This window comes from Colossoma macropomum, unplaced genomic scaffold (assembly GCF_904425465.1).
Source record: "Colossoma macropomum unplaced genomic scaffold, Colossoma_macropomum, whole genome shotgun sequence".
NCBI lineage: Eukaryota > Metazoa > Chordata > Actinopteri > Characiformes > Serrasalmidae > Colossoma > Colossoma macropomum.
Window position 1 is genome coordinate 1,320,398 of NW_023494807.1, and position 134,101 is coordinate 1,454,498.

General features: G+C 39.5%; 6 protein-coding genes and 1 non-coding gene across 7 annotated transcripts; 4 read left to right on the forward strand and 3 right to left on the reverse strand.

The window, feature by feature from the left end:
* Window positions 1-17,356: 17,356 nt before the first annotated feature.
* On the reverse strand, window positions 17,357-24,967 carry tmem70 (transmembrane protein 70). The gene is made up of 3 exons (XM_036556354.1): window positions 24,662-24,967; window positions 20,918-21,017; window positions 17,357-17,951 (listed from the first exon to the last, which is right to left on the reverse strand). The coding sequence occupies exons 1-3, from the start codon at window positions 24,950-24,952 to the stop codon at window positions 17,506-17,508; spliced, it is 837 nt and encodes a 278-aa protein (XP_036412247.1). The 5' UTR covers window positions 24,953-24,967; the 3' UTR covers window positions 17,357-17,505.
* Window positions 24,968-25,184: 217 nt separating this feature from the next.
* Window positions 25,185-29,551, forward strand: elocb (elongin C paralog b). Its single transcript, XM_036556355.1, has 4 exons — window positions 25,185-25,300; window positions 25,669-25,696; window positions 27,049-27,192; window positions 29,056-29,551. Exons 2-4 carry the CDS (start codon window positions 25,693-25,695, stop codon window positions 29,244-29,246), a joined length of 339 nt encoding a protein of 112 aa, XP_036412248.1. The 5' UTR covers window positions 25,185-25,300; window positions 25,669-25,692; the 3' UTR covers window positions 29,247-29,551.
* A 6,110-nt stretch (window positions 29,552-35,661) lies between these two features.
* On the forward strand, window positions 35,662-44,881 carry ube2w (ubiquitin-conjugating enzyme E2W (putative)). Its single transcript, XM_036556314.1, has 6 exons — window positions 35,662-35,744; window positions 36,882-36,973; window positions 38,067-38,169; window positions 38,264-38,419; window positions 40,187-40,262; window positions 43,095-44,881. The coding sequence occupies exons 1-6, from the start codon at window positions 35,730-35,732 to the stop codon at window positions 43,106-43,108; spliced, it is 456 nt and encodes a 151-aa protein (XP_036412207.1). The 5' UTR covers window positions 35,662-35,729; the 3' UTR covers window positions 43,109-44,881.
* A 10,979-nt stretch (window positions 44,882-55,860) lies between these two features.
* Window positions 55,861-59,868, reverse strand: rdh10b (retinol dehydrogenase 10b). The gene is made up of 6 exons (XM_036555840.1): window positions 59,335-59,868; window positions 58,074-58,309; window positions 57,850-57,948; window positions 57,574-57,719; window positions 56,798-56,929; window positions 55,861-56,684 (listed from the first exon to the last, which is right to left on the reverse strand). The coding sequence occupies exons 1-6, from the start codon at window positions 59,606-59,608 to the stop codon at window positions 56,561-56,563; spliced, it is 1,011 nt and encodes a 336-aa protein (XP_036411733.1). The 5' UTR covers window positions 59,609-59,868; the 3' UTR covers window positions 55,861-56,560.
* A 232-nt stretch (window positions 59,869-60,100) lies between these two features.
* On the forward strand, window positions 60,101-66,390 carry rpl7 (ribosomal protein L7). The gene is made up of 7 exons (XM_036555841.1): window positions 60,101-60,209; window positions 61,580-61,682; window positions 61,773-61,939; window positions 62,267-62,404; window positions 62,824-62,933; window positions 63,297-63,516; window positions 66,338-66,390. Exons 1-6 carry the CDS (start codon window positions 60,196-60,198, stop codon window positions 63,503-63,505), a joined length of 741 nt encoding a protein of 246 aa, XP_036411734.1. The 5' UTR covers window positions 60,101-60,195; the 3' UTR covers window positions 63,506-63,516; window positions 66,338-66,390.
* LOC118797565 lies at window positions 62,109-62,197 on the forward strand. Its single transcript, XR_005005952.1, has one exon. It is a non-coding gene; the product is annotated as a small nucleolar SNORD12/SNORD106 (small nucleolar RNA).
* Window positions 66,391-68,933: 2,543 nt separating the features above from the next.
* LOC118796748 (potassium voltage-gated channel, Shab-related subfamily, member 2) lies at window positions 68,934-116,844 on the reverse strand. Its single transcript, XM_036555842.1, has 3 exons — window positions 116,761-116,844; window positions 112,650-113,359; window positions 68,934-72,156 (listed from the first exon to the last, which is right to left on the reverse strand). Exons 2-3 carry the CDS (start codon window positions 113,223-113,225, stop codon window positions 70,249-70,251), a joined length of 2,484 nt encoding a protein of 827 aa, XP_036411735.1. The 5' UTR covers window positions 113,226-113,359; window positions 116,761-116,844; the 3' UTR covers window positions 68,934-70,248.
* Between the last annotated feature and the right edge of the window lie 17,257 nt (window positions 116,845-134,101).

Sequence of the window (134,101 nt, forward strand, 5' to 3'; positions counted from 1 at the left end):
CCTTCACAAATTTGCTTAAATTTTGATAGTGACCTTGGCATAGTGCAGAATTTTGAATATTTTATGCAGAAGAACTTCATTCAAGTTTACTCGTGCTTCAAGTGTCAAATACTGTAAATTGGGCCTCCTGTAAATAAAAGCTACACTATCTAAACTAAAACTCTTCACTTTCACAGAACAAAAACAAAGCAAACTATTGATGCACTTGTAAAACTGAAATACCGAAAGAAAAACAGAGCAAAAAACTCATTGACAATAAAAACGAATACAATTTTGTGGCTATTTTCCATTCCAAGTCTTTCACAAACCGCAGAAAAAACATATCATAGAACAAGTTCTGTATCTATACGCGTCTTATTGTTGTCGTATCATCCAGGTTTGTGCAGAAATCTGAACGGTCTTTTCAGCTTTGAATGAAGACGCAGCTCTAGTGCTCTATCTGCCGTTCACGTATATGTTCATGGTTGCATTGACAGTGAATTCCCTCTCAAAGTCATCGATAATTTTTAATCTCAGGAGAATCACATATTCACCCTGGACACAAGAAACAAAGAATTAAAATCAGATTTCAGCTGTCTGAAAAAACAATAACAGTGCAAACTTCGAATGATCTTAAAAGTATTTTAAGAACTCACTTTCCTTTCCAATCCACGTGTTCCCAAACGCAAAAACAATGACTCCTGAAAGCTTTCTGGAACAGAGAAGCCAACATGTCAGCGTCTTACAGCTGTTTACTGTCATTATCTTGTTTTTTTTTTTTTTTGGCCTACCACCTCCCTTCTTCAGAGGACTATTTAAGCTTTATTACTTTGGCCCAAGGCCCTTTCACCCCTCGCCCCTGTTTTGTGTTCACTTCTAGGGTAAGGCCAATGTAACTGCTGCCTAATTTAAGGTGGAACCGGAATCTGGAGAATATCTGACTTCATCTTCATATCACTGAAGAATTAGGGGTGGTGATAATAAATAATTGCCCCCCTCTTTGAAGATCATATGATGCCCTAAATGTAACTAAAGCCCAGCAGTGAGGAGCTGAACTTTACCCTCCTCTGCTGTCACTGCAGACTGGCAGGGTCGCCTACAGAGCAGCGCTGGTAGCTGTTAATGAAGTGATGCTCTTTTTATTTGAGGGTCCCATTTCAGAGGGAAGATTTCAACCACTACCCTGTAACTCAGTTCCAAGGGGCGACACTTGAAAACAAGGGGTAGGGGTTAAAATAAGAAATGGGACTGGGCCTTAGAGTACATTGCACTAATCAATACTATACTAATCAATACAATACTAATACTAAATCAATAAGGCTGTTTTTATGTAGGGGGGACATATAGATGGTTAGTAAAAGGTGTCCAGTTTCAGTCAAATCAGGAGGTTTTGTTTTTCAGAGATGCAGATATTTTTACATTGACGTGATCAAGCAGCAAGTTTTTTGTTTAACTAATGGATATAAACGGATATTTCTGGTCCTAAAATCTGATTGGCTGAGCTGCGTTCGAAGCTGTTGTAAAATCCACGATATACCCACACCTGTAATCACCTCACAGCAGCTGATTTGTATATCACTGCCCCACTGCACAGTGTATTTGTGTGGTACACAAATGTATTTTTGCACCACTGTGGTGGTAATTTGGTGCCCAAAAAGTACTTATAAAGACCCTTGTGTGGTTAAAGGCATAATCTTTCTATTTCTTAGCTGTATTATGAACTTCTGGGCTGCAGGATCCAGTGTTTAAAATCCTGTGTAGTGCACTACGTAGGGAGCAGGGGGACGTTTGAGATTCAGCTCCAGCGTAAGAAGAGGGACGCTGCTGGGTTGGTGCTAAATAAGACTCGTGGTGGTAATTTGGTGACCAAAAAGTACTTATAAAGACTCTTGTGTGGTTAAGGGCATAATCTTTGGCTCTCATGCTGCTCGCCTGGAACACCGAGCGTACTGATGAAGTCAGAACGCATTTTTTGTTTAAACTGAGGGGCTGACAGCTTATGTTCTTAATGAGAGCTAGGCTGGTCAGCTAGCTAACAGGCTAAAAGATAGACAGCAGGCTAAACAGCTCCATCATTAATATCACAGCAACCTGAATTAAACCACTTATGCTATGATTAGTTGTAAAACGGCAGTATAAAAGTCTAAAAATGACCTTTTCAAATGTTCGTGTTTCAGTCAGAAGTCACGTCAAACCCAGACTGAAACCCAAATGGCTCTGTACTCGCTAAATAGTGTGCTAGTCATGAAAATTTAGACATTCTAGCTTCTACAGCCAAATAGTGCATCATTTATTGAGTGTGGATGTGGCTGAGTCCCAAATGACTGTTTCTTCGCTGTATTTTGCACTTCTGGGCTGCAGGATCCAGTGTTTAAAATCCAGTGTAGGGAGCAGGGAGACATTTGAGATCAGCTCCAGTGCAAGAAGAGGGACGCTGCTGGGTTGGTGCTAAATAAGACTCGTGGTGGTAATTTGGTGACCAAAAAGTACTTATAAAGCAAAAGTGTTTGCATTAAACAGTGCTGTGTTATCATATGTTCATTGCTATACAACAAAAAGTTAAACAGTTCATAAAATGATCGCAATATACAGCGATGGGCGACCAAACGTTTTCCTCATTCAGCAGTCCATGGTTGCTTAGCAATGACATCATACTCTAAAGGAGCTACATTTCTTGGTGGAATACTTTTTTTCTGTCGATTACCATTAATAAACAGATGATTTTCTGGAAAATAGTATTTTAGCATATTTTATGTTGGCAGCGTTTTTTATAAAAGCAGTACGCCCCTTGAGGCGTTCGTGTGATTTTATCACAGGGCAGGGAGTTTTACTCCGCTTCAGGTCGTGCCTAAGAACACCTCTCACTGTGATAATATCGCAGTAATGCACGGCCTCTCGTGGCTTATTGCTTTGTTCTGTCATTATCTTAGGAAAACAGGCTTTGAGCACTGGAGAAGCGCTATAGCAATGATAAATGATGATGATGCACAGTTCATACCTCCTTTAATGATGTGGCACATTTTAAGACCCCCACAGGAACCCACAGGTTCGGAAAACTCCATCCACAGTTTGTTCTGGTATATTACGGATGAGTAAAATCCAGCACGTTTAACGGTAAACACTGAAAGTTAAAATGCAAAGTCAAACAGGGTTTGGATGTACATTTTTCAGCATTTAATGTATCCATACTTTGGCTTTATTCTTTACAAGAGTCTTGCTTTAAGTCTTTCAAAGACATGTGCAGGGATATTTTTCAACACCTCCGAAGGTCTTAGAAGTTCATTTTCTGCTTCTCATGATCCAAATAATCCCAAACACATTCAGTGGTGTTGAGGTCTGGACTCTGGGGTGGTCAGTCCATCGTTTGTTTGGTGTGTCCGTCTCCTTTTCTCAGTGAGGTTCTTCTTGAACAGCTACACATCCTTTCAGACCCACAGCGCTGAGTCGTCTTCTCACAGTGGAAGGATGGACAGAAACACCTGTGGATGTTTTCAGATCTGAAGCAGCTTGATTTTCTCCTCTCTCTCAGAGATGAAAGCTTTCAGTGCTGTTTATCTGATGGGGGCAGTTTTGGGGTCGACCAGGTCTTCCACGTGGTTCAGCTAGCATCCCTATAGGATTCTAGTAGTTTGTTAGCACCAAGCTAATGACGATTTGCTTTAACACCTCTGTGCAAGGCTCAAGATAGCTTTTTATTTGAATATTCTGTTCTACCTTAAATGGTGCAGCAGTTGCATTCTGATGCATTTAGGCACCAGAGTGTAACCACAGCAGTGTTTAAGGTGTTAAATCATGACTGATTAGCCGCTCGTTCGCACGGCCCAACTCTCTGGCTGTATCTCAATGGCTCGCTAGTCCCTATATGGTGCACTGTGTGAGTCATGACACTATGGCTTCCACACACAAATAGTGCACTAAATGTTGAGAAGAGAGTTGTGCACCCTATTGCTGAATCTCGAATGGCTTCTCTTCAGCTCCTGAAGACCTAACCAATAGGAGTGCTTGTTTATCTATATCTACCTAGATTCCTCAGAGTAAAACAAGTCCTGCTTGGTCCATTTTCCACTCAGAATTTGAGGAATTTAACCCTTGTTTGACTGAAAATGAAATAAATGAAGGGTGGTCTTTGACTTTTGCTAGTACTAGAGCACATTTCATACCCAGAATGCAGCTCAGAGGACGTCAAAGATATCAAGCATAAAAATGTTAGGAGAAGGAGTAATCGAGCACTGTATAAGTGGGATCAAAGGTAAAAGAAAAAATATTCAGAATCTTATAACAAAATTAGGCAAAGAAGCAAAGCGAAAATAAAATGAAAATTTCATAAATGAACAACTGAACCAAGAAAAATTACAAATTAAAAACTGATCCATAAAAACAAACATATATGCAGCATTTCACAGCAATGGTGGGATAGAAAATGAAATCTTACTTGTAATCACGGAGTAGTTAAGGATAAATTCATTCATCCCGAGGTAACAGGGAGAGAGGCTCGCTTTGATGTAATATATTGGTCCTGAGAGATAAATACAGACAGTCAGGTCCATAAATATGCGGACACTGACAAGGTTATTGTTTTAGTTGTGTACCACGGCATGTTGGAGTTGAAGTTAATGCATTTTCTCCTGTAATTTGAGGGTTTACACCCAAATATAATTACAAATTACATCACAAATGTAATATAAGTGCTTATAAATATCAATAAATATCAAGTCCATTCATCTCCAAATTATCAATGCTCATCTTAAATCTTGCTCTTCGCCGTTTCGTTAGCTAACAGCTAGGTGTCTGCGCTGATCTTCAGGGTTAAAGGGTGAATTTGCAGTTCTACATTAACTCCAGAGTTTAAGACCATTTACTGTTAAACTGTGTTGAACGATCAGCAGAGCTTTATTTTACTGTAAAGGAGGATTATTTTATTTTTACCTACAAATCTGATTCTGCTGTGGAGCCACAACAGGTAATCTATGGTAATTGAACGCTACCAAAGCAGCACAGAGATTAGATCAATATGCTGGAGTCCTCCTCTAATGTGCAGTGTCTCTGACTCAGCCATCTGTATCGGCCTTACACACAGCCATATACAAAAGTTCGGTCAACTGACATGTTTTGTTGAGGGAAAATAAGGTAACGTGTCCTCTGCAGCAGGAGAGCTCAATAGGCCCTTTTCACAAGAAACAGAAGTGCATAAACGCGGTAAAACAATTTCCGCTGTTGCCTTGCGGACCTACTAACCTCAGAAATACAGGCTATTATCACTTCAGCTCACCACAGAAAGGTGTGTCACTTTATCTTTATCACAGTTTCCAAGCTTGGAATTTGAAGACGTGACCAGAACTGTTGGAGAACCAAACACTCAACAATGTGGGAGTTCAAACTAAACAAAGGACATAAACGATTTGTAAAAAAATTCTTTCACAGTTATCAGATTACAGTGACATCAGCTGACGTCTACAGAGAGAGAAATCGATGGAGGTGAAAATAACCATAACCAAAACGCTCCGTTAGCCATGTTAGCTGGAGATGTTGAAAAAGCTCGCTAACAATAAACTAGTTAGCAAAAAGCTAAACATGCATACATGCTGGCAGGGGGGGCATGCCAGGTCATCAGGGTCTGTAATGTCACTGAAGATGTTTTCCACAACCATCTACTCCCCACTGAGCTCTCGCTCTCTAAGATACCGACAGCTTTTGAGGAAGAAAATGAAAACTGTTCCTCTGAAAGCGGCTGCAGCAGCAACTTTAAAGCACGAACCGCATTCAACGTTATGTAACGTTAGTCAGCAGCGGTGAAACGCAGACACAGAGGTTCTTTTACTCCGCATGACAAAGTTTAGTCCTTTAAAAATTGCACAAACTTGTTTTTCTCTGCTCATCGTCAGCAGACAAACAACTGAAACTGAGATGAGGCTGTTTTTGCTTAAGGCTAGAAGGCTTGAGTGAGCTGTACACGCTCGACTCATCATCTTTATCATCATTGCTTTAGCGGAAGCAGCGTTACCCTGCAACGAGAACGTCCAGCAGAAAAAAATGTGGAAATGTGGAAAAGGGCCTATCCTGGTCCTGGAGGTCTATCACCCTGTAGAGTTCAGATCCAGCACACTTGGCTCTAATAGCCTCGATTACCTGGATCAAGTGTGTTAGATCAGGGCTGGAGTGAAGCTCTGCAGGCTGTTAGATCTCCAGAAGCAGGGCTGGCCACCTCAGCTCTACAGAGAACTTGAATATGGCTTTTTCCAGCAATTTTTCTATTTTTACTTAGAAAATCAACAAATGCCCAAACTTGCATAGGACTGTGTGAAGAAACAAACTGCCTTCAGTATCAGTGCGATGACAGAATCCAATCTAAAGGTAATTCATGCATTTATGTTGTTCTTATTGGACTTACCTTCATAGTCATACCAGACTCTGTAAGCTTCTGAAGAGCACAGCAGTCGTTTTTCTGCAAAACTCCAGCCGGTGCAGCACACCACGACTACTACAGTCACTCTGAGAACAGTTAAACTGTACAGCAGCTCCATGGCCTGATGTTCACTGTAAGCACAAAGTCAAATCCTACTTGCGGCAGTGTACACAGCCACAGTCTAACTGGAAACTCTTAATGGGTTTTTTTTTCTCTGACAAGACCACAGAGAGTCTAACCAAACATGAGAAGTGTCATGATTGTTCATCTACCACAAGGGAAGTGAGGAGAAGATACAATAGCCACTTTATTTACATTAACATTCACAGTTCAGTCCAGTCTACAAAGCGTTGTTCACACTGAAACAGCCAAATTCCAAATTCAGTGTGTTATTTCTGACACACGTTACAAAATCACACACACACTTGCTGATTGTGTATTTTGACCTTGTAATTCAAGTTTCTTGTTGCCATTTGTAAGTGTTAAAATACATACACGACTCTTTAAAACTTAAAAAAAATATATTATAAAAAGTCTACTGTAGTTACAAAATATGTCATGACAATTACCGGTAATGCTAACAGGCCACTGTCATATTACTGGACATAATCATGATGGCATATAACTGGGGTGTCCAGTCCTATCCACAAAGGGCTGGTGTGTATTTCATTCCAACAAAGCAGGAGTACACATGATCAGCTGTTTGAAGACTGAGACCAGTCTTGTTTGGAATAAAAACTAGCACCCACACCGGCCCCTTGTAGATAAGATCGGACACCCCTGGGATATGACATCTGCCATGACATGTCTATGGCATGGCTGTGTCAATGTTATATATAGCAGGGTTCAAGTAGTGTTACAAAACTGCCACATCCAGAATGATGAACACAGAATGATGAGTCACGGATAACAGAGAAAGCTGTGTAACACTGAGAATGGTAAGCTTCACACTTGAAAACAGTGTATAATGTATAACTGTACAACAGTAAATAATAACTCATGCTTGTTATGCTTGATATATCAAATAAAACATTAAAGAAAAATCCTTTTGGCATCAAAAACATTTCAATTTGCACTCTATACATGAGAAAGAAAGCCTCGTATCTCCATTTTTGTTGTTTTTCAGTTTTTGACAGTTTGAAAAAGCCCCTTGCCATTTACATTGTAGGTAAAATTCATGATGACCAGAAGAAACGGCCCAAAATGACTTGGAAAAAGTCTGGTTCCATTAACTTACATTGAAAGTAAAGTTTGTTTTCTCCTTCTCCTGTAAAGTTACCATTTTTGGAGATACAAGCTTTTCTTCCAACAGCAGCGATATCATATATATATATAAATTATATTAAAGAAAAGTTACATTTCTAAAAAAACAACACTGACATGGTGCTGAGGTTTCCACAGGTCATTGTCACTGCTTAGTTGAGAGTACAGCGCCACCCAAAAATAGTCAGCCAAGAGCAGCTCTGTGGACAGAAACTGTTGAAGGGCTGAGGATGACCAACTCAAATAGCACATCAACAAAGAGGGGCATCAACAAACACTAAGTGGAACTTAAAAAGTGGCCAGCATGTATAGATGTATGCATTGATTCCTTGTATAGAAGGACTTGAGGGTGGCTGATAAAGGATGTGCAGCCACAGATGAGTGTATCTTCAATGTATACATATATAAACAAATATTCAATGAATAAACATCAAAGATCATTCATATCTCTGCGGTCGGGACAAAACCTCATATCTCCAAAATGGTAACTTTACAGGAGGAGATAAAAACATACTTTACTTTTAATGTAAGTCAATGAACACCAGACTTTTTTGCCAAGTCATTTTGGGCTGTTTCTTTTGGTCCATTCATCATGATGTTTATAGACAATGTAAAGGGCCGCGGGCATTTTCAAATATGACAAAAACTGAAAAACAACAAAATATATAAGGTTTTGTCCCGACAGCTGTGATATAAAAGTCTGAGACCACTAGTGAAAGTGCTTATTGTCGGCATGACAATAACATGAATTTCACACACACACATCATCTAAACCGCTTATCCTTCTGGGTCGCGGTGGGGCGCTGGAGCCTATCCCAGCTGTCATTGGGCAGAAGGCAGGATACACCCTGGACAGGTCGCCAGTCCATCGCAGGGCAGACAGACAGACATACACATTCATTCACACCTAGGGGCAATTCAGCACGTCCAATCGGCCTGACTGCATGTTTTTGGGACCGTGGGAGGAAACCCACACAGATACAGGGAGAACATGCAAACTCCACACAGAAATGACCCTGGCCACCCGGCCGGGAATCGAACCCAGGCCATTTTTGCTGTGAGGCGACAGCGCTACCCACTGCGCCACTGTGCCACCCCACAACATGAATTTCATTATATATTATTATTTGCCGTGCTTCTTTTGCTTTAACTAAGTTTAACAAGTTTGTGAAAAAGCCTCAGATCAGATCCACCTGAGAGTCTGAACTCGAGCTTCAACTTAAGGAATAAGACTAAAAAAGGAACTGAGCTTTTGTACCAAGACCTTAATAGGGTCACCTTCACAAATTTACTTAAATTTAAACAGTGGCCTTTTTTACATTTTATACAGAAGAACGTCATTAAAGTTTACCCATGCTTCATGTGTCTGAATACTTTTTGGGCTTCCTGTAAATAAAAGCTAAATTAACTTAACTAAAACTCTCAACTTTCACAAAACAAAACAAACTAAGGATGCACTTTTAAACCTGAAATACTGAAAGAAAATGTCTGTGTGCCCTGTGATGGACTGGTGACCTGTCCAGGGTGTCCAGCTCCCCCTGTATGTGGATTTTCCATTCCAAGTTTTTCACAAACCTCAGAAAAACATATGAAGATGTTGTCTATCATGAACATGCCTTCAGGCGACTGTGGTCATATCATCCAGGTTTGTGTAGAAATCTGAACAGTCTTCTCAGCACTGACTGAAGACGGAGCTCTAGTGCTCTATCTGCCGTTCAAATATAAATATACGGTTGCATTGATAGTGAATTCCCTTTCAAAGTCATCAGTGATGTTTATTCTGAAGAGGAGAAGGTATTCACCCTGGACACGGGAAACAGAATTAAAATCAGATTTGAGCTCTCTGAAAAAAACAGTGACAACAGTGCAAACTTTAAACGATCTTAAAAGTTTGTTAAGAACTCACTGTAGATTCCATTCCGGAAGGCATATTCAAATGCACACGCAATGATTCCTGAAAGCTTTCTGTAACAGAAAAGTCAACACATCAGCATCTTACAGCTGTTTACTGTCATTATCATAAGAAAATAGGCCTTGAGCATGGGAGAAGCGCTGTAGCAGGGATCGGCAACATGCGGCTCCAGAGTGGCATGCAGCCCTGTTGTGGCTCCACAGCTGAATTAGATCTGTAGGTAAAAATAAAATAATCCTCCTTTACAGTAAAATAAAGCTCTGCTGATCGTTCAACACAGTTTAACAATAAATGGTCTTAAACTCTGGAGTAGAACTGCTAATTCACCCTTTAACCCTGAAGATCAGCACACAGATTGCTGGTCACCAGAGCAACACAGACAACAATCTCACCTAGCTAGTAGCCAACGAAAATCAATATCGAAACATCGATAATTTGAAGATGAATGGAATTATTTGCGTTTATAATCACTCCAGCTGGTTTCCTGGTACGTTTAATCTGTAACGAGAAACTCAAACACTAAAACACGTGAAGCTGAAGTCAGTTCTCATTCGCCAGCTTCTTGTTCGAATTTTACCATTCCACCTTAAATGGTGCAGCAGTTGCATTCTGGCACCTCAGACACCATTTAAGGTGGAACAGAAAATTTCGAACAAGAAGCTGGCAAATGAGAACTGACTTCAGCCTCGTAAAAAGTCGAACGTTAAGAGACATTTTGCAATAAACTAAAAGTTTCCTGCTGGAGATGCGAGAAAAGCGGCTATAGCTGAGTTAAAGATTAAAGCAGAGCAAAGTGAGTCTGTGTTTTCCTTTATGTTACACTTTACTGTACTTAGTCTATGCTAGGACATTAACACATACTGAGACATATTTACAGCCAAGATGGTGAAACGTTACTTCAGTAAAAAAGACATAAAATGTTGTGGCTTCCAAGGTGGTTTGATTTTTTGTTGAAAGAACAAAACGGCTCTTCTGAACATTTGGGTTGCGGCCCCTGTACTATAGCAATAAAAATGATGATGCACAGTTCTTACCTCCTTTAATGATGTGGCACATTTTAAACCCCGCACAGGAACCCAAAGGTTCGAAAAACTCCAACCACTGTTTGTTCTTGTACAGGATGGATAAGTGGTATCCAGCACGTTTAATGGTAAACACTGAAAAACGAAGATGCAAAAAGGGAAAAGTTCAACGGTATTTGGATGCATGTTTTTCAGCATTAAGCGTGTCCACACTTTGCCTTTATTACAGCTCGCATTCTTTTCAGGAATCTCGCTTTCAGTTCCTCAAAGAATCTGCAGACACACCTCAGTCTTAGAAGCTGGTTGATCATTTTCTGAAATAATCAAACACATTCAGTGGTGTTGAGGTCTGGACTCTGGGGTGGTCAGTCCATTGTTCAGCTTCTTTGTTTGATGTGTCCGTCTCCTTTTCTCAGTGAGGTTCTTCTTGAACAGCTACACATCCTTTCAGACCCACAGCGCTGAGTCGTCTTCTCACAGTGGAAGGATGGACAGAAACACCTGTGGATGTTTTCAGATCTGAAGCAGCTTGATTTTCTCCTCTCTCTCAGAGATGAAAGCTTTAAGTGCTGTTTATCTGGTGGGGCAGTTTTGGGGTCGACCAGGTCTTGCATGGTTGCTAGGAGCCACATTTTCTCTGTATCTTTTAATCATTTTTGGAAACTCCTGTTTTCCCACTTATGATCCATTGACTTTGCCCATCCTTATGTAAGTAGTTATTTTATAAGATATTATTTCCAGTGGCGAGCCACGACTATTAGAGCTAGACCTTCAATTTGGCACATCAAAACATGAAGAAACCTGCCTCAATGATAATGCTAACTTCTGCTAGCATCACTCATCACTGGACTCTGGAGCAGTGGAAACGTATTTTGTTGAGTGCTGAATCAGCTTCTCCATCTGTCAGTCTGATGGCTGAGTCTTGGTTTGGCGAATGCCAGGAGAACGTTACCTGCCTGACTGCACTGTGCCAGCTGTAAAGTTTGGTGGAGGAGGGATGATGATATAGGGTTGTTTTTCAGGGGTTGGTCTAGAACCCTTAGTTTCAGTGGAGGGAAATCTTAATGCTTCAGCACCAAGACATTTTGGACGATTATATGCTTTCAACTTTGTGGGAACATGTGATTTGGTGGAGGACCTCTTCTGTTCCAGCATGACTGAGCCCCAGTGCACAAAGCAAGGTGCATAAAGGCCTGACTGGGTGAGTTTGGTGTGGAAGAACTTGACTGGCCCTCACAGAGCCCTGACCTCAACCCCATCAAACACCTTTAGCATGAACTTGAACAGAGATTGTGATCCAGGCCCTCTCGTCCATCAGTGTCTGACCTCACAAATGCTCTTCTGGATAAATGAGCAGAAATTCCCACAGACTCTCTCCAACATCTTGTAGAAGCTTCCCAGAAGAGTGGAAGCTGTTAGAGCTGCAAAGGGGGACCAGCTCCATATTAATGCCTACGGATTTAGAATGGGAGTCATAAAAGCTCCTGTAGGTGTGATGTGTAGGTGTCCCAATACTATTTGTCCATATAGTGTATATCTATCTACCTAGATTCCACAGAGAAAAAACAATTCCCAATTTGTCCATTTTCCACTCAGCATTTGAAGAATTTAACCCTTTTGTTTCCATCCCAAACTTAACAATGAAATAAGAGTAGCACTCTAATACTTGCAGAGTTTAAATACAAGCATGATTTTATTGGCTAAAAATGAACTACAAATTACAAACACTTAGTCCCCAGAAATCATGTGGCCCTCTCTGAAGGTCTAGAAGACCCTGAGGGTTCAGAAAGATCTCCTGAAAAATTAGTAATTTCTACTTAATGACCGTTTTGACTGGAAAATAAACAAATGAACGGTGGGTTTTGGCTTTTAAACAGTACTAGAGCAAAATGCAGCTCAGAGTACTTCACAGAAATAAACATACAAGGAGGTGGAGTAGTCAAACACTATAAAAGTGGGATCAAAGGTAAATGAAAAAATTAGTATCTTAAAACCATAATGGACAAAGAAGCAAAGCAAAAATAAAATGACAGTTTCATAAATGAGCAACTGAACCAAGTAAAATTACAAACATGCAGCATTTAACAATGATGGCAGGATAGAAAATGTAATCTTACTTGTAATAACGGAGTAGTGAATGTTCGTTTCCATCATCCCGAAGTGACAGGGTGAGACACTCACTGTGAAGTAATATATTGGTCCTGAGAGATAAATACAGACAGTCAGGTCCATAAATATGTGGATATTGACAAACTTCTTGTTATTTTAGCTGTCTACCACAGCATAATAGAGTTAAAGTTAAAGGGGAATTCCACCAATTTTTCAAAATTTCTGAATATTCCAGTCCTTGTGTCATTCAGAGTGGTTTGATGTGAAGTGGTTTATTGCAAAGTTACTTATAGACTCAGATGTCTTTACAGTGGTGGTGATAGGAACCAGGGGTCACCATGACTACAACACAGATACAGCCATTTTATTTACCATCCAAAACCACCAGTGAGCCTACACGAGTCTGGTTTCACAAAACTGTCATCAAACAATGTCTCAGACATCAGGCAGCATATATAGCCATTTCATGTAGTAACCTTCTGTGAAGGAGCTTTTAGAGGTGGACGTCTGGTTCCTATCACCACCACTGTGAACAGTTCTGACTCTGTAAGTTTCTCTAGAACAGAGCGTTTCACACCAAACCACTCTGAACGAATCTGTTCACATCTCAACATCTCTATTCACATTTAACCATGTAGATTTTTTGACAAATCGGTGGAGTTCCCCTTTAAATACTGAAGAAGCACATAGTTCTTAGGAGAAACAGACGACTCGAGGCTATGGTCCATAACGCAGCTTTATTTTTAAATTTGCTGAAAACAGCACCAAACATCTCTCCATAGGAGTCACTGGTGTTACTGATCCTCATTGGTGTTACACATAATAAAGGGAAACACCAGAGACATTTTTAATGAAACATGCATTTTACAAAACGGCTGCTACAGAGCATCAAGCCTCATGTTGTCAGTCATGGAATATCCACTAAAATATGGAATTTAATCCATTTGTATTGTAATTTTTCACAACTACCTCAGAATAAAGTCGGTCACACCAGTGACTTCAGCTAAAAGCTTCATATGAAATCATGAGCTAAATGAGAAAATCTCTGATAACTGAAAGACACAGTGGACTCACCATGTGCTTTTCTTCATAGATCCTCAGAAAACAGGTAAAAGGAAGTCAAGTGATGTCATCAGTGTGGCTTTTATTTCAAAATAAGAGATTTTTTTGTTACGCAGTAACACCAGTGACACGACTCCTGTGGACCTTCATTATATATTTTATAATATTTATTTGGCCTTTGATTCTTTTTGTCATTTAAATCATATATTTCATGGTTATGTATAGATTATTGCAGTTAAAAATTCAGAAAAACTTTTTTTTTAATCAAAATATGTCCTCACCCTTTACACATGGCTGTGAGGACGAGCACTTCTGTGGTGCTTGGAATTCTATATAACTGATCTAAAAACCAATATTGCTGAATTGAGGCTCAAGAAGGTGTAATTGTTAAAATAACTTTTTGTTTTATTTTCAAATATAAATAAATTGTAACCCTAACATGTTTTTCAAGTGCAATATACAGTATCTCTAGGGCCGCTGGGGACACAAAATGGACGTTTTCTATAGAATGATCCATTAATGTCGTTTATGTATGACTTACCTTCATAGTCATACCAGATGCTGCCAGATTCTGAAGAGCACAGCAGCTGTTTTTCTGCAAAACTCCACCCGATACAGCAAACCACCACGATTACAGTAACTCCCAGAACGGTGAAACTGTACGGCAGCACCATGGCCTGGTCTTCATCTAGTCAGCACCCAAGATCAAATCCAACCCCCAGTGAGCTCTGATGGAGATACATTAATGTATGTTATCATTAAAATGCCACCAGCTTGGACCTTTATCCTCTCCAGAATGCAGAAGAACCATTAAAGAGGGAAACAGAAGCTCAAAAAACGTTTCGCTCCGTCACATTGCAGAAGTGAGACGTTCAGAACACACGGCTTATTAATACAGCAGATCCCTTTTTTGCAAAAGGAAATTACAGTTTTTCTTATGCTGGTGAGGGTAAAGAAACAGTGTCACTGTTCGTCACACGTGCATTCCTACTGACATATTTCCCCTTTAACAACCCATAGAATGCTATGGAATTTTACACGTCACATGAAAGTCTCCTCATTAGCTTCTATTCATGACTGACATGTTTGGAAGGGGAATGTTCCAAGAAACATGAACGACAAAGTGTTTTCATAACTGGAGTCCACAGGTGTTTCTGTCCATCCTTCCACTGTGAGAAGACGACTCAGCGCTGTGGGTCTGAAAGGATGTGTAGCTGATCAAGAAGAACCTCACTGAGAAAAGGAAACAGACAAGAAAAACATTTGCACTAGAACACTAAAACTGGACATCTGAGATGTGGAGTAAAGTTTTATGGACTGAACTAAATTAATAACCAGGATTATTTGGACCCTGAGAGGCAAGAAATGCAACCAACTTCAAAGACTAAACTTTAAAGGTGTGGAAAAATATCCAGATAAACGGTTCTTACAGCTTTCATCTTTGAGAGAGAGGAGAAAATCAAGCTGCTTCAGATCTGAAAACATCCACAGGTGTTTCTGTCCATCCTTCCACTGTGAGAAGACGACTCAGCGCTGTGGGTCTGAAAGGATGTGTAGCTGTTTAAGAAGAACCTCACTGAGAAAAGGAGACGGACACATCAAACAAAGAAGCCGAACCATGGACTGACCACCCCAGAGTCCAGACCTCAACATCACTAAATGTGTTTGATTACTTCAGAAAATGATCAACCAGCTTCTAAGACTGAACTTTGGAGGTGTGGAAAAATTAAATACAATTAAATTATTTAAATATCGCTGCTGTCAGAACAAAACCTCATATCTCCAGTTTTGTCAGTTTTAATTTTTTGCCGTAATTTGAAAATGCCTGCTGGCCTTTACATTGTGTACAAATGTCTTGATAAATAGAAGAAAAATGGCCCAAAATGACTTGAAAAAAATTCTGGTTCCACTGACTTAAATTAAAAGTGAAGTATGTTTTTACTTCTCCTGTGAAGTTTCCATTTTTGGAGACGCAAGGTTTTGTTCTGAAAAAAGAGCACAGAATTTCATCCTTTGTTCATTTTCTAAGTGAAAAAATGGGAACACACCTCTACAGAGAATAGACCTCAGCACATTAAGGTACAATTACCGTTTATTTGCTTAATTTATATTGTAAAAAAAAAAAAATTAAATAGAAAAAAATATATATTTTAAGCTTTTTTTGTTTTGTTTTTTGCAATATGTTAAACTGAGCACCTGTCCAGGGTGTATCCTGCCTTCCACCCCATGAGCGCTGGGATAGGCTCCAGCTCCCCCCTGCAACCCAGGAAGATAAGCAGCTTAGATAGTGTGTGTGTTTGTGTTAAACAGAGCACATGAAAGGAAACTGTGCTCAATAATCTTTCCATAAAATTTAAGTTTGCAGCCTATAGAGGGTGTAACATGTAATTTGTGTGGTATTTGGGTTTTCAACCTTTTGCATTATCATCCCCTTGGAAATATAAGGTTCTGTCTGTGCTCTGAGCAGTTCTGAGAAACTGAGCTTCAAAGATTTTGAATTCCAAATAGCAGAGCTGATATGTGGATCACGTCTCTTTAATGCATTAAAATGACAGACACCTTAAATCTATTCTAAATGTACAACATTAAAATCCTGTCAAATCTGTAAATGAGTTTTTTGAAAAAGGTTGAATGCAGATAAAATCCTAAGAACTCACTTTCTGAATGAAGTTATAAGGTTCTGTCTGGAAAAACCTGACAAGAAGCGACGTTTTTCAAGAAACACAAACGTTTATACTCCTAATTTGCTTTAAAACTTAAATTCAGTGTAACAGAGAGTCTACATCAACAGAAAGTTACATTTAATGTATCTATGACATTTTTATTTACTTTATTATTTCTTTTGAGGACTTTTATTTCTTGTTTTAGAACAAATCATCTTTTTCTTATTAAAAAAAAAAGCATTGCAGATTAAATATAAAGGTCAGTGCTGAATGTTTTGCCAGTGCAGAGGTCAGTTTTCGGAACCATTAGTTTACGTTTTCTTTAGTTAGACAGAAACCAGCTACTGTAATGAACGGTCCCAGCAGGTCAGTGTAGCAGGTCAGTATAAAGGCAGTGTGAGGTTTAGTTTTATATCAGAAATGTTGACTTAAAGCACCAAAATGTCTTATTTTTTGGGAGAAAGAAAAAAAAGAAAACATGGATGAATGAATGAAATTAATGTTTATGTTGTAATTAAGACCCCATCAGTTCAAATGTTCACTATTTAAGGCTTAATATTCATTAAATTTACAACAATAACACTTTATAAAGAACTGTTCGAATTCAGGCAGAAGTTCAGCAACATGTTTTCATGTTTTTTCCCGCAGTCACTGAGCAGAACGGCGACATGACAAAGAAGCAGAAGCTGATTGGTCCTCTAGTGTGTGTATGAAGTGCTGATTGGCTCGCAGACAGAACCTTACAGAACTAAGTTAGAGTTTGACCGTGGAGATTGAAACACATCACATAATTTTGAGAAGTTGTAGAATAAGAATATGTGAATAACTCAATTTTGACAGAACCTTATAATTCCAGGAGGACGATATGACTGTACCTCTGTGGGCGGAGCATCTGAACCTGAACCCAAACTGGAGGCAGAAATGCAGAGCTCATGGGCAGATATTATAACAGACAGACAGATTTATTTACAGCAAGTCTCAAATAAGTTACACCCCGCTGGGATCTTTCAGCCTGCATTCAAAATCTAGTTCATAACAGTCCTTTATATGTGATTATGAAGTGTTACAGAGATACAACCAACCTGACCACACTTAACTTTTATCTGGCTTTTTTAAATCGTCCAAGTCGAACGAGAACGGCTGATCGTAACCCATCAGGTGGTTGTAGTCGTGGGGCAATTCAAAAAGCATCGGGTTTACAAGCATCGAGCGCTTTTTGGCATAGAAACTTGTGAACATCCTGCTCACGTCGGGGATTTTGACGTCACTCTGGTGAAACACAGTCTTTTTCTCCACCAGAAGCGCGCTGTACGTGACGGCCGTGTACATGTCCGTGTCTTTGTTGTGATACAAGCGCACCACGTAGCCTTTGGTGATCAGGTGGAGGAGCAGCGGAGTCAGAAAGGTGAAGAACCCGATGAAGCCGCAGAACGCCACCTTCATCGCTAAGCTGCTTACCCCGAGGCCCGTCTTCGTGAGGACGTAGGGCATCACGCACAAGCTGAACATGCTGGTGGAGTAGGAGAAAAACTTCACTCCTGCAATGAAAACACAAGCATGTTAAGCGGATTTGCTGGAATGAAGATGCAGCAGATATAAAGCAGTGCTGGTCGTTATTGATACAATCCAATAATTATGATTTTTCCAAATTTACAGTGCTCAAATGCAGTTTTGAGACACTTTGTTTTTTTAGAATCATTTAATTTGTTAACATGCTGTGGAACGTGCGCTATAACCATATTCATAAACACGCTCTTAAAAATAATGGCTCTTTCAGGGGTCTTTAGTAAAGATAATAGTCCTATATAGAACCATGAACACTGAAAGAACCCTTTTCATGATTAAATAGTTCTTCAGATTGATGGAGAATGTGCTGTGGATGGTTCTAAAGGGTTTGAAAAGGGTTCTATATAGCACCCAAAAGGGCTCTTCTTTTATTATGATGCTGAACCTGTAAAAGTAGAAGAATCCTTTTTGGTGCTAGAACCAACCTCAGCAAGGTCTCCATCAATCTGAAGAACGCTTTAAACATGCAAAGGGTTCTTTGAGTGTTCACGGTTCTATATAGAACCATTTTCTTTACTAAAGAACTCCTGAAGAGCCATCTCTTTTAAGTGTGTACATTATTTCTGCTATACTTACTAACTTATCAACAGTGTTCTAGAAGACATTCATCTGTTTCCCCATTTTACTTCAAAATGAATGTTGAGACATTAATCCAAATGCATACAAGTTCAACTAACAAGACTCTAAATGTAACATTCTGGAAGCGTTTTCAGTGAATTACAGACAGAATATTGAATTTCAGTTGGTAAATGTAGCTGCTATGGCTGGTTATTATAACTCTCAGAGGTTTAAGTAACGAATCACATTTACTCTCGTTGCTGTAATTGAGTACAGTTTTCCCTGTAACGGTACTTTTTGGAGTAGAATTAAATCAGTACTTTTACTCTACTTGAGTTCATTTTAATGAAATCCTTTTACTTCACTACTTTAATCTTCATAACGTCACAGAGTAAAAATAAACGATGAGCGTTTCAGCTCAGACACCAATACGAACGAAGTAAATTCGTTTAAATTTAAAAGATCCACCAATCAAAAAACAGCAGCTCCAGCAGGAAAAACACTACAGAGAGGTCCAGTTTAGTGGAGAAGGACAGAGGAGAACTGAACCAGCTCAGAGGAGGAACTGACCCTCCAAACGGTCATCTGTGTTCATTTAACATGAACTAAAGAAAACTGTGTTATTATCAGCGGCCGAACACGAAACCTGCTGAGATCCGCTCTCACAGCTCCACTCCAGCCGAGCTGATCCGAGCTGAACAGGTGCCGTGTTCACGGGTTTCTTCTTTCTTTTGTAATGCTTCTGTTTATTAAACTTAAAATCTGCTGCGTTTATTTTATCACAGGTGCCTCTCAGACACTTTAGTGAACAGGTGTCGCCCACAGCCTGCAGTTCGTCCGTTTACACAGCCTGGTTTAGCTGCTGTTTTGGAGATAAACGGTCGTTTACAGCTGTGAGACAAGAAATCTAAACTAAAACAGATTTTCATAAACTCTGCACGGTGATTCTGTCGCGCTGTCGACTGGCCTGATCTGATCCCTCGCTCCCTCCCTCCCTCTCTCTCGGTGTTCGTCTTTAACTGTGAGAGTCTGTGTAGCTGTTTGACTGTCTAATGCAGTAATAATGTCTGATCCTGTATGAAGTGATCAGCATGATTACCAGTGAAATATATTACAGTAAAAATCAAAGCTGGGTGATTTGCTGATGTTGCTGCTGATTTTTATGGTGTAAATGTTCTGAACAGATATCAGTGTAAATATACAGTGTGAAGGCTGTGAATGTGTTTACTGTCTGTAGAGGTTCACACCTATTAACGTAAGCTAGAGTCCAGGGAGCTGATGGGCAGCAGGACTCACTAAAATTACATTATTAATTAAGCAATCTGCTCATAATTTCGACTCAAACAGTAACAGCCTCTACACGTCTTTCAGGGAATACTTTAGTGGAAACAGATAAACTAGGATGTCTTATAAAATCATCTAACCATGAAATGCATACAGTTTAATGTAAACCTCATTCCTTACACAGCTCACAGAAAGATGTGTAAATATTCAGCACTGTGATCAGTCTCAGCTCTCAGAACTTCAGCTTTAGTGTTTTTCTGTACGGATTATATCCAATGATGTAGCCGAGTCAGCTCAGAAATATGTTCAACCGAGTTGACGTTGTTGAGAAACTAAAGAGTTTAGCTCTGTTGTTGGCCACTTGTTTAGCGTTTGTAGCGGGGTAGCCGAGCGCTCGTCACCAGACCGCTAAAAATAATCTGTTTTCTTTCTTAAATCATGACTATTACAAAAATGGCAGCTGTGCTTTTCAAGCTGATAAAAACAGCTCAGAAACTTTCTCCCACTGTCCCGAGACAGATTAGTGAAATGTTCCACTGTTTGCCGAGTGTTTGTCATGATCGGACCATAAGTGATAGTTTAAAACCACAGTTAACCACCCAGGAGCAAAATCAGCCTTCAAACGTGAAAGAAATCATGATTTGACATTTATCACGATATGTATCGATATCGAACGATATGAGTTTTGTTTATCGTGATAACGTTTTTAGTCATATCGCCCAGCTCTAACAATAACCAATGTATAAACCTCCTGCCATGGAAGCGCAACAGCAGCCTGTGCTGACTTTTCCCGTGGAGAAAAATACGCAGTATAGAAGAGAATGATGTGCACAAGGTGAACTGGATAAAACTGAATACTTTGGCCACTGTCTGTTTATTCTTTAATATTTCCTTGCAACAACAAAATATGCAGCTTTTTTTTTAAACGACAGTTTCTGGCTAACCAACACAACAACAGCCTCAGTTTGGACATTTCAGCAGCTGCAATATCAGTACTGCCAATCCTGCAATACCAATTAACCAACCATGTGCGGTGCAGCCCTAAAGGATACTTTTAGATTTGGGAATAAAATGTAAGCATAAAAAAGGGAAATACCGAGCACAGCTTTGCCCAGATTGCCAGAGTAGATCAGGACTCCATCCTCAGGGCTGACGGGCTGGGAGGAAAAGCATCGTCCGTAAGTATACGGCTGAACCTGTCAAGACAGACAAGGTGGTCAGAGAGCTCAAAGGACACAATAAGCATTTTGTGAATTGTTAACAGGCTCACTTGCATATTATATCCTCTCTGTGATATCAGTACAGAGAATATTAATATACGACTGCTATAACAGTTAACATACACTGTATTGAGCAGAACCAGATCCAGACTGTATCTTCAGCTACCAGCACAGTTATAGTTTGACCTTGAGTACACATTTTATCATATGCAGTCACTTGGATAAGCAGCAATATAGTGTCTGGATACAGCATCTGTTTGGGTGGACAAGGTGACCATGAGCTTCCGAACTACACTACACATCCAAATGTTTGTAGACACCAGCTCATCCAACCTGCTCTAAAATGAGGGGTATTAATAGTGAGTTTGTCCTCCTTTGCTGCAGTAACAGCTTCTACTCTTCTGGGGAGGCTTTACACTAGTCTGGGGTCGGCAACACATGTCTGTTTTACTGCCCTGTTGTGGCTCCACGGCTGAATCAGATTTGTAGGTAAAAATTAAATAATCCTCCTTTACAGTAAAATAAAGCTCTGCTGATCGTTCAACACAGTTTAACAGTAAATGGTCTTAAACTCTGGAGTTAATGTAGAACTGCTAATTCACCCTTTAACCCTGACAACAACAGTCCCGCCTAGCTAGCAGCTAAAGAAAAGGCAAAGAGAGAAATTTAAGACGAACACTGATAATTTGGAGATGAATGGACTTATTTACGTTTGTAATCACTGCAGCTGGTTTCCTGATACGTTTAATCTGCAACGAGAAACTGTCAAAAACGAAAAAGTCGTGAAGGTGAAGTCAGATTCTTGTTCAAAGTTTCCCGTTCCACCTTAAATGGTGTAGAAGTTACATTCCGGAATCTCAGAGACCATTTAAGGCGGAACGGGACAATTCGAACAAGGCGCTGGCGAATGAGAAGCGACTTCAGCCTCATAAAAATTAGAATGATAAGACACATTTTGCAATAAACCGTCCTACTTTTCAGGAAATGTTTCCTGCCAGAGATGTGGGAAAAGCGGCTATAGCAGAGCGAAAGCTTAAAGCAGAGCAAAGTAAGTCTGTGTTTTTGTTTATATTATTATTATTTTTTATCCTATACTAGTACATGAAATATATATGAGACATATTTACAGCCAAGATGACAAAAATGTTGTGGTTTGATTTTTGCAGAAATGCAGAAAGGAGACAAAATCATGACAAAACGTAAAAATCTGTATTAGATTAGGTTGTATTAGGTTTTCATGGTCAAAGACTAGGAAAATTCTCGTCTGATGACATCTTGAAGGCGGAAAAAGCTACAAGAACTCAAAGCAGATAAATGAGGGTGGTCTGTTTGAAATGCAGCTATCTAATCCAGAAGGATATACAGCCTGGTGGCTATAGTTTCTGCCAGGAAGCTGAAAACAACTTTGTATTTATAAGCTTCTACATCAGTGGATTTCTTTATGGCAGTGGGGAGATTCCCTATAGTTGTATGATGTTTTAGTAATGCATGCTGGGTATGAAAGAAGACTGATGGACAAAAATGCAGAAGGGACCCAGAAACATGCATTCTGTCACAAATATGAGGCTGAGAGACACAATGCTGCACTACACAATGTTAAATGAGGCGAGATCTTTCCAGATGGCAGAGAAAACTAAAGATTTTTTAATTACTTAAGACTTATAAGCAGTCATTCATACAGATCCCTTCATTCATAATGGGTAAAAAAAGAGTCTACTGCAAAAATCAAATGACTTTGGGAGCCACAACATTTCATGTCCACATATTCAAATAAATATGAGTTGCTTCCATCAAGATAATTTTCTGAAGACATTTTATTTGAAGATATTTGTCTTATAAGGGTCTTATAAGAAAATATAAGGGTGTTACACCCACTCTGCCCTCTAGATGGCATCAATTTGCTGTTCAGGGAGCACTGTTCACTACATCCCAGCCTCTGGGTTTTAACTTGGCATATGAATTAAGGGGAAAGATATAGTTTGGTCCGTTCACAAAGTAACTACATTAATGAAGATGTTTTGCTGTTCTAAGCTCTAAAGCCTCTCAGAATTAGGAAATGTCTGGATCTTCTTTTTTGACAGACACGCACTTTGCATGCATCCACCTGTAGCCATGAAGATGTCCAGAAAGCTACAGCTGCTACTGAATAAATACCAAAGCAGTGGCTATATTTGCGTGACCCTTCTGCTGAAACGGCCTGTGGTGTTTTAAAACGTGTGAAATGGTGCTCTGATACATCACATCTGTTGGCGAGCACTGAAACGTGTTTGCATTTGTGACAGAGTTCAAAATAAAGTGCTATACAGTGGTCAGTTTCCTTTAGAATAGTCCAATCATGGTTACACACCTGCCATCACCCCTCAAAAATGGACAACGGACAAATGGCTTGGGGAGATAACAGTGAATGGAATCCTGCCTGAATGGCGTATTGGTGCCCTCTACAGGGTGAAGTTGGGACTACTCTTAAGTTTTCTCTATGTATCTCAAGATAAATATCCCAGGATAATTTTCTCAGGATAATTATCTCGGAATATACGATCTTGAGATAATATTTATGAGTCCTGAGATTTTTTTTTCCACCATTTCAAAAACTCACCATGTCCTCTTGTGGGCACCGTACATTTATACTACAGGTGGGCGATATAGCAAAAACGTCATATCACGATACATGATGTGTCTCTATGTATATTTCGGGAAAGGCAAAGTATGAAAAATGCTATAAAAACTATGAATACAATGATTTATATTCAACATTTCACACCCTGCATTGTACTAAATCCAATCACAGGACCAATAATGGTCTCTTTGTCAGCAAACATGCAGTGGGGAAGTGTTTTCAAGCACTGACGATTTCCACAACATACTCAGAAAAGAATATTGTGACATAATTCATCACGATAACCATAAATACTGTCCAACTGTCCAGCCCTAATTCATACGAACAACCCCGAAATCCTTATAAGCAAAGGAAGATTCTGGTAAATTGAAAACTTTGGACATTTTGGATCACTTAGCAGAAGCAGTAGAAAGTAAAACATGCATGCAGACACACCCTGCGGAGTCCTGCTGGTGACATCCCGTATAAATAGAATGAATGTGTGTACTTAGCAAGGTGTGGGAACGGTATAATTAAGTCGTGGCAACAGCTTAGTGAGGCATGGGAACGAGATCATGCCTTATTAAACTGTCAAGGCTTAATCATCTCATTCCCACGCCTTACTAAGTCGTGGCCATGCATTAGGATCTCGTTCCCACGCCTTATTAAGTTGTGGCCACGACTTAATTATATCCTTCTCATGCATTAGTTTTATATATGCGGGGTGTCACCAGCAGTACTACGGAGCCCCGCTGGTGACATCCTGTATAAATAAAAATAATGTGTGGCCACGCCTTATTAACGCGTGGGAACGAGATCCTAATGCGTGGCCACGACTTAGTAAGGCGTGGGAACGAGATCCTAATGCGTGGCCACGACTTAGTAAGCCGTGATCTCGTGGCCACAACTTAATCATCTCATTCCCATGCCTTACTAAGTCGTGGCCACGCATTATTTTTATTTATACAGGATGTCACCAGTGGGGCACCGTAGTTTAACACGTTTATGTTCCACAAGTGCTCACCTTGTTCACTCCGGCCTTTGAAAACGTCCTTCGGAGTGCATTGAGTAAAAGCTCCCTGTTCAGGTGGAGGGAACAGGTGAGAGATTTGACCTTACTCTGCTGGGTTTCGTTCAGCAGGTGAACCCCTCTGCAGTGGACGGTCCTCCACATACGATGAGGCTTTCTCGAGATGTATCTCAGTCCTGGTAAAACACTTATCTGATACATTTTTTGCTCTTTTCCAACCAGCCAGTACGCGAACGTGATCTCAAGTAACCACCATGTGAATCCGGAGCAGCGCAGCGCCAGCATCGTTTTTGAGAAAGCGCGCCGCCATCAGTGTGGAGGAGAGTGAAGAAACGGTGTTAAACGACAGAATTTCTGACACTCGTTACAAAAATGAAACACATTAAACTGCATATTCAAAAATATGAATGTGTCACTCGTAATTCTCTATGCACACGAGGCGCAGCGACACGGTTATTACCCCTACAAAATATTTTTATATGAAAATTACGGTTTAAAAGTCCATCTCCTGAAGACTTTTATTTTGAAGGCCCCTTAGCAGTAGCCGTTTTACTCAATCGACTCCAGTTTCAGATTCGCTGGGGTTTTTTTTAGCAGTACGGTTTGCCTCGGCGAAAATCGGCGGAACGGAAGGTAAATACAAATAATATAAACTGGATTTACGTCTTTTTAAGTGTTTTTCTCAGTGCTGAGAAATATTTATAAAGAGTTTTCTTGTAAAACTTGCCTTGTTAGCCAGTGAGTCAGCTAGCCGCCACGCCAGCCTTTATCTAGGCTAAAAGGCTAACAGTGGCGAAAGCGCGTTAAATAGAGCTTTATAATTAATAATGGTCATTAATAAAGAGATTATTAGCTATAATTAATCAGTAAGGATATGTTTAGAGCAGCCTTGGATAACATGTTGACATGTTGAGGTAAATTAGGATATTAGCCCTGCTTTAGGAGAAGTCCTGGTTTGCTCAACACTTCATGTATTGTTGTAATTTTGTCTGTATTTTCAGAGAAAGAAGAGCTGAAATAAGAAGATGGGTAAGGAATAAACTCACTTCTCTGCTTTTCCACACGTGCTAAGGGTTTGTGTCTTAATCAGGAGTGCTAGCCAACATAACAGAGGGTCAGCTATCTATATTCTTGGACATCCCTGATTTATGGCAGTACATTAACTGTATTGTTTATCGTAGTAACAGACCAATTTGGTATTTTAAATGTGAATACAGATAAAACACTCAGCAAAAATGGTTTTGTGTAGTACCAGATAAGGTTCTGTTTTGGAATCCTGCCTGAATGGCATATTGGTGAACCATTGCTAAAGAACCCTTGAACTACATTTGAAGGGCGTATTTAGAGGTGGACGATATGGCAAAATATAATATCATGATACTTTTCACAAGGTTTTTAACGAAACAAGTTGTCACGATATTTTATTTTTCTGACATCTGATAACTAGCAACAGACAAAGAAGTGCTACAATATAAAATACTATAAAAACTATGAATCCTGTGATTTGTATTCAACATTGCACACACTGTGCTGCATTAAATCCAATTAAACAAGATCAGTTATGCAATTTTTTTAATAGAACAAGCAACTGAGAAGTGTTTAAGCATTGACAATGCCCATGATTTGCTCAGAAAAGCATATAGGTGACATTATGATGCAGTTTATGATAAACATTGCTATATTGTCCAGCTTTTTGTGTGTATTTAACACTGAGTAGTTAGTTAGTTTTTTCTCTTTCTCAATTTGCTCTTTCCCTTCAAACTGAAGTGAGCCAGAACTTTGTAAAAGTGTCCCGTTTATTCCTTTGAAGCAAAATGAACACTTCTGTCCTGCGGTCATAAAAGTCTTATCATGCGTTCGTCCACAGACGTTAAGGGAAATGTGAGAGAGCATTAACAGAAAGTCTGTTAATCACTTAAGTGTGTTAATTTTTTAGCATTAAATTATATAAAATATCAATTTAAAGTCTGTTCTTAGCCTACAAAATGTATTTCCTGAACATTTGGGTTTTTTATTTAACATGTAAGTAATTAATCATTTTTGGAAGTTGGTGAATGGTCAGTTAATGCATAACATGTAGTCTAAGTCAGTGATTTCTAGTAAAAACATTTTTACTCATTGGATTTAAGCTAACGTCTAGTTCTTGGGCTATAATTTGTAATAACATGACAAATCCTAAACTTTGCTGCAGAATATAGTAACAGGTATTTTTCATCATAGTATTAAAATTCAAGTCACCTTCTATTCTTTGGCCTGATTACCAAAAACCGATTACTCAATTAATTGTCCAAATAATTGGCGCATTGCTTGATTTTCTAGTCTAATTGATATTGACAGTCCTTAATATGTTCATGAGTTTGAAATGTGTGGATTGTTTTCAGACTGTGAAGAGAAGACATACGGTGGCTGCGAAGGGCCGGATGCCATGTATGTGAAGCTGATCTCCTCTGATGGTCATGAGTTCATTGTGAAGAGAGAACATGCTCTGACTTCAGGAACCATCAAAGCTATGTTAAGCGGCCCAGGTGAGTAACGTCTGATAAAAGACTAACGGACATTTGGACAGGCCTATTGTGACAAATGTCTTTAAATTGATTAGATATTTATCACTTTTCTCTGATTATTTTTAATTAATATTTTGAAAATAGGATTCAGTACAGAATTTACAGGTTTTAACATCATTAGGTTTAACAAAGTCAGATAACTAAAAGTGCTGATTTAAGCCCCCACAAAATTATGAAGATATTCTTCATTATTTAAACCTGTACTGCTACAGTATTGTCTTTGTTAGGTTGGGTTGGGCGTTGTAACAGTAATAACATATACAACGGTATTTAAAAATGATGACTTTAAAATTGTGATGTGTCAGATTTCTATTATTTGAATGACTAAATACATTCCACTCATTTATATTTAAGAGGTACTGATTGTTGATGTGGGAGGTCTGATAGGTGCCGTGATAAAAAGTGGGGAAAATCAGAGTCAGGAAAAACTCATCGATATAGTGGTTTATTGATGGCTACACACAACACAGAACACGTTTGATTTCAGCTTTTACTCTGAAAGCTGTGACGCACCAAATGCAACACAGATAAACGACACAGAAATCAAAAATGTAAAATATTAGGACAGAAGATGCTCATCAAAACTATACACTGTTAGAAATAAAGGTTTTGTGCAGGTACATTTTTCGTTCATCAAGGTACAAACAGTGTAAATGTACCTTAAATACATTTTTCCATGTAAAAAGTTCGTATTTGTACCTTTTTCATAAGCTAATGTTTTAAAACAACAATAAAAAGCCTGGAGACGAGACGGGGTGTGTGGAGTCAGTACATCTTAGAAAATATCATTTCAGTGGATTATGGTTCAGTTATGTTCCCTGACTAAAGATACTGAGATGTACCCTTGAGGGGGCACCACACCAGTGACAAGAGGGGTTCACAGTTTAGACCTTTATTTCTGAGAGTGTACACACCGTATGCGATACAAAGTAAGAAAACCAAAAAGATCTCCTTTGCTTCTCACAAAATGAGCAGACTGTGTCACTGTGCCTCTTGCTTTCCCCTTTTGAAAAGTAAAAGTTTCTCCACCTCATTCAGGAACTACAAATTTGAGTGCTTTTGCACTCAGCTAAACACAGTTCAGTCTGAGCTGCTTTTGGAGATGCAGCTCCAAACAAGACAAGGTACGAAACAAGCGGGTCGAATGTCTTCAAGGGCAGGCAAGACGTCCTTCGCTTCTCTCAGAATGAGAAACTGTGGGCAGGCTGCTTTTCATTTTGGAAAAGTGAAAGTAGCACAGAGAGCATTAGTGCATAATTCAGCAGCTGAAACTTCGAGTTCTTCCACATGTAACTCGGATGTTTGTAGGAGATTTTAATCCTTGTGACTTGGAAAAGTTCCAGTTGCTGGAGAACAGGTTCAATTTCGGCTTTCTGCCATTCCAGCACAAGTCATTCTCAGACATTAGCTTTAATCATCTGCACTTGGTCAGAACCAAACCTGTACTGTGGTGTGTGGCACAGTTTGGGTCTGTAGCCTGTTTACTAAGTTAGCCAATCAAGCCTACAGATCCAAACACTATGGAAGAGGTTTAATTTCGCCTTTCTGTACCTTCAGCACCGGTTGCTCGATATCACTCCCTCATATTTTAATCATCAGCACAAACTTGTGTTGGTGCTTAATTAGCCAGAATCGACCATGTTGTGTTGTGAGTAGAGCTGCTATCCTGGTAGCTAAGCTAATCACCAGTTCCTCTCTCTTAGTTAGCAGGGCTGTATAACATTGTAGCAGTTGTTAATCAGATGGTTTGACTTTTTTAAAATGAAGATGAGGTTTAAAAATCTTGCACCGTAATACCTGACTTGAACGTCTGTCTCATTACAGGTCAGTTTGCCGAAAATGAAACGAACGAAGTGAATTTCAGAGAGATTCCTTCTCACGTCCTCTCTAAAGTCTGCATGTATTTCACCTACAAAGTACGATACACCAACAGCTCCACAGAAATCCCGGAATTCCCCATTGCTCCAGAGATAGCCCTGGAACTCCTGATGGCTGCAAACTTCTTGGATTGTTAAACACATGCATGCAGAAATCTCTGGAAATCTATTTATTTTGCTTCCCTACATTGCTCGATTTTTGTTAACAAAAGGAACAAATAATGTGAAAATGGCATAAGGATTTGTTGTTATGCTTTTTTTAATCTTACTGTTCACTACAAGAATAGACTCTTTTTTTCCCCCTCAGAATACTTTCTGTAATTAGTAATGCATAATTACAAATGACAACAAATATAAAGAAACCATAGTTATCTTCTCATGTACACTCACGATAATAACCTTATATGAACATTTTCCCCACATAAAGCCTTCCTACAAATATGCTGGATGTTGTAATTTTTTGCTTCTTTTTTATTCGTTAATAATTTCGTTGCCTGTTATTCTTGACTCTGCACTGCTCTACAAATGCCATGATAGTGTTGGTTTATAATCAAAGTTTATTCTCAAGAAAAATGTTCAGCCCTGAGATGTTACTGGTGTAAATAAGTAAATTGTGGTAGGAAGAGGTTAGCCATGCAACTGTTTCTTGTGAACTTTTTTCATATTTTCAGAAAGTATTAAACAATTAAATCTTGTGTTTTTTTTTTTTTTTTTTTATCACTGAAAAAGCTCATTGTCCAGTGCCAAGATGGAGAATGCAACAATGTAAACAAAACAGCTTGATCATTACAATATAATCTGATCAGAATTCTGACTATGCTCGCCTCTTGGCCAATTCTTCTTTACATAAGAGATTATTTTTGGGAAAATACTATTTCTCTGCTTACAGCGTGTGGCACTGTTTAACTATCAGGCCTTTTCAAAGCCTTTAGGCCAATTAATATGGATTCTATGTGGAATCATATATTTTAAATTAGTGTGATTCATCAGTAATCAACATTTGCATAAGTAGTGCCTTTCAGCTACATCGCTAACATTTTTCTCATTGTTTCGGTACAAATGACGTGTAGCTATCTCAACATACACAGTGTGTCGGGACGAACAGCTATTTTCTTCCTTGCCCAAAACCCAGACATATGATGTTTTTTAAAATCTGAACTATTCTGTGCTGTAGTTTTGTTCTAATTATTGTCTTAATCACTTACAAAAATAAACAACAATAAAATAAACAAAAACAAAAAGGTTATTCAATCAAAAGTAACAGAAAGTAGAATAAAAGACTTCAGCCGCTGAGTTCTTGTGGAAGGGAGAAAAAGGCTTCTTCTTTGTTTCAGCATCAGGTGGCACAGGGTCTCGAGAGACCCCAACTGCGCCAAATGCAGTGTTCCAAACAACAGTTTATACCATTTATGTGGGGTAATGTGATATCCCTGCCTTACTTCTCAGATTCTGATATTAGCTCATTCTCTAATAGGTGCATCTCTTCGTCCATCAGTTTGGCCATCGCATGATGAGCTCACTCCTCAAAACTTCAACAGGTTTCTACCAGCCTGCTCTACCTTTCAAGGTCAACTTGCCCCTCTCTTCACTGGGTCAGTAGGTACACACAGGCCTCTCTGTGACCCCAGACAGACTAAGGCCGACCCTTTGTGAAAGAATTAATATTCTCTGTTAGGCAATACTTCCTATTTGGTTATTGATTACAGCATTTAATCTATTTGATTACTGATTAAGGGAATATTTATTCAAAACCTCCGTCAGTATGGCCAAAAGTATGTGGACGCTCCTCCTTGTTACTGAGTTCAGGAGTATAACTATATAGTCATGCAATCTCCATAGACAAACACTGGCAGTAGAATGAGTCGTACTGATGAGCTCAGTGACTTTAAACACAGCACTGTCATGGGAGGCCACTTTGGCCACAAGTCAGTATGAAATTTCTGCCCTGCTAGATCTGCCCGTCAACTGTAAGTGCTATTATTGTGAAAAAGGAACCAACAAAACCACAAAGAATTCTGGGAAGTTCAACACTTACTAAACGTTGCATTGAGTTTATGAAATTCACCCTAAAAACATCAGTCAGAAAGGCACTTTAACTATTAGAGTCTGTTTCATTTTTGTCCATATAAAACTGTATAACAGTATTATCTCTTGTCTGCATTGTAGAACCTTAAAGGGGAATTCAACAGAGGTTTCAAAAGTCCTGCATAATTAAATGGTCAAGAAGTAAAATCATTCAAAGTCAGTGTGGCTTGATGCAACTGCTTCATATTAAAGAAACTTACAGAATTGTTCACAGTGGTGGTGACAGGAAGGCGTTTCTCAGAGAAATGGTTGCAGATACACTGCCTGGTATCTCAAACTTTGGTTTACGATAGTTCATAAGGTTTAGAACATATACTATACTGACTAAAGTATTGGGACACACCTCTTAATAATTGAATTCAGGTGCTTTTATTCAGTCCCATTGCCACGGGTGTACAAAATCAAGCACCTAGCCATGCAGTCTGCCTTTACAAACATCTGTGAAAGAATGGGTCGTTCTAAAGAGCTCACTGAATTTGAGGGTGGTGCTGTAATAGGACGCCACTGTTGCAACAAGTCAGTTCCCAAAATTTCTTCCCTCCTAGATTTTCAACTGTGAGTCAGCTGTGTGTGATATTGTAAAGTGGAAGTGTTTAGGAACCACAGCAACTCAGCCACGAAGTGTCAGACCATGTAAAATTAGAGAGGTGGGTCACTGAGTGCTGAGGCAAGTCCCCAAACCTCCTCTGGCATCAACACCAGCACAAAATCTGAGCACCGGGAGCTTCATGGCATGAGTTTCAATGGCCGAGCAGCTGCATGCAAGCCTTACATCACCAAGCACAATGCCAAGCGTTGGATGGAGTGGAGTAAAGCGCCGCCACTGGACTCTGGAGCAGTGGAAACGTATTCTGTGGAGCGATGAATCAGCTTCTCTATCTGTCAGTCTGATGGACGAGTCTGGGTTTGGCGAATGCCAGGAGAACGTTACCTGCCTGACTGCACTGTGCCAGCTGTAGAGTTTGGTGGAGGAGGGATGATGATATGGGGTTGTTTTTCAGGGGTTGGTCTAGAACCCTCAGTTCCAGTGAAGGGAAATCTCAATGCTTCAGCACCAAGACATTTTGGACAATTGTACGTTTACATCTCTGTGGGACAGTTTGGGGAAGAACCTTTCCTGTTCCAGCATGACTGAGCCCCAGAGCACAAAGCAGCTCCATAAAGCCTGACTGGGTGAGTTTGGTGTGGAAGAACTTGACTGACCCTCACAGAGCCCTGACCTCAACACCTTTGGGATGAACTAGAACAGAGATTGTGATCCAGGCCCTCTCGTCCATCAGTGTCTGACCTCACAAATGCTCTTCTGGATGAATGGGCAGAAATTCCCACAGACACTCTCCAACATCTTGTAGAAGCTTCCCAGAAGAGTGGAAGCTGTTAGAGCTGCAAAGGGGGACCAACTCCATGTTAATGCCTCTGGATTTAGAATGGGATTCATAAAAGCTCCTGTAGGTGTGATGAGTAGGTGTCCCAATACTTTTGTCCATATAGTGTATTGTTTTTGAATCATGACGGAGAGGTGTTCTAAAGCAAATATTTCCCTATGAAAACTTATTGTACCTCTATTTTACCATCATCAGGTCAAATTGGACACTAACTAAAAGGGCTATTTGTTCTACATACAACTATCAGGACTCCTGGTTCCTATCACCACTGTAAAGAAAATTTGTTTGACACGTTTCTCTACAGTGAACCATTTAAATCAAAACATTCTGAATGACTTTACATATCAATGATTTAATTACAAAGACATGTTGACAAGTTAGTGGAATTTCCCTTTATAATCAGCTAAATATGAGACAAAGACACTAAAATATGCAATCTTAGTGAATAACTGGACTTAGTTTATGAGTTTTCTAATATTTCAGCTGTTTTCCATGACTTAAACTAAACTACATTTCCAGGTTTTACAGGACATCTTTGCACCATCACACGCTTCAACATTTTTATTTAGTTGTGACAAGAAAAGGGGCAACAGATTCGACTTAAAAATATATATACTACATGATTAAATTGTTAGGTCATAAACAAAGACATTTGGGGTGGTGTAATATGGTCCTTTCTAGAGAAACTTGATGAGTCAGAACTGTTCACAGTGGTGGTGATAGGAACCAGACGTCCACCTCTAAAAGCTCCCTCACAGAAAGTTACTACATGAAATGCTGAATACTCCGCTTGACCCCTGAGACATTGTTTTATTAGTGTTGTGATCATGTTTCGGCTTAAAATCTATTCTAAATCGAATCTATTTGAATCCATTTGTTTTAAACCATTTATGGCATTCATGGCAGAGGTTTACCTGCAGGGTGTCGTAAGGCAGAATAGTCCTCAAAGAAACCTTATTTTTCAGATTTATGATTATTTAACCATCATCACCATTACATATAACATCTGGATAGTACATTAAATGTCTATATTTGTGTTGTAGACATTGTGACCCCTGGTTCCTATCACCACCACTGTAAAGAAATCAGTTTGAAAATATTTCTTTTTTTGCCCGCCACCACCTCCCCTCCTCCTCCTCTTTGGAGGACCAATTTTTTCTTTATTACTGTTATTACAAATTTCTCTTAGTATATACTGTCATCGTGTAGAGGGAGGGCAACAAACTGCAAACATACAAGCAAACAAAAATTGCAAGGGGGAATAAAGGAAAACAAAAAGGATAGAAATTGGAAGAAAAAACAAACATATAGAACGTAAAACAGAAAGAAAAACAGTAATTATAATATTTGTACCCTCAGACAATAAATTGAGCTATAGCTATTTATAATATCTGCCATATATATTTATTTGTGTGTGTGTGTGTGTGTGTTAATACGTGACCAGGAACATTCAGGTAGAGGCACCACAGGTAGGTATAAAAGCCGATGGAAGTTAAGGTGGTTGTAGAATTAAGTGCTGACCATGTTTTTTTCATATTCATGAGATTTGTTTTTGATAGATGCTGAGATTTTTTCATAGCTGTGTTCTATTAGAAAGTTTTTCCACAATATTCTACAATTAACCACTTCAGGTCTTCAGCCACCTTCAGTCTACGAATTAGATCAGGACTAATCGTTTTTATTTTTCATTTATAACAGCGATCTGTGGGCAGTTCGGTGCTACATGTGCCCAGGTGGACATACGTCACCATGGTGTGGGAATTAAACCCCTAAATGGTTTTTCTGGTTTTCAGTTGCTACCTCTATACTGCTTATGGCCGTTTGGACGGGTCTCTTAAATAAGGAGGACCAGATTTGGCAAAATGAAAAATAAATAAAATTAAAAATAAATGACTTAGTAAATTAATATATGAAGTAGAATTGCAAAGAACAATGATGATAAATCTAAAAATAAATAAATATACGTAACAATTAATATATTAATAAATAAAATCTTATATAAATTAATATGTCTGCATTTATTTATATGTTATTTATGTTTCTTTATTAACAGTTTTTCGGTTTTTCTATTAATTTATTTTATTAATTTATTTCCATAACTATTAATTTCTATATTTATTTATTTCTCTGTTTATTTCTGTATTTCCTTGTCCTTACGCTAATAAAGGGGCTGTCAGTCAATGATGTCACAGCGTCTTAATATTCCTATTGGTTGATCGATTGTACATGTCTTACTCTCTCAGCGGTAACTAAGGACGAGACAGTACAGTAACGGCTTCTTACAGCAGCAGACAGTCAGAGATCAGAGAGGCTCGGCTGATCTGGATCAATGAATAAAGTGAACAATTGTTAAAAATATAGATATGGAAAAAATGTAAAAATGGCATTAATAAAACAATAAACAATACAGAAATAAATAAATTGAGAAATATATAACTGCAGAAAAAGGAAATGTGTATAATTACAATCACAATAAGCAATATATACTTTATTTAGGTTTTTTATTTATTTATTGATTAATTTACTGAGCCATTTATTTTTTACATTTTATTTATTTTTCAATTTGGCAAATCTGGTCCTTCATACTTGAAAACGTCGCTAAGGCTGTACGGCTTGTACTTCATTTTGTAGTCCATTCTATGAACTACAAATTTCTTGAAGCAGATCAGATCCCGCCGACACATCCGGGCATTGTGGCTGTAAAACACATAACGCTAGCGAGCTGATTCCTCAACAAATCCTCAATTCCCTAATGATTCTCGCCTCTCTGAAAAGAGAAAACCTTTGATTTCATACTTATAAAAGCAGACAATATCGCCGAAAGGGTAACCGAAGGTGCTACAGACGAGCTAGGCCGCTGGTTATCGGAGCTCACACACACACTAACGCAGCTAAGCCGGAGCGCTGGGGTTTCTGGGAGATGTAGTTTCTAAACAGTGATTGCAGCAAAATTGATGCAGACGTTAAATGTTGTTTGGGAATACGGTACGAAGTATGGTAGGAAGTGAAAAACGTATAACGGCGCAGCTAAAATAGAAAGAAATACGTTAAAATCTGAGTTGTAAAAAAATGAGAAAAATCCTGAAAAGAATGGCAGGAATCCGATGTGACGTCACACGCCCACTCGCCCGTCCAGTTCGGGGGGTTCAACATGGCGTCCATGCAGGTGAGTAGCAACCTGCCGTAAACAGTCGAGTACATTCAAACCGTTGGACGCCGCGTTTTATTCGGCTCCTCGTTACGGTGTCCACCGCTGCTTGTGGTTTTGTGTGCGTGTCGGGAGCTGTTATTCACCTCCCGAGTCTGGAATAGTAGTTTTTTAGCCAGAGTAGTCGTGAGCTGTTGTGTTAGCAAAATTGCTAACCCAGCGTTAGCTAACTCGGGTGTCTGTCGGTGTGAACGGCAGGAGCTGCTTTTACACAGTAATGGCTTTATCACGATCCCACCACGAAATATTTAACCTCTGGACGCGAGAAAGCCAACGAGTGCTTTTGACTTTACGTCCTCTTGAAACATGCTGTTGTTTTGACTTGACCGCAGAAAGTAAGTTGAAGGGGAATTCCACGGATTTTCCAGAAATTCCGCATTATTCATTGTTTGAGGTGTAAACACAACCACGCAGGTCGGGTTGATGAGAAATAGTTCATTAGTAGCGGTTCCGGTGGTGGTGAAACCAGGGGTCGCCTTGTCTACAAGAAAGATATAGGCATTTTATTTACTATCAAACCCACCAGGGAACCTTCGCACGTCTTTTCAGTTTTATACGTAATCCTGATTATGGTAAAACAGTGAAACAAGTAAGTTTCCTTTGGGGACTACTTTGCCTTAGAACACCCTTCCTGTATCCTTCCACCGTGAGTGGATTAAGATAAACTGATTAAATATACGTCTTAAACCAAAAACTTCATCATCAGCTTTATTTCATGTAGTAACTTTCTGTGAGGGAGCTTTGAGAGGTGGATGTCTGGTTCCTATCACCACCACTGTGAACAATTATGATTCTGAGTTTCTCCAACATGGAGCATTTCACACCAAACCCCTCTGAATGACCTTCTCTTTACATCTTAACCCATTTAATTAAGCAGAAATTTTGAAACATCGGTGGAGTTCCCCTGTAAGCTGGAGGTCAGGTGATAGGTGGTAAAAGCTAACAAACCCGGCTGTTTTAGTAGTTAGTTACCTTTTGGCCTACTAGATGTGACTTGCCTAGTGTTTTGCTTGGCAGCTATAGAAAACACTCTTCGTGCTGCTGCTGCTCTCTTGTAGTTATGTCTTTGTTTCTTTCAATGTTTTTACTCACTAGAAACGGTTACAAAAAGAACTGATGGCTTTGCAAAGTGATCCACCCCCTGGAATGACACTGAATGAAAGGAGCGTGCAAAACACAATCACAGAGTAAGTGTTCCTTTTAGTGTCAATTATTTACCAGAACACTGACTGAACCTCAGATGCATCCCTACTTCCTACAAAGTGCACCACGTAGGTCGTAAAATAACAGATTCTACTCCCAGATCGCTCTCACTGCATTTGGCATCCAAGCATTTACTACAAAAACAATAATCCATCAATAAGAACGATGGCCTTCATTAGGATACAGAATAAATATTCTACAGGTGGCTACAATGCAGTGTCATTTACAGCAGACTACCGATGGGCATTTTAAAGTTGATATTCGAATTTGTAAGGGATTATTAAAAAAAAATCTTGGCTTGATATTTACAAGCAGCCGGTCTAAAGTCTTTGAAGATAAATACTTCGCCTCTGTTTCTACCTCAGCTAATGTTACTAAATCACGATATGTTTCATTTCAGATCTTTTCATCTAAAACAGTGAGTTTGTGAAGAGTTAATTATCGAAAACTGAACACGAAAAATTCAACAAATATGGTTAAAGTTTTGTTTGTAAAACAAGCTTTAGCTTCTCCTCTCCTTTAGGCGTCTGCAGTAGTCTTTGTGCATTTTCTTCTTTGCACTAAACCAGGGGGCAATTCCTGGTCCTGGAGTGTCCAGATCCAATACACATGGCTCTGATTTTTAGCTGATCCTTAAGGCCTTTGCGACCTGGCAAGTGTGTTAGATTAGGGATGGAGCTAAACTTTGCAGAGTGGTTAGATCTCCAGGACCGGGTTGCGCACCACTGGACTGCAAAGATAAACAGCTCTTACCAAAATGTAAGTAAGTATATATGAAGAATGTAATGTTCTGCAATTTTACATCATTAACACAACACATGGACAGCCACTGTGGTTTTACTGTGACTTTTACCTTTTGTTGTTTTGGTTCACATGCTTACCTTCCAGAAAGACAACATTAAAGAAATTCAAAAGTGAAAAACAGTACAAACTTTTTTTTTTTTCTAATAAAAAAAATAATAAATGCTGGATTCTATGGATATTTCTTTATTTGCTTGATGCTTATGACACTGAGATATTTAGGGACGTGTTTTGGCCTTGGCCACATCACAGCGTCACAGTTGTGTCTTTGTCTAGGTGGTTTATAGATATGGAGGGAGCCCCTGGTACTCTCTACGAGGGCGAGAAATTCCAGCTCCTCTTCAAATTCAGCAATCGTTATCCCTTTGACTCACCTCAGGTAAAGTTTGCATTGTGAGACCACAGTAAACCGTCTGTTAACCTTAGCACGACCTGCGTCTGTATTTTTAATATTCTTTCTTTCTCTTAAACAGGTAATGTTTACTGGAGAGAATATTCCTGTCCATCCACATGTGTACAGCAACGGCCACATCTGCTTGTCCATTTTAACAGAGGACTGGTCTCCAGCTCTCTCTGTTCAGTCCGTCTGTCTTAGCATTATCAGCATGCTGTCAAGCTGCAAAGAAAAGGTAAGCGCAACGGTTGCTGGCACACTGTAGGTGGTCTGCTAATTAAGGCTTTCCCTATCAGTTGTAATGGTCATTAAGTAATCAGTTTTAAGAAAGCCAAACCATGAAAATGTACGTATCCTAATAATACTGAAACCATCCATAGCATTTCAAAGATTCCATAATCTTTAATGAGAAAAAAAAATAGGTTGGTTATATGTGTGGTAAATAAATGGTCATATAAATGGATATCAGTCCGGTCCAGTTTCTTACTGCATTATCATCATGAAAACTGCCAATTATTACTGATTCAAAGGCACCTTTTCCTCTGCAAGGCCGAACAGTTCTGAGCACGGCGTGTAACCGTTCCAGTGGCTTTTCGACACCTTTTGACACAGAAGACTTAAAAACTGGGCTCAGCATGTTTTTTTTCAGCTTGGCTGATCGTACTCGGGGCCACAGAACCGTTCTGTGGGGTGACGTGAGGTTCATGTCGGTTTTGTGCCACTGCATACCGCTGCGTTATTTCAAACTTAAAAACGATTAAATTAAGTTCAGTTCTCTCACACGGACACCAAATAAATGAACGCAGTGCATGAGTTTAAATCCACCACTCAAAAAACAACAAAGCTTCAATCTAAACACCACTTTCTAAATGTTAAACGGTACTGCCAACTAGGAGAGAGTAGCTGGTCAGCATTAGCTTTGCTAGCATGCTGCCAGCTCTGCTCACCATAGAACAGGTTTGTCTCTGACTAACAGGAGCTTTACTGGCACACATTTAGATGGTAATTACTCGTATCTGAGGAAGCGAAGTCGAGCGGTGATGAAATTAAACCTGTTCTGGTGTCTAAAGCCTTCTAGCCAAGTTAACTCTAGCCGGCTCCTCTCTGCTAGCCTACTTAGCTGAAGAGATCCAAACACCCCAGTATAGTTTCAGTTCGACTAACCGGAGCTCTGCTATCACAAGCAAAGACAGTAGGGGTGGGAATCTCCAGGCACCTCACGATTCGATTCGATTATGATTCAGAGGCTGCGATGCGATTATAAAACGATTATCAATGAAGAAGAAGCGGCCGTGGCCGAATAACGAGCCCTTTTGCGGTGAACTCGAACACTGTGGGTGATGAGTCCAGCTGTCAACCACTGGAACTTTATACTCGCTCCTGTGATCCTGGCGAAGGCGAAACTGAAAGCTGCGGGAGCGACTGGCGTTCGCTGACCGTCATGACTGTTAACCTCTGGACGAGCCACGTGAAGCTCTGTTTTTTTGCGCATGTAGGTCAGTTTAGGAGCTGATCTGTTCAGACTGGTGTCGCATACAGATCACATTTAAAAGATAATCTGAACAGCCCAACAAAAAAATCAGATTTGGTGAGAAAATCAGATTTGGGCCACTTTTACCTGCTGTGTAAACATAGAGCACGGCGAGAGGCCAGTGTTGGAGTGACAGACGAAATCAGATGTGTTTATTAGTGTGTGTGCGTAGCTGTTAGCCTGTTGCAGTTAGCATCTCGTTTGTGTAGTTTACGTCTTACGAGTCCGGACCAGCGTGGAACGGCTCTTAGAACCATTTAGCTCGACTGGGGGCGGGGGAAAGGCCAAAGAAAAAAGAAATTTAATCAAGGTTGTGGGTTTTTTTATTTATTTATTTATTATTATTTTTTTTACATTACAATTAACAAAGTGGTCTTTACAACCGTAATATTTAATAGGGTACAATTGATGATTTGAATCTTTTAATTAGTCATATGTGCTTCTAACATGAAATCAACTCTCTTCCTGTAGCGACGCCCACCAGATAACTCCTTTTATGTACGGACATGTAACAAAAATCCAAAGAAGACAAAGTGGTGGTATCATGGTGAGTCTGTCTGTTTCTTCATGTAAAAGACTTAATGAAGTTTAGCAGCGCTGGTAATGACTGTACTCACGTAGCAGATTTCACGCGTGTTTAGCCAATAGAACTCTGATATTATTACCATTGATTTGTTATAATATTTAAGTGTAATCACAATTAAAGAATACAGCCCGTTTTTGATGTGAAGTTTATTCCGTTCGGATCAGGCCATGTCAGTTTTTTTTCCTTCTCCCCTGAGGAATTCATGTCAAGTTCAGTGGTGATCTGATCATGTCAGTTGCATCCGGATACATAGCTCCATAAATTTCCAGGTAGATGTCGTATTTAGTCTCCTTGCACGTGTATCCAAATTAAACACTGCCCTAATTACAAAACAGAGGAGAGTCTCAGCCATTTACTGGGCCTGAGTGGTAGAACCTCATCTCCATCCTCTCCACGCTGTGAGAGCGTTATTGGGAGGAAAGAAAAGTCAGTCAGTCCTACATGCTGGCTGAGAGGGTGATTTGCAATGCCAGCTACAGGTATAAAGTATTAATCATATTCACAATACCCTCAATGTTCAGTTTTCTATGATTATGTGGCCACATGACACAGACAGCCAGGTTCATAGAAAATACCACCCATTAGAAACTCACTTATCTGTAATTTTATCTCTGTCCAGATGCGAGTTTTATCACGAGGAGATTTGTAGAAATGTTGTGACAGACGCCCCCTGATAAACTAATCCAACCCAAATAGGGCTTAAGTGGCATAAATACGTGATGAATTTTGTGTGTGTGTGTTTCAGTGGCAAGGAACAGTTTTCAAAACAAGACTGTACACACAACCAAACCTCATCAAATTCAAATCATAGTAAAATATCTCCTTTTCTGCGTACAAATGCAAATGCTGCACGGTTTGAAAGGTTAGAATCTGCCCTTTCAACAGAATTTCACCACTTTTTTCACTGAGGGACAAATAATTAATGTAAAATTGTAGCATGTTTTTGTTATCTTCGCCAGTGAACGTGACTTCTCAGGGTCAAGATTCGAGATGTGTGCAATTCTTGTACTACATGCTGCTACATATAAAAACCTAAATATGAACAGATGTACACAGGAGGCAAGAGGGGAGGAAGATATTCATAGTATGCGATTGCATCATTAAGAAGACCATGTTGCGATTTTGGAAGGCCAGCTGTGCTCTGATAGAGCTTGTCTCATCACCTTTACTGCACTTACAGCCCTGCAAGTGGATAAAAACCAAGCAAAATAAACCAGAATGACCACTAAAAAGATTTAACGACATGTAGACGCTTTAGATGCATCTCCAGAAAACGCTACAAGAAGATCAGCTAGATTGGTGGATCCGTATAACCTGGAGTTCAGAGCATTCCAGTGTGTGATATTTTATTAGAACTAATAAAAGTGGCTACCGAAACTGTCAAAGCTCTTAAATGTTAAACTCATACATAAATATTACCTGTATATTATATATTTAATATTAACTCAGCTTCTTATTTGCCAGTTTGAATTTTTTGTTCCACCTTAAATGACGCTGCAGTTACACTGAGGCGCCTTAAACCTGGAACGAATTTCAAAGTTGGCAAATACGAAGCAACATCGGCTCACAATAAGCGCATCACTGTGCCTCAGTAAATGATCCTTAATCGACAAATACCTCGGATTTCGTTTAGAGATGTTTAACTGTCACTGAGCAGTTAATGTGCAGCGCAGCGAAGCTGTTATCAGCCGTTGGAGCTGCCGGTCGCGTCTCACTGGCTGACCTAACGCTGCGTCCCAAACCACACACTTCTGTACTTCACCTACTACACTAATAAGTGCACTTATAATGGGGTATGTGCCATTTTTTGCGTAGTATTTAGTGTGCTAGTATGCGGATTGGACCGCGAAAATAACACAGCGGGAAGTCTCAGCCGTTTAGATTTTAGCTTTCATTTGTCGTCACTACAACCACAAATCAAATGTAATCAAGTCAGTACACTCGAATACTCAGATTAATGTGCTTTACAAATTTAAAAAAGGTTTAAAAGCGCATGTTACTCACTTTGCTGGATTGGTTATGGCTTTGGTATCTCATTACAAACAGCCACAGCATTGCTGAATGAACTTGAAGTTGCCGTCCAAAATGGTGACAGCGCGATTGTGCCGTCATCTGAATACTATGAGGTGCACACACAAGAATGGTATTGTGCATAATAGATGAGTACAGCAGACATCAGGCAACAATAAGTAAAGAAAAAGCACGAAACAGTGCGGGTGACCGGCAGTAGGGAATGAGGTAGATGGCAATAACAGCATTGCATTGTGAATATACAGAGTTGCATGGTGTAGTGCGACCGTTCCAAGCAGGGCAAATAAACAGCCAAATAAGACGCTTTAGAGTGAGACAGAATGACCACAAAGACCTTTAAGTCATTAATCGTGGTTATTATGATGACTCATCCTGCCTCTTGAGGAGAACTGTAAGTTCTGTTGGATCCCATGTGCTGTGGGAGAACAAACCTCACAAAGTAAATGCTTCTTCATTAAAACCTGCATTGAAATGTTGAAATTAACCACATAAAGTTGTAAAATGATCGACCTGGGAAGATGAGTTTAAAAAAATTTCTCTGTTTACAACATCTTGGTTAAATATCTCTCAGAATTAGTACTAAATCCTGTTGCATCAGTGCAGAGGTACCTGCGTTATCCGCCCGGAAGTAAGTTCTTCGTTGTTGTGACGTTAATGCTGGTTTGTTCTGTACAGCAATTATACACTAAAGTTACATGATGCTGTTATTTCTTTGTTTTTCTGTCTTTCTCATTGACCTTCTCTGCTCTTCCTCTCTTTCAGATGATACATGCTAGTGGTGCTCGGACTTTTAGTAAACTGTAATTATAAAAACAGACTCACTGATGGTACATCTGCACTTTTTTGATATTCAGTCTTTGGCGTTAGACTGAACGAACAGACCTCCTGGCTACTTGGCGAAGCGACGTGTTTGGGGCGTACACTTCAGCAGGCTGAAAACTGGGCAGAGCACTACAGGAATGTAAAACTCCATATTCTGAAGCAAGCAAGCAAGTCTTTGCAGTATATAGGGATTTTTTTTTTCCTCTTATGGTGAAATTACTTTTGAGTCACTTTTTTGTTCTCATTCTCTTTCTGTCTCTCTCAGAAGCCTTTCCAGGATGAAGCCTTTTGTGCAATAATCATTTAAGCATGCTTACATTATCAAAGATCGACAGTCCAAATGTGTAATAATCTGGAAAAAGACAAAAAAAACTACTGTAAGGGATCAAGCGTTATAAGCGGAGACAAATGTCTCAGTTTTGCCTCACTTCAAAATATGCACTGTGAAATTTAGGGAGTGAACACTATCCTGTTTTGTACGTCGTGATTATAGAGTAATGAAACCTTCGTTTGGAGGGAACCCGAATTAAAGGTAATGTGTTTGGTTATGGTTTGTAGAGGTTATTCCAGCAGGTAGATTGTTATTTACTGCGGTACTGACAGAAAATAAATAGTCAGCATGGGTCGAAGTTCATGCGTCCTTTACGCACCCCCCCTCTTTCGCATAGTTTTCTCTGGAAGCCCATTTTTACAACAAGAAAAAAAGGATTTTTCCCCTCATTTCTGCAAAGTTTTACATCAAATTTTTTGATGTAGTTTCATGAAATAAGTACATATTTCCTGAAAATGTTTGCTTAGTGTCTCAAAAAATTGACTGTTGATCTCAAAAAGTTATTTTCATGTAATACTGATTAAATATCTTGAAATAGTTACTTATTGTCTCAAAATATTGGCTTAGTATCATCTCAGGATTTTCAGTAAGAACAGAATTCTGACATGCTATGTCAAAATAATGGGTTATTTAAAGTTTCAAGAAGGTAAAAAAAGTAATTATGTGTCAGAATTTTGAGTCATTATTATGAGGTACGATATCAAAATTTTGAGGTCGTTATTTCAAAATACTTTGTCAAAATGTTGAGAAAATAAGTCATTATTTTGACCTAGTATGTCAAATTTTTGAGAAAAAAGGTCATTATTTTGACACATTAAGTTGATATTTCTGGTCTGGTTAATCGAGATACTAAGGCACAATTTTGGCACATTGATGCCAAAATGAAAAGGGAAAAAAAGACATTTCTTTTCTGCCTTCCAGGAATGGGCTTCTGTAATTAACAGAGAAGAACTGATTTTAGAGATAAGAAAAAAAACTCATTAACCACTTGATCGTTCATGTAATGCTATTACTTCAGGTTCTTTATCAATTTTATGTTTCCGATTTAATGGGTGAATGCTCTTACATATTGCAGTGATGGGAAAGGCTGTTTATTTTATTCTTTTCTGGTAGTTAATCTCTTCCATTTAAAGCCCTGTTTAGGAGCTGATGAAAGAACTCCACAGCCGCTCTGGGTTAAATCTGAGTTTACTGACAGAGAGCCTGTTAAACGTACGTAGTGTGTGTTGCTGTTATTGGAAAGTTTCTGTTTTTTGCAGTACTAAAGTATGATTTCTGACTGGGGCTTTAAGGCAAGTAACTTTAATTTGAACTTGTGTGAAATGGTTTATGTTTTTGTTATTTAACATTATTTAAACAAAATGTTCTAATTAAAAAATAATATATTTTGAAATGACCGCAGTCTCCTGGTCTTTAATGTTGTAGTGAGAACTTCATGCTGTTAAGTCTAAACCTTAGTTATAAGTCCAACACAGTCAGAATAGATAGTTTTATTCCCGAAAATGCAAACAGTGTAAATGCATCCTCAAGTGTACAACAAACTCAGTAAGGTCAAATTGCGTAGCTTTGTCTTTTCCAGGGCTAAGGGTCATATTGTTCCACAACATGACAGGTAGGCTGTCAGGAGTCAATGTTTAAAACAGCTTAAAGATGACTTTAGGGATTCCACTGAAGATGTGACAGTTTGTTCCTCTGCAAGAAGTTACTGAAGATTTGCAAAGACCTTTCAAGATACCACCCCAGTGATGGTGTTTGTACCTTGAAAGGTACCTTTTTTCTAAGAGGGGTGATGTAAATCTGACCTCACTGTGATTGCATTCGTTTATACTTCTGTAGCAAACAATTCAGTGCATCATGAAATATGAGATTTCATGTTTCAGTTACATTATGATTCGTTGTAGTGTGCTGTAAGAAGTCAAGTCAGTCTTCAGACATTTACAACAGGCATTGTTGCAAAGCAACTTTACAGAAAACCCAGGTCTGTGAGCCCCACGGTCATCGCGTAAGGTGGCAGTGGCAAGGAAAAACGCCCTTAAAATAAGAGGAAGAAACCTTAGGAGGAACCAAGACTCAAAGGGGGAACCCATCCTCTGGTTGACACTGGATCGCAAACAATAACATGAGCAAAATCAACAAAGAAACAGTTTTTAATGTAGTGTAAAAAGCAGCTGAAGCAATGTCTGAGTAAATAGTTTGAGTTTATGCAGCAGCAGCATCGTCAGGAGGGTCAGTTCATGCAGGTGAGGTTTGCACAGCATTGTACAGCAAGAAGCCCGATGGTGGTCTAACGGGTCCAGAAGGCAAAGAAAACACAGTTCGGTTAAGAATGACTGATTACAGTTTACAGGGTTAACAGAGCAGCAGAGACTCCAGCAGGTCTAGTTATAACAGCCTAAGAGGGAGAGCCTGAGAGTTACAGATATGAGGGCTCCCTGAGATGTCAGCACCCCTCCACTCCACCTTCAACAAACCTGAGTGAGCGTGTGAGAGCAGCGGGACGACAGCACCAACACTCCCAGTTAACCATAATACTCTGATCATGAACCCCCAGAACTGCACCATTTATATAATGGGAAACTAAGCTAATTGCCAAAGTCTTGACTGAACAAGTGGGTTTTTAGCCTAGACTTAAAGACTGAGGCTGTCTGAGTCCCGAACACTGACTGGAAGATTATTCCAAAGCTGGGGGGCTTTGTATGAGAAGCCCCCCCTATCTAGGTACTAATAGTGAGCAGCACCTTGTGACGTAAGTGGGCTTGATGGTTCATAGTGGGAGAGAAGTTCACTCAGGTACTGAGGGGCGAGTCCGTTTAGAGCTGTCGGTAAAAGAATTTTGTAATCAATGCAGAATTTAACTGGCAACCAGTTTAGTGTTGATAAAACTGGGCAGATATGGTCAAACTTTCTGGTTCCAGTAGGGACTCTGGCTGTAGCGTTCTGGACGAACTGAAGCTTGTTGAGGCTTTGGCTGGAACATCCAGCCAGCAGGGCATTACAGTAATCCAGCCTTGAGGTAATAAATGCATGAACTAGCTTTTCTGCTTCCTGTAGAGGATGCGTTTCTTAATTTGGCAGCATTTTTTCTGAGCGTGTGAGAGCTTCAGTGTGGAACATTTTTGTTTATTTCTATACCGAATACACAAAGTAAATTATATATTTTTTTTCCCAGCATTATGAGAAACAAAAATCAGAAAAGAACCCTTTGTCTTCCGTTCTTTTCAGGAGTCTTGCTTTCAGTTTTCAGTATTTTTCCACACCTTGACAGTTCAGTCTTAGAACTTGGCTGCATTTTCTGCTTCTCACAGTCCAAGTGAACCCAAACACACTCAAAGATGTAGAGCTCTGGATTCTCGGGCGGTCAGTCTGTTGTTCTTTGTCTGATTTGCAGATTTTCACAGTAAGGGCTTCTTGACAACTGCACATCCTTTCAGACCCATAGCGCTGTGTTGTCTTCTCACAGTGGAGGGATGGACAGAAACAGCTGTGGTTCTTTTCAGATCTGAAGCCAGAGTGAAGCTTAATGGAAGTAATGACATTTTATTGAAGGCAACATAGTGATCAGCCAGCTCTGTCAGACGCAGACTTAAACCGGATCATAACGGACAGTGAAAGTCCTGTCGGAGAGCCCATTTGACCAGATGAATTTTGTCTGCTCTGTTAGAAGTGACCATTACCACCAGGAGGCAGTAAAGCCATGTTTTATTCTAAAGCTGTTGTTCATTTAAAGCTGGACTTCTGGAGAAATAGTTTGTCTTTTTTTCTTGAGAGGTTTCATAAGATCCTGTGCTTACGTCTATGTGATAAATCAGTCAGAGCCAGGTTTAGTGAGGCATCGGGCCGAGTTTACACACCGATTCAGTGTTGTAATAGTGACTAACAGCAGTAAAATTCCAGATAATACAAAATCCATTTATTCAGAACTTCTGTGATCAGACAGACTAAATTCCATCATCTGATCTTTCCTCCTCCAGAGCTCTGCATACTTCAACCCTGTTCCTGTATGAGTCTGCTATGACGCAGATTAGTTTCATCTGGTGTAGAGAATGTTTCACAGGGTGCAATTTTACCAAAGTAGGCTGCATTTCAAGACATATCAGACGTGTTTATTCAAGCTGCCGGACAGCGTCCATTTACTGAAATAAGTCCAAAATGACTGTACAATATCTCTGTCTGGACAAGACAATATAAAGCATGTAACTCTTTGAGCCCTTCAGCCTTGAATTAGCAAAAAATACACTAGATTTTAGAGTTAATTTGCTCAATAAATAGAAAAAGAACAAAAGTACATCACATGGCATAAATATATAATATATAAAACTAATATAAGTAATAATAACCATCTTGAATTGTGCATTTTGCATGTATGTTTGTCCATTTTTATTGATGGAGCCTAATAAGGCTGAAAAGCAACAGAAGCGTATAACTCACTGACCACTCACGGTGGTTGGGTAGTGTAGTGGGTAGCACCTCTGCCTTCTATGCTGTAGACTGGGGTTCAATCCCCACCTGGGCAGGCTACACTGCCATTGCCTGCCTCAGTAAAGATGCTCAAATTGTAAGTTTCTCTAGATAGGAGCGTCTGCCAAATGCCATAAATGTATTTAGCACCATGCTAGTTGCGAGCCTAAATCATCACACATTTGCCTCCAACAAACAGCTTCTATTGGTGGAGCGTGTTGGTTCTGGGCACAGAGCTTTTGTTCTGTTGGCTTATCCTTGTCGAAAAGTCAAGATTGTGGATACTAATGAGATCTTTATGTGGTTTCTGACACTGTATAATATACTGTTGTCTATAAAAAAAGAAAAAAAACTGCATCATTTTGCTGAAAAACAGTTGTAGCAGCCTTGAAGCCTGAATTCTGCCTGTACGTTTGTCTGTTTTTATTGACAGAGCATATTAGTTCTGACCACAGAGCTGTTGCAGATCTGTTGCCTGCTCCTTGTCCGCAAGAATCAGTGGTGGACGAAGTACACAAACCATGTACTTGAGTTAAAGTAGAGACACCCAAGGTAAAATATAAGTTCCTCCCTTTAGACCTCCACTTGAGTAAAAATACAGAGGTATTTGCCTTCAAATGTACTTAAGTATCGAAAGTAAAAGTACTAAAAGATTAATTATGGTTCTGATGTCCTATTATCATTTTTGTAACAAAACTCTTGCTTTATCGACTCATTTTAGGTGAAAATACTCCAGTGTCTCTCTTGGTAAACCAGTCTTTTAATAGAATGTCATTAATTAGTGACGCTGATGTCTATTAAAATTATCATAAGCACAAAACACTGAAGGCAAACAGTTTCCATCAGGTAGAACTGAGTGGCTCTGAAATCAGCAAACCGCATTTATTATTAATTGCATTTATTTGCAACTTACAAGTTTAAATATATACCAATATAACAATAACAAGTGGAACAGTGATTAGTATTTTGATATCTCAGACTGTTGAAGGTGAGTGATAATCATGTTTTCTGGGACAGCTGGAATGGTACACCTGTGAGGTTCGATCTTGGCTAGTATAGGCTCTTCTGGGAAGGCTTTACACTAGATATTGCAACATTTCTGTGATGATCTGATTGCATTCAGCCACAAGGGCATTAGTGAGGTCAAACACTGATGTTGGATAATTAGTTCTGGATTACAAACTCTGCTCCAATTCATCCCAAAGGTCTTGGAAGGAGCATCATCACTCCAGAGAACACAGTCCTGCTGCCCCACAGCTCAATGCTGGAGGGCTTTGTACCCCTTCAGCCAATGCTTGGCCTCATGTGTGGCTCCATCAGAGCATTCCATTCTCTTGGCAGTGGTTTTTTATGGAGATTATGAACTGTGTTTGCGTAATTGAACACCTGTGCCAGCAATGTGAGCACCTTAAAGTGGCTGAATTCACAAATTAGAAAGGGTGTTTGGATATGTTTGGACATACAGTGCATTATGGAGGCTTGCAGCTTTCAATTTTCTTTCCAAAACACATATACATGCTATCTTGCACCTCTAACCTCAAGGTATCATCAGTTCTCACTAACAAGCAATACGGCCAAAGCACAGTTTCACATAGATGTTTCAATCAAAGCCTTTGTAATTTCTGAGGCTTAATTGTTTGATGTCATTTGAGCAGATAATGGTGTTACATAATGCAGGGACTGGAAGTCCCTCTGTGTTCCCAGTTCAGTCTGTTTACATCAGTGTTCCAGTGGGAAACTAATTAACTGCATTTTTATGTTCGTGCTGCTCTGAGACACCTAACTCAGCTCATGAAAGACTTCATAATTACCTGATGAGCTGAGTTACAGGACCCTAGAAGGAATGTTAAATGGGAAATCTGTATAATTCAATGGTAATAGTGGAGAAACATACCGACTTAGTTTTACCCACCGTGGTGGTGATAGGAACCAGGGCTCATGGTGTCTACAATGGCAAAATGAAACTGAAAAATCACTTCAACTCAATTTATGTAACACCATATTGCAAACACTTATTAAGAGAGACAGCATAATTATTTTGGCGAGGAAATAAACAGTTTTCCCAGGTTTTACTGTCCAAAAAGGGATTTAAATCCACTTTCCAGTATACTAACGCTGTAACTCCATGTTAACTAATTGCTACAAATCTCAAATCTCAAAAAGCACCACAGATCCTGGCATAAATTCCCTTCTTTTACAGTACCAACAGCTTGGTCTAGAGATCTTTCTTAAAAAGATTACCAATGCTTTGTTGGCAGCATTTCCAACACTGTTGATGCATATGTACCCCTCAGTATTAAAGGTGCCTTCACAGATGTGCAGGTTGGCCACGCCATTGGCATTAACACACCCCCATACCATGACAGATGCTGGAACTTGATGCTCAGGATGGTCCTTTTCCTCTTTGGCCTGAAGAACATTATGTCCATTGTTTCCAAAAACAATTTGAAAGGTGGATTCGTTAGACCACAGCACACGTGTCCACTTTGTGTCAGTCCTTTTTAGACGAGCTTTAGCCCAGAGAAGTCAGCTGCGTTTCAGGATGATGACGATATATGGCTTTCACTTTGCGCAGTAGAGTCCTAACTTGTATTTGTCAATACAGTGACAAACAGTGTTCACTGGCAAGGTTATTTTAAATATTCTCAAGCCTATGTGATTATGTATTTATCACAGATTCATGTCAGTTTTTAATGCAGTGCTGTCTGAGGGATTGAATGTCACGGGCATTCATTATTAGTTTTGTCCTTGGCCTTTACACACAGAGATTTCTCTGTGATTCTCAGAATTTTTGCTGACATCATGCCCCATAGAGGGTGAAATAAATCCATGCATACGCTTATTTCCGTTTAAATACAAATTTCTGTTTTCTGTTTTTATTTGTGTTTTACCTACTGTCCTGTACTGGTAATATTGATTAGTACTGGCATTATTTGCTATATACAGCAGCTGCAATTAAAAGCTTAAAAGCAGCTGTAACCAATAAGATTACAAAATGCAATTGCTTTAAAAATAGTTAGACGTTACAGGAATTTTATGATGTAAGCAAATGGGAACGTTTATCACTCTGAACGTGTGCTTTCCTTATTTCCTTAATTATACGTTCATCCTGTGGAATGCTCCCACGGCTGTGGGATGTTGTAAAGATAAGCTTAAGCTGAACCGCAGTGATGCTTCATCATCCTGATTTGACTGTGAGTCATGACTGCAGGGAGAGGATTCCCTTCCGTGCTCCATGAAGGAGCCACACAATGGGCAGTTCCATCTGACCTTTCATCACTCACTCCTTTACTCAGAAGGGAAAGTCTGTGAATGCCAGTCTGATGCTGTAATCAGGCCATTCTGTGTGGGGAGGTGCCTTGTTGGAGGAGGAATGACCACAGCCCGGGGGATTAATTAAAGATGTTTAACCCCCTGAGGTCCTGCGTCGGGCACTATCACTGCTCTGGTATAATGAAACCACCTTACTGATTATGATTGCAGTAAAACTGGTGTTCATGAATTACTGACCATCTTTCATTTATTTAATTTCCAGTCAAAACAGCTATTATGTACAAATTGTTAATTTTCCAAGAGAAAGTTCTATGGAGGTTAGATATATGACAATCCAGTTGCATAAGGAAAGGGAAAATATGAGGAAAATATGAGGAAAAACAGGAACTGGTGTTCAAAAATGTATTAAAAGATATAAAGACAATGAGACCTGGTAGAACACCAACACTGTCCCCATCAGATAAACAGTATTTTAAAGCTTTTATTTTTGAGAGAGAGAAGAAAATCAAGCTCAGATCTGAAAACATCCACAGGTGTTTCTGTCCATCCTTCCACTGTGAGAAGACGACTGTCAAGAAGGCTCAGTGAGAAAAGGAGACAGACAGTAAAACACCAGAATGGACATCCAAAATGGGCAGTTAGCTTTTATAGATAAACTGCTATTGAGTTATTATTGAATAAAAAACAACAGTTAATAATATGACAGAAGCTATAGGCACTTTTCACAAATATGCTTATCTTTTTAATGTAATATCTTATAGGTTAAGCTGCGAAACATAAACATTAATGATTCTAATACAAGGCTCTATTTCTTTTTCCACCACTGGAAGGTAAGTAAGAGATAGTAAAAGGCAATATGCAACACTCAGAGTGTGGAAACAGGAAGCTGAGCTGGAGCAGTGATTTCATTTCCATGCAGGCGTGTGTGTGGGAGGCCGTATCTCTCTGATAATGGAATCCCTGTATGTCCCGTTCTGTCCTACGGCCCTCATGGAGAAGCATAAGCTTTTTGTCATTAAAACCCTCTATGCTATCATGCAGGTTTGGAACCAAGTTTGCTGCAAATAAATGTATAAAATGATGCACAACTTCACGTTTCATATAATTAGAAGTAAACTGTAAATCATAAATCAATGTTAACGTGTTAAGAAGGGTGAACGAAGCTGTATGATTCAAAAATGACTGAGAAAGCTGTAAAATGTCAAGAATGAAGTCATAACATAATAAAACCAATAGTTCCAGTGTTCTAACAGATCTGACAGTGTTCCTAAGTAGGTTTTTTGGGGGGCCCGCATGTGTCTAGCCCCCCCCCCGACCTACACCTTGGTACTAAGTATATATTAGTTCCTAATTTATGAATCCTAACCTTGTTTATAGAACATTAACAAACCAGTTAGCTTGCAAGCTGATGTACTGTAACATTAGGAGCTGCCTAACAACAATGACTACCACAAACATTTCCAAAAAAGGTTGGGACGCTGTGCAAAATGTAAATAAAAACAAAATTCAATGATGTGCAAATCATTTAAACCCTATATTTCATTGCAAATACTACAAAGACAACAAATCAAATGTTGAAACTGAAAAATTTTATTGTTTTTTGAAAAATACATGCACATTTTGAATTTGATGCCAACAACATGTTCCAAAAAAGTTGGGACGGGGGCATTTTTACCACTGTGTTTCATCACCTCTTCTTTTAACAGCACTCTGTAAGCGTTTAGGAACTGAGGAGACACTGCTGTAGTTTTGAAATTGAAATGTTTTCCCATTTTCACTTAACATAGGATTTTAGCTGATCATCAGTTCAGGGTCTCCTTTGTCGTATTTTTCATTTTATAATGTGTCAAATGTTTTCAGCGGTGACAGATCTGGACTGCAGGCAGGTCAGATTAGCACCCAGACTCTTTTAATACAGTGCCATACTGTTGTAATACATGCAGAACGTGGTTTGACACTGTCTTGCTGAAATAATCAAGGCCTTCCCTGAAAAAGACGTCGTCTGGATGGCAGCATATGTTGCCAAAACATGTATATATTGTTCAGCATTAATGGTGCCTTCACAGATGTGCCAGTCACCTATGCAATAATGCTCTCCCAAACCATCATGAATACTGGCTTTTGATCTGTGCACCGATAACAAGCTGGGTGGTCTTTAGCCCGGAGGACACAGTGTCCATGATTTCCAAAAAGAAATTCAAATGTTGATTCGTCAGACCACAGGACACTTTTCCACTTCCTCCCGGTCCATTTTAAATGAGCTCAGGCCCAGAGAAGGTGGCGGTGTTTCTGGATCCTGTGTATATGTGTTTTCTTTTTTGTGTTTTAGAGTTTTAGCATTTGTAGATGCAGCGACAAACTGTTTTCACAGACAGTGTTTTTCAGAAGTGTTTCTGAGTCCATACAGTGATTTCCACTACAGAATCATGTCTGTTTTTAATGCAGTGCTGTCTGAGGGCCCAAAGATCACGGCCAGCAAATACGGGTTTTTGGCCTTGTCCCTTACATACAAAGATTTCTCCAGATTCTCTGAATCTTTTAATGATATTATTTACTGTAGATGATGAAAAGCAGAAGTTCTTTGTTATTTTACATTGAGAAACGTTATTCTTGTATTGTTGCACTGTTTGATCATGCAGTCTTTCACAGAGTGGTGAACCCCTCCTCATCTTTACTTCTGAAAGACTCCACCTCTCTGAGATGCACATTTTATGCCCAATCATGTTACTGACCTGCTGCCAATTAACCACCAGGTGTTTTTTTAAGCATTACACAACTTTACCCACCTTTTGTTGCCCCCGTCCCAACTTTTTTAGAATGTGTTGTTGGCATGAAATTCAAAATAGGCAAATATTTTTTTTATAATTTCTCAGTTTCAACATTTGATATGTTGTCTTTGTACTATTTTCAATGAAATATACACTGTAAAAATGTCTCATCAGATCGACCTAAAAAAATTACTTTATGTGGTAACAAGTAAATTAACTAGTTTTATACAACCTAAATAAATACTTTAAATGAACGATTTTTAAAGTAATTTTTTGAGTTGAATAAACTAGTTCAGCTGCTTGTTACCACATGAAATAATTTTTTTAGGTAGATCTGATGAGCCATTTTTACAGTGTAGGGTTTAAACGATTTGCACATCATTGCATTTTGTTTTTATATACATTTTGCACAGCGTCCCAGCTTTTTTGGAAATGGGGTTGTAAAATAAATAACTAAAACTTGTTTAATAGGTAGAGCCGGTTGCGGTCCCACCCAGCGAGCGGTCTTACCAAGCATGCGCACATCATTAGTATAGCGTTGTAACTTAGCTAGTGCTTCAAATGTTTTATTGTGTTCTTAATGTTAATTCAGTACAGATTCAGCTCATATTACTACTTACTCACTGATTAGATCATATAGGCTGTCAAAATATCCTACCTGTACATTTCAATGTAATATTTTCTGATAAGCTAATATCAAAATATCTTATCCATAGTTTCATGTACACTGTAAAAAATGATTCGCCAAACGTTTAATTATTTCTATTCAACTCAAAAAATTACATTGATTGAATCGTTCATTTAAAGTATTTATTTATGTTGAATGAAACTAGTTAATTTTTAAGGTTGATCTGACGAGCCATTTTTGGAGTGTGGAGCGCTACCTATAAATATGCACTACAGTATGATATTGACAAGGTAGGACAATTCGTCAAAACAACCGTCCTAAAATCTGATTGGCTGAGCCGCATTTGTAACCATTGGAAACACTGAATATGTGGGCACACCTATGACCATCTCATAACCACTTAATCTGAAAGACTGATTTTTGCCTTCTGTAAAGTTACTATTTTGGAGATGCTTATTATCCTTTGGACAGAGATGCTGTGCTGCACCCATTGCTGACACGGGCGTTCAATTGCACACGCACACAGCTTGTATAATCTCCATAGAAAAACATTTCCAATGGAACAGGATGATCTGGATCAGCAGCACATGAGCCTAAGATCACCATGTCCAGTGCCAAGCGTGGGCTAGAGGGGTATAAGGCCCCCCCAGCACTGGACTGCAGAGGAGTGTAAGTGCGTTCTCTGGAGTAGAGCTCCATCCAGTACCTTTGGGATGAGTTGGAGTGATCCAGAACTGACCATCCGACATCAGTACCTGACCTCACTAATGCTCAATCAAATCCTCACAGCAATGTTCCAACACCCAGCGTAAAGCAGAAGAGTAGAGTCTGTTGCTTCAGCAAAGAGGGGGCAAACTCCTTATTAATACCCTAAGCATCTTTTAGACATATCATGCATCATTTAATGTTGTTCCCAAAAAATGGCTGAAATATTGAATGAAACGTCTTAAAGATACCTTGAATATTTAAATCTACACTATACAAATTATTATTGGATATTAATATGACAAACCTTTGAATGGTAGCGTACAATGAAATGATCATCAAAGAACATAATCGCATATGCTTGTGCTTTATACCATCCACATATTAACATGCATTTAATATGTAGAAATATTTCAGCTATTGAAACATGCTAGATTTTTTTTATTTATAGCCATATATATAAAAGCATATCTCTTTTAAAAATATGAAAATCTAAATCGGGGGACAACTGTATGTAGGTATTGAGAAAACAGGACAGACACATAAGTTAAAGACTTTTTTATTGCGTCAAATTTTAATTGTAACAAATCCTGTGCGATGCGTCTCTTAATGCACCACACATTTGTCGTGTTTTCAAAAAAATACAATGACTAAAGCCACAAGGCCTCAGCTAGAAGGCCCGTAAACATGTTGAGGTGGACGCAAAAGTACAAATTATACATGATTATCTATAAATAAGATAGGCCCTACTGTACATCCTTACAGTAACATACTGCATATTGCATCATCAGAGCTGATCTGTGCATTTGAGATCAGAGTATGACATTAGCTGGCTTAAAAGCAGCGAAATAGACAGCTTAACATGTGTACAAACATTTCCGTGTAGTGGTTTACAGTCTGTATTTGTTCCAGCATGTTACTGAGCACCAACTCTTCATCAGAGAACCAGTGTTAGTGTTCATTCATGCTGTGCTTAAAGCAGTGATTCAGATGAATCGGCAAAATGTGGTGTCCGATGTTGCTTCTTTAGTTTTGGAGCTACAAGGCTTATGTAGTTAACAAGTCGATCTGAGATCACTTAACAGCTTAACACTGAGGTTAGCACAATGCTAACTGGTGGCTATAAGCATCCACTGCTTGTTAGCTACATTAGCCTTTATAGCTCCAATGCAAAATTAAGGAAGTCTCCAATGCCAAGCTTGTCTTGGGTGATTAGCAGCCATCATTTTAGAAATCCAGTCGATTATATTCCAGTTTTTGACTCGTTGTTGTTTGTGGATTCTTTCCGATGAGCCAGGAAGGGATACATGCATTTATCTGCACCAATGAAGCGGTACATGCACACGATAGCATCAAATGGCAAAACCCTGCAACAGACAGATAAGCATTTCTGTAATTAGAAACTAGTAATTTAGTTAAAGGTGGAAAAAAAAGACTTTTGCAAGAGGAAGGTAATATAAGGGAAATGGACAATACGTACGTTTTCATGAAGCTGACCACGTACATAGCACGTGGTGTGCAGACCATTGGCTGGTCAGTGAGAATGGCTCTCATAGCCTGTTCCACGCAATACTCGGGCTTCAGTGGGGGGAAGAAAGGTGCAATTTCTTTCCTGCACAAAGGTTAAAAACACGTTACTACCAACTCAAAACCTACAGCACAGCAGAAAAAACATTATCAATACAGTACCATTAAAATGTTTGAAATCTAGGAGTTTAAAAATGTATATATATATTTTTTTTATATGAAATTAACATTATCTGAAACTATTATATATAATCTCATGTAAATACAACAAATCTGTTTTATATGCTATGTAAATATGCAGATATACTTCTATTTCTACTCTTTCATACTTATGTCTAATTTTTTTATTTCTGCCTAATTTATGTCTATTTTTTGTCTATTTTGTAAGCTTACGTGCAATTATATGTCTTGCCACTGTAATGCTGAAATTTCCCTTCGAGATCAATAAACTTCTATCTAGCTATCTATATAAAATGTTTAATAGGCTTTTAGACTTCAAGTATCAAATAACCCAATTTTAAACGCTGTAATCATCTTGATAACCTGACAAATCGTTTATGCTACATATTGTTGTTACATTTATAATATTTAAACCCACATTTACCACATTATTATTGTATGTAAACAACAGAAATGATTAATATGACAAGTGATTCCCGACATTTGAATGGGCGTCTACATATAACATATAACTAAGTGGTGGATCTCCAGCACTAACATGTTACAAACCTGATTCTGCAGCCTTTGAACATGCCTGTGTCCACCAGGAATGGACAGACCAGGGTCATTTTAATCCCGTCTTTATTGGCCGCCTTTAACTCATGGCTCAAGGACTCGTGGAAGCCTATAGCACCAAACTTGCTTGCACAATAATCCTGTAACCAACATGAGAGAAGACTGTCTCAAACAACTGCACAGGATCAGATCTGGTATTACTACTGAAGGGGGGTGTAAAACAGCTCTGAAGAAGGTGATTTGGGAATTGGAGGGACGTGGATTACATACCTCCACGCCAGCCGTGGTGAACAGACCCAAGGAGCTGGCTACAGTTACAATATGCCCTTCATTTAACTCCAGCATCTTGGGAAGAAACGCCTTGGTGGTCTGTGAAGCACACAAGTGCATTAGCATACCTTTGTTGATCCGCATATTGACTGACTGAACCATTAAGCATCACTGTACATCTTTATATTCCTGCACATTAAAGCCCAACTGACCAATGTACTCACCCAGAAATGGGCATGGCAGTTGACCATCATAGTCCTTTCAATCAGTTCATCAGGACATTCGAGGAGATGGTGTCCGGAGACCACTCCGGCGTTATTGATGAGGAGGGCGACGTTGCCCACTTCTCTTCGCACCTTTTCTGCCGTTGAATACACACTCTCACGCTTGCTCACATCACACACATAGGTGTAAACCTGGGGCTGGAACAATGGCAAGTCTTGAACTCCATCTCCAGACCCTACAAACAGGGAAAGTATTAATTAACACTCTAAGTTAATTAAGACTAATGCAGGTTCCAAGCAGCTGCGTGACAATTGGTTATGTTAAACGCTCAGAGGGGTTTTTACCAAAGCAGAATTTCCTGGTTAGCAGTTTAACCTGTTTAGTCTGTCAGTTAGACAACTGGGCAGTCTTCAGTTTGGGCCATCATAAACAACGTGTCAGGCTTCAAGGAACGTATTAGTAACCATTTCATGTGAGCAGTTTCTTTGAGGTGGGTTTTAAAGGCACTTGAGACGTCTGGTTCCTACCACCACTGCTGTGAACCATTCCGGGTCAGCAGGTTGGTCTAAAACTGTGAAATGTTTAAGAATGGGTTCTTTGAGGGTTCTTTAGTGAAAGCATTCATGACAAAGAACCATCTGAATGGTTAAATAGTTCTTTGCATGGTTAAATGGTTCTTCTTTATGATGGCAAAACTGATATCTGGTTCTTTAAAGAACCTTTTCTATATAGCACCAAAGTATCTCTACACATCACCAAATAGGACCTTTTTGGTACTACATAGAACCATTTCTGCTAAACTTGAACACTTAAAAAGATGGTTCTTCAGTAACGGTAATGGTTCTGTTTAGAATCACACGCTCTACATAGAAAGAGATGTTTAATGCTTAAAAGGTTCTTCACATGGCGGAATGGTTCTTCAGATTGAGAATGTGTTTGTTTATAGCACCAAAAAGGGTTCTTCTATATAGAACCTTTTCCAGAAAGGTTCTACAGCACATTCTCCATCAATCTGAAGAACTATTTCACCATGCAAAGAACCATTTAAGCATGGAATGGTTGTATACAGAGCTCAAGGTTCTACACAGAACCACTGCCTTTACTGAAGAACCATCTTAAGAGTGAGGATAGCAGCACTCAGGGAATCAGGCTTTCGTTCATTTTAATCATGCAAACTGTAATATCGACTGTTTCGATACATCAAAAAAAACAATATCGCGATACTGAATCGTATCCATACAGCCTCACTTCTGGATCTACCTTTGGACGGAGCCATTCCGCGATAGATGTCCCGCACCATCTCCGCCGTCTCCTCGTTGGCCTCTCTGTTGATGTCCCACAGCACCAGGGTGGCTCTTCTCCGGGCGAACTCGGTCGCGAAGAGCCGTCCAAGTCCGCTTCCAGCCCCGGTGATGACACAGACCTGCCCCTCCACACTCTTTTCCCGGGGCTTTACGAGCCACTTGGCCCCGGCCAACACGAACGACCAAATGACTTTAAAGGACACCACGAGCAGCTCGGCGACGATGTACATCTCGAAGACTATAAACAAACCCTTTAAACGCCAGCAAAGGCACCACAGGTAAGCTAGGTCCGGTACGAGCGAGCTCACTGACTCAAACCCCACAGTCTGCGCTGCAAAAGTGCACTAAAGTCAAAGCTGAGCTCAAATATTTCTAAAGAGAGCCGAGGAAGACGACTAAGCTCAGCACCAACACAGTTCAGCGCGTCTTCTGCTCCAGAAAAGCAGCGACGTCCAGCTTATAACACATGCCTGTTTTGCGTAACCATAAACATGAGATTCGTGACGCAGACTTTGAGCCCGTCCTATCTGATTTACATCTCGTGCGGAACGGAGTCCGTAGCCCGCGATGGTTTGTAGATCTGGGAAACTTCACAGCGCGACAAAGCATCCTTTATCAAATCGAACAACACTCCCATTGGATCATTTTGAATGTTAATTCACAGTCGAATTAATCCATTTGCTGTTTAAGAGACAGAATGACCGTCAATTCCTAAAAAATCAGGCAGTGCAGAAGCGACCAAATCCTGACCGGAAGTTTCGGGTCTGTATAAGAGGTCTGGTGCGCATGCGTGAAACCCTCTTTCACTGTGGGGATAATGGCGGGCGAAGCGTAAGTTGGATGTCTCGTCATCTAAATCGTTTAACATCGGCGTCGTCGCTGTTCGTTTTGGCTCGTTCGCGGACTGAATGTACAGTAGAAGCACTCGTACACTCTGTGAAGTGGAAATTCGGGGGCTTTGGCGAATATAAGATGTGCTGGGGTTGGTGTAAAATATCACGGGTGTTTGGCTCAATGAGGCGATAGCAGCGTGTGGTAAAATGGCCTGGAGCTGCGTGTTCAGCTGAGTAAACGTCCATATTTGGGCGATATGAGGAATAAAGCCTGTGTTTGGGTGCCGATATCGGTTACTACAACCTGATATTGGGGATACGAGCGAATCTTGAGTGCTATCTGTACAGCAAAGTAGCTGTTTAACTAGGTGACGCTGCTAGCTTAGCTCGGTGAACGTAGCCGGGTCCAGAGTCACTGTAGCTGTTCTTGCTGATGTTTCTGAAGTCTTGTGCTGTTTAACATTTGGAAGAAAAGAGTGACCACACGACTTTGTCCGGTCAGATGATTTGAGTGCTTTACAACCAAGTTAGCACTTGTGAATTGGCTCTCCAACTGCTTCAGTCTTGGCTTTGCATCCTCCGCTCCTGCGTGTTTAACTTAAGTGTTCAAGACTTTTGCTTCAAGGCATTTCATCACGTTTCAGCTACATAAGAGTAGAATGGAGGTGTTGGGGCAGGAAAGCACAGAAATGCTCTTTTAGTCCGTGAAAAGCATCAGTCTAACGTTGTGTAACATGGCTAAGTAGCCACACTGCAGTTGCTATAGTGTGGTCGTAATTAAAAGGGGAGTTCCACCAAAATATTCCGATTTCTGCCTATTTCTAGCGTTGAGATGCGAGTCATCCAGAGTGGTTTGATGTGAAATGGTGCTTTGTGGAGAAACATGAATTTCTTCGCAGTGGTGGTGTTGAGAAGCAGAAGATGTAGCCCAAATAACGCCGTCATATAACCATGTTATTTACAAAGCTGCTTGCAAAAAGAGCCAATTCTGAAAAACTGACTTTTTTTTTTTCCACTTACAGCATCTGTGTACATCACCACCAAAAATGGCTTTTAAACATGTTTTAAGCTTCAAACTGATTGTAAACCAGTTTCTCAGGATTTATATAGCATGTATTTAGTCAATACACACAACGTTCTGTGAGCTTTTGGCGGATTTAAATACTTAAGACGTCTGTTACCCATCACCGCTATGAAGAGTCATTGGAAAGATTGGCACAGAGCATCTGTCAGTTGACTGTCTTAACAGCTAAAGAGTTCGGCAGAATTCAACATTAATGCATTTGATTGGCAGCTTAAGCTGTTAGTCTGACTTTGTAAAGTCTTAAAAACTGATGTGACAAACTTTTTTTTTTTTTTGGCTTTTAGAGAAAAGAAGGTTCCCTCAGTCCCCGAAAGCCTCTTGAAGAAGAGGAAGCGCTATGCCGTCGTCAAGGCCAAGCGCATCAAGGCCCAGCGGGTTGAGAAGAAGGTTAGTAGCTCAAGCAGCGATTCTGTGTATTCAGACGTGAGTGCTGTCTCTCGAATCTGTGGAAGCTGATTGTGTTGCTCATCTGCTCAGGCCCGCAGAGTCACAAGGAAGCTCATCCTCAAGAGAGCGGAGAGTTATCACAAGGAATACAGGGAGCTGTACAGGCGCGAGATCCGCCTGAACAGGATGGCTCGCAAAGCAGGCAACTACTACGTCCCCGCCGAGCCCAAACTGGCTTTCGTCATCAGGATCAGAGGGTGAGGACTTGAGCAAAAGGCTTTGTAGTCTGTTATTTGAGTATTTCACCCAAAAATGCTACTCTGGCCAGCAGTAAACGAGTTTATATGTGGTCCATGATACAGATCAGGCTGTGTTCTTACCTGGCTTTTTTGGGTGAAGTTTTCATTTAACTTCTTATGTTATCATACAGTGGTTAATGATGTAGCTCTTTTTTCCCCGTCTTATCGACCATGGTGATTTCTCTGAAATTAAGCCAATTCCTCTGAATCCACTCTGTTGCTTAATGGTGATGCTGTCTCCTTCTGGTAAACTGTACTAATGCAGTTTGCTTCTTTTCATACCAGTATCAACGGTGTCAGCCCTAAAGTGCGTAAAGTGCTTCAGCTCCTGCGTCTCCGCCAGATCTTCAACGGTGTCTTTGTAAAACTCAACAAGGCCTCCATCAACATGCTCAGAATTGCAGAGCCCTACATCGCTTGGGGGTAAGGAAGATCGTTTTATTAGCATTATTATTCAGGGATGTAAAAATATATCGATATGAAGGCGTTGAATTATGAGTATAATTATTAGAATATGAAAATATGAGAATATTTCACTTTTTTTAGTGTTATAGAACAGGTAGTTTGTAGTGGTAATCAGTAAATAATTAATTCATTGGTTTAGCCCAAAAAATTCTTGTGCTGTTTTCAAAGGTAAAAATGAGAAAATGCTTAATACTTAATCCTGAAGAAAATGAGATTTCATGAATAATGTGGATCTAGAGAATGAGAGGCGCTGATTTACATGTGTATATAAGCTACTGTAACTATTTTACTATACACTCTTATATGCTACAAATAAGCCTCTAGACATTTAGTTGTATGACAGGGCTAAATGGTTGTACTGTTTATTGTTTATGCAGATATCCCAATCTGAAATCTGTGCGTGAGCTGATCTACAAGCGTGGATATGGCAAGATCAATAAGCAGCGCATTCCTCTGACAGACAATTCGCTCATTGAGAAGAGCCTTGGTAAGTATCCTGTTCATAAAATGTCATGTCTCCCAGTGGCGCTTACTGTATGGCAGTTACTTTGACTTTCATATTATTGGTAATACAGGCTAAAGGCGTTGAGACGTTGTGCCCTTAATTTGAATTTGAGATTGACTCGAGCTGGTTTACCGGATAACTGGAGACAAAAGTCAAGCCTGTTGGGTAGGAGGTGAGGAGACGTTTTTGTTAGACGTTCCCTCGGTTTAGGCTTAAGCCGTCCATCTTTACTGTGTAAACTTGAAATACTCTTCAGTTCAGGTGCGCCAAGTTTAATGCGTTTAGCCTTTTTACCCAATTCATCTCAAACGAAAGGTCCATAATGTGCCGTGCTTTTCTTCCCAGGTCGCTCTGGAATCATCTGCATTGAGGATCTTATTCATGAGATCTACACTGTTGGAAAGAACTTCAAAGCTGCCAACAACTTCCTCTGGCCATTCAAGCTGTCCTCTCCTCGCGGTGGCATGAACAAGAAGACCACTCACTTTGTGGAGGGAGGAGATGCTGGAAACCGTGAGGACCAGATTAACAGACTGATCAGGAAGATGAACTAAGACCACACATGGTGAGCTTACTCATCAGAAATCAGATTTACTGTACATCAAGTAACACAAAACCCTGTTTCAGCACATGAGTATGTGAAGAGTGGAGCTCAATGTTCTGTAATCATTTCGGTCGCAGTTCTGTTTCCCACTCATTGCTTGCTCACCTGAGAACGTCTGCTTGTCAGGTTAAGTACAGTGTGTTTTACACCAGCTGTTCCTTAGCTGCAGCACTGACATGCGGTGCACTCCTGTGCAAACGTAGATGTTTATAGAATCCGCAAGCGACCGAAATGGATGTGCGAACTAAGCACAACTTTAAGCTTCCGGTTTGTATTTTATTTTGATTTTTGTCACAATGTCACTAGAAGCATGTACCAAACACTCATGGCGTTAATTAATCACTCGTAACTGGAGTGTAAAAACACGTGACGCAGAAGTTCCATTTTGCCATCGTGCTTCTGTGTGTAAAATAAGCTTATTAGTGTCATTAAAGAATAAATACAATAAAGCCATCACACTATTTCATACCCAGAAGCAACAAAGTAGATTGGCCAGAATTTGTAGTAGATTAATAGCAGTGGTTCCCCCTGGGCCCCCAGACGGTCCACGTTTTTGTTTGTCTCAGCTCCCAACACATCAGAAGATAAGTGTACTGGTATACTTCTTCATTCAGTATCAGTTGTCCTAACTGTTATACTGACTTGCCTCAAATAAGTGCATATAAACAGTGCAAGCCATGGTAATGTTTTCCATGTAGCTGAGTGGCTGGCATGTTTTAAACAAACCTGAAAACTGAGGAACCGCTGCAGAAGACTAAAGAGCTAATTGATCTAAAATGTCTATGATCAGTAGAGCTGGGGGGCAGGAGGAGTGCTGGGGTGAGTTGTTGATTAATGCTAGTGGTTTGCAGACTTTAGTGTTCAAACAATTCGACAGCACAACGTCCTGATTATGACTGAACTGTTTATAATTGTCCACACCTCAATTTAAACCTCAATTTCTTGGCTAAGAAGACCAGCATAAGCTTTTTCTGGCTTGAGACTTGAACTCTTACCCCAGAGCGCCAGCCTGCCAGTTATTTGTAGTTGTGAAGGCGCAGCAGTTCACAAGCTCTGTGTTCTTAGGTGAAAATTCCATACTGAAAACTTGCTTATCAGTGTTTGCATATAAAACCTGTATCATCGTTGATGAGACTAAGACTATAATAACTGCAGCTCTTATGATTAAAAAAAAAGTTGCACTCGCAAATTGGAATTTCGATATAAAATCAATATTTCGGCCCTAGTCCTGATGCATTCTTACACCTGTGTTCGGCTCATGGGATGAAGTGGTATGGAGTCGCTCTGTGGTCGTTAATGGTTTGGTGTGTTAATTTATGTCCTGTCGCTAAAAATAGCCATTAATAATCCATTAACAATTCGACCACACACACACACACTCAACATACAGGCCATTCAACATACAATTTCTACCTGATCAAGGTGGGTAATCCTGTAAATAATCTAATAATATCCGTCTAAACGCCTGTATCTGATTACATTCCCTATCGGAAAGTTTGAGTCCGTTCTGATCATGTTCGTCACGTCACAGTGAAAGTTTATACCGTTCAACATGGCGGAGCAGAAACTGGTCTGAGGAGACGAAGTTTATGCTCTGGTCTTTAAAAGACGGCGGTGGGACGGACGTCCAGCTTATGTGTCTCAGAACACGACGTCTTCCTCTCGGCCTTCTTTAATAAGGACATGTGAAGGATGTTTTCCTGAATTGCCATGATTTTGAAGTAAAAACACGCGCATCTCTCTCTGAGTGGATGCAGGGGATGCTCGTTGTCATGGTAACGTCTACACACTATGCGTGTGTGGGTTTTTGGATTGGATTACTTGTAAATAGCATGTAATGGATTTTCCATCACATTGTTGAGTAGAGTTTCGTATAAACTCTTCACTCTTAATCTATAATTCGAATGTATTAGTCATGTTTGCATCCTGGCATCTACCTTGCTAACTATGTACGTTAGTGCCGTTTGACCCATCATGCTTGGATACACGGAATCCTAGAAATGTCGTTTAGCTTCAGCAAAAGTACATTTCGCCTCTTAATGTATTTGCCTTGTTCCAACCATGAAAAGGTGTAATAAGGATGGAACCACAAGACCCAAAGGTGCTAAAAAATGGACAAGCAGTCTTTAAATAAAGCTTGGACAGGCCCCAAAGCACGGAGCTCCTGGAGTTTTTATGTATTAATTGGTAGATTCTGCAAAATATACAGCTTGAAAATTGAATAATTCTCGTCTTTGTGGATTGTGAGCGCAACTCCACCCCAAAAGCTGGTCAAATGAAATGAACTCCACCTGCGTCAGTGTGCTTAATGAAAGGTTTCATTTAAGCAGCCGTAATGCTGACAAAAGGTTTTCACAGCACGGTTAGTCATAATACTTGGGAAATGTCAGTGACTACAGCAGTTTGGAGGGACTCATCTTTTCCCCAACGAAAAACCTGTTTTGGTGCAGCCAGCATATCTTTCAGTGAGTCCTTGACATTTACTGCAGTGGCTCAGAACTGGCTTCTGTTCTTTGTAGCAGAATGTTAAAGGGACACTCCAGTGTTTTACCATTGATAAGGATTTTGATTATTTTCCTTGTAGTTTAAAAAAAGGAAACTTAAAAATAGATGGCAGGTGTTGAAGCCGTTTTTTTCCCCCTATGTGCAGGTAAATGAATCAGATTTGTGGTGATACAGAACCAGCAGATAGAAATTATGCTGTAAAAAATGTAGTTCTTTTAAAGTGCTGATGGTCACTTGGAAAAAGTTTTCTAACTGAAGACCCTTTTTTTCTTTGCAGGTGCACCGGGACGTTTTTCCATCAAAAGTCAGAATAAAACGTTTAATACACACCGTCTGTTTCATTTGTTTTCCTTGGGTGTTCAGTAAATGTGGTGCTGTTCAGTGATGCACGTCACACATCCAGCTCCATTATAAGATGGATGACGCTACCTAGTGGTCAGAAACATCACTGAGGAATAGTGATGCAGGCATTGCCTGTGTTTTGCTCAGAAAAGTCAGTTCAAAAGGTGAAGTATAATTTTATCAGCTACTCAACTTTCTGTAACCGCATGTTTCTAGCGGCGCTGACGCGACTGCACTTATGTGGTTTAACATAACGGCTATTTAGCTCCTTTTAGTTGATTTAATGGACTGCAAAGTGTGATGGAAATGCATTTCATGTTAGCTTAGTGCAGTCGTTTTTAGAGAATTTTGACTGACGCTAATTTGCTCGACAAGAAGCCTCAGATTAGGTTACAAAAACCTCCTGGTTCTTTAAACCAGCGCAGAGCAATTGAGACACTTCACTTTTGAGCTTTGTTGGCAGATTTATATCATCTGCTGTATTGGTGTCGCACACCACATCAGTTTTGGCAGTGTTGTGCGAACGCCAGGTAAACCGCAGTGTATATATAATTCATAGTCAGCTGTGGGCTGTTCATAATATTTAACTTAAATAGTGGGTTTCTTCTCTAAATGTGCTTTGTTGGTTCAGTGTTTACTGTCCAAGGCTCCCTTTGGTGAAATTTAATTTGAAATATGTAATATTTATATTATATAATATAAAATAATATATTTTAAAAATTATATAATATTTACCTTTGAAATCCTTGAGGTGGACCCAGTCATTCAGAGTGGTTTAATATGAAATGCACTGTCTTACAGAAACTCACTCTGAATTCCTCACAGTGATGGGAACCAAATATATCCTATATATATATATATTGTGTTCAGTACCTCTACAGCGGGGGGGTTCATGTGAGATGCCATTGAAAGTCTTCGTTACCTGAATCAGGTGAATTAGATTAGGATTGGAGCTGAACTCTGCAGGGTGGTACATCACCTGGACCTGGACTGGGCACCCAGCACTAGGCCTGCCTCACAAAGGTATTGGGTGTAACGGTTATTAATATGTTGTTCAATGCCAAAGGTATTTTTGGGTTTTGGGGGGAAAATACACGTATGTATGTGTGTGTATGTATATATATATATATATATATATATAATATACCCACATGCAAGTCAAAATAGTACTTTTTTTGTGGGGGTGTGTTTATACTATTTTAACATTCACCATCACATCTGAAAACTAAGACATGAAGGTTAATAGGCTTTTAACTTTAACCTTTATTTTCAACTAACCCTTCCTGTCACCACCACTGATTTTCTCATCGGTTAACCATTTTACACCTGAACACTCCAAATGGCTTTAACATTTCGTGGATGAATTCTAAATTTTGAAAAGTTGGTGGAATTCCCAATTAAGAGCGAACAACTAGACTATCCAATCAAAACAAACTCAGGTTTCTAAGGGACCCATATCATGGAAAAGCCGAATTGTCCTTGCTTTTAAGAGTTTAATACAGTTTTTAAACATGCTGGTCACTCCCCAGTCCATTTGGTCCACATGTGGAGACCAAGTTGTGAAAACAGCTGGTTTTGAATTCATTGTTTTAAGTCCTAAATACCAGTATATGCACCTAGTTTAGCCCCGCCCATTCATGTTGAAATTATAAGGAGCGTTTCAGCCTGGACTGTTTTTTGGAAGGAGGCAGAAACAGAACAGGGGTCAGTCTTAAAGGCACAGTAACAGAAACAGCCCGTTTAAGGGGCTCCTTTACACATTATCACAGAACATCAGCACTCAGGAAGCGTGGGCTCATTAACGCAGACTGAACTATCATCCAATACTGTGATGTGTTTGGGAAATCAGTGGTGTCCAGCGTTTTAAGTACCACTCAGTGTACTATGTTAAATAATGGATTCAGTTGCACAGTCCTGTACAAACACATTTATTTGGTCTTTTATGGTAGTTTACTGTGTTTGAAACAATCCAGTCACTATTTTCAACTTAATTGTACAATAGAAATTACTACTTGCCACTGCCACAAAACTACCAACTGAACTTCAGGAAAGAAAAGACATCAGCATGAGAGATAAATGCAGAAACGACAGCTTCCAGTTTGTCATGTACACTGTACTCTACATTGTGCAGGTTATATATCCATTATAGGAGGTTTTGACCTCCCGTTATGGCTGATAGAAGGAAATTTGCATTGTAAATATGAAGACTAATAGTTGATTTTCCTCGGGATATGTGTTGAGCTACGGTTTCCCTTCCCTGACATCGATACAACGAATACATGAGACGTGTTGCAAAATAAAACAACTGTCTAAAAAGAAGCCATGATATTAGTGCTTTTCAAGTTATAATACAAAACCTGAGAACTCAATTGTACTTGCATATTTTACTCTATAAAAAGTAGAATTTTCTGTACAGATACGAACAAAGCCAAATATCTTAACGCCTTCTCATAAATATTTATGAAAAGGCACGCATAATTTAATACTTGAAGCAGGAATTATGATCCTGCCAAAAGTTTCTCTTTATCACTTTTCACAAGCAAGAATTTCTGTGATCAGTACTTTAGTTGTTGCAGACTGCAGACTGTCACGTATATACAGTTTGAGTAGCCCCCAAAAATATTTAACTCTGTTGCCTATGAAGAAGCGTCTGACTTGTGAAGTTTTTCTACTGTATGGCAGTCATTTCACACACCGGATAAAACTACATTACCAACAAAAACACATTCATCCCACAATGAGTATCTTCACCAACTCGTGCTGTCTTTTGTATATATAAATATAAAGTGCCATTCTCTTTGCTCCAGCAGAGGGCGCTGCTGTCAAACGCTGGATGCTCTCCTAATTCCTAATCAACTAGTTCTTTCCCAGATGTTTGTGAATAAAAGGCAACACAAATTACAGCAATGATCTTCTCGCTTCCAGAAAGTCAGGACTTTGTCCACAGTGTTTATAATGTGCTGGACAATCGTTATAATTTGCACGTGCACCGTTTCCACCGATGAACAGTGGAACCGGACGTGTGTAGACTAATATATGCTGAACATATGAAGGCTAACATGCTAACATAGATATCTGAAAGATAATGTTTTTGTTTTTCTTCTTTTTGGTTTCTACACTCTGCCTCGGGGACTTAATGACTTGCAAAGAGCATGCAAACTACCTGCCACCTATTCAGGGAGGTGAATTCTGTATTTTGCCTGAAATCTTGCAACTGAGGCATAACACAGCATGAACTCACCAAATAAATTCATGAAGGCATATATTCTGAGCACTTCAGTGCTCAAATTCAAGTCCTGTTAACTCATTTTGCATACAGTGGCAGCACTTTGAGTGTGAATGGATTACTAGTGAACCCAGCATAAACAACCTTGCCTGCTGTTTGCATCAGGCCGTGACGGAAGCCATTTGTGGATGCTTACCTCATCCAATCAGTTGGGTGGAGACCTAATATGTCAGGCTTATCACTGGCAACAAGTCTGCTTTATCATACTCTCTTTGATCAACCTGGAGAACAACACCACGGTTTTCAGACTTGCCGATTCAAAGAACTGAAACATTAAAAAAAGAAGAATGAAGAAGATTAATGTTCATTATTGTCCTCCCTTCCTGTAATAATTAGACAGGCTAGCACACCAAACCGTTCAGGTGTGTGTAACCTGAGTCCCTTTCTCTGCAAAAATGCAGTCCCATCAAGACTCTGACAGATGGACATGTCCTGCCATGCAAGCTAAAGAACGTCCTCTTCGCTACACCGGAACGTCGATGTGCCTCTTCCAGTGCTTATTACTTGATTAATAAATGTCAGTCCATGTGTATCTACTAAGGTAGCCACCTCTGTTAGCATCACATGCTAGTTTCGCATGGCGGGGAAAGGTTTCCGTCCCCTGTCTGTTTGAGGATATCTGGCGAGAGGAGGTGGTTGACGACCTTCTGTCCACTTTGACTGCTTTCTGAATTTCCCTCCATGCTGCTGCCACCGGTAATGCCAGGCGAACAATTCAGCGCAGTCTTAGGTGAAGCGGGAGACACCGTCGCTGACCTTTCAACATGATTCTTCCCTCTCTGGCTTTCGCCGGAAGATGGGACGAAACCCGGGGACCTCATTGATCCTTCCACTTCGAAACCTCTCCCTGGGGACCTTGGGCTTTGCCAGGATTGCGGCGTAAGTGTCGCTGTGTCTTCAGTAACCACTAGATGCAGGCTAGACGATCCTTCCTCTCCAGATTCACTCAAATTGACTTTAAGCCCCTTGGCTTTGATGGGGTTGTTTGGGGTTGCTCTTGGAGAACTCTTGATGTTTTCGCTGCTCATGTCAAAGCTTTGGTTCTCCTCCCCTTGGGATAGAGTGCTGCTCTCTGGCTTGTACTGGACAAACTCGTAGAGACCCTCTTTGATGATGGTGGGCTGCTTTGCCTTTTCAGCTGCCCGTGTATCCAGGGCAGAGATCTGGCTGAGATCCAGAGGAGGCGGGGCACGGGGGTGTCTTGATTGCATCCCAGTCACATTGGGGAGTAGGGCGGTTTTCTCAACTTCGCTAACGTCTGTGGTGCAGCTTGCGAAGCTGTCAATACTTGACAGGCTCCTAATGTCGGTGATAGGGCAGTCTTTAAGCACAGGCTCTGAGTGAACCACCTTCATCTCCAGCTTCTCTTCCCTGCCCATCCTACTGCCCCCCTTTGGAACCAATGCACCAGTGCTTGCAGCGGCAGGAGCAGTCGTCATCTGGTTGTACATCTGTTCCAGAGACTTGGCGTTCAGCCGTTGAGGGCTTGACCCTGCCTTGATTGCTCGTTCTGGAGATCCCAGCTGTACCACTTCCTGATATTTTGCATCGTAGGGTTTGGTGATGGAGTCTGTGCTCTTTTGATAATTCCATCTGTTTGGAGAAAGGTGATTGTCGGAGGGCTTTTCTTCAGTCTTTTCGATCACCACATCCATCAGCTCCATGTTACGAACAAAAGAATCCTTCATGTTCATTGATACGATGCTGCCGTTCCTCTTGGCCCTCTCCAGTGCTTCTCTGCGCTTGATGGCCTTTTCTTGCCTCTTCTGCTCTTTGTAGAACTCCGAGAAGTTATTCACAATGATGGGGATGGGCAGCGCAATCACCAGCACACCAGCAATACAGCAAAGCCCACCTACTATTTTACCTAGAAGGGTTTGTGGATAGATGTCTCCGTAACCCACTGTTGTCATTGTAATCGTGGCCCACCAGAACGATGCTGGAATACTGGTGAATTTTGTTGCATCTTCATCTTTCTCAGCGAAGAACACCAGACTAGAGAAGATCATGATTCCCATTGCTAAGAACAATATCAGCAGGCCCAGTTCGTTGTAGCTCCTTCTGAGAGTGAAGCCCAAAGACTGAAGGCCTGTGGAGTGTCTGGCCAGTTTCAGGATCCTGAGTATTCTCATGATCCTGAATATCTGGACCACTCGGCGTACGTTCTGGAACTGCAGGACACTCTTATTGGACTCTGTAAGGAATATAGTGACATAGTAGGGCAATATGGCGAGGAGATCGATGACATTCAGAGGACCTTTGAAGAACTTCCACTTGTTGGGCGAGGACAGGAAGCGCAGAACGTACTCCATTGTGAACCACGCTATGCACACAGCTTCTACATGGGCAAGGGTGGGGTTGTCATTCGACTGTCCAAACTCATCAATGACTTGTAATTCAGGTAAAGTGTTCAGTGACAGGGCAATGGTGGACAGAATGATGAACAGGATGGATATTATGGCCAGGATCTGAAAAGAAAAGATAGAGAAATAAAGTTTAATAATGTTACTACAACAAATTTTCTTGCACATGTGCCTTATTAACTCCTTCATACATACATAAAATGTCATCGAATGTCAAAAGAACAAAACATAGACCCTATTATTTTTCGTTTCCACCATTGTTTTCATGCTGATCACATAAAAAAGTGATTATTTTAGCAAACGTACAGTACAAGATATAAATAAAGTTTGACAAATTTCTCTAGTCATTGTAGAATCTTGTACAGTTCTGTTGATTGAGGACATCTAATATTTCTTAATTTTTATCTACAGCTTCCTTGTGTCCTAATAATTATCTGAAAGCTGTGAAGATCCACAGGACTAGCATATTAAAAACCTTGTATACGGGTATCTGACGCCAAACTGGTTTGATATTATTGAAAACATTGGGCCTCACCAACCGTTCTTAAGAAGAAATTTCTTCTTAAAACCCACTTTCGCAGTAAGATTGTGATATTCAACAATGTTTTCTTGTTTGGGATTTATTCTTAGGTAAGAACAGAATCTACACACACCTTACTAGGATATTGCTGAATAAGGCCCATTGATTCCAAACGTAAAAAGACATATGTGCTCATAATTTGCTTCGCACAAAATATACAATAAAAGCGAGGATGACACCAGCGTTCCCTTATCTCTATCAGAATCACTGGAGATGCACCGTGGGCTGCCTTATCGATTGTGTACAGATCTCCTCAGAGATACCTCTGGTGATGAGCACTGCCAAGCATTTATTGATCAGCTGCTTTGTTAGTTTATGGAATAGATGCCCTTTGAGGTTTTCTAATTTGCTTGACTGTGTAATCTGATATTCTGGATCAGACTTGGGTTCAGATCACATTTCACACCATTAAATCAATCACAGCATTATGGTGGAAGGCAGAACGCTTTTAGTTTAGTTTGAAGTATAGTTTAGGTTGACTTCACACAAAAATGCTGATGCTGGATTAAAGATAGGCGCCAGCCTATTAGCATGTTAGCATTAGCATAACAGGCCCATTTAATAACACTTCTGTAATAAGTTTTAAGCAAGGTACTTGTTATTCTGGTTAGGTATTGTGATTAATGGGTGAAGTTCAAAAACAACAGTAGTCAAATGTGCTATCTGGTAATGTTTTAAGGTCCATCAAAGGAGTAAATGTTCTCCGTAAACTACCTGTGGAGGAATAAGGCAGACGATTCATCTTGTTAAAATGCTTTAAATCTAATGACCATGGAAAATGATATTTCAAAGGCATTACGCTGCAGAATAGATTCGGAAAAACGGCCTTGTGGTCAGTATCGTAGATCATTAGGAGCCAGAAAATTGAACCTATAAGATGCCTTAAGTTTTCCAGAGATTTTGCCTGAGCGCTGCAACCGCTGCCTCCTGCTTTTCCCAGACCTTAATGACTAGAGTTTTATTACCTATCCATCTTACTCAGCATGCCATCCCCAAGAAAAACCCCTTGAAAACACCCACTATTATTCTGAAGTATCATTCAGACTGTTTAAATAGTGGCCTAGCAAGTTCATGATATTATCAATCTTGCTAATAAACCTCTGTGCTCCAGGCTCTGGGGAAGCCATTCATCCGTTTTCATTTTTCACTTTTATATGCCTTGATGAGGGGGTTTGGTGAGGATGCGTACGCACGCTGAATTCAGAATGCAGGGCGCGTCTGTGATGGACTATAAAAAGCGATGGCATTGAAGAGTGCTGTCAGTAAAACAAAGATTTCTCATTAGCAGTACGCACACGCTACCAGCAAAGCTAAGCTGAGCTGCGGCAGAGGGCCAGAAGGGTACAGTTCCATAACCTACAATATTCGAGCATAAACCAAGTCTATTGTTGGTTTTCAGCTTCACTCACAGAATAAAGATCAATACAACGAAACTGACGCAAAGAATTCCCTCGATTGAAGTGTCTACATAATTCCTGAGTTAATATATAACATCGGTACCACTTTAAACTAAGACTACTTTTATGAAGGGTTCATTATTTGGTTTACAATTAGCTTATTAATGTTTTTTTAATTAGGTCATAAAGACCTTAAAATCATTAATAAGCGTTTACAATACATAAATACAAAGGGCCACTTTAGATTTCGATCCTTACTGATCTTACTTTGTCTTTATCAGTCAGCAATAAGCCTGTCAGCTTAATCACAGGTCACTTTTGCCCTTTTTATTACTGTGTTATAACTGCTTATCAATGCTTTTTAAAATGCTTTTTAAATTAAAGAATGTTCTTCGTTTTTTTTCTGTAAAATTACCATTCTGGTTCAGACAGCGACGACATGTTTGTTTGTATGCGCCTGATAACAGCCTTCTCAGTCAGCACATATCACCTAATACATTCTAGGAAAACTAGCAGGAGCGCTAGCATCACCAAAAATGAGTAATCAGTAATTTATCAATTTTAAAAAGTTCAGTAAAGTCCTCTTAAACATTCAGGCCCAACAAAACAATTCTGACCTTGTAAAATGTATAAAAATAGAAAACATTTTTTCCTTTTTTTAACCCGAAAGGATAAAACCGTTGATTTCAGTGACTGAGGCTATCATGTGTAGATACTTTCTTAGAGACACTACAGTTCAAAAGTGGTTTCTGGTGACATAAAATCAACTGTGCTTCAGGTACATATAAAATATTAATATATTTTAGATATATTTTATGAACAGAGCTGTGGATGAAATTACTGTATATAGATAATTACAGTACATTATTCCTCCTTTAATTTTTTGCTGTTCCCCAAAAAGTATAAATATTAAATAAATATATTTAAAATAAATATATATTAAATATAATAATCATCTTAAAATGCCTTCTGGCATAATAATATTAATAATAATTAAAAAAATGTCTTCTGGTGTCTAGCCTGTTATTGTTGTGTAAAATAACAGCAATTACTAAAATGATGATTCAAAACTTCTGACTGGTAGTATATAAAACATTTTAAAAATACATACTTACATATATAATGAGTACTTAAATAATATTTACTATATGTTATTACATATAGGCACTTACGTATAGGATATATAATGTATGTTATTAAATATAGATAATTACATCATAGAATACACAAGGGTCATATTATTGCTATATATATATATATATATATATACATATATATATATATAATTTACATATATAAATCTTTGATATATATAATTGTTATTTATAGCTGTGTATACACATATAATACATTACATATAGCTATTTTCATATATATATATATATATATATATATATTCACAGATATATAACAATTTATTATTTACAACATTATTACATATAGTATATATTATGTATGTTATTACATATAGATAATTACGTTATAGAATACACAAGGGACATATTATTGCTATATATATATATATATGTATATATATATATATATATATATATATGTACACACACACATATATACATATATATGGGATATAATACTATTACATATGGACATTTACATGCATCTGATACATAGAGGTATATTTTTGTGTGAAGCCATAATGAAATAATCTTTACATTGCGCTACAGTCATCATACAACTAAACTACTGACCACTGAGTCACTGGAAAATTTGTCAGTGTCTTTACACTAAGACACATTAATGGCTCAGCTGTTCTTAGACATGCAGACCTGTCTCGTACTACATATCGTGTTGCGCTTCAGCTTCCATAAGAAGTCACCGAATATAAAGGCCGTCTTATTAAGTGATTAATTTTCTGATTCAAATGAAAATCTCCACACGGAACCTCTTCATGATTCTTCCTGTGAGGTGGAAAGAGTGAGTAACCACTTCTAACCTTTCTGTATCCTCACTATAGATAGCAACTAAATCCTATTATTACAATTATCCCGAAACATCCGCCAGTGGAGAAGACAATGTGAGCACACTCACCAAAAGCCTGCACAGCTCACATGGAGGACGCACAAAAATGTTTCCACAGCATTTATATCAGCGTTATACATTATACTATGTATTACATAACAACAAACACTCTTTATAAGCGTTGGCTGGTCCTGGAGAAGGTTCGTTTCTAGGCTGCAGAGGACGCAAAGCCTCAGAGTGCCACGTGAAATCCTCTCCAGCAATGGCAACCACTGTCAGCTTTTCAAGGAAAGCCCATCAGACACTCAGGAATCTCGTAGATAGTCAGTGTGAGACAGTGTGAGTGCAAAGACACCCTAAATAATGTTTTTTATTTTTTATTTTCAGCAAAGCGTTAGCATGCAAAGATGCTAAAATGTTCTGTATTTTTGCTTATTTCTTATTCAAACTGTTAGTTGCCTATTCTCAGTTTCTATTCTGTTCATTTTAGTTGACAAACAGCATTTTTATACTTTTTTTCTTGTTTGTTTTCATGAACATGAGTGAATCAAAAGAACTTCAGAAGTGGGCGACTTAAAAAGACATCAGATAACAAAATCAGTTCAAAGGAAGTTTGAAAAGAAGCCAACTTGAATGTGCAAAAGCATCAGCCAAGGTTTGTGGCACCATGTGACGTAGATGGAGGATTAGCATGGCTATCTGAATTGGCAGCCATGGTGTGACGCAGGCACCGTCCCTGCAAGGTAGGACTGAGCTGATGGCTGTCCGTGGCCAATAAGAGGCCTGTCCAGGTCAGAGGTCAGCAGCGAGGTAAAAAAAAACTGCCTGCAATTCGCCACGGTGATGGACACTCGGGTTGATAAGGGCAGGAGCGACAACTTCCTCTTTAGATGCACATGAGGACGATGTTTAAAGTGAAAGAGAAGCTCAACAGTCGAAAGTTGTCACTGTTTGTGACTCCAAAATGGTGTAAAACTCTACAGCGTAAAACTGGACGAGAGAAACTAGACTGCTAATGTACAGTGGCCTCAAAAAATGTTTGGACTTTTGTGCCAAACTAAAATATCGCTGCTGTCAGGACGAAACCTTGTATCTCGTTTTTCAGTTTTTGGCATAATCTGAAAATGTCTGTTGCTCTTTACATGGTGTGTAAATTTCATGAAGAATGGAGCAAAAGAAACGACCCAAAATGACTTGGTGAAAAGTCTGGTTCCATTGACTTACATTAAAAGTAAAGTAGGTTTTTTCCTTCTCCTGTAAAGTTCAGCTCATTCCAAGACTGTCATTTTTGTCTTTCAAGATGTGGCTGGTGTGTGTCAGATCACCGTCATTTGAGTAATTTCTTAGCTGGTTTGCATCCAGAATGCCTTTATACACTTCTGAGTTTATGATCAATGAACCCCATCATCACCGAACACCATCATCAATGAACACCGTCATCACAGAACACCAGCTCAACAACACCATTACAAGAAAAACAACCCCAGATTTCCAGTTTCCACCCAGGCACCAAATCTCAGTACTGTTAAACTGCAACTGCTAAATATAATTAAAAAATCATATTCCAAACCATTACATCTTTACTCCGGTGTGCAATCAAATATTAAATATGTAGCTTGACCATGGGTGTGACACAATCTGTTACCAGGAAATTCATCTTAACCTAAAGAACCTTATTAAAATTCACCACTGACTAAATGGTAAAAGGGTCCAAACTCTTTTTAAGGCCACTGCATCTTAATGCAACAAGATTTTATTCCAATTAAGTAAGTCAACCACTTCTATTAGTCCTTTAGTTATGAAATATTCACAATGTAAAGGGCGGCTGGCGATACGTTGACAACTGATAGAAAAATGAAAAAGTACTGATAAAACAATGTATAAAATATTTCTGCACACATGTATATCGATGCTGTTGTAGGAAAACTTTATAAAAGTTTGATCACCCCTGGTCACGTATCCTTTACAGCGAACATGCGGAAATATGTTATTTTTCTATTCTTATTTATCTGCTGAAAAATAAAAAAAATGAACCAAATATAAAGTGTGCCATAACTTTTGCACAGGCCGTGTTATAAAGGATTATAAATTCAGCAAATAATCAGTGACAGAGCATTAAAATGTGTGTTCTCTTTATAGGGCGTGTGATTTATTTTCACTTAGAAAATCAACACAACGTGTAAATTGACCAGGGGTGCCCAAACTTTTACACACAATAGTATCTCTGAAGTTGTAACTGTACAGTTTCTGAGGTGAGAGTAAAAATATGAATTTTTGCTACTAATTATACATTTGCCCTTTAAACACGCGAAGGACGACACGGAAAAGTCAAAGCATTAGGAAGCTAATCATCAGAAAGACACCAATTCCCACAATGCAGTGCTGCTGTGGCCATCTCATTCATCATAAGATGAACTTTAGGATGAAGGCGTCCTGCATTACTGTGCATTTCCGCTCTCTCCACTGTTCTGCTTAGTGATGGCTGTGGTATTTTTAAGTAGCTATTAGAGAGAGAGAGAGAGAGAGAGAGAGAGAGAGAGAGACTAAAGGTGGAAACGGGGGGATTACTGAACTCTGGCTGTCTGGATTGGTCCAAGCGTGTGATTACGTGAGCATGTCTTGACACGGTGAGGTTTTTGGGGCCAGGCCAGGGCATGTGCACATAAGGAAACGTACAGATCCTCCCGGCACATCCCGAGGGAATTAACTCCCCGTCACCTACAGCCAGAGGACACCGTCCCCTGCTGATGATGTCACAAAGGAAGGCTAAGTATGTGGTCAAGTGTCCGCGGAGAGTAACACAATCCTGATCTTGTTCCCACCAATGTAATATATAGCGATGGTGTTCATTTCGCAGCCGTATCCTCAAAGACGGTATTAAAGGGATCATTTAGCGCTTTTCAATCTCATCTCTGCGATCTTTTCCAAACGTTTCTCTTCAGACCAGAAAAACACTGACTGAGAGGACATTTATAATAGAAGTCTATGGGCAGTTGATTCAGCACATTCCCAGTTATTCTATCACAAGCATGTTTCAGGCTGTACTTCTATGGAGGAGGGTTGTTTTTTTTTGGGGGCATAAAATGAAATGAATAAATAAAAAAACAACCACATACAGCTTGTTTGTCGATTTTCTAAGTGAAAAAAAGGTTAATACAAATTATTTTCACTTCAAATCAATAAAACCTGATTTAACTGGGGTGTTTAATCCTTTACATAAGACAATATGGTTTAATGTGACATTAAAAAATATTAACAGTGAACATAACTAAGTAAATGTGACTATAGATGTATATACTATATACTATTTCCCTTAGATTAGATGAAACAAACAGGAGCTATTTAGCTTTTTTGTTTATACATCATATCTGTTGTAGGAAATCTCAAATCTCTGAAAGTAACTTCACTGGAGAAACTTTAAAGGTGAATTCCACAGATTTAACTTAATTCAGTTCGCAGTAAGACATAAACAGTTATTCCGAGTGGTTTGGTGTGAAATGCTCTGTTCTAGAGAAAAAACTACCTCACATAAACAAATAATGAATGACATTACATAGTTATGAATGTGTTGCTTGATGCCTGAGAGATTGTTTTATGATCTGATTAAGTTTTGGCCTAAACATATTCATATTTCTCATATCCTTTCATGGCAGAGAGACGCGTGCAAGGCATCGTAAGTCAAAGCAGATGATTTTTTTTCCAGATTTTTCATCACCGTAACCAACACTGCATATAAAACTCAGAAGACGCGTGTGGGGTCACTGGTGGTTTGGATAGTAAATAAATTGACTATATCTGTGCTGTGGGCATTGGGACCCCTGGTCTCTATCACCACCACTGAGAAATTCAGTCATTAAGTTTCCCCACAATGAACCGTTTCTCATCAATCCACTCTGATGTTTAAAGTATACAGCTTTCTTTGGTTGAGTAATTTTGGACAATTCCTATTGGACAATTAATCATGGAATGTTCACACAATATAAAGGGCAGCTGGAGCTTTCACACCGTGTGTAAATAAATAAATAAATAAATAAATAAATAAAAATGAAACAAGTGATTTATGGGGTTTTCACACAGTAGTCATGACGTGTTCCTAACATTAACAGAACAACAAAGACAAAATGTTCTACTCAGTCAATTTCCAGGATGACTGACCGACATTACGACAAAACAAGATGTCTGACTGAGGCAAGTGAACACCTCTTAAATTTAGCCAATATGTCTAATATTTTCCATATTGAGGCTACAGAAGGAACATTAGAACCTCTTTCTATATATTTTTGCATACATAAAGTGATCTCACACTTAACGATTCTGGTTCTAGATAAAAGCCTGTCATTTTACTGTCTTTACAGTACAGATAGAGTCATATATAAACACCCCAGTCAATTTACCTGTTGGTTTACCTGTGGGTACATGTATATATATATATATATATATATACACACACATATACTCAGAGGAGAAATGAAATGAAGAAATTAGGAACAAATTAAAAGATAAAATGTGGCCTGTGCAAAAGTGTGTGTGTATATATATATATATATATATATATATATATATATATACACACACACTTTTGCACAGGCCACATTTTATCTTTTAATTTGTTCCTAATTTCTTCAATTCAGCCAAACAGACAGGAAAAAATCAGGAAATAGACAGTAATTGTGCATTAAACGGTGCAGAAGTGTGCTCTCTGTTCAGGATGTGTTCACTTAATTTCATTTTAATCAACGAAACAGGCCCAATTGTTTACAAAAGTTTAGATGCCCTTGGCCACATAATCATTTTTTGCTGCTTTTCTGAGTGAAAGTAAGTCACATACTAAGGCTTATTATTCAGTAACTACATTGACTACAGTTCAAACTGGCTGAGTTTCCTTTTAGGTTATAACAGTGTGTAATAAAACTTTAGGATCCTGGCCATTTAAGGGGTTAAACACATCCTCTACAGAGAACACACTTCTGCACACAATATGTTAAATCAAGCAAATAAATAGAAATTCTGCACTAAAATTAACAGGAAATGCCAGATTTGTTAACTTATTCTTACTTAGAAAAGCAACAAAACACGTCATTTGAAACTTTTACATACGACTAATTAAATTTCCTTCAAGTGTTTTTAATCACTTAAAATAAAGATCTATTTGAATAATCGTATAATATTCTCACATCAATCTCACAGTGATGTGTATTACATATATTTCCTACTTCCTTAAAGAAGAGTCCACCAGGCTTGCACTAGATTTTTTTTTGCATTTTAACCTCTTAAATAATCAGGAAATGCTTGCAGATCTAGGCCCTAAGTTCCTCGCTGCTATGATTAAATTATAATCCATATTTTTCATATAATTATTAAATATTAAGCATCAGGACATAATAAATCTGGGATTTTAAGAGGTTGACAGGTTTTAAATCAGTGCTTGTATCACAAGTATTACTGTATTTTATTGTTTCTGTACTGTTATTTAATGATTTGTTGATGTTTAATGATTTTGTTCCTGGTCTGCATTGTCTGTTTTTGTTGAGCCACAAACCAAATTATCATGAACGGAACTGTAAAAAGACCTGGACATGGTGTTTATGAGCAGCAGCTGGATCCTGGCCGGACTAGTCAGGGTGCCACTGCGAACCCTTGGCTGGTTTTTGGGTGCAGCTGTCCTGCCTGAGCTCTTTGTGACCTGGGCCGGTCTTTTAGTCCTTGGAACATCTGGCCCCTGGGCTAAGCAGATTAATTGGAAGATCTGGACGTTTTTTTTTCCCCCCTCGTTCAGCTCCACTGTCTGCTGAGTTACTGTACCAACTCAGCTGAGGCCTCGTAAGTGATCGTGGAAAAATATCTGTCAGGAATTGTCTATGGAAGGCAATCTGGCAGAACACGGGGATTTGTTCCTAATCTTCCATTATGGGGTGGATTTAAACAAGTCTGTGATGGAAAGGCCGACCCACGCACGTGGACGACAAGCAGAGAGGCACGGCGAAAGTTTGGATTTAAGAAAAATGAAAAAAAAAGAGAAAATCATAAATAACAGTTCAGTTTTATATGTTGCAGTTCATAAATACAAAATTGCTACAGTGCGAGTTAAGTGTGTGTCACAAGGTTAACAAACAGAGTGTAAACCATTAGTGTAGCGATAATTTAGCACCATGGACAGCCCCCTTTGACTCTATTTGACTCTATTTGTCTCCTGAAAAGAGTGGAAACAGTAATAAAGGCAAAGTGTGACCAAAATAAATATGAAAAAATGATCCTATATGTAGTTGCTGAGCAATTTTTTTAGTTGGTATGCAAATGTATGTTTTCTGCTTTTTCCTGTTTTGACTAGAAATTGAATACTAGCTTTTCAACAGTACTATCTATCTATCTATCTATCTATCTATCTATATATATATATATATATATATATATATATATATAGAGAGAGAGAGAGAGAGAGAGAGAGATATACTAGCAAGAAGGGCTGGGTTCGATTCCCGGCTGGGTGACCAGGGTCATTTCTGTGTGGAGTTTGCATGTTCTCCCCGTGTCTGCGTGGGTTTCCTTCCACAGTCCAAAGACATGCAGTCAGGCTGATTGGACATGCTAAATTGCCCCTACGTGTGAATGTGTGTGTGACTGTGTATGTCTGTCTGTCTGCCCTGCGATGGACTGGCGACCTGTCCAGGGTGTATCCTTCCTTCCGCCCAATGACAGCTGGGATAGGCTCCAGCACCCCACCGCAACCCAGAAGGATAAGCGGTTTAGATGATGGATGGATGGATATATATATATATATATATATGTGTGTGTGTGTGTGTGCTAATAAGCACATACTGAGGAATATATGGTAATATGGTGTGACACTACAAACTCTATTAAAGGCACTCTATTGCAAACAGTGCATTATCATTTACAGATAAACATCTACATTAAAAAAAAGCATCTCTGGCTTCTGTAGAGAAGCGTGTGATACAGCAGCTCTCTGAAAGTCTCCTGGCTCAGTGGGGGAGAGCATGAAGGTTGAATTATTTCTGGAAAACACTGTTATCATTTCTGCCCGCAGAGGAAGAGGAAATTCTGTCTGGAAACCCAAGAATGTCTTGATCAATATCGGGGGTATTTATGGAAGGGTGACACGGGATCTGTTTGATTCGGTGGGTTTTTTATAGGGTGGGTTTATTTGGAGAGAACCTGGCAATCTGTCAGAGGCCTCTGTGCCGAGTAAGTGACGTTCAGCTCACTAAGGCGTGCTAATGACATAACAGAGCCGACTGTAGGTGAACATGAGGAAACACGCGGCTGCAGCGCTCGGAAGTCGCAGTGCTCAGCGGCGATAATGAAAACATGATTAATCATTTCTGACTCTTAGCTCACTGAAACAAACCTTCCACATCTGTATTTGTGAGCAGGAGGAGATGTTTTTATTATGATCGGAATCTGATGAAAAGATTACAGACTTGTTTTGCTTTTTATCAGGTTGTTCAGTAACGTAATTCAAGTTCATTATGTAGCATAATTAACGAAAAGTTCTGTAGTCAATTTGCTCTATAATGTAATTTTATTTGTAATGGAATTCCATAACATAATATAATGCAATTCCGATTGTTCTGTAAAGTAATTCCGTAATATTATGTAATTCCACTTGTTTCAAAATGTAATTCTGTTTTTCCTGGAATTTTTTACTGTAATGTAGTTTGTTTGTTCTGTAATGCTGTTTATTCCGCAAAATAACCCTGTAATGTAATGGAATTCCATTTGTTCCGTAGTGGAATTCCATAATGTAACATATTTCTGCTTGTTCTGGAATGTAAATCTGTTTGTTCCAAAATACAATGGAATTTCATATACACACACACACACACACACACACACACATCATCTAAACCGCTTATCCTTCTGGGTCGCGGTGGGGTATGGAATTTCATAGTGTAATGTAAATACTTTTTGTTCTGCAGTGGAATTCTGTTTTTTTCCTGCAGTGTAATTCTGTAATGAAATGTAACTGTTTGTTTCATAATGTAATGCAATTCCATTTGTTCTGAAATGTAATTCCATAAGCTAATGTAATTCAGTAATTTCAGCTTCATAATAATTGCTCCACGTAATTCCTAGAGATGTCAGGATACCACTTTTTCTATTCCGATACCAATACTGATATAATACAAGATTGGATAATGTTACAGCACTGGATTGGATTATTTCCTTACTTTCCTCCAATATACGTAGTTTCTCAGTGCCATCTCAAATGATTCCGTTTGGTTCCATAATATAATGTAATTCGGTAATGTAATTCCGAAATGCACTGTAATTCCATTTGTTCCGTAGCGTAATTCCTTTTGTTCTGTAATATAATTCTGTGATATAATTTAAGTCCATTTCTATAAATAATTCTGTAATGTAATGTTATTCCCTTTGTTACACAGTAATGCAATTCTGATTGTTCTGTAATGCAATTCCATAATTTAATGTGGTTTCGCTTCCCAAAATGTCATTCTGTTTGTTCTAAACTATAACGGAATTTTGTAATGTAATGTCCGTTTTGTTCTGTAATGCAATTCCGTAATGTAATGAAATTCCATTTGTTCCATAGTGTAATTCCATAATGTTTCTGCTTGTTCCGTAATGTCATTCTTTTAGTGTAATTCTTCTTGTTCTGTAGTGTGATTTCCTTTTTTCTGCAGTGTAATTCCGTAATGTAATGTAACTCAGTTTGTTCCATAATGTAATGCAGTTTCATTTGCAATGTAATTCCATAAGCTAATGTAATTCAGTTTGCTACACAATAATTGCTCCGTGTATGGTAATTCCTAGAGACGGCACGATGACGCTTTTTCTTTTCCGATACCAATACCGATGTAATACAGGATTGGATAATGTTACAGGATTGGATCGAATTCTTTCTTTTTTTCCTCCAATATCCAGTCCAGCATTATCTGAGTGATTCCTGAGATCACTCAGATCAGCCCGAGTGATCCTGTTTGCTCTGTAACGTAATTCCATTTGCTCCATAATATAATGTAATTCCGTAAGGTAATGCAATTGCGTAATGTAATTCCGTGTGTTTTGTAATATAATTCCAGAATCTAATGTAATGCAGTTTGTTCCATAATGTAACTCATATACAGCAGAAATAGTGCAGCAAAAAGACAATATTAACTCTTTTTAAGCACTTCTAAGGGTTAAACAAGCATATTTTCCCTCTATGGCCTGCCTGTGCTGGCTGATGTGTTCGGCAGTGTGTTTTGCATGTGCGGGGGAGGCAGGAAGCGCGCAGTGGAGGGGTGTGTGTGTTGATTACAGTGATTAGTCAATAAATGTGGCCCTGATGACTCCCTGTGATGTACAGGCGAATCCTCAGCCCGCTACTTACACGCAAAACCCCTCGCACTCGCGAGCGTGTGCCAGCGCACAGGCTGCTATTCTGCCTGTCCAACAGGGCCTTTGTCTTTCTTAACCCCTTAAAGCTGAAGCACAAAAGCAGCTATTTCTGCCTTTTAACCCTGAGAAAGTTGAGTGATCCTATTTGCTACACTGATTAATCATTAATTACATAATCAATGATGTCGTTACCTAAATATAATAAAGTTCACTGATAGATAAAGTACATTAGCTGAACAAAGTGAGTAACGTTTATATTTGATTTATAGCAACAGGTTCAAGGTGCAATACTTTTATTTCTTTATGTCTTTAAGTCAAAGAGTGACAAAACAAGGCTGCGCACACTTTTCATCAAATTTAAATCATAATAAATGCTTCATCTTCTGCTTACAAACACAAATGCTTTAAGAAAGTCTACAATCTGCACTTTCAATGAGCTATGAGTGAAAAATAATTCATATAAAATGATTCACTTACGTTATTCCCATAACTGCAACTTTATTTTGATATGAGAAGAACATGATCTGAGCCGGACTTCTGTCAATTTTCATTGTGAGCAAGCAAATGACACAAAAATAGGAACATACTTTGCACTTCAGTTGCTTTTTATTGTTCAGGCTTTTTGGCACCAAGCATGATTTATTTTGTGAAATTTATTCAGGTGTCAATATATTCATTCAAAAGCGTGTATAACTGACATCTCGCACACAAACAATGATTTTTCAGGAGCGAAAATATATTTTATACTGTTTTTTGCTTTCGTGTGCTGTAAAAAAAGGATTTTTACAGTCAAAGTACTGTAAAACCTAATGGTCATTCCATTAATACAAATAATTGCAATTAACAATTTAATTGTTGGGTAATTATGCAACTATTAAAGTAGCCTGAAGTTGCCATCCAGCTTCCTTGACTTGAACAAATATCTTTGCTCTTGAGAGTGAAAATGTGAACAAAAACATTCATTCTGCTAGAATGAATTCTGCTTAAAGCTTTAGAATTTGCTAAACTAACAAATAAACAAACATTGCTTGCTCTGCCCTCTACACATGCTAAATAAATGTTTTTATTTATATTTATTTGCTTCAACCCAACAAACCCAATTTGCATTCTGCCTGTTGCAGCAAAAAATAACTGAAAATAATTGCAGTCTGCTTAAATAATTGTAATCATCTCAAATAATTACTAAAAGATCATGTAATAATCATGACAGGCCTAATATACTGTATTTTAACACTGCTGTTGTTCATTTACAGAAATAGAATGTAAATTCACAAAAACAAGTGATCACTTTTGTTTATTACTGTTATCAATATGGTAAAGAAACTGTTTGTGGGAACAACAGAAAATCACAGTAAAAAGCAATTTCTAAGAAATTAAATGACTGAGAAAATATACTTTTACTGTTAACTGTTAACTGTTAACTGCTGCCAGACTTTCCACGGATTTATACACTTTATTTACGAATCACGTTCCATTTTGATGCTACAAAAATTGTCCCAGAACTCCATGTTACGCATGGTGTATAACTGGCTTTACTCTGATGAAACAAATCAATAATTCACCCATTCTGAATGTGCGTACATTAGGGGTGGGAATCTTTTGGCACCTCACGATCCGATTCGATTACGATTCAGAGGGCTGGAATGCGATTATAAAACGATTATCGATGCATCTTTTTTCTCTATACAGGATTTCTATCTTCCTACTGTCTAAAAACATGGTAGTTTTAAAGCAAAGTATTTGTAATGATCCATAATGTAAATGCATTATGGATCATTACAAATACTTTGCTTTAAATATCTAAAATATCTTTTATTAATAAATCAAATGGAAGTGATGTGGCAAGTGAACTAGAAGGCTCTCATTCAGAGACGCTGCTGCCACTCATCTGCGATCAAATGCGCTGTTACCCTGAAATAAGATCCAGTAGCGAACGAAAAAACAGAGATTAAGACGAACATTTGCATTTGGAGACTTATTCGCATTTATAAGCAGCGCGGTTGGTTAAATCTGCAACGAGAGTTAAAAAAAAGTTGCGAAGATGAGCTCGCTTCTCTTTCGAATTTCCCGTTCCACCTTAAATGGTGCAGCAGTTACATTCGGCGCCTAAGGCAGAATTTAAGGTGAAACGGGAAAATTAGAACGAGAAGCTGGCGAATGAGAAGCGACTTCAGCCTCGTAAAACAGCCGGACGCTGAGACATTTTACAAGAAACTCTTCTAGTTTTGAAGAAAGGTGTTTCTGGCGGAGATGAGAGGAAAGAGGCTAAAGCTGAAGCTTAAAGCAGAGCGAAGTAAATCTGCGCTCTCGTTTATATTTTTAGCCCATACTATGACATTAACACGTACTGGACATTCAATGTTGCGGCTCCCAAGGTGGTTTGACTTTGTTGAAAGGACAAAATGGCTCTTATTAACATGTGTGTTGTGACTCCTGATCTAACCTGGCTTTAATGCAGAGGGAGTCGGTCGGATTTCTCACTCATCCAGTGGTGTTTTTGTTATGTGCCGCCACAGACTGTCCGGGTGCTGCACTTACCCACTTCCAGGTTCCGCCTTTTGCGTTCCGTCAACATTACGTTATAAATTAAATATTTAGAAAATCGACTTTTGACATTTGTGAATCGATTCAGAATCGTTCATGTCCGCATCGCGATGCATCTAAGAATCGAGTTTTTCCCGCACCCCTAGCATACATGCTCACTGGACCATTACAGTGCATCCAACAATAAGGGCAGCATAAAGCTTCTTTTATACAGTGATAGGAAACACGGTAGCACACAGAAAGCTCCAGCTGCACATGCTGATCCATTGTGCTATGTAGACACCAACTACTCTGGGGCTCTCTGAAGATCTCTGAATGGCAAGATGTTAGCATGACTATCGATCATATTAGCAATGATCATTCAAACTGCAAACTAATCACTGACGATTTGTTGATCAGGTACGTTTGATCCAACCGTTTTCATCAAGTTTGACCGAGTAGTCATAACAGGCCTAACAGGGCCTAAACAGTCACTGAGACCCGGCTTTGTGTTTTAAAGTGCGGGGCTGCTGTAGTGCACATGTAGCAAAGCAGAAGCAGAAGCAGATTCATGACGAGGCTGTGTTTAGAGGATAAAGACACCACGGCTTTATCCTAAAAAGATGCTGGCATGGCTCCCGGCTGTGGCAGAGGCTCTGAGCCTGAGTGGGCCGGGGAGGTGGAGGTAATAGTATGCACTTTTGCTGTCACGTCATGTTAATAACACACAGCTTGCGCTAACGCGAGCGTCATTACAGCACGGGGCGTTCCGGCTCCGATCTGGTCCCAGCCAGATTTTACAGAGGCCGTGAAAACATCCAGCGCTAGAGCTGCACAATATGGACAAAATACCATATCGTCATTAATTTGCTACTTATTGCAACTGGCATATACACGCTCCGCCCACAAACGCATTCTTTAGTAGCAACTGTCTGAAAACTTTACAGAACTTTGGCAAAAATTCCATTTAACTTAATGAGAACCAGTTTAAAATGATATTTTAATATTGTAGATTTTGCCGCCCTGCTATCATCACGTGACTAAAAAAAAAAAACCATAGTAAACCTTCCTCATTTGTTTGAATGTGATTTTTGCCGACGTCCTGTAAAGCCTTTCCAACCTCGCTACCGTTGATACAAAAGAACATGCTTGTGGGCGGAGCACAGATCGGCCAATTGCAATACGTCTTGCAAAATTCCACCCTCCATTAGTCACTGTTGCTACTGTGAGCTAAGAAAACTCAACATTGTTCCGGAAAGTAACCCAGATTCAGTTTAGCTTGTCTTAAAAGAATTTAATAGCTAATAGTTTTACTATTGAGCTGTGATTGTGGTTTTCCACATAGTTTAATCCAAAACCTTTTCACATTCAGTAACGAAAAACAAACACCACAATCCAGGATGCTACCAGGACAGCATATATGTGTGAAAAACACATTCTTAGTAACACCTTTTCACATTTCTTAGCCTAACATTTCTGACTCATTTACTGCCGGCGCCGTTCTCACTGCAGGTTTGTTCTGATGAGTTCTGTCAACGTTTTCCCTTCACCTGATGCGGTTATTCCTCCTGTAAGTGCTTACAGATCATGGTGATTGGCTGAGAGGTGTGTCAATTATTATTTTGCAAACAGTCACCTGCAATATATCTCACACTGGAGAGACTCTGACCTGACATGGTTAAAAATTGACCAAAATTATTACCCTTGTTCGATAATGTGAACGTGCGGATTAATCCAAACATACATAGAGACTCATCCGGGTCATCTCAGGTGGATCAGGAAACTCATAGCAGCGTGACTATTAGAGCGAGGCCTCCAGCTCAGGCCAAAAAAGGACAAACTCAGTGAAAAATGAGGGAAAAAACACCTCTATGATTATGAAAATGCTGATTTCTGCTGGCACACCTATGGGATCTTAGTAGATTTTTATTGCTAAGCTAATGGTGATTCACATTTTTGGCCTGTCTAGATTAAACTCAGACTTTGGAAAGTTGTAAAAGACATTCTATGTTTTATTCGAAGCTTTTACAGACATGTTAACCTATATTTTTCAACATAGCCATTTTAATGCTATACAGCTACAACCCCTTATTCACAGTCACAGATGTGTCTAGAACGTCTAGAAGGCCTAGAGTGATTTTTTTCCCCTCACTAAATTGGTCCCACTCATTGTACATCAAAACATGATTGGCTGATTCCACTGTTAGTGGTTAATCTGATGCATTAGGCCTTCAGTTCAGCTCCTGAAGTCCTAACCAATGGGGGAGCTTCGTTGGCTGTATGTACCTAGTAACCTTGGGGAAAAAATGATTTGACAATTTTCCATTGGAAGTTTCAAAAACGTATCCCTTCTGTTTTTAACCAAAACTTACTACTACCACAACTACTACAATACATGCAGGGTTTAAATAAAACAAGCATGATGAGCCTATTAAGTATAAATGAGCTAAAAATGACAGACATGTATCTTTTTTATTTCACAGAAATTATTAATCTCTCTCTGAAAGCCTAGGAAGCCCTGAGGGGTCCCCACCGATGTAAGGGCCATTCACATCATTATGGTATCATATAAATGTACAGCCATAAATAAAATATCTGTAATTTGCTGGTGCGCTCGTTTGCATATTGCAATATCAATACTGCAAAGGCCAATATTATGATAATGATTAACAAAAAAATCTACTGTGCAGCGCTACCCAGCACACAAAGCAGACAGGACCAGGCACTTACTCGCAGTGATCAATCACATCAGGCCCTAAAATTCACCAGAAATACAGGTCAGAGGAGGAAGCGCTACGGCTTTGAGGTCTAAACAGTCACAAATAAACAATCACGTCAAGCCAAGTCTTGTCAGCCCTGATTTGGAACACCATCATATACTGAGACTGTCATGTCAGCAATCTTTTCTATGCTGATAGCACACCTGAAATATAATAATTTAGTCAGGGATACACACTAAACGTCCAAAAGTATCCAGACACCCCTCCTAACTGGTGAATTCAACTACTCTAAGGTGCATTCACTGCAGACACATGCGGTCAGTTCTAACACAGCTTATATTATCTCCACTGAAAAGCATTATTCAAAAGAATGGGGTTCGCTGTAGCCTAAGGTCACCACAGCCAATGCTAAGCATCAGCTAGAGGCATGTAAAGCCCCCTAGCACTGGTTGTGGAGCAGTGGAACTGTGTTCTCTGTAGTAATGGAGCTCAATCCACCTTTGGGTTGAGCTGGACTGATCCAGAACCTGTCATCTAATGTAAGAGCCTGACCAAACCGCTGCTCTTGTGGCTGAATGCAATCAAATTCTCGTGGCAATACTGCGATGCGAAGAATTTCCAGAAGAGCTGTTACTGCAGCAAAGTGGGGACAAACTCCCTATTAACAGCCAGTGGATGAGCCAGTGTCTACAAACGTATGGAGATGTAAGCTCGATGTCATAAATGGCTGACATCCAATCATCTGTTTGTAACTATGTAGTTCTCTATAATTAGTCTCAAGTCTTTTTTCTGATTCATGCAGATGATTCATGTCTAGTGTTCTAGAGGTACAGACGACACCATATAAACCATATTGTGATGTAATTTAGCACTAATTTCGTAATTTTGTAATGATAACGAATCATCATATTGCCCATCTCAGCTCAGGCTTGTTTACTATGAAAAGCGCAGCATTAAGACCACATGGAAAGACTCAATGTGACCTGCACGTCCATCTGCGGTCAGCTCAGGTGCTCTCTGATAGATGAGCACTGCTTTGACTTTGTTTAGGAGCCTGAATCCACTAACATCCCCAAAATACCGCAGTACTTTATTTTTACACCTCTTGAGGCGCTAGGTAATCTTCATACTTTTCTGCTTTTTCTCCTCTACACTGTTTGAAATAAAGGTGCTGTGCAGGTACATTTTTCGTTTATCAAGGTACAAACAATGTTAATGTTCCCTCAAAGCTCCAACAGTGGTTTTAAGGTCTGATTGTGAACCTTAAATAAGTTTTTCCAGGTGAAAAGTTCGTATTTGTACCTTGTCATAACAGAATGTTTTAAACAGAGCAGTAAAATAAAGTCCTGGAGACGAGACGGGGTGTGTGGAGTCAGTACAGCTTAGAACATATCATTTCAGTGGATTATGGTTCAGTTATGTTCCCTGACTAAAGGCACTGAGATGGACCCTTGAGGGTTCCACCCCAGTGACAAGAAAGGTACTGCCCTAGTGACAGTTTGCCACCTTTCTTCTGAGAGTGTATAATGCCCTTCAAGGGGCAAAGCAATTACAAAAGGGGGTGATGTTTCGCCCCAGGGATGCCCACCGAAAGTTCACTAAGCTCTAAAAATCGTTCTGCAGATTGATCTTCTTGGAAAGACTTCTAGCGCACTCGACTATAGGCTTAAAAACAGATTGAGACGGAGCCTTAGGCCTCACCTGCTGGCTCCCAACCCCAGGGAACGCCCTCATGCTCCTCACATTTTAATGAAGGACTGCAGTTTGCGTGATGCTAATCGGTGGCCGCTACATTAGCCTCATAACTCCGGTCCAAAACAAAAGGAGCAAACTTTAGTCACCAAACATGTCTTGGCTGATCGACTTCATTCGTGGCAAGGTGGAAACTGTGTAACCTTGATTTATCACTTTAATTTCACTCTTCCTGGTTCACCTCTTGAAAAGTTCAGTGACCTTTACACTTTTCTGCATTTCTCTTCTGTATAATGCCCTTCATGTGGCAAGGCACTTACAAAAGGGGGTGATTGGGGCTGGGGCTGGGGGTCCGATACTGTTTTAATGGAATGAAATCCATTCAATCTTGTCATAAATCTTCACTAAGAGAAAACTAGAGTAGATTTGACCTCCAGTTTATGGACGTAGAGGACAGAGCTTATGCGTTAAGAGCTGTCAGACGGCTATAATTTAATGTAACGTGCTAAAGGTGTATAGAATGTATATATGAGACCAGTGGCTGTATAGATTATTAAACAAGCTGAGAGCGTAACGTTAATCGTAAAGGCAGCTTTTATCAAATGGTTCTTTGTAATGATCATTAAATAATGGCCTGTGTACAGTGATGAGAAGTGACAAGACACATGAACTATTGACAATATAGTAAAAAACGAAAACGAAGCTGTGTGGTGGTCCATGAAAAATGAAATATACTGCAATATGTCAAAATAGCCACTGAGTACATTTTACAGATATTTCTGTGAAGATTAATATAAATTTATCCACTTATACAAGTAAGGGAAAAAGTCACATTACTCCTTGGGGTTCCTAACAACCATGCAAGACCTGGTAGACCCCAAAACTGCCCCATCAGATAAACAGAACTTAAAGCTTTCATCTCCGAGAGAGGAGAAAATCAATCTGCTTCAGATTTGAAACAATCCGCAAGTTGAACGAAGCAGAAAATGAAACCAACTTCCAAGGCTGAACTTTTTTCTGTGTAATCTTCTGTTAAGTATGGTTTCAGATTTTTCCTGATGCTGAAAAATGAATAACTTTAATAGCCATGTAAATAAATGAAGGGTGGTCTCTGAATTTTGTCTGAATATATTGCATTATATTTCCATCCTGTTACATTTTTGTACACGGCTAAAACTCATGTGATAACACAAACGTTATCCGTGGTGAAACACTCTTTTTTGAAGCTCTTGGTGAAACACTACGCCCACTTTTCCAGCCACCCTTCAAAAAAATACTTTAATATTAACAAATCACCTGAAAAACAGTATAACGGCTCCTCTATCTCATCTACGAAGGATCCATGGAATAATGACCATCGACCTGCACTTTAACTTGCTGAATCAGGGTTGCTGATTAGCATGGACAAAGGGCTTTTTTTTTTTTGTTTTTTTTTACAGAGATGTCTCATTGGAACCAGTGTTGATCAATCACACTCAAGGTGCCCCCCCAAAAAAACTTTCTCAGAATGAGCCTGAATGTATCACTGAGCTATCAGACATCAGTTTCTCTTAAAACCACTGCTGAACTGGTGAAAAGGCCATAAGAATGTAGTTAGCAAACCTTTATACTGCACTGCCACAGGAAGAACGGAAGGAACTGTGCTACGTCTGTTTTTTCATCACTCAGATTCAAGAATATCCCCTTTAGGTTCTGTATTAAAATGCCAATATTGCACATTTTTATTTGCATTTTATTTTTCACCCACTCGTAACATGTTTTTTGTGCAAAAACAATCTTGAGTTGGTCTCTGTATTGATTATTTTCAAATGACCAGCATTGAACAGGCTGTTTTTGTTACTTTGCCTTTAAGGCTGTTTTAATTAAATTACCTCTGCTTTGATTGGTCATTATCTATTTATTGTACCGCATTCAAAAACCACTCTGTTCTTTGATGTGGAACATAGTCTGAAATGCTCAGGGATATGAAAAAATAAACTTCAGCTGCTTCTTTTCAGACGTTTTCTTTGGAAGGCTGCAATGATCGACTTGCTTCCTGACAGCCAGGAACAGCACAACGTTTATTTTTTTTTCTTTCACAATAGCAACACACTGTCTGCAGCAACAACAGTCAGCATCACTTCAGCATGAACGGGCGGGGCTAAACTGCTGTGCGGGGGTCGTATGTAAATGTGTTTGTGGTTGTGACATCACAACCATGACAAATTTAAAACAAGCTGTTTTTGCAGCTCAGTTTCCATACATTGACCACATGGACTGGGGAGTTAAGTGTTCAACCTCTAAAACAATAGATAATAAAAGTCTTTTACTTCAAAAAAAGTAAATAAATATTGTTTTGTGATTTGGGCACTGTAACAAAATGACTGAGGGCAAAAGATGTGCACTGGTCAATGCTTATGCTGAGCCCAGGTGTAAATTCTCTATGAAAAAGTAATATAACATGTAACACAATGCCTCAGATAGCTCGTGTTGATTTAGAGTCTGTGAGCGTCTTTATGAAGCTGCCTAACTAAATTTTCATCCATCAGAGGAGAAAAGGTGCTGGCCAGAGGGAAATGTTCCCGAAAATTGTGTAATTAGATGTAAAATGTCATCGCTAGTGAAGAATCGCATAATCATTGAGCAGGAACGGGCTTTTAATCCAGCTTTTAGCTAAAAGTGGCTGAAAAATGCATGAGCCTCATTGACTCCAAGTATTCGCTAGCACCACTTAAACATTTCAACATAGCACTTGCCAACCCAGTTCTATATTAAACACTTAGATCTCTCCGCATCGATACACCTTTCAGCTGATTATCTGGAACACCCTTCCTATTTCGCGGCCTCGGCAGCACGGAGCGATGATGGCGGTGTTTCTGTGCTGATACACACACACACACACCATGATGGGCTGAAAGGGTGAAGGCGCTCCCGAGTGATTGATATCATCTCACACTCCGGTTAATAAAATCTCGCCGGACCCTGAAAGTGCTCTTCCTTTCTTACTTCATCCCCTGACCTGTGTGGCTCTCAAAAGTGGCAGCTGGACGCCAGCCAAACTCCTCTGTGTTAGGAAAATGTCACTGAGATGCTTCTTCTAAGAAACCCTTTGATGCACAGCGGTGAGAACCAGGAAGATTTAGCTTTGAGAACTGAAAAGAGAAATGATGACAAGAATTTATGATACGGGACTACAAACTCAGCACAACTGCACAGGATGCACGCGCTGTGATTTACCAAAGTTCGCAGTGTTTTATTGCTGATGAATTCATTAAATAATTCCCATCTGCTAGTCTTGTGCATCTTCAAAGGTTTTAAATAATCAGTGGGACGCTGCTGTTGCTCATTTCTGACAGTGTTGCTGTTGTTACATGATAGCCTTGCAGCATCATCAGAAACGTAACCCAACAACAAGACCATCAGAGGCATAACAGTAGCAAATGTGACACAACACCAAGGCTGTCAGAGATGTAACAATAGCAGCAGGATTAGATGTGTAACAACAACACCAAGGCTGTCAGAGATGTAACAGCAACATGGTTAGATGTGTAACAAAACTAGGGCTGTCAGAGATGTAACAACAGCAGCATGGTTCAATGTGTAACACAACAATAATACTGTCAGAGATGTAACAGCAACATGGTTAGACATGTAACACAACAAGGCTGTCAGAGATGTAACAGCAACTTGGTTAGATGTGTAACAACAAAAAGGCTGTCAGAGATGTAACAACAGCAGCATGGTTAGATGTGTAACAACAATAATACTGTCAGAGATGTAACAGCAACATGGTTAGACATGTAACACAACAAGGCTGTCAGAGATGTAACAGCAACATGGTTAGATGTGTAACAACAAAAAGGCTGTCAGAGATGTAACAACAGCAGCATGGCTCGATGTGTAACAACAATAGGGCTGTCAGAGATGTAACAACAGCAGTATGGTTAGATGTGTAACAACAATAAGGCTGTCAGAGATGTAACAACAGCAGTATGGTTAGACATGTAACACAACAAGGCTGTCAGAGATGTAACAGCAACATGGTTAGATGTGTAACACAAATAAGGCTGTCAGAGATGTAACAGCAGTAGCATGGTTAAATGTGTAACAACAATAAGGCTGTCAGAGATGTAACAACAGCAGTACGGTTAGATGTGCAACACAACAATAAGGCTGTCAGAGATGTAACAACAGCAGTATGGTTAGATGTGTAACACAACAATAAGGCTGTCAGAGATGTAACAGCAGTACGGTTAGATGTGTAACACAACAATAACGTGACATATTTAACTAGTGTTACACTTTTTACAGAGCTGCTAGTGGCCTTACATCTCCAACGTGCTTACTGTCGTGTTATATTTCTTACAATGTTACTAGTGTTACGTCTCTGACAGCTTTGCTGTAGAAATGCTAATAGTGTTACATTGACAAATAGTACAGTAACAACAATGTCAGGATTCCATTTATAGCTGTTACAACATTAAATTAAGCATTTTTATATTTATCCACAGTGATGAACGGAACTGTAGATGATTCAGAGAAAGCTTAATCACATCAAGAATGCCTCATACAGTAAAGGTAGTGATCAAATCTTGATGCAGACAACAAAAAAGACAGTAAATAGTATATTATTATTAATAGTATATTATTTGTCAATTATTAATGTTAACTATTCCTAAAACACTTGATACCTTATGGTGATTAGAGCATAATAGTCTAGCCAACATTGTGTCGATTGTTGTGTTTAGCAACCATACCTCTACATAGATGGTTATCCTTCTCTCTCTATCTCACCAACACACTGCAGTGAACACTGCAGGTCATACACTCCTCCACCCCAAGACAACTACAGCAGTGTCACGTCATTGACATTCACTATAAAGGCGCTCTATTATTCATGAGATAAGCACTTAAGGACAACAGCAGAAACCTGATCGCACTGACTCTGCTTTAAACACCTTCTTACAAAAGAACCTATGTACATTTGAAATGCTCTGCTTCTGTATGGATCCTTTTTTATGGACTTTATCAGATTGTTTATTATCATTAATAAAAATAATTAAGAGTGTGTTATTGTTATTATGTGCTATTATTACTACAACCTATGCAAAATCAATTTAGTTTCAACTGCTTGTTATGAGACCTGGAGACCTCAGATAGAGACAGAACCAGGCTATATTATTCTCTCAGCACTTTAGATAAAATTACACAACAGCATTATGATTTAGCATTAGTTTTTATTCATCGGACAGAACTGCTGTTGTTACTTTTACATTTCTGACAATGTTGCTAGTGTTACACCTCTGACCGCTTTGGTGTTGCGTAACATTTCTGACAATGCTGCTGGTGTTACACCTCTGACAGCCTTGATGCAGTTTAACACTTATGACAGTGTTGCTGGTGTTACACCTCTGACAGCCTTGATGTTGTGTCACATTTATGACAATGTTGCTAGTGTTACACCTCTGACAGCTCTGCTGTTGTGTAACGTCTAACAATGCTGCTAGTGTTACACCTCTGACAGCTTTGCTTTTGTGTAACGTTTCTAACAATGCTGCTAGTGTTACACCTCTGACAGCCTTGATGTTTTGTCACATTTATGACAATGTTGCTGGTGTTACACCTCTGACAGCCTTGATGTTGTGTAACAGTTATGACAGTGTTCCTGGTGTTACACCTCTGACAGCCTTGATGTTGTGTAACACTTATGACAGTGTTGCTGGTGTTACACCTCTGACAGCCTTGCTGTTGTGTAACATTTCTGACAATGCTGCTAGTGTTACACCTCTGACAGCTTTGCTGTTGTGTAACATTTCTGACAATGCTGTTGGTGTTACACCTCTGACCGCCTTGATGCTGTTTAACACTTATGACAGTGTTGCTGGTGTTACACCTCTGACTGCCTTGTTGTTGTGTCACATTTATGACAATGTTGCTGGTGTTACACCTCTGACAGCCTTGATATGATAATGTTTGACAAATGTCAGGGCATTACATTTCAAACTATGTTTTTAGTGTTGCATTTCTGACAATCCTGCTGGGGTTTCACCTCTGACAGCCTTGGTGTTGCGTAACATTTCTAACAATGCTGCTGGTGTTACACCTCTGACAGTTTTGCTAGGGTGTAATATTGTGCATGGCTCTACCAGAGTCTCACTATTTTGTGCACAAAATCACAAAAATGTGATCCAAATGTGTACATAATTTTCACTTATTATTACATCAATGATTACGTATTTCTGATTTCAATAATAACTGTATTGATGTAATATTTTTATTCATGTGAAGATGATAAACACATTTGAGTCAAGTACAGTGTACTATATAAAGAGCTGTTTCATGCATTTCATCACATTTATTTCAGAGCCTGGCAAGCTCTTTTAAGTAGCTCTGCCTGATCATGTGATGCAAAGGGGTTAGAGCTGTGTGCCCTTTGGAGAGGACACTTCGCTAAATCCTTTGAGATACCATGGGCAGGGAAAATGTCAAGGGGGAAGGGACGGGCTAAAACGGACTACAGCTACAGCTAATCAATGCATTAGCTATCAAAGAGCAAAGTTAAAGCCTTTACATCTCTGTAAGATTTTTAATCTGCCTATATTCTTTAACCATCACATCAAACTCCAACGATTTCTCTTAAAACGTAGCCGAAGATGTGAACAGAGCTAATTTAAAGCAGGATTAAAGCTTCGCCATCTGCACTGGTAAATGGACAAATTCCATCTCCCCCAGCAGCCAAAGAGTAAGAAAACTGGGCACAGTGTGCAGAAAGCAAACCGAAGTTTTGTCACACGCTGTAATTCTTAATCACTCTTTCTTAGCGATGGAAAACCACCTCTGCTAATTAGCGGCTCTGCCAACCACGTGACCTGATGGCATTCAGCAGCCATAAACCAGACAAGGCAAGGCCCTTCCGAGTGAGCTATTTGTGGGAGCAGACTAGGAACCAAAGGAGCTTACATCGCGATCCCTTTGCTGCTTCTGCATGGACACAGCTCACCTCAGGCAGTGTCAGCTAGACCTTTCCTGACTTATAGTCAAGGAGAACGACAGGTTCAGCTGCGACAAAATAATGGCAATCACAGTGACTTCAATGAATCCCTGGTCATTTCTGACAATTATAGATAAATGTAAATATACTTGCATATACATGCGTATATCTGAAATAGTAACTTCATATGAGAAAGAAAAAAATTCTCATTTTTAATTTACATTAATGCAACAGGATTTTATTCCAAGTAATTTTTAATCATTTTTCTGGTTCCATTCATCATGAAATTATCACACAATGTAAACAGCAGTGTTTTGCAAATGATATAAGAACATAGAAAACTAAACGGTTATAAAACAAAGCCTACTATTTCCTCAAGACACAGGCATGCAGTCCAAAAAGTAGATCATACGCAGATTCTTAGCACAGATCCACAGTCAGTGGGCTTGAAAGGGTTTGCAGTAAAGATCTCCAAATGTACAGCAGAGAATCAATATAATGTTGGATTTACATAATGGAAGAACACGCTAACCGTCGCTTCCATACTGTGTTAATCCCTTAAATTCTAAGGGTCTGTAAATGTGTCCATACATGACCACATACCACACATATTAGTTTCATAGTAGCTACCGAATAATTCCATTAACAACTGAATAATAAGCCTGTAGTTTAAGGTTTGAGCTGAAAACTTGAAATTGTGAGTATTTGAAGGAACCCGTATGACCAAGAACGCATTGAACTGACCTAAAGAACAAAATACTCCAACATAACACTTATTATAGTAAGTGTGTTGTTTGTCATGATGTCCATTAGGCCTCAGGAACTACAGCTGCAAATTAGCTAGTTGGCTAAGGGATGGTGGGGGACTGGGGCTGAAGGCTGAAAGACATGACGAGCACTGCAGGGTCTTTATTTTTGAGGGGGCTCGCACTTTTTTGTTTTGCCGCTTCCGTCTATTACTGAGCAACATTAGTGTCATAACTATAAATCAGCTGTGACAGCTTGCTACCATTTTAATATACAGTCAGAAAGTTCTGTCACTCGTCCTTTTAGAAAGTGAATTACTATTAACTACAGAGTGTGGTGCTGCTAGCTAAGCCAAAAAAAAACTGCTTGATGTTTTGCACCATGGGGGTTTCCCAATTTCCTCACCATTTTTGTTACGTCCAGTTCCACCTGTTAGCTGAGTCTCACCTATTACACAATGCTGCCAAGCTGGGAGGGTGAGAGTGAAGGGACACATGAAGCGCCAATGCATCTTGTCTGAACCGGCACTCATTCAGTGTCATTGGGCAGCATGTGTTGGCTAGTATTGCGCTGAATTATGGGCGGCCATTATACTCTCAATTATACAGGACAGTTTTACTCTCTTGGACTCCTCGCCATGGATGGCTGTGGCAAAGACAGAGACAATGCTTAGATATTCACAGCCTCTGATGCTCTGCCCACACGGAAACATCTGATATCTACTGCACACGAAGCTGGCCAAAACAATCAGGATTTATTCAGCTCCATTCTGAACACATCCGTGCATTCAGACAGAAACTGTCCAGCTTTTTACAGTTTTTCCAAGTTTTGTTAGTCAGAATTAGCTGTCAGCTTCCTGCACTGAAAATCATGCCAAATAAGCCTTTCAGTGCAAGATATATCTGTGGAATCTTCACACTAACCATGACACACTAAGCCAAAACCGGTGTGACTGGTCGTTTTTCATGTCAGTTTAAAGGCCTCTTCCTGAAAATGCAGACGGTTCTTGGCCATATTATTCATCAAAAAGCACCAGAATTTCTGCCAATAAGTTAAACGATTAGACGGTCGCACCACTCGGGAGCGCCGCCTTCATGTTGGTCCGGCTGGTCCACACAGAAAAAAGGCCCATGACGTGGGCTACGTGCACTGAAGTCCAGAGAAGCCATGAGCTGTTCCTATTATTTTCTGGATGGTTATCTTGAAATCACAAGATAGTTAACTCATAATCTAAAGATAACAACTTTGTTGTCTTGAAATCACAAGATAGATAAATTATTATCTTGAGATCACAAGACAATTAACTCTTTATCTCAAGACAACAACTTTTTATCTTAAGATCATAAGACAGTTAACTCATTATCTCAAGAAAACAACTTTGTTATCTTGAGATCACAAGATAGTTAAATTATTATCTTGAGATCACAAGATAGTTAACTCGTTATCTCAAAATAACAACATTATTGTACTAAGATCACAAGATCGTTACCTTGTTATCTCAAGATAACAACTTTGTTATCTTGAGATCACAAAATAGTTATCTCATTAACTATGAGATTAATATATATATATATATAAAACTTGTTAACTTGTTAGCTTAAGTGACATCATCTTGAGAGCAAAAGATAATTAACGTTTAACTTAACTTATCTTGAGATCACAAGATAGTTAAATTATTATCTTGAGATCACAAGATAGTCAACGCTTTATCTCAAGATAGCAACTTTGTTATCTTTATTTGTTAACTTTGTTATCTTGAGATCACGACAGTTAACTCGTTATCTCAAGATAACTTTATTGTACCAAGATCACAAGAGTCAACTCTTTATCTCAAGATAACAAGATAGTTAACTCATTATCTATGAGATTACAAGATATATATATATATCTTATTATAAGATAGTTAACTTGTTATCTCAAGATAACAACATCATCTTGAGATCAAAAGATAGTTAACTCGTTATCTCAAGATAACAATTCAGAAAATTATAACTTAACTCTTCTTCAACTGGGGCGCTTCGCATAAAACACAAGGAGCTTATCTTTTCATCGTTTGTTGACTAAAGTGAATCGTCTTTGATAAATGAGTAAAAATAAACAGGAAAAAAAGAAAATAAGAGTCACCAGCGTTTCCTGTTGGAGTTTGGGTGGCTGACTTAGCTGAATACCAAAGTCCGGCTTTTCCTGTCCTGCCGAATCAGACATAACCCAGGACAGGACTGTGCTGAGGCGATGTTGGAGTGTTGTGCTGACTCACACATATGATTGACTGCCAAAAAATCACAGTGGCAGCAAATCAACCTTCATTCTGTGCAGTGAGAAAAGAACCCGCAGTTCCAGCTGCCGCGTCCAGTCCTGCCAATAACGCCGAGCTAAAACTGTCATCTGGGATGAATGGGAACCTGCCTCTGTTCTCTGTTCTCTCAGGTGGACGAGAAGTCTGTGAAAAATGTCTGTACGCAGACGGGAGTGGGGGGGTTGTTTGATGTGGCACACGGAGTTCAGGGGCTGGATAACGGTGGAAAAGGGTGGGATGTTGTGGGTACCACCATCTGTCCTTCCTCTCCCTCGCGCGCTCTCTCGCTCTCTCTCTTTACCCTCTCTATGTCTCTGTTCTCTCCTCTTGCTCTCTATCTTTTCTCTCTCCCTCTTGCTCTCTCTCTCTCTCCTATCCTTATCCTTCCATCTTTTTCTCTTCTTCTTGCTTTAGCTCTCTCTCTTCCTTCTTTTTGCTCTCACTCTCTTTCTCCTCCTGCTCTCTATCTTCTCTCCTTACTCTTTCAATCTATCCCTCTTCTCTCTCCTTCCTGCTCTATCATGCACTCTCTTCTCTCTTTATCTCCCTCTCTCCATCTCTTTCTTTCCTTCTCTTTCTCTCTCATCTTTATCTTTATCTCTTTCTCTCTTCTTGCTCTAACTTTTCCTCCCTCTCTATCTCCATCTCTTTCCGTCTTGCTCTGTCTCTTCTTTCTTAATCTCTCTCTTCTATTTCTCTTCTCTCTTTATCTCTCTTTCATTTTGCCATCTCTGTCTTCTCTCTCTGCTCTCCCTACTCTCTCTTTCCTCTCTTGTTTCCTCTCTCCATCTCTCTCTCTATTTCTTTTTCTTCTCTGTCTCTCCTTCTCTCCTTTCTCCTCTTTTTTCCTCTCTCCATCTGTCTCGTTTTCTTCTGTCTCGCTCTTTCTCTCCTTTCTCCACTTTTTTCCTCTCTCCATCTCTCTCCACCTATCTCGTTTTCCTCTCTCTCTCTCTTTTCTCTTCTCTTGCTGTCTCACTCCTCTCTTTTTTCTCCCTGTTCTGTCTCTCTTCCTTCTCTTTCCCTTTCTCTCCCCTCTCCCTCTCTTTTCCCTCTCTAACTCCATCTATCTCTTTTTCATCTCTCTCTCTCTCTCTCTCTCTCTCAGTATCTCTGTCAGTGTCTGTAAACATTACAAGATTTTACAGGATTTTTTGAAACAAAAAAGGTCAAAAGTTTACTCAGAAAACTGAGTTAATCGTCAGTCTAGCGGTGGAATGAGTGTATTTAGAGAGGAATTAAGGCTGCTGCTTGATCGGTTGGTTAGAGCTGGACAATACGGACAAAATGCCATTATACCAAAACACAGATTACACTGATGAATATTGTGATTGTGCTTCACTTTACAATGCACTGAAAACATATTACCGTTAAATAGATGTTAAAAAGCCTGCATTGTTTTGTTGGATCATCCAAACGACCTGGTTCATCTTGCGGTTGGGCAATATGCAAAAATATAACATCACAATACTTCAAGACATTTTCACGATGTACAATATGCACCACAACTTTTAGTTTTTCTGAGGTTTGAGAATAAACACACCACTAGCGCCACATTTAACTAATACTCTGAAAAAGTAATCAGTTTTTATTTAACGTAGTCTGTAAACATCGCTAAAGTTTGAAAATGTACAGCCTACAGCAGTTTAGCCCCTCCTATTCACCCTGAAGCTATAAAGAGTGTTTCAGTCTGGATTTCTTTTTGTATGAGGCACAATACAAAGCAGCCAATCAGCTCTGCTGTATTTACATGTCAGTCCTAAAGGCACAGTAACAGAAATAGCCTGTAAAGGTTGGAAAACAGTCATGTAAAAATGAATTTTTGGTACATAATTCCACACAAATGTTATAAGAGGACATAACAGTAAAACATAAAACATGTATGGTGACATGACATGAACCGTTTTACATACTGTACTACATTAGATCCAGTTAAACAGGACTAATTATGCTCTCTTTGTAATTAGACGTTTAAAGGTCTGAGGATATCCGTTATATTTTCAGAAAAGCATATCATGATGTGATATAATTTGCCAAAATAAAGGAAAAATATAATCAAATTGGCCACAACTTCATCAATACATCCAAAGAGGGTCCATGATTGGTTAGGATAGTCACAGCACATCTGCATATTGCATCCTTCTGTGACATCAGCAGCACAAAAGGCCAATATCGCAATACCGATTAACAAATTATGTATTGTGCAGCCCTGTCAATATAAGGCTTACTTTATGAACATCTGTGCTGTTCTCAATCTGAACCTTCGCTCTGAAGGTATCCAGCACATTTGGACACTTACAAAATGACCGCGAAGAGATTCTGAATAATAGATGCGTTCTACCACAATGTCAACAAAGGGAGGACAGTTAGCAAGACTCTCATTACGTTTTCATTTTTTCTAGCGACACGGAAAGTGATACTGCACTTATGGCCATTATCATCAGCTGTTAAGTACATTTAATGCATCTTGCAAAGGATACTTTCGTCTTGCTTTTTAAATTTCTATAAAATCCTCAAGATTCCGCTCTTATAAAGGCTACAAAGTGGCACAGAAGCGAAAGGCCAGGGGAAAAAAAGATGAATGCACATTAAAGCCTTTTACTAATGGGCCATTTGACTTCTTTCCATGGCCATATTCTGGGAAGTAGGCGAGGGGCCTGTGGGACTGGGCTGTGTATATCCGCAGACCGGGCTGCTGTATCGCTGTACAAACGCATCAGCTCATTCAGTGACCTTCTCTCAGCGCATTAGCACTCTGTGTTAGCAAACAACAGTCTCTGATCATCGCATCTCTGCTTCATCCAAACAGCTACAGCACCTATAGTTACACCCGCTGCCCTCATACTAACCTTATGAAGCACTGCCGATGGACACGTTTACAACTGAAAAAGGTATTTTTAAATGAGATTCTAGCTCATAATCACAACTTAGTAACTCATAATTATGACTTGCTATCTCATAATAATGAGATCCTGTCTTATAATTACTCTTCAGTATCCCAGTTATGATTTCCTATCTCATATAAATGAGATTCTATTCCGTAACTAGGACTTAGTATTTCATAGTTATGACTTAGTATTTCAGAATTATGCATTGCTACCTCATAATAATGAGATCCTGTCTTATAATTATTACTTGTTATCTCAATTATGAGTTCCTATCTCATATGAGATTCTATCTCATAATTATGAATTGCTACCTCATAATAATGAGATCATGTCTTATAAATAAGATTCGATCTCATAATTATGACTTGTCATCTCATAATATTGAGATCCTGCCTCATAATTATGACTTAGTATCTTATAAGTGACCTGCTTGCCTTATATTAATGACATATCATAATATGGAGAATGTTTGTCCATAATTTTGACTTAGTATATCACAAATATGACTTCGTATTTCATAATAATGACTGTCATAATGCTGACTTATAAACTCATAAGTACGACTTAATATCTCATAATTAAAAATTAGTATCTCAAAAAGCATTTTTATGTAATAACTATGATTTAGTATCTCAAAATAATGACCTAGCATTTTATAATTATGAAAAAAATGTTCTCATCATTATGAGATGGCAAGTCATTATAGATCTTAAGTCATAACTATGGCCATAACTTTTGAATACTAAGTCATTACTATGAGATACTAAGTCAATAATTATGACATACTACATTTTTCTAATAACCTTTTTATTAAGTGTGACGTTCCTGAATAATAACACTTAATAACACAGACTATGTGTTACTAATGTGTTATAGTATGTGGTAAAAAAAAAACTGGATGCCTCCATCAAGTTCTTTCTTACTGTAAGAGCGAGTAGTGGGCGAATTTAAAGTATGCATTATCATCGTGCAGACGGTCAACACTACTTTCCACTTCATCAAGAAGGTAAACTTTAACTGATTTCCATTATTATTATTTTAAACAACGTAGAGAAAACCATGCAAAGAAGCTTAAGAGGTTAAAGTATGGGTGCATGAGCCACTGTTGTGCTCATCTTCTGTTAGTTTTAAATTATGCGAGGTTTGTGTGGGTGTGATATTAAATATTCACAAGGTCGTTTGGCAAAACACTGCGTGAGGGAGACATCTCGAGCTGCCTGTTGCCGAAAACAAATGCAGTTTGCAACACAAAGTAATTACCCATTTATGAACAGCGGTGCAAAAAGGATGAGACGAGATTTGATTTGAAAACAACGCCCTGAAAGCCGGAAAAAATTAGCGTTCAGTAGATTGGGCCAATCAGAAGACCAATGAAAACTCAGACTCCGTTTTCCTGAATCGTTTTACTGCGTTCTGCGTTAAGGCTGGGCAATATGGCAAAAATATAACGTCATGATACTTTCACAATGCTTAGAATGCAAAAAATATTAGTACAATAATAAGTCATTTTACACAGGACAATCTTTTTAATGAACAATTTCTCCTCAAGGAAACCCAGTATTGTTTGTAGACACCATCCAAAACCCGGTTTGGCCACTTATTACTTTATTATATTCAGTCAAGTGTGCTGGTGACGGAATTTAACCAATCTATGCAACGGCTGGCGGCGTCCAGGAGAAATCTGGAACCAAACTGTTCTTCAAAGTAAAAATTCTTGTTATTTTTTCACTGTATGTCTGTTTATTTGCATTTATTCTAATGAGTTACGGTGTTTTACAAGCCAAAACGCTTATTGCCAAGATAAATGGTTTTGAACAATGTAATTAGGTGCCTGAGACTTTTGCACAGTGCTGTATATTTCGTTTTTTATTTAAAAGCTGGAACAGACAAAATTCATCAGCAACGCGCCTTTATAAAAAGTTATGGAAAAACTGTGATCTGTTTTAATTCAACATTTGCAAAATAAATCTAAAAGGGGAAAGTTTGTAAACAAAATTTAAGTTGGCCTGACAAAGCAGCTGCTGAAGCAGGTATAGATGGCTGTTGTTTGTTTTTGATAGCTTAACTTGGTTTATATAGTAATTCCGGATGGTTGCTAGGGTGTTGCTAAGTGGTTGGTATTGAATTCCAGGTAATTACTATAGTGTTGCTATGCAGTTGCTATGGTATTCTGGCTATTTGTTAGGGTCTGGCTTGCCAATTGTTAGGTGGCCGCTAAGTAACTGCTATAGTACTGACAATGGTTGCTAAGATATCTAAAGTGGTTGAAAGGGTGTAACTAGGCGGTTGCTATAGTGTTTCAACTGGTCTAAAAAGTGTTGCCAATTTGTTGCTATGGAATCTTAGGTCGTTGCTAGGGTATTGGCAAGCAGTTCACATGTTATATCAGGTGGTTGCTAGGGTGTTGTTAGGTGGTTGCTAAGGTGTTTTTGAGGTTGTATCTGTGATGTTCCATGTGGTTGTTAGCCTATTGACAGACGGTTGCCATGGTCTTCCAGCTGGTTGCTTTGGTGTGTGTAGTCCTTGACAGGGGGTTGCTAGATGATTCCTATGGTATTCCAAGTGGCTGATAGTAAGAATGTAAATTCTACTATGACATTGTGTCAATTAGACTTTAATTTTCTAATCATTCATCATTAATTTTTTTTGAATAAATGCTGTTTGAAAACTGTATGTCTGTTTGGTTCAAAACACAAGCCCACTATATGGGCAGAGGCCCTACGATCCTGCAGATCTAGGCTGCTCAAGCTTAAAAGCTGTACAGGAAAATTCAGTGTTCAGCTAAGAAGAAGAAAACAAACAGTAAGCTAACTTAACAAGCCAACTTAACAAGATGACATCATAATGGGCTGATATCCAATCCGCTATTTGTTACTTTACAGTTTTTGCAGTCGCTGTTCACTGGTTGTTGTTAGAGATGGTTCGATTCCTTTCCTGCCACAATTTTCTTTTCCGATACCGATTTTGTGTGACAAAATACCAATTCAGTAGTCCCTCTTTAAAACTGAGCTTTAAAACAAGCTATTTATAATCAAAAACTATTTTTGTTTTAGAAGTACTGATGATATACTTAGAAAAGCATTATTTATTGTGATAATCCTTTGTAATTTGCCTCAATAAATGTAACACAGCATCATACAAAAAAGGTACGAAACTGTCACTGGGGTGGTGCCCTCAAGGGTCCATCTCAGTACCTTTAGTCAGGGAACATAACTGAACCATAATCCACTGAAATGATATGTTCTAAGCTGTACTGACTCCACACACCCCGTCTCGTCTCCAGGACTTTTATTTTACTGTTCTGTTTTAAAACATTCGGTTATGAAAAGGTACAAATACGAACTTTTCACCTGGAAAAACTTATTTAAGGTTCACAATCAGACCTTAAATCCACTGTTGTACCTTTGAGGGAACATTTACATTGTTTACACCTTGATGAAGAGAAAATGTACCTGAACAGAACCTTTATTTCTAACAGTGTATTGATCCATGGTCATTCTAAAACATGCTTTAAGTATAAGCCAACCATATCACTATGCATATGTATAAAACATAACCCTTAAATATCCAAACAACGCTTAGAAATCTCAGTGCTTCACCAAAGCTGCTGTATGTGCATAAAGTATGCATATAGAGCCATTTGCCATAACAAAACAAAGGAAGTACATAAATATTCATCTGCTCAGTGCTCTGGATTGTGCCAATCCAAACGAGTCTGAGTGATGTGCCAAGACTTTAAATCTCCCATACAGATGGGCACATGCATAGCAACAATATGTCACTTGTCTTGTGACATTAGAGCCTGTGCTTAAGTGGATTCATTTGGATAAACAGAAGCAGAAGGTACATAAAAACTGCACTGCAATTATAATGTGACTTCCAAATGTTATTTATTATCATCTACAGACTTTAAAATCAAAAGCATGTAACTGGTTCTGTGTCATGGTGACATGAGATGAATAAAAAGCGACATCTAGAAAACATGGTGCATTATATCAGCTCAGGGTTTTGTTTTGCTGAAAAAAGTATGAGCATACCATGAATATGGTTTTCTTCATATCATTTATAGATACGCAGTATTATATTATATTGAAGCAAAGAGGAATAGTTTGGAATTAACTCTCTAAATGAGTAAATGTTTACCACTGTAAGATTCACATATCTTCCAGTATCGGGCAGGTTTAGGGTGCATATGCACTGATCAGGCATAACATTATGAGCACCTTCTTGTTTCTACGCTCATTGTCCATTTTATCAGCTCTACTTACTATATAGGTGCACTTTGTAGTTCTACAGTTACAGACTGTAGTCCATCTGTTTCTCTGCATGCTTTGTTAGGCCCCTTTTACCCTGCTCTTCAGTGGTCAGGACCCCCATGGACCCTCACAGAGCAGGTACTATTTGGGTGGTGGATCATTCTTCAGCCCTGCAGTAACACTGGTGTAACACTGGTGTGTTAGTGTGTGTTGCGCTGTTCTGAGTGGATCAAGTGGATACAAGGTGGACTGACAAGGTAGGAGTGTCTAATAGAGTGGACAGTGAGTGGACACAGTGTTTAAAAACTCCAGCAGCACTGCTGTCCACCTTGTAGATGTGAAGTCAGAGACGATAGCTCATCTGCTGCTGCACAGTTTGTGTTGGTCATCCTCTAGTCGTTCATCAGTGATCAAAGGATGCTGCCCACAGGACGCTGTTGGCTGGATATTTTTGGTTAGTGGACTATTCTTAGTCCAGCGGTGACACTGAGGTGTTTAAAAACTGCACTGCTGTGTCCGATCCACTCAGACCAGCACAACACACACTAACACACCACCACCCTGTCAGTGTTACTGCAGTGCTGAGAATGACCCACCATCCAAATAGTACCTGCTCTGTGGTCTGAGGGTCCATGGGGGTCCTGACCACTGAAGAACAGGGTAAAAGGGGGCTAACAAAGTATGCAGAGAAACAGATGGACTACAGTCTGTAACTGTAGAACTACAAAGTGCACCTATATAGTAAGTGGAGCTGATAAAATGGACAATGAGCGTAGAAACAAGGAGGTGGACTTCATTATTGTTCGAGAGCTCAATATCACCAACATCAGAAATGCATCTATTGCAAGTATCAAAGAAGGTCTATGGAGAAGAGACAACGGTTCATTCTGGGTTTGACCAGGAATTACCTCCTCAGGGGTTCTCGGCCCACTTATCTGGCAGCGTTCTCACAACCGCACCAGGGGTTTGTTTTAATTTAGGGTTGGGTAATATGACAACATTCACCGTCATTGTGATAAATCACATCACAACATGTCTCAATATGCTTGTCTTAGCATATTGAGGATATCACAAGCACCAAATTCCCAAATACATGTTTGATTAAAAGGAGAATAATTCGTCCTGTTTAACTGGATTTACTGCAGTATATTGTGTGAAATGTCGTATACAAATCACTGAATGCATAGTATCTGATAGTATTATTAAAATGTGGTGCTACTTTGTCTGTTCCAGCTTCCAAACTCGTGCTTTTACATTTTGGCCAAATCCATCTCCCACCTCTAGTCTGAACACACCCTTAGACTGTGCAAGGCAAATATGGTCATATGGTCATGTGTTTAGGCCAGTAATGTGGATCTGGAGCACCCCTGTCCTGCAAATGTTGGTGCTTTTCATGTTCTAACATGATTAACCAAACTAATCAGTTAATTAACAAGCCCTTCCTGAGTTGTAGTGGGTGTGTTTGAGCAGGAAAACACTAAAATGGTCAGTAGGGCCAGATCTAGAATCCGCTGGACGAAACACACACCCCAAAAACAACCATGTAACTCAAACACACAGGCCAAATGTACACGCAGCCTAAATGTAAACACCAGGATTGGGTTGTGTCTCTGGTCAGTGGACTGTGTATGTCTGGGCCATTTGGTGGTGTGTTCGGAGTGTGTGTTTAGGCCATGTTAGGCCAGGGATCGAATCATGTGTTTATGGGTGGGTATGGGTGGGCTTGTTTGGGCCATTGTGTCTGTACATCTTTGGGCCAAGTGTTTGTACTGCATATGAATTTATGCCTAGTATTTGGGTATTTTGGTTGTGTGTTTAGGTTATGTTAGGCCAGGGGTCGGATCATGCATGTGTTAGTGGGTATAGGCGAGTGTGTTTGGACTATGTGCATAGACTGTGTGCGGTTGGGTAATCCACTGAATTTACTTGGTTCAAATGTGTACAAAATAATATAAACTCTCCACATTAAAAATTAGTTGCAGGCAAAATTTCTTCTCTAAAACTTACGTTCCCCTGCCTTCATATCAGTGCCAGCGCTGTCAGGTCAGGATTTCGAGATGGACATTTTAGCGCACTCTTAGCCCATTTCAGCCAGAGCTTGTATGAGCTTTTTAACATTTCACATGCTGCTCCAAACTCAAAACTGGAGTTTAGGTTTTTGTTGATTTTTGCTGGTCATCCTGGAATACCGGAGTGTCAATCATGTGTTCTGCCTGGACGTGAAGTTAGTCGAAGAATGGGTTAAAATGAGCATGAACTTATTCTCATTAAGGATGCTTAACCAAATATTAAAGAGGAAATGATGCATGCGACTAATTCTTTGTCCAGGGACACGGGGGAGGGCTGTCTCAGCCTCTGTATCTCAGTGGCTGTTTGTGCTATGCCTTTTCAACGTCTATATAAGGTACCCATATTCGTCCGTTATAAATAGCAATGGCGTTGAAATCTATTGCTTACTCACAAAACAAGCAAGACTGTGTCAAATACCAAAAGTTCCTTTTCCTTTACCCTCACTATGAGGGTAAGATGTAACAGTAGTACAAAAAAGTACATTTGTAAAGGACATATTTCCCCATTACTTAATTCAGAGAAGGAAATGAACAAGAAAAAACAATGATATTGAACATATTAGTCTGTGCCAAAACTCACAACACTGTTTAGGCATGTATGTGGGTTAGTTTAAGAGATAAGGAAGCTGCAGATGAGGTTGGACAAGGTCAAAGTTTACCTTGCTTGACTGGGTTCATTAGGAAATGTCAGTGGTCAATTTGACCAGGGGCGACCAAACTTTTGCATATAACTATATAATCCAGATGTGAAATTTGAGTTTCAAATCAGATTTTTGTTATATAAATACATAACTGTTTCTCATAAAGCCTTCTACTGTCAGCTCAGGAGTTGGGTGGGTGTGCACAGTGGTAGCTTATTTCTGATGGTGAAACTGGGGGGTGATACGACCCTCCCTGGTCTTCCTTACATGTAAATTCAATCCATTACTTTTTTCCAGTGTGAGTTTGGACCATGTTTAGGCCAGGGGTCAGACTGTGTGGTTTTGCAGTGTATATGGCTGGTAGGTAGGTGTGTTTGGGTTAAATATAAGGACTATTTGTTTGGGCCATACATTTGGACTATGTGTATTTGGGCTGTGTATTTAGGCATATATTTGGGCCACGTATGTGTTTGTTGTACCTTTGCAGCCACAGAAGAGCTGGGCTTCTCCAGCAGGTCCCACAGTTTCTGCCTCTTGTCAGGGCAGCAGCCCGTGTCCACCTCGTCCCCTTCTTTCTCCCGCAGTGTCTCGGCCTCGCGCCTCAGCTCCTCATTCATCTGCTCCTTCTTCTGGTGGTAGCGCGCCTGGCAGCAGGACTCCAGGTAGATCTCGTCGATGCCCCAGTAGTCGAGCTCCTGGCCGAAGGACAGCGCGCACATCTCCTCCATCATGTGCAGCTTGCCCGTCCGGTAAAAGTTCAAGATGGAGGAGAAGGCGCCCGGGTGCCGGTCGAAGAAATATTCGTTGTCATTCAGGCTGTAGTCGTCGCAGATTTCCATTAAGGTGTCGTGGGTGTTGCAGTCTCTCAGCTTGCCGAGCCGTGTGCGCGGGAGGCGGTCCAGAGTCCGCCACAGAACCTCGTGGACCAGCCCACCTACGTTGATCCGGACCCTCCTGGAACGGGCCTTGGTCCGGATGATGTCGATGGGCTCGGGCGGAAGGGAGCCCTGCGGCCGGGACACCTTCTGAGCCCCGAAGGTCGCTCTCTCAGCCATGATGATGGCCGCTATAACAAAGGTTGCGCTGGTCAAGGAAGTTGTGCTAGTCAACGAACAGGACCGATACTGAAAGAAAGGTCCAGTGATGAGGCTAACTACTGTGAATCCACTTCAGACAAGTCCCTCCATACCTGCAAAGAGGGAAAGAAGAGAGATTTACAGGTAACCACATATTCATACTGAAAAAAGCATGCACTGGATTTACTTGATTTAAATGCGCTCATCGTTACCACAGGAATAAAATATGTTACATCCATACAATTATGACCAAACGCCATGAAAATGAACCACAGGTACACAATATGAGGCTTCAAGATTTCTACAGTGCTGTATAATAAATTTTAGAATACTTTCTCCTCTGGAGTACCGTCTTATAGAAATCTCTAACCTGTCTGTAACTATAGTAACTGTCCTACTTTAAGAATTGTCTATAGTAAACTAGTAAATGTCCCACTTTAAGGAGTGTCTGACTGTTGAAATACCCTAAAAAATCCTGTAGTGTTACTAGTTACTAGTTCTTTTTCATAAGGAAAGCAAGTAAACTGTGTTGATGTATTTTATTCATGTGGACATCTAAATCAGTTCAATTCAATGCATCACTTTTTTCAGTGCAGATAAGTCACATGAATTGACAGACAATGCACATTAAACTCGTCTAGCAGTCAAGACATCTAAGCAATTTAACAGAACACAATGAGTATTCTGACCTGAATGAGTAAATATCTCTCAAAAATGAATCAGATTTTCTCAGCAATGAATAATTGATGTTCTAGAATGATGAAGTGACCTAAAACACGTATCTATACTAGTCAGTGTCTCAATACAGAATGAAAGAAAAAGAAAAAAAATCAAAAATGATGAAAAATGTCAAATAATCAGCAGCACCAGTGTTACTGAAATACATGGAACGCCTGTGGGTTAATAAAACCTTTGGGTTAGTCCAGCGCTTAAACGGATATATACTGGGGAAAAATCCGAACATAAGTGTTTAAAAAGTGGAAATTTAATGTTATACATGTGCATTTTTTACTATTGTGATTTCATTCAGGGTTAAAGTGAATGATGACTGAGTGTTGTTGTTTTTCTTTCTAGGTCTACATGAATGATAAAGTGAAAAGAAACACGTCTTCAACGTGGTGGAATATCCATGGCACCGGAGTGACCTTAACAGCTTGTCTGGTAATGAGTGAAGGATTACATAAGCGTCCTTCTACTTAACACTAAATACCTCTCCAAAAAAGTTGCAAGTTATAATCTCCCTACAGGAGTCGTGAAAACAATATTGAAAATAAAAAATATATCTACAGGTTCCTGTACGGAGCATTCAGGTAAAACCTTCAATTGGTATAGAACCTTAACATTACGTGGAGATTCTTTAAGGTTCTTCTCCTCATTCACAAACTGATCAATCCACTAAAAGGTTCCTTAGGGAGCCTAGAATGGTTGTTCAGTGGTACCTTTTTTTGACACCTTTATTTCTTTAGAGTGCAGCGTTGTCCCAGGCGTGTAACAGGTGCACGCAGGACTTTGAGCGTGTGAAGGTCCGACAGGCTACAACGTCCGAAGGGAAGGAGACCGTAATGCGATTGGGCGTTTAAAACCGTCTTGATCACAAATCCCTGCAGGACTATTTAACGGGTTGCTATTTCCTGCACTTAAAAGACTTGGAAAGAGCCGGGCTATTTTAAAACCCCCCAACCAGAGAGGGAACTTATTTAGGCCAGTGTTTGGTAATAAAGCTATTGAGGAGAAGTCGAGCGGCTCCTTTTGCACTGCGAGCAGTTTGCCCTGAGTTAATACCCTGCCACATCCAATACGTCAGGAGCTCTGCTCTTTATCCCTGCAAGGTTGGAGTGTCCTGTTACTTCTGAAGCCCAGCTGGGGTGCACAATCTGCTCTTGTTTTAGAGCCCAGAGGTCTGAAAGGTCTAACCCAGGGCTGCCCAAAGTGTGGACCGAGGGTAAATGCTGGACCTTGAGGATGTTTGATTTGGCCCACCAGAGGACCCTAACATCATTCCTCACCCAGAAGAAACATATTTTCATACAATGTACAACTTATTAAACAGTTATTTTCCTTCTAAATGTTTCTCTTATGTATTTTAGTATAAAAATACATTCTTTACTCAATTTGACCTCCTTTATTTGCACATTGTTTTGTTTTTTTTGGCCCTTGGTCCACCACAAATCTTACACTATGGCAAAAAAGACAAAGTTTAAGCACCCATGATTCCAGCCTAAACCAAGACTCCAAAGAATAGCACTATTTAGCTATTTTTTAGGGCATAACTGTCCTTTTAAGGGGATTGTTGTTGTAGAGAAACCAGAAATGTTCACAGCAATTCTGCGAGTAACCAGACGTCTGAAGAGTTCATCGCCTGCAAAAACTCCCTCGCAGAGAGTTATCACTAAAGAAAATGGTTCTGTATACACTACTAATGTCTGAGACGGTTGTGTTACGACTGTTTTGTGACAGTTTTTCAGCTTAAAACGTGTTTTTTAAAATACATTTGTGGTGGAGAGATACATGCAGAGCAATACGAGGCAAAATAGTCCCCAGTAAATTTAAAACTGTTAAAAATAAAATGTTTTTTTTTCCTGATTTACCTCACCAGCATCATTAACACATCCTAATACTCAGAGGACTCACACTTGTCCAATAGTCAAGACATCTAAGCAATTTAAGAGAACACATCGAGTATTCTGCCCTAAATTAGTAAACAGTTTGCAAAAACTAATCAGATTTTCTCAGCCATGAATAACTGATGTTCTAGATAACCTCTGTAATGCCCACAGAAGGATGAAGTGACCTTAAATACATTCATCCTTACTAGTCAGCGTCTCAGTCCAGAATGTGGTCATGAATGAGTAAAAAAAAGCCTCAAAAATAAAGACAAATTTCTAAAAATGGACAAAAGTGATGTTCTGAAAGAGCAGCAGGGTGTTATTGAAATAAATGTGAAATAAGGCTTTTCACTGGACTCTGGGGGGTTAATAATGCCTTGTTAGGGGGGGGGGGCTTAGTCCAGCGCTAAAAACGACATGTACTGAGAAAATATTAAAACATAATTGTGAAAAATTAGATGGTGCGCGTTCATTTTCTCAACTGTAACTTCATTGAGGGTCAAAGGTTCACTGGTGGTTTTCCATGGAAAATAAAAAAATATATCTGCACTGTAAACACTGCGTTTCCCGGTTTTGCTGTCATCACCGCTGTAAACACATCCAGATCAGTGAGTTTCTCTACAGCGAAGCATTTCGAGCCAAACCACTCTGACTTTGTTGGCAGAGGTTTTGCAAAACTGGTGGAATTCCCCTTTAAGGCTGATAAGCGTGGGGCTTTCAGGGAGCCATCCGGTGCCCCGACAGAAGCTCACGAGACGTAAAACGAGATGTAAACTTCGTTACCAGACTGTCCGACACTGTTTCAGAGACTTCCAGTGAGGACGATGGAGCCTTCATTAGGACTGCAGCACAACATGAAAGAAAGGAAACGGGAAAACGGGAAAACGAGGGTTGTACTGAGGTCTTACCTTCTCTAGTTGCCCACTTTGTCCATAGCTCCGCTGCTGGGGGGGATACGGAGAGCTCACGGCTGTAACTGAGCCTCCATGAGAGGAGAGGGAGAGAGAGAGAGAGGAGAAGCCCGGTCGCTCCTCTTCATTCTGCACGCGCTCGATAAAGCCACGATGTGAGCACGTGGGTTCAGGCGGAGAAGACAAAGAGACGGAGTCGATTATTTTCGCCCTCCAGCCATGATGATGATTTAGAAAATGAATTTAAAAAAAAAATCTAAAGGCAGCCCCGGGTGAAATGTCCCACTCAGCCCTGCGGGCTTTTCTGCTCACACTGAACAGCGATAGTCCCCCCTCTGGCTGCAGCACAGCCGTGGGCGAAGCCTAATTGGATTGGGCTGGACATCACTAAGGATAGCAGCGACTGTTTCCGTCCCGTACAGGAGTCAGAGAACGGCCAGCTGGGAGTTTGAGAGACCAAAGGCAGAGACAGAGATAGACAGCAGCTTTAGGGGAATGGCTTCGAGTTTTCAACTGAAAAAGTGATACGATTCAAATTTACACATCATTTGCATATGAATATAATAGAGGCAGTTCCAGCCAATCATATCGTTTTGTATGCAGTTAATGAAAGAGGGATGAAAAAGAGGTTTGATGAGGAAATGAGTTTAGTTACGGAATAGCAGACAGGCCATGAGCTGTGGCTATAATTTTCTGGATTGTTATCTTGAGACCACGACTTAATTGTGTTGTGATCTCGAGATAACAATTTTATTATCTCGAGATCACAAGATAATAATTACGCCGTTAATAATGAACAACTTTGTTATCTTGAGATCACAAGACAGTTAAGTTGTTGTCTTGAGATCATGAGTGTGTGTATTTTGAGATCAGAAGATAATTAAGTCATGATCTCGAGATAACAAATTGCTGGTGACGTCTTGCATGAATAAAAATAATGCGTGGCCACGAGTAAGCTGTGATCTCGTTCCCACGCCTTACTAAGTCATGGCTACGACTTAATCATCTCATTCCCACGCCTTACTAAGTTGTGGCCACGCATTAGGATCTTGTTCTCCCATGTTAATAAGGTGTGGCCACGCATTAATTTTATTTACACGGGATGTCATCATCAAGGCTCCGTAGGAAGTTGTTATCTTGAGATCATGAGTGTGTGTGTGTGTGTGTGTGTGTGTGTATTTTGAGATCAGAGGATAATTAAGTCATGATCTCTAGATAACAAATTTGTTATCTTAAGATCACAACAGAAGTTTACGGAGCCCCACTGGTGACGTCTTGCATAAATAAAAATAATACATGGCCACAACTTAGTAAAGCATGGGAATGAGATCCTAATGCGTGGCCACGACTTAGTAAGCCGTGATCTCGTTCCCACGCCTTACTTAGTTATGGCCATGACTTAATCATCTCATTCCCAAGCCTTACTAAGTCATGGCCACGCATTAGGATCTCGTTCCCACGTGTTAATAAGGTGTGGCCACACATTATTTTTATTTACACAGGATGTCATCATCAAGGCTCCATAGGAAGTTGTTATCTTGAGATCACAACTTTGTTGTCCTAAGATCACAAGACATTTGTTATCTTGAGATCACGACTTTGTTATCTTGTCATGTCAAGATGACAACTTTTGTTATTTTGAGATCACAAGATCAGGATCACATGATAATATTTTGTTATCTTGAGATCACAAGATAGTTAAGCCGTGATCTCAAAATAAATCCAGAATTATAAATTATAACTACCTCATGACCTCTTTGGACGTCTGTAGTTTAATAAATGCTAAGGCAAGAAAAATAACTGGACACTCTTAAAAAGATGGTCTTTCAAGGGTTATTTAGTAAAGGCAGTGGTTCTACTTCAGATTGATGGAGAATGTGTTGGTTATTTATTTGGTTCTATGTAGAACCCTTTTTGAAAATGGGTTCTGCTGTTGTTACAATGTCAAGCTTGTAACAAGACCCCTTTTTGGTGCCACACAGAACCATTTTCAGAAAATTTGGCCGCAAGGGTAATTCTTGACCATTCAACCTAATGTATTGTTAGAAAAAAGAATATTTATATGTTTTTAAAAATGCTAATACAATGTTGTTTAGAAATACAACCCCATTTTCAAAAAAGTTGGGATGCTGTGTAAAATGTAAATAAAAACAAAATGCAATGATATGCAAATCATTTAAACCCTATATTTTATTAACAATTGTACAAAGACAACATATCAAAAGTTGAAACTGAGAAATTTCATTGTTTTTTGAAAAATCTACGCCCATTTTGAATTTGATGCCAACAACACGTTCCAAAAATGTTGGGACAGGTGCAATAAAAGGCTGGTGAAGTTGTGTAATGCTAAAAAACATCTGGTGGTTAATTGGCAACAAGTCAGTAACATGATTGGGTATAAAAAGAGCATCTCAGAGAGGCGGAGTCTTTTAGAAGTAGAGATTATAGGGGTGCATTAGTGCACATGGCATGGGTGACGTGCACATCTGTGAAGGCACCATTAATGCTGAATGATATATACAGATTTTGGCAACATATGCTGCCATCCAGGCGACGTCTTTTTCAGGGAAGGTCTTGCTTATTTCAGCAAGACAATGTAAAACCACATTCTGCATGGATTACAACAGCATGGCTCTGTATTAAAAGAGTCCGAGTGCTAAACTGACCTGCCTGCAGTCCAGACCTGTCACCACTGATAACATTTGGTGCATTATGAAATGAAATATATGACAAATGAGCCCCTGATCTGTTACGCAGCTGAAATCCCATATCAAACAAGAACAGGAAAACATTTTCACTTTTACAGCAGTGTCTCCTCAGTTCCCAAACGTTTACAGAGTGTTGTTAAAAGAAGAGGTGATGAAACACAGTGGTAAACAGGCCCCCCGTCCCAACTTTTTTGGAACGTGTTGTTGGCATCAAATTCAAAATGGGCATATATTTTTCAAAAAACAGTAAATTTTCTCAGTTTCAACATTTGATATGTTGTCTTTGTAGTATTTTCCTTTAAAGATATGGTTTACATGATTTGCATATCATTGCATCCTTTTTTTCTGCACTGCGTCCCAACTTTTTTGAAAATGGGATTGTACATATACATGTATTTATATATATATATATGATATATATGTATAGCCATGCAACATTCATTGTTCTGTCATGGCAGTTGGGTGTTGGTATCTTTATCTCCTCATAGTGATCTAACCTGCTCCACCTGAATAATAAATTCCAGTCATCACTATAATGAGAGCTCTTGGATCAGTTTCCCCTAAGACCAAACCAGCATGTGCTGAGTTTATCTGGAGCAGGGGGACGGGATCAGTGTTGTTTCAAATAATCAGAACGTTCTGTTACATTTTCGGAAGTGAAATTCTCCATAAACCTTGTGGACAGGTGGAGGATCTCTCAGTGACAATTATGGAGGTTCTTTGTACGCAATGTTCCTGTCTGGTGATCTGGATTATCAGACACCTTCACTGAAAGTGCTGTGACTCTGTTGACCACAGGAGGGAGAGATGTGATCAGTTTTCCAGATATTTTAATAAAGAAAGGAAGTGTCATAGTTTGGAGACCTCTATGGAGAAGAGTATTCATCAAACGGTAGATAAAAAGTAGATGCTATTCTACAGCCAGTCAAAATCCAAAGTGTAAGAATACTGTACACTATTCAGTCCTATAATCTCAGCAGTACACCTGGATAAGAGTGTAGTGTGTAGACTCAAATAAGTGTGTAGTGTGTAGACTCAAATAAGTGTGTAGTGTGTAGACTTAAATAAGAGTGTAGTGTGTAGACTTAAATAAGTGTGTAGTGTGTAGACTCAAATAAGTGCGTAGTGTGTAGACTTAAAAAAGTATGTAATGTGTAGACTTAAGTGTGTAGACTTAAATAAGAGTGTAGTGTGTAGACTCCAATAAGTGTGTAGTGTGTAAACTTAAATAAGAGTGTAGTGTGTAGACTCCAATAAGTGTGTAGTGTGTAAACTTAAATAAGTGTGTAGTGTGTAGACTCAAATAAGTGCGTAGTGTGTAGACTTAAAAAAGTATGTAATGTGTAGACTTAATTAAGTGTGTAGACTTAAATAAGAGTGTAGTGTGTAGACTCCAATAAGTGTGTAGTGTGTAAACTTAAATAAGAGTGTAGTGTGTAGACTCCAATAAGTGTGTAGTGTGTAAACTTAAAAAAGTGTGTAGTGTGTAGATTCCAATAAGTGTGTAGTGTGTAGACTTAAATAAGTGTGTAGTGTATAGACTCCAATAAGTGTGTAGTGTGTAGACTTAAATAAGAGTGTAGTGTGTAGACTCCAATAAGTGTGTAGTGTGTAAACTTAAATAAGAGTGTAGTGTGTAGACTCCAATAAGTGTGTAGTGTGTAAACTTAAAAAAGTGTGTAGTGTGTAGATTCCAATAAGTGTGTAGTGTGTAGACTTAAATAAGTGTGTAGTGTATAGACTCCAATAAGTGTGTAGTGTGTAGACTTAAATAAGAGTGTAGTGTGTAGACTCAAATAAGTGTGTAGTGTGTAGACTCCAATAAGTGTGTAGACTCCAATAAGTGTGCAGTGCTCAAACACATGTAATGTGTTGCACTCCAATATGTGTAGTGTGTCAGAGAAAAAGTATGTAGAGTACTGTAGTTGAATGTGAGTGTACTGTGTAGTACTAGAGTGTGTAGTACTCACTATGTGTATTACTTGAGTGTAGTACTTGACTTTAAGTGTAGTGTGTATAGTACTAGAAAGGTTTAGTGAAAAAATGTAATGTAAAAATTTTGTGTTGTATTAAAATGAGTTTGTAAGTATGTAGTACTAAAAAGTGTGTAGTGTGTAGTGCTCAAGTAAATGTGTAGTACTCAAACTCTGTTGTGTAGTTCTCAAATGAGTCTGTGGTGTGTAGTACTAGCGTGTAGTGTAGTGTGTCATACTCCATCATGTCTGTATAGAGTATATTGTAGAGTGTATTACTTAACTTTAAGTGCAGTGTGTATAGTACTAGAAAGGTTTAGTGATGGAAAAATTGTTGTATTGAAATGAGTTTGTAGTATGTAGTAGTAAAATGTGTGTAGTGTGTAGTACTAGAACAAATGTGCAGTCAGTAGAACTAGAATTAATGTGTGTTGTGTAGTGATCAAATGAGTCTGTAGTGTGTGGTACTCAAATAGATTGTAGACTATAATATAGAATAAGCATGTAGTTCGTGGTGCTAGAATTAGTGTGTTCTGTGTAGTTCTCAAATGAGTCTGTGGTGTGTAGTACTAGAGTGTAGTGTAGTGTGTCATACACCATTATGTGTGGAGAGTGTAGTACTTGACTTTAAGTGCAGTGTGTACAGTACTAGAAAGGTGTAGTGATGGAAAAGTGTGCTTTGTTGTATTGAAATGAGTTTGTACTAGGGGTGCGGGAAAAAAACGGTTCTTAGAAGCATCGTGATGAGGACGTGAACGAATCTGAATCGATTCACAAATGTCAAAAATCGATTTTCTAAATATTTAATTTATAATGTAATGTTGGCGGAACGCAAAAGGCGGAACTTGGAAGTGCGGAAGTGCAGCGCCCGGACAGTCTGTGGCGGCACATAACAAAAACACAGCTGGATGAGTGAGAAATCCAACCAGCTCCCTCTGCGTTAAAGCCAGGTTAGGTCAGGAGTCACAACCCAAATAATAAGAAGAGCCATTTTGTCCTTTCAACAAAAATCAAACCACCTTGGGAGCCACAACATTTAATGTCCAGTATGTGTCAGTATGTGATGATGTCCTAGTATAGACTAAACAATATAAACGAAAACGCAGATTTACTTCACTCTGCTTTAAGCTTTAGCTACAGCTGCTTTCCTCCCGTCTCCGCCAGAAAACTTTTCCTCAGAAGTTTCTCGTAAAATGTCTTTCAACGACTGTTTTACAAGGCTGAAGTCGCTTCTTATTCTCCAGCTTCTTGTTCGCATTTTCACGTTCCATTTAAGGTGGAACGGGAGAATTTGAAAGAGAAGCGACTTCATCTTCACCACTTTTTACTGTTGGACAGTCTCTCGTTGCAGATTTAACGTTCCAGGAAACCAACTGCGCTGCTTATAAATGCGAATAACGCATTGCTGCTATGTGACCCGCAGTCTGCACGCCGGTTCTCAGTCATTGCGAAACAGGGCTTTCGCGCTATGCTGCACACGTCCCGTCTATAGATACTTTACTGACACAGCGATCCCCCCGTCTCTACAACGAGACCAAAACCGAAGTTATAAAATCACTAAAGAAAACGGGTAGAATATCTGTAACGTGCTGCGTGGACGTCCATCACCACTGGATCTTATTTCACCGTAACTGCGCATTTTATCACAGATGAGTAGCAGCAGCTTCTCGTTCTCCAAACAAGAGCAGTGAATGAGAGACTTCTAGTTCACCTGCCACATCACTTCCATTTGATTTATTAATAAAAGATATTGGAAGTAAATTCATTATGGATCATTACAAATACTTTGCTTTAAAAGTACCAAGTCACTTTAAACAACAATAACACAGAGTCACTTAGTCACTTTAAAATGTATATTGTCTTTATATTCTGTGTATATTTTGTGTATATTTAATATATTTCAGTTGGTTTTTTCTTGTATTTTTACTTATTTACTTTCTGTAGAGTGATTATCTGAGCCTCACCACAAGCATTTCAATGCATAAATGTCCTGACATGTTGTATAAGTGACAAATAAACTTGAAACTTGAACTCGAAACTTGAGCTGCATTAAAAACAGGCTTGATTCTTATTGGAAATCACTGCACGGGCTCAGTAACTTCCAGACATCATTGTCTGTGAACACAGTTCACCGTACAATCCACAAACCCAAGTTAAAGCTGTATCATGCAAAGAAGAAGCCATGTGTCAACACGATCCAGAAACGCCACCGTCTTCTCTGGGCCAAAGCTCATTTAAAATGGACTGAGGCAAAATGGAAAACTGTTCTGTGGTCAGATGAATCAAAAATTGACATATTTTTTTAAAAAACATGGACACCATGATCTGCGGACTCAAGAAGAGAGGGACCATCCAGTTTGTTATCAGCGCACAGTTCAAAAGCCTGCATCTCTGATGATATGGGGTTGCATTAGTGTCTATAGCGTGAGCCTCTTACACATCTGGAAAGGCACTATCAATGCTGAACAGTATACAGAGGTTTTAGAACAGCATATGCTCCCATCCAGACAGCGTCTCTTTCAGGGAAGGCCTTGCATATTTCGGCAAGATAGGTCCAGGTGCCGAACTGAACTGCCTGCAGTCCAGACCTTTCACCAATAGAAAACATTTGGTGCATCATGAAATGAAAAATCTGGCAAAGAAGACCCAGAACTGTCGAGCAGCTAGAATCCTACATAAGACAAGAATGGGACGACATTCCTCTCCCAAAACTCCAGCATCTCTGGTGTGTAGTATTTTAACTAGTGTACTGTTTTTGGCACTAGTGTGGTACTCAAATATAGCACACTTTCCCTCTGGAAACGTTAAAATAGGAGACAGGTATTCAACAATGATGAAAACAGAACTCAAAGGTCAAGCTCACCAGTACAAGACAGGATATGACAGTGTGTGTTTTGCGAGCCGTCTGCTACACTCTTTATTCATCTCTTTGGTGGGTCAGTATGTCTCTTTAGTACCATTACAGTGAGCAAGGTTTAGCGCGGGGTCCTGCTCTGAAAGTGGTCCCGCTGGAGTGACACGTCTGTTTTGTCATTCTTTGTATCCGAGAGATGCAGCTACTGATGCAGGCCAAAACTGAAGAGATTTCTCAGAGAGGCTTTTTGGCCTCTTTGCTTGTGTTTCTGCCCAAGAGAATGGGTGATTACTGGAGATGCTTGAGCAGGATTTACAGTGAGTGCATTATTCATTGCAAGAAAGCACCTCATCCCCTAAAGTGGTCGCACTGCCAGCAGAGTCCATCAGCCCGAAAGAGTAATGGATGCATATGAATCTGTTTGCTCCCACTTAAGCTGTGATGTTTGTAAGACAACTGAAGTATGATTTCTAAAACTTGCTATTTTGATAATTAGCAAACCTACACAGAAACATAGCCAGTTTATAGCTCCTCTCATTGGAGTTCTACTTTACTGGTGACTAGGGCTGGGCGATAAAACGATAACGATAATTATCGTGATATAACTTTTCCTCGATAGAGCGATACGACATGTTCGATAAATGTTCGATATAATACACCATTCTCACACTTCCACGTTCAGCGAAAGCTTTGTGGCGTTTTCTACTGCAAGGAAAGCGACACTGCTCTGCTGTCGCCAGGAGAGGGCACACTTCCGAGTTTTTCTACATGATTAGAGAGGGAGGGGGCGACGAGGAAGATGAGTCTTTAGCAACGGCTGAAACGCAGAGTTATACATTCCCTGTTTGAGTGGAGCGACCGGCGATCTGCTCTCCTGTGACCGAGTGTGAGTGACGAGGTCAGTGGTGTAACTGTACTGTCCTACAGCGAACTCACCTCTTTACTAACATCCTAACCAGCTTTAGCAACGTTAAATCACAATCACAATCCTCACAACTACAGCGCTGTTACAGCGCTCGGACAGTCATATTTAAGTATTAGTGCATTCCCGAGCAACGAGAGTGAAAGAAAGAAGTGGTTCATGTTCGTTCCAGCCCTGATTTAAACGAAAGTAAACTGAGGAAGCTGTGAGGCATTGGAGAGCGGGAGAGCGCTGTCTTTCCAAGCTAGCTGTTTTTAGCAGCTGGCTAACTTGAAGCAGCTCTGTCACTCACACAGCACAGAGAATTGATGATACTGTAGATCAAACACGACACAAAAGCACCGCTTTCAGTTTAAACGTACCTAAAAAGAGGACTCTGTTTGTCTGGTGTTGATATTTTGCGGTTCACCACTTAAACTACTACGATAGTATACATAAATCCAGTCGTCTAGCTGGTGTCTGAATACTGTGATGTCATTTGTAACGGGGTAGCCGAGCGCTCGGCACCAGCTAAAAATAATCTGTTTTCTTAAATTATGAGTTACAAAATAGCGAGTAATTTCCAGCTGGGTAAAAACAGCTCACCAGACACTTTCTCCCACTGTCCCAAGACAGATCTGTGAAATGTCCCACTGTTTGAGTGTTTGTCGTGTTCAGACCGTAAAGGATAGTTTAAAACAGCAATTAACCACCCAGGAGCAAAAATCAGCCTTCAAACTGGAAAGAAATAATGATTTGACGTTTAACGCGGTATGTATCGAAATCGAACGATATGAATTTTATCATGATAACATTTTTGGCCATATCGCCCAGCTCTACTGGTGACTATAGTCCATCTTTTGATGCACAGTTTATGTTAGCCATTCTTTAGCCCAGGGCTGTCAAACTCAACCACTAAAAGAGCCATATTAAAAAACCTCAACAAATCTGAGAGCCAGAGAGTTTTTATATTTAAATACGGCAAAACGTCAACAGCAAAATATATGTGAATGCTTGACATATTTAGGCTACATTAGCTACAGATAACTGTTAAATCTCTTTAAATGTCCCCAGGATGTAGGTCTTTTAAACCAGCTGAACCGTAGCTGACGTGTGCAGTTGGGTACAAATCTGCTGTCCCATTAAGTGTTGTTGTTGGGAGTGGGGTGTCAGTGGAAATTAAGTCACAGTGCATGCTGGGGATTGCAGTGCTGCTGATCGTGAAATGGGCTAATATTAATAGAAAATCTAAATAATTTCGAAGGCCGGATTGGATTGGTGCCATGGGCCTGATCTGGCCCGCAGGCCTTGTGACACCTAGGGTCTAGCCCTTCATCAGTGGTCAGTTTCTTGACCGTAGACTGGATTGTTTTGGGTGATATGAAATGTGTAAAAAGCCCAGTAACACTGCTGTACATATATCTACATATATGCATATATATTTAAGTCTCAAACTACCCTTCCAATCAAGCAAAGAAGCTGCTAGAACAACAGACCACCCCAGAGTCCAGATCCGAACATCACTGTATGTGTTTAAGGTCACTTTGATTAAGTGCAGCAGAAAACACAGCCAATGTCCAAACTTTGGAGGTGTGTGTGCAGATCCCTTTGGAAAACTGAAAGGGAGTCTTCTGAAAAGAATGGAAGCTGGAATAAAAGCAAAGAGTGACACACTAAATACCAAAAAATCGTATATTTTTTTGCTGAAGCTAACACCATGATCCGTGTCACTTTGTCTTTTATTTTATTTGTGCATGATTTATTTTACTATTTTATTATATTATTTCTTGAATGTAGTTTTTTTATTAGTTTTATTTTCTGACTATTTATTATTCATTTATTCTTTATCCCCTGTGTATAGTTAAAACTGTTTTATCATGTTTATTTTAGAATGTATTTATTTTTATTCTTTTTCAGTCTTGCATGCAAAATACTATTACTGAGGGGGCAGAAAACCTCCAAGCAGGATGTCATTTAGGCCTTTAAGCCCATACACGCCCAGGGCAGGCTCAAAGTTTTATTACACACTTCTGTAACCAGGACAGTTCATATGAAGTCCCTGTCGTTACTGAATAATAAGCCTTAGTATGTAATAATCCTGGGATTTTAAGGGGTTAATACTCTGACAGCAGTGGTCCTGAGGTCAGAAACAGACCAGTGATGAATGAGGTAGAAGGCAGCTGATCAATAGATGAGCTACAGTCTGTAACTGTATACCTGTACGGGGGTCCTGTGAGGTGCAACACATTAGGTAGAGGTTTCTAATAAACTGGCCAGACAGTGAACTCAGCAGCATCTGTAAGAGCTAAGATTCTATTTGCTGGCTCCCTTTGATTTCCAATTAGCATGTATATTTTTGCCATAGATGCTTTTTGTCTGAATCAGGGCTGTTTTCTTCTCCTCTGGCCGCTGTCCAGCCTGATAGTGGCTGGAGGAAGTTTAGTGCTGCCTAGATTGCTCTGGTGCCTCGTTAATGACATTTGCACAGAAGCAGCAGACAGATGGTGCCGCATTTGCAAACAACAGCGCTGATTTCCTCGGCCTGTTCTGGGCTGCTAGCTAACACACTCATGCACAGTGAACCTCGGAGAAGAGGACTTGGAAGAAGACCAACTCAGAAATGCCTCATCTGAATATATTCAAACAAACATGTGCAGAGTCGTGCACCAGCATTAAAGCTGCAAGCAGCTGTGTGAGACTTGTTTCTGGAAGATTATCTAGAGACAACACTGCATCATGGGATGTTGGAGGAACTAGACGAGGAAGTTCAAGCACGCAGCATGATGTGGACGGAGGTTAGGTCACGCACACTTCCATACTTGTTTAACACCTTGTGTAGTTTTGCTAAAAATAGCAGTAATAATAATATTATTGATTTATTGTTTCATTATTTTACCCACTATTTTATTTTAAATCTGTATTCCTGATATACACCGATCAGGAATAACATTATGACCACCTCCTTGTTTCTATGCTCATTGTCTCCACTTACTATATAGGAGCACTTTGTAGTTCTACAGTTACAGACTGTAGTCCATCTGTTTCTCTGATACTTTGTTAGCCCCCTTTTACCCTGTTCTTCAGTGATCAGGACCCCCATGGACCCTCACAGAGCAGGTACTGTTTGGGTGGTGGATCATTCTCAGCGCTGCAGTAACACTGACGTGGTGGTGGTGTGTTAGTGTGTGTTGTGCTGGTACGAGTGGATCAGAGACAGCAGTGCTGCTGCAGTTTTTAAACACCTCAGTGTCACTGCTGGACTGAGAATAGTCCACCAACCAAAAATATCCAGCCAACAGCGTCCTGTGGGCAGCATCCTGTGACCACTGATGAAGGACTAGAGGATGACCAACACAAACTGTGCAGCAGCAGATGAGCTATCGTCTCTGACTTTACATCTACAAGGTGGGCTGACAAGGTAGGAGTGTCTAATAGAGTGGACAGTGAGTGGACACAGTGTTTAAAACCTCCAGCAGCACTGCTGTGTCTGATCCACTCAGACCAGCGCAACACACACTAACACACCACCACCATGTCAGTGTTACTGCGGTGCTGAGAATGATCCACCACCCAAACAGTACCTGCTCTGTGAGGGTCCATGGGGGTCCTGATCACTGAAGAACAGGGTAAAAGGGGGCTAACAAAGTATGCAGAGAAACAGATGGACTACAGTCTGTAACTGTAGAACTACAAAGTGCACCTATATAGTAAGTGGAGCTGATAAAATGGACAATGAGCTTAGGATATAATGTTATGCCTGATTGGTATATATATATATATATATATATATATATATATATATACACACCAATTATGTTTTTAATATTAATTATTATGTTACAGTTTAAAAGATTTCCTTTTGAAATCAGTGTCATATTGCATTTTAAGGTTTTTAAATATCAGATCAGTGAATCTTTTAAGTGGCTCTTCAGATTGATTTGGCTTCAGATTTGATATCGGCCCGGACCTAAAACAATCTTTTATAATTATCTGTAGATTTTCTAATTATGTAGATACAATCTAATTTTGTACTAAATGATTTCTTCATTTTTCTGTGTCCATATTTACGAGAAGTGCTTCTGAGAAGCTCGACAGATGACACGAAAACTATCAGCAACATTTAGAAAGTCACATCAGTAAAGTAACGCTTGGACGCAGCTATAATCTCCTGTGATTACAAAAGCACGTCGTACTTTTATCTTAATTACTTCTCACTTGTAGCTCATTGAAAACAAGCAGAGAAATTCTGTGGAAAGTGTAGATTCTAAACATTCAATCAATATGACATTTGTGTTTGTAAGTAGAGGAGGAGAGATTTTATCATGAATAGTTATTATTGTGTTTTCGGGCTTGTTTTGCAGAGATGCAAAAGCATCCTTTACATTTTTGCCATTTTATTGTGATTTTTTGACATCAAAACAAATGGGAAAAAAGTTGGAAGTGCACCTGTTGACACAAAATGTAAATTCAAAGGTAAATGTAATTATATAACCAACTGTGTACACACACACCCATCATCTAAACCGCTTATCCTTCTGGGTTGCAGTGGGGCACTGGAGCCTATCCCAGCTGTCATTGGGCAGAAGGCAGGATACACCCTGGACAGGTCGCCAGTCCATCGCAGGGCAGACAGACAGACATATACGTACATTCACACCTAGGGGCAATTCAGCATGTCCAATCAGCCTGACTGCATGTCTTTTGGACTGTGGGAGGAAACCGGAGTACCCGGAGGAAACCCACGCAGACACGGGGAGAACAGGCAAACTCCACACAGAAATGACCCTGGTCGCCTGGCCAGGACTCAAACCCAGGCCCTTCTTGCCGTGAGGCGACAGCGCTGCCCACTGCGCCACCGTGCCGCCCGCCATTAGTTACAATTGTGTAATTAATTTAAATTTTACTACATTTAAAAAGTATAGCAAAATGGCAAGACTAGCTTTAGGCCTCAGAGGTTCAAACAGCTAAACAGTTTCAACTTAAAGGGAAATTCCACTGATTTTTAATTTAATTTAAATTTTCTAATTTAAAATTTCTACGTAATGGAATCATCAGCAGAGTCACTCAGAGTGGTTTAGTGTGAAACGCTCTGTTCTAGAGAAACTTACCGAGTCAGAACTGTTCACAGTGGTGGTGATAGGAACCAGACGTCCACCTCTAAAAGCTCCCTCACAGTCATTACATGAAGGTTATGAATGATGGTTATGAATATGTTGTCTGATGTCTGAGACGTGGTTTATGATATATTTGAGAAAACGTTATGGCCTAAAACTGGCTTTCTGAGCCACTGGGCCTTGGACCACAACTAGGCTGTGAAGTGCCCTCCGGTGGTCTTCAGCCCAATGCTGAAATGGTCCATAGCGGCCCAAAGCTCTGCAGCAACAGCATGCAAAGCAGCTTCAACTGTTTTCCTTCTCTTGCCTCTAGAAACAAATTTCACTCTATCATCTCCTTTAATTCTCGTCCACTTATGAATGTGAAGAATGCGTTGCAGCAGGTTTCTATTTAATTTGCCACCATTTCACCTGATTTCGTGTATAAGACAAGCATATCTGAGCCTAATCTGTGATATGATATGTTCAGTGACATACATCGCATACTGTGTGGCGAGGCGCCCAAAAATGAAATTTTCAAGCACAAAAGTTTTGTTTTCTTTGATGGATTCTAGTGGTCAACAGGGGGGCTTTGAGAACGCTTGGCCTAAAATATATTTTTAAAAGGAATTGATAGAGGAGAGATACATGCAGGGCATTGTAAGGCAATTGTAAGTACCTTCTAAAGACAACTTATTTTTTCTTTTTATTTTACCACTATTTCACCATTATCAACATCAGGGCTGTTGGATGGGCGTGTAAAGATCTGGGGCTCAGCCCAGTTCATTGTGGGATTGTTTTGGGAAATTATCCCAAAGTTTTATTAACCTGTGATGTGCAGTTTTTTTTTTTTTAATTAAATGTGAGGAGGGCGGCACGGTGGCGCAGTGGGTAGCGCTGTCGCCTCACAGCAAGAATGGCCTGGGTTCGATTCCCGGCCGGGCGACCAGGGTCGTTTCTGTGTGGAGTTTGCCTGTTCTCCCCGTGTCTGCGTGGGTTTCCTCCGGGTACTCCGGTTTCCTCCCACAGTCCAAAAACATGCAGTTAGGCCGATTGGACGTGCTAAAATTGCCCCTAGGTGTGACTGTGTATGTCTGTCTGTCTGCCCTGCGATGGACTGGCGACCTGTCCAGGGTGTATCCTGCCTTCCGCCCAATGACAGCTGGGATAGGCTCCAGCACCCCACCGCGACCCAGTAGGATAAGCGGTTTAGATGATGTATGTATGTAATGTGAGGATCTACACACCAATAACACTTGCAGAAATGAAAAAAGAGTGAAAACACTGTTCACAGAAAATAAAAATGTGTCAAAACATTTCCCCAATAATGCCACTCCTGAAGTCCACTCTTCTACACTCCCTCTCATGGCCCGGTAACAGAGAAACATTTGTTGAAAACCAAACCTGAAACAATACATTGTTCTGTCTTTCCTCGTCATCGTCTTTCTCTGTTTCTGTCTTTGTTTTCATTCCCTCATGTGCTTTTATTTTTGTTTTGGTCTGTGTCTCCTGCCTGGTCCTGCCTCCTTGTCATCAATCCCACCTGTCTATTGTCAGTAGCCCCGCCCTCTCATTGGCCCCAGGTGTTTCTCGTGTGTTCTTTGTCTATTTACTCCCCTCGGTTTGATCTGTTCCTTGCTTGCCGTTGTTTGTAGTGTGTTTAGCTGATTCTTAGTTATTCCTAAGTATTTTGTTGTCTGTTCTTTGCTTTTGGTGGTTCTTTTTTTTATTTCTTTGGTACTTTCCCTGTTTTGCTCTTCTTAATGTTTCTTTTTTTTCTTGGCTACTTTCTCCATGGACAAGTCCTTTCATGTATGAAATTAAGATTATGCTAGAACAAATCATTTGAGTAATGCTTTAAATTTGTGAGTGTCTTGATTCAAATTTTAAAGGTCTATCCGAGTCAGGTTGGGCTCTAATTAGTGATTTTTTTATGTAGTAGATTTGGTTTATTAGAGAAATTTAATGCGCTCACACATTAACTCAAGAGCTACTCGGATTAGCTTTTGAGTTGGAGGAGTGGGTGAATCTGCCCCTGAATGAAACCAAAAACGACGAGAGGGATGTGTAATTGAGCTGGGGAGAAATGTGTCAAGTCAAATTTATTTGTATAGCGCTTTTTACAACTGATGTCACAAAGCAGCTTCACAAAAATCCATTAAGGACAAAGTTTTAACATGAAATGTAAATCCTCCAGGTGAGCAAGCCAGGGGCGACAGTGGCCAGGAAAAACTCCCTCAGAGCTGCGGAAGAAACCTTGGGAGGAACCAAGGCTCACAAAGGGGGGGCCCATCCTCCTCTGGTCAAACTACCTACAAAATTATTATACTACTAATATTAATAGTAGTAGGAGTAGTAGTAGTTAGGATGTGTGATGTTTGCATTATAAGGTTTGGTGGCTCAAAAATATTCAGGGTGATGCCGAGGCCAAGCGACACCTCTGATCAACATTATATACTGTACACTACATTTTGGGTTCACTGGTCATTTTGGATAGTAAATAAAATGGCTACATTTGTGTTGTAGACATTGTGACCCCTGGTTACAATCACCACCTATCACCACTTTATCTCTGTACAGAAATTTCAGTTGACAGGTTTCTCGACAAAAAACACACCAACCCAATTGGAATGACTTCGTTTCTATCTTGGCATCACAATTACACAGACATTTTATTTAAAAAACTATATTTCCCCTTTAAAATCAGTTTCGTATCATATGTTAAAGCACATGTGTCAGGCTCCAGTCCTTGCAGGCCAAAACACTGCAAACTTCAGCACACTGCCTCATTAAACACACCTAAATCAACTCAACAGTTAATTAGCAAGACCTTCATGAACTGAATTCAGAGCGCTAAATGAGTTTAAACGCTAATATCTGCAGCACTTTGGCCTGGACTGTCCCCAGTTTGACATGCCTGTGTTAAGGTCCGATCACAAAACTTACATTTTAGATGTTTTAACATGCTTCTTTTCTAATTTAAGCATTAGAACATGAGCAGAACTCTTTAGCTGGACTTACTCATAAACTCATCACTTCATAAGTCAACAGTGCTTTATTTACTTTGTGGAATGTGTGCAATGCTGCTCCCTCATTTGTAGGTCCGTATATCAGCAGGGTGATACATCTTAGTGACACTTTCAGTGGGTGTCTTTGCAATTGCTGTCATCTTTGATCATGTTTATTACTCAGCGGTCTGCTGAAAGACATGGTGTACAGCAGTACCTGCACATAAACACTGAATAAAACAGTGAAGCCTTAGATAAATTATTAAGGGATCATTGAAATGCTCAGCCAGTGGACAGTGGCTGGACTGTCTTTTGAAAGTTTTTTGAAGTCTGTCTCCCCCCAGATGTTCATGAGTAGGAAAGACATGAAATACGCACTGTCCAGTGTATTAGAAACACCTATCTTCCACTTATTGCCCATTTGATCAGAAACACCTATCTTTTAGGTCCGCTCTATAGGTGTACATTTACAGACTGTAGTTCATCTGTTGCTGCACAATTTATCAGCCGCCCTGTACCTCATTCATTATTGGTCAGCATCTGACCCTAGAACTTCAGTTGACCGCATATTGATAGAATGTTCTCAGCACAGCAGTGACTCTGACATGGTAGTTGCATGGTAGTAATGCGCAGATACAAGTTTTAACCCACGTCAGGGTCACTGCTAGGTTGAGAGCGGTCCGACACCCGAAAGTATCCACACAAGAATGGCTCTGTGATGAGAAAGTGACTCAAAAAAGTCTCTATCCTTTAGAAAAGTGAAGCTTCTAAAAAGAAGTGTTCCTAAAATGTGGCTAGTGA

Excerpts from the sequence above, each read along its gene's own strand:
- tmem70 (XM_036556354.1), bottom strand. The coding sequence starts at position 24,952 with ATGCTGGCGCTGCGCTGCTCCGGATTCACATGGTGGTTACTTGAGATC. Across the intron at positions 21,018-24,661 it reads CAAAGGCCGGAGTGAACAAG|GTTCAGCCGTATACTTACGG; the intron begins GTGAGCACTTGT and ends CTGTCTTGACAG. Across the intron at positions 17,952-20,917 it reads TCTGGGCAAAGCTGTGCTCG|GAGTGAAGTTTTTCTCCTAC; the intron begins GTATTTCCCTTT and ends TTTTCATTGCAG.
- elocb (XM_036556355.1), top strand. Across the intron at positions 27,193-29,055 it reads AGCTATGTTAAGCGGCCCAG|GTCAGTTTGCCGAAAATGAA; the intron begins GTGAGTAACGTC and ends GTCTCATTACAG.
- ube2w (XM_036556314.1), top strand. Across the intron at positions 38,170-38,263 it reads ATCCCTTTGACTCACCTCAG|GTAATGTTTACTGGAGAGAA; the intron begins GTAAAGTTTGCA and ends TCTCTTAAACAG. Across the intron at positions 38,420-40,186 it reads TGTCAAGCTGCAAAGAAAAG|CGACGCCCACCAGATAACTC; the intron begins GTAAGCGCAACG and ends CTCTTCCTGTAG.
- rdh10b (XM_036555840.1), bottom strand. The coding sequence starts at position 59,608 with ATGTACATCGTCGCCGAGCTGCTCGTGGTGTCCTTTAAAGTCATTTGG. Across the intron at positions 57,949-58,073 it reads ACTGCCATGCCCATTTCTGG|ACCACCAAGGCGTTTCTTCC; the intron begins GTGAGTACATTG and ends TGTGCTTCACAG. Across the intron at positions 57,720-57,849 it reads TCACCACGGCTGGCGTGGAG|GATTATTGTGCAAGCAAGTT; the intron begins GTATGTAATCCA and ends TGTTGGTTACAG.
- rpl7 (XM_036555841.1), top strand. Across the intron at positions 62,405-62,823 it reads GAGCCCTACATCGCTTGGGG|ATATCCCAATCTGAAATCTG; the intron begins GTAAGGAAGATC and ends TTGTTTATGCAG. Across the intron at positions 62,934-63,296 it reads GCTCATTGAGAAGAGCCTTG|GTCGCTCTGGAATCATCTGC; the intron begins GTAAGTATCCTG and ends TTTTCTTCCCAG.
- LOC118796748 (XM_036555842.1), bottom strand. The coding sequence starts at position 113,225 with ATGGCTGAGAGAGCGACCTTCGGGGCTCAGAAGGTGTCCCGGCCGCAG. Across the intron at positions 72,157-112,649 it reads GCTCTTCTGTGGCTGCAAAG|ATCCTGGCCATAATATCCAT; the intron begins GTACAACAAACA and ends TTTTCTTTTCAG.